This window comes from Plutella xylostella, chromosome 28 (genome assembly GCF_932276165.1).
Source record: "Plutella xylostella chromosome 28, ilPluXylo3.1, whole genome shotgun sequence".
Lineage (NCBI taxonomy): Eukaryota > Metazoa > Arthropoda > Insecta > Lepidoptera > Plutellidae > Plutella > Plutella xylostella.
In genome coordinates this window covers 6,690,167-6,813,007 of record NC_064008.1, presented here as the reverse complement: position 1 = coordinate 6,813,007, position 122,841 = coordinate 6,690,167, and the positions used below count along the sequence as shown (strand labels likewise).

The following is a 122,841-nucleotide window of genomic DNA, read 5'->3' as shown; positions in this document are numbered from 1 at the left end:
TCTTGAATTTTTTTTAAATTGTTTTCAAATAATATTAAATTAAAATAATTTATTAAATTAAAAATAAAAGATAACTTCAGATTACGAACAACACTAACTTTTCAATGACTTATAGAGTTCGATGAGTAAAAAACTAAGATGACAGCTTGTCAAATACTTCGAAATTTTTACGTTGCAAATGTTTTAACAAATTTAACTTATAAATACAAGTTAAATCGTGTTGAAGATAATGTGAAAACAATGGTGTGTTCGTTGAAATCAGACTATGTTCATAAATTGATCGAAAATGTATGTGATTACGGAGTAATCGTGACAATTTGGTTTGTTTACATGATTGCTGGTTTCCATTGCAAACCACTATATGTGAGAGACTAAATGCTTTATTTTGCTTTCCGTGTGTTGTTTTCGTTTCGGCGGAGAAGCAATTTCGCGTCAATAAAGGAATGCAGAATGGATTTAAAATATAAATAAGGTAAAATATACTTATATTTTTTTTACTTCGCGCTTTTAAAAAATGGCTAGCTAACGGAGAGGTAGAAATGAGAAGCCAGGGTTCAGCTTGACACAAATTTATTTAAAGGTCAACGTGGGTTAGGCCTACACTACACGATCAGTCAGTTTTCAGTTGGCACGGATAGGGACTCCCCTGAGTCGAAGAGTATCTGCGTGGAATCCCGATAACGCGACCGGCGTGGAAGTCCTCTTCTCCAGTGCCCAGGTAGGTAGGCAGGCAGGTCACGTGGCCGTAGCGTGCGCGTGGCGTGTAGCTCGGCTGCGCGGCGTGGTCAGCAACACGAAGGTAGGGGGTTGCCGAACCAGCACGTAGAGGGCGAGCCGTAGAAGTAGGTAGTTCCGTGCAGTAGGTAAACCGTACCGTGGACGTAAGCGTGGACCTTGGAGTAGTAGCGTGGACCTTGGACCCGTGGACGTAAGCGTGGACCTTGGAGTAGTAGCGTGGACCTTGGACCCTGGAAAAGATGGAAATCCAACGCATCAGTACACCGTTATCGTCTAGGTTCCACATACCGTCATCAAAACCTACAGAAGAGCACCTAATCTAACTTGATTGAGGCGGCAGTGAAAACCAGAACGGAATACCTAACATAAATTAAAGATAATATAGAAATTATTAAGAAAGGCCGAAAGCGGTAGACTAGCTGCAGCATAATTTGGAATAAAACTACGTTAATGCATTTAGGCAAGCTAGCGTAATTAAAATAAAAGAAATATAAAAGCTGATGATGATGGAATGTCTAAAATAGTCTAAATGATAATGCGTAATTGCATGTCCGCCATCTTGGCTGCTATAAGTGCGCAGTTAGTTAAGCTAGCTAACGCGTAAGCAAGCGAATAAAACAAGAAAGGAAGCTACGTTAAACAAATTAAAATTAACACTTTTAAAATACAGTAGTACACGTTTAAAACACAAATAGGTTCCTAAAATGAGCTAAGCAAGTCTGATCACACTTACCCGATATTGGGGAAGACACGCACAAGGCACCACTGGTAAAGTCTAGGTCATTCGACACTTTAGAGCGGGCTAGGCACCTAGAGGACTGCCGTGAGGTAGGGTCACGCGCAGTCGATGCCGTAGCCCGTGGACGAATGATCGAGAGCCAGTGGTCACCGAGTGGGGCTGCCGCGAGAGGTGGGGACAAGAACAAAAGACCGCTTCGCTGGCTAGGGATGGGAACGCGTCGATAATTTGAAGAATTATCGACGCGAAGATTAAGTTATCGATAAAGTCGATACTTTAAAAGGGAATTTACAAATAAATTATGAAGTCAATTATTATGATGTAAGTTATTTATTTGGAAGAAATAAATAACGTTACATTACCCCCCTTTCTGCCCAAGGATTTTGACCTCCTAAAAGTCAAAATCCGCAGCTTAACTAATACTTCTTCATAACTAAAAGAAACTACATACACATTCATACTTCTCTTGCAAAAATCTTTCATACTTTCAATCATAATAAGCCTTATCATAGATTTAGAGAATAATAAGGCCACCTTTCATTCAAAGAGGCAGCAAATATAATAATTTGCTAACTCAAGCAGAATCATTATTCATGAAGAAAATATTCTAAAGTGAGGGTACAATTATAAAAGAAAGTTAACGATTTTTAGTCAATAAATTTAAAAACAAGGAATTTAAGGTAGATGTCAATGGGTTTAAATGAAAGTAAAAATTGATCATATCCGAAAATCTAAAACTATGGCGAAAAGCCTCGTTTTTTACACTACTGTGTGATCAGATCTACTTAACTCATTGATTCCGTTCCGTTACAAAATCAATTAAAGTAGACAGTTTTTTCTCAAGTACACAGTAAATAACACAAGCAAACATAAAAGATGCAGCTGAAAACAAAATGCAACTATTGTACTGTGTTGAATATGAATAAAATTTAAAGAAACAATCAAATAAATATTTTAAACAGAAAATATTATCGATATCGATAGTTTTAAATTTATCTCAGAACTAGATTACAAACACAGTACCACAGTTACGAGGTGTAGCGGGAATAAAATAAATTGACAAAAAGAAGTCTTTACAAGTTGCACGCACACAAAACAAGCTACGTTACCAACCAAGAAATGACTGACCGTTAGCCCCACGTTGGGCGCCAGTGTCGCGCTTTTAAAAAATGGCTAGCTAACGGAGAGGTAGAAATGAGAAGCCAGGGTTCAGCTTGACACAAATTTATTTAAAGGTCAACGTGGGTTAGGCCTACACTACACGATCAGTCAGTTTTCAGTTGGCACGGATAGGGACTCCCCTGAGTCGAAGAGTATCTGCGTGGAATCCCGATAACGCGACCGGCGTGGAAGTCCTCTTCTCCAGTGCCCAGGTAGGTAGGCAGGCAGGTCACGTGGCCGTAGCGTGCGCGTGGCGTGTAGCTCGGCTGCGCGGCGTGGTCAGCAACACGAAGGTAGGGGGTTGCCGAACCAGCACGTAGAGGGCGAGCCGTAGAAGTAGGTAGTTCCGTGCAGTAGGTAAACCGTACCGTGGACGTAAGCGTGGACCTTGGAGTAGTAGCGTGGACCTTGGACCCGTGGACGTAAGCGTGGACCTTGGAGTAGTAGCGTGGACCTTGGACCCTGGAAAAGATGGAAATCCAACGCATCAGTACACCGTTATCGTCTAGGTTCCACATACCGTCATCAAAACCTACAGAAGAGCACCTAATCTAACTTGATTGAGGCGGCAGTGAAAACCAGAACGGAATACCTAACATAAATTAAAGATAATATAGAAATTATTAAGAAAGGCCGAAAGCGGTAGACTAGCTGCAGCATAATTTGGAATAAAACTACGTTAATGCATTTAGGCAAGCTAGCGTAATTAAAATAAAAGAAATATAAAAGCTGATGATGATGGAATGTCTAAAATAGTCTAAATGATAATGCGTAATTGCATGTCCGCCATCTTGGCTGCTATAAGTGCGCAGTTAGTTAAGCTAGCTAACGCGTAAGCAAGCGAATAAAACAAGAAAGGAAGCTACGTTAAACAAATTAAAATTAACACTTTTAAAATACAGTAGTACACGTTTAAAACACAAATAGGTTCCTAAAATGAGCTAAGCAAGTCTGATCACACTTACCCGATATTGGGGAAGACACGCACAAGGCACCACTGGTAAAGTCTAGGTCATTCGACACTTTAGAGCGGGCTAGGCACCTAGAGGACTGCCGTGAGGTAGGGTCACGCGCAGTCGATGCCGTAGCCCGTGGACGAATGATCGAGAGCCAGTGGTCACCGAGTGGGGCTGCCGCGAGAGGTGGGGACAAGAACAAAAGACCGCTTCGCTGGCTAGGGATGGGAACGCGTCGATAATTTGAAGAATTATCGACGCGAAGATTAAGTTATCGATAAAGTCGATACTTTAAAAGGGAATTTACAAATAAATTATGAAGTCAATTATTATGATGTAAGTTATTTATTTGGAAGAAATAAATAACGTTACACTAATTGTAATAGGTAATCTATTTTTCTTCCAAAATTTACTAAACCCATAAAGTGCACCACCGGGTATCTGAGGCACCAGCCGCCACTGCTTTCGATGTTATTCGCTCTGGTAGATACTTCCTGTTTTTCCAGGGATCCCATACTACGCCGAGAAATTCGAGGCATCGCTGTGGTGTTGATATCGACTTCTCTGTGTTTATTGTCCAGCCCAGGTATGTTAGTGTTTCTATTACTATATTTATCTGGTGTTTTAGCGTGGCTGGGTTTTGGTGAACCAATAGGAAGTCGTCCAAATATATTAATATACGTATTCCTTGGTCTCTCAGTATTTGGGCCACCCAGTTGGTCAATGTGGCGAAAGTTTTTGGTGCAGAACTCAGCCCGAAGGGTAAGCAAGTCATTTGTAGCAACTGGCTTTTGTAAATGAGGCGAAGAAAGCGTCTGTGACTCACCGAAAAATTTAGATGAAAATATGCCTGGTGGATATCGATTTTGGCCATCCAGTCCTGACATTGCAGGAAGTCTGGAACTCGTTGGATGTTCACCAATCTGAATTTTCCCACTTCGACAAATTTGTTTAGTGCCTTGAGGTTGAAGATTGGTCGCCACGTGCCGTCTGGTTTTGGACGGAGAAACATAGTGGAAATGAAGCTTGGAGAAAGTGATGCTTTTTCGAGTATTTTCTGCTTCAGCATTTTGTTTATGATATGATCCATCTCTTCTGTGTGTGCGGTTTCCTGAGAATTGATGTTTGGTAAGAACAGGATTTGCCTTTTCTTGAACGGTATTCGATAACCGGTGATCATTTTTAGTATATGGGGTGGGGCCCCCAGGTTGACCCAGTGGTCGTAGAACCGACTGAGTTTCCCTGCACTGAAGTTGCTGGTCGAGTCAATATTTGCGCCGGGTTTGTCCTCTCCTGTCCCGGTGGGACGAGGGAGAGCGCCGGTCTGCCGTGTTCCGGTATGAAACTTCTCGTGTTGGTGGTCTTCTCTTGGTGCCTCTACCACGAAAATTCGAATTCACATTATTTTTAGGGCCAGATCGGAGATCTTTGTAGCCAGACTTACCCGTATTTTTATTTTGTATTTGTACTGGGGTTTTTTGATCGTTCTGCGGTGCAGGGTAGCGATCTTTTTCATTGCACCAGAATACTTTTTTGACGCCACCAGATTTTTCTAGAACAGCGCTGAATTTATCTGCATCAAAGAGATGGCTGCAAGAAGGCGGTATTTTCCTTAAAGCGCTTTTGTGGTAAGGGTCTTTTACAGCTGCCAGAATAGCTTCTCTTCTATGTTGCACTAATTCAGATCTGTGACCACATACCAACTGTAATGCATCAGCAGTTGTTTTGCAATAATTTCCATCTGAAAAGATACCTGAAATCTTCGCATGCAAGTCTTTGTACTCTAAGGGTTGGTTTTGGTGAGCATAATTCAAAAGTTCCTGCATATCCTTCTGTAGCGCGTCGCGCTGTTTCAGTAAGGCAAATGTTATGGATGCGAAAGCCTTTTCCATATTAGCTGTATTTTTTGAAACATTTAATCGTCGCACTTCATCATTTGCTTCAAGATTTACAAAACCAGGCGATTGACTGTACAGTTTTTGAATGTCAGCGTAGCGGACATTAACCCACTCAGGATTATCAAATCTTTGTAAATCTTTCAAAAGTTGCAGCATTTCGGGTGATGTTGGTGGAACAGATGGTTCTTTAGTTTTAGTGCTCATTGTAAAATTTAATTCTGCAGGTTCGTTACAACGTTCTGATAGAGATTCGTTTTCGAACAACTCGCCACTAACGTCTAAATCAATATGATCTCGAGATCCAGTGGTATTCGTGCATGCCATTTGATTTTTCAGAAAGCTAACCTCCTTAATCAATTTGTTCAATAACTTACGGCTGCGTTTCTTGCTTCGTTTGCGTTTCTTACTACGCTTGCGATTATCACTGGATGACGAGCTTGACTCCGAGGATGAGCTCGACGTCGAATCCGAGCTGGAAGACTCTCTCCTTCTCTTCCTCCTTGTATCCTTGTCTGGTTCCTGACATTCCACTATGCTCGCTGTACTTGTAGATGGGCCGGGATTATCCATAACTCCTGAAATTGATATCTAACGGCAGTTGATTACCGTTAGAAAATATTTAAAATATTTGCTTCGATATAAACAAATAATAACTTACGAACGGTAACACCGTTTATCCATTAAACATTATTAATACTTATACCTGTCGTTTTTTCTGTTTTCTATTCTAGAAAAGCTTTAAATGTTATTTGTACTATGCGATTAACATAGGGCGATGATTTGAAAAGAAATAGGTAGTATTTTTGACTAATAAACGAAGTATACTTACAGTTTTTGACGCGGTAAGTTTTTTCGAAAAGTGATTATTTTAATCACTTTTCGAAAAAACTTACTTTTACCCTCAGGTATAAAACTGAAAACGATAGGTATATTAACTTCTTGGTACTATTGAGACAGTGCTCGTGAATAGGCTGCAGCCACAACCGTCTCGGTTGAAATCCAAACGCCTAATGATTAAAATATTGAGCCTCAAAACTCAACTGCCTTCGGTGGTGGCGGTAACCGGAAATGCTAAAAAACCATACGGAAGTTGACAGTATTATTTGAGACCGACGACGGATGTCATGATACTGGGCCGAAATGAACGTAAATTGGTACGGAAACGGAAACAAACGCTACTCTCATATATTTAGGCTTTGCATAACGGTAACGTACTGTTTAATGAGATATGGATCAATTTAGTTCGCTGTCACCGGAACAGATAAGTTTGTGGCACTATACATGCTGTCACTCTCTGTTATTATTTTTTTGACAGTGACAGCAGGTATTTTATCTCACAGGTAGCCTTTATCCAGACATTGTGAAACAGGCCCTTAATAGGGTCTGAAACCATTTAAAAATACATGATTATTTATATTCTGTTTTTTCAAACATCATCATTATAAAATACATGATTACCTACTTACATCTGTTCCAACAATCAACATCATTGTCAGTAAAAATCCCACTTCTTTATTTCTGAAAGATTCAATGAGATTTATCATTGTACAAAAAACAATATTCTTTCCTCATTCCAGGTAGGAGACGCAGGCGGAGAGACGGAGGGCAACCTGCTCAGCGAGACGGTCCCCTCGTGGGTCGTGGACGTGGCCATAGAGATGGTGGCGCCCTCTCTCAACAAGCTGCCGTTCTACCTGCTGTCACATGCCAGTTGCCAGAGCAAGCAGGATAGGCAGAAGAAGGTAAATTTACCAACAGACAGACAAAAATAGACTATAGGTCTATTTTTTAACAAACAACTACTGAGTATGTCTTTCACATGTTTCGGTAGCCGGTAGGTAGTGGCTGGATGAGGACGACCGAGGACCGAGTGTTGTGGCGCTCCTTGGGAGAGGCCTATATCCAGCAGTGGATGATTATTGCCTGATGATGATGAATAAATTGCTTGGATTACGTAGACCAATGTAAACTGTGAATTTTGTACCCATCGGCTAGTATGTAATGGGTCAGTAACATGAGTTTGTTATTATTCTGAGTCACCATTACGAATTAATAGTTGTGCTGCCAACTTCAGATTTAAATTTCTACCATATCACAAAAATATTTTTTTATAAAACATACGAGTCTGCTCTCACCTGTAACTACATATTCTATCATCACTGCCGTATGTACCCCTTCCGCCCATACAAACTGTTTTAATTCGCAAAATTTATTGAAATAAATATTTTGATACCAAATTCATACATGTAAAAACCATAGTGCCATACCAAACCAAAGCTAGCGAAGTAAGTAAATATTTTTTTTTAACTTATATTTTTTTTTACTTATACCCACAGGACCGCCTTGTAGCGAACGACTTCATCCAGTGCCGCAAAGTCGCCGAACACGTGGTGGAGAAGATCCTGGGCGCCGGCGACATGGCGGCCCCCGGCGGCAACAAGAGCAACGGGGATACTGCCATCGCACAGGACGAGAAGGTGCAGCTGCTGTGTATGGACCAGGTAAATCATTGTGTTATTTATAATTTAATATTAGCAGATAGCATTGAGTGGCTGGCGACCAAATAGCAAGCGCTCCGAATGTCCTATCTAAATATGGCTCCAAAGGGTTGAAAGCGTGCTACAAGCCGCTGGTCTTGGCTAGAGCGAGCCGAAGATAGTTGGAAGTGGCAGACGTTAGTGGCGACCCTCTGCACCTAGCCTGTAGATTTAGGCCGCGTTCACGACGGGTAGAGAGGGCGGGGCGGAGTGTTATGGAGTACAGAATACGCGGCCTTGTGTAATCTTAATTGAGATTGGCTTAATGATCGACTGATGGTAAGACATCCTACGCTATGTTACTTGAGAATCCCGTTAAATTACAGCGTGTATACCGCTAGGTGGCGACTCTCCCGTGACTGCTTTAACAGTGTCTAAACTTGCAATCCGCATATTCATGGTCTCAACTAGAGTAAACCCTAACATATTTCTTACTTAAAACATTGATTTTCTCCTTTACAGGTGCTTGACCCTAATATGGACCTACGCACAGTTCGTCACTTCATCTGGAAGTCGAACGTCGAGTTCACACTACACTACCGGGTGATGAAACAGTGAAGTTATTAATGTGAATTATAGAAAAATATTTATTGGGAAGGAAATGATAGCCAGTATTCTTACTTGTTTGTGCAACATTTTTGTAGAAAACTTTTCCACTTGTGTATCGTTTCAGCCTTGAGTGTGTAAGAAGTCAAGTTAAGAATTTCTGAGAACACTGTGTTACATTTGAGGCTGATAGGAATGAAAGAAATCCATTGTAATAATTAGATTTTTACTAAAGCAAAAATTATATCACTATGATGGAAATTGTGATTGTTGGTATTGAAAGTTTCTATAAAAAGAAATGCGTTTTATTTCGATGTATGACGTTGTTTTTAGTTTGATGAAAACAGAAACTGTGTTAAACAGAAATAATATAATTACCTAAGAGCGCGATTGTAACTATTGTGATGGTAATACCTACATACTTAAAACATAATCAAGTTATTATTATGTAGAACATGGGTAGACACGTAAAGCTAAAACAAAAATACGTACAGCGATATTTTTGAAACATGCATGTAAAATTTATTCTATTCTGTAAAATAATCATCGTCACGTATTAATTCAGTTGCAGTAAAGTTTTTACTAAATTATGTATATGTAAACTTATGGTGGATGCGCTGAGGTAAAAAAAACTAGTCTGTTTAAGAGACAAAAAAAGTAAGTAATTTTCGTAATCTTGCCTGTTCCTACAATTAAATTACTCGAGTACTTTTCTATGCCATGTTTTGTAAACGAATTTGTACCTACCATGTTATAAATGTCACAACTTAATTATTGAATTTAATAAGGTATAACATTTGTCATAGGACATTTGTGTCTAATTCATATTTATGGGCATTGGGGGAATGCGGTATGATGTTCATACGTTTGGAACCTACGTATGGCTATAATACCTTTCTAAATTTGAACAAAAAATATTGTATTTAGTGTTACTTCAACTTTACCCATAACTACGTCAACTTAACTGTACTAAAGACCATGTTTGTAGCAAAATGTATATAAATTATCTGTGCTCTGTTAGACTTGTTGGCAGTGTACATCGAACTTACAATAGGTCACCGGCGACATTAGGCTAGTGACATGACGCTCAACGTCACGTTTATAAAAGTAGATTTTTGTATCCGCAAAGACTTAAATGCCAATTAAAGAGTTTTATCTTTCTTGTATTGTGTGGGGTAATGTTTTCGACGGCTACAAATTTACTAAAGTCATAATTACAATATGTCCCTACTTACGTGTTAGTTGTCTACTGTGGATATAGCTGTCTAAATTAAATATTGCAGAAGCTGTTTTGACAATGTATAAACAAATAATGTATATTACCTTGAAGACCTTTAGTAGGTATCCGTTATTACAAATTAATGATTTTCAAATTGGTATCCCTATATACCTAAACCCGTAGCTGTGTTGAGTTATATTATTATTATAGTCAATGAATAAAGTCTAAATCCCAATGCCGAAGGAATTACCTCGGGCTGTAAACTTATTAGCGTATAATATACGTATTATATTACTACAAATTCATTTCGCTTGTGTTGTATAGCGCAATTTGATAATGGTGAATATTATTATGAATGAATAAATGCGTCTTGTTACTTTAGGTTGCAATTTCATTTAACTTCTCCTTGCCTGAATGTGATTTTTAATAGTCAGACTTTTTGTATCCGCTCGAACAAAATCTAAAAGTACCTAAATGACGTGAATTTTATAACGAACACCTAATGATGATATTTCATATCAATAGTAGTAGATATTTTCAAAATTCAAAAAAATATTGTTCAACACATACACGTCAAAATGTTACAAGTGACAAGGGCCCCTGTACTAGGTGAAATACCTGTGATACTGGGTACCCCGCCCAACCCTGCTAGTCGTTTACAATGTAAAATTGAACAATAGGGTAGGTATGGTAGGTTCAACATTTTTTAACAAAATATAATGAATATAAAGAAATATAGCTTAGTAACCAATCTTATTGTTTTACATAGCAGTAGGTAGGTGTTAAATATAGCTTTAAAATAATGTATTTATTTTGGGTAAGTAAAACTGAAAATATTTCTACCGTGATAGTAGAAATTAAAATTACTGGCAACTTTTCTATTCTTAAGTCACTGTCACTTGTGTCTTGGTTCTGTCTGTCAAAATTACGAATAACAACATAACCTCTAATTAATTTTTATTTTGAAAATCTTTAAAACGAAACAGAAACAATGAAAGGGAGACTCTTACTTAAAACGCTGTACTGCAGCTTTGTGCGAACCGGGCGGCCGAATATTCAAAGACTCAATAAACAACTATCTGTGAGCGTTCAAATAAACTTTTCAAGCAACTACTGTACGAAAGTAGAAGCTAGTTTAGAAGATAAGAAACATTGTAATATAGGAACTATAGGGCATGTAGACCACGGCAAGACGACCCTTACTGCTGCTATTACTAAAGTCCTCGCCAAAGACGGACTCGCACAGTTTGTTTCTTACGACCAAATTGATAAAGCACCAGAGGAAAAAGCCAGAGGTTTGCTACTATAATTTGCCTTTGATTCAATCATTAAAGCTGTAAATCACCGGCTTACCTATCAATTTCGCATTTAACTAAGCTACTTCAAAGAAATCCATTCAAAACTACATCAATAACCTCCAATTTGCAATAAAAATAGACACTTTCCATTAAAATTTTACAGGTATCACAATAAACGCCGCACACGTAGGTTACACAACGAAAGTCCGGCACTACGCTCACACAGACTGTCCGGGACACGCAGACTATGTCCGCAACATGATATCCGGGGCGTCTCAGATGGATGCGGCCATATTAGTTGTAGCTGCCAATGACGGACCAATGCCTCAAACAAGAGAGCATCTTCTACTAGCCAAGCAAGTTGGAATACAGCATATATTGGTGTATGTGAATAAAGCTGATTTGGTTGATAATGAGGTGAGGTATTTAACTGTAGTAGGATTTGTTTTATGTATAGAAATATATGGCTGCTTCTAAAATGATTGTACTGACTGCAAAAGGGAGATAAATATCCACCCTTAGTCTTTTTCATTATGTTAGGTCTCATAGTCCACCATTTAGTCTTTAATTTGAAAATGGACTGATGAATGATAGATGCTTCAAAGGTCACATATATTTATTAGACACAAGTTCTAATAAATATATGTGACCTTTGTTTACATGTATTAAATTAATACTCTTTAACTTTGTATAGCGGTCTCTTTCGAACAGCTGATGATCGTTGGCCCGATGATGCGCGAGGCGAGTGAGTAACCGAAAAATTTGAATACAATAACTATGGCTTCGACTAGTTGTAATGCATGCAAAGAAGATTTACCTTTGAAATATATGGAATGGTCAAGCTGTAAGCTAGGCTATGATTTGGCCTGCGTCAATATAAGTTTGGCAATCTTTGAAACCTTCTCACCTGAATTTATAGAGAAGTGGATATGCCCCGAATGTGTGAATGCTATGCCTAAGAGAGATAACACACTAACACCTATACGTACCTCTCTATCGGGATGGAATACAACCTATATTTCGGAAAGCAATGTTATCTCCGGTACCGCTAGCACTGTGGCGGAGATTAGTAGTAAAAATATAAACATGAAGCGCGGAACAGGCAAAATCGCAACCGACCATAAAGGGAAGCGGGAAGGCTCACCGTCTCCAAATACAGATGACTTATCTGTAATACTGCAGGAAATACGCGGGGACCTGCGTACTCTTAAAATTCAGAATGAAAGCATTTTGCCTCTAAAGCAAGACGTTGCAAAGCTAAGCAAGGTAATTGAGAGCATGTCGGTAACTATAATTGAATTGAAAAACATGCTTTCTGAAAGGGATAAACACATTGCCACACTGGAACACACTTTACAGCGCTCAGAGCATCCAAGTAAGAAGTCGTATGCATCCATAACTACAAAAGCGGCGGAAGCACAAAGCGGCATGGCACAACGATCGGGCGTAAGCGGCGCTCCGGGACTGACTGCGAGTACAGCGCATGCGCCGCGCGAGCGCCGGTCCGCGCCCCCACCACTCCCACCACCGCCCGCGCCGGTCACGTCATCTACCGTCCGAGGCTCGTTATCGGATGGAGCAAGGAAAGAAGCGGGAGTTTCGGAGTTGATCAGCAAGAAAGGAGACAGTTACACTAATGAGAGTGATAGCGAATGGAAAATGGTCCAAAGTAGGAAAAAGAATGTTAATTTTACGGAAATTAAGAAAGGAGGGAATACTCAAGCACAACTGAAAGGCTTAGAGAGGAAAAAATACCTACACATCTGGAGATTATTGAAGAACACAACTGAAATCGACATAAAGAAACACGTAGCAAGTATATGTGAACCAGAACAAGACATAAAAGTTGAAAAAGTCAAAACTAAAACGGAAAGGGATTATGCGTCCTTCATAGTAGGGGTTCCTGAGAGTTCATTCGCCGAAATCAGTCAACCGGATGTCTGGCCATTGTACGCCGAGTTCAGCGAATGGATCTGGTTTCGCAAAAGAACCTCCGTTCCAGAAAAATAATAATCAGCCGCGACGAGACAGACCATTTCACATATTCTATCAAAATGTGCGAGGCCTGAGAACAAAATTTCTTAAATTTCGTAATAATATAATTACCACATCGGCAGATTTTTACGCGGTAACAGAGACTTCATGTAATGATTCCATATATGATTCTGAAATCATACCACAAGGCTACCAAATAGTCCGATGCGACCGCCGTGACGGCCGAAAACAAGGAGGCGCGTCTTTAGTGGCCACAAGCGAGTTTGAGTTGCAGAAAATAGATATAAAAGATGTTAATATCGATTCTGAGGTATTTGAAATAGTTTGCTGCAGGGTATATAGGAAGAATAAATTGTTATTTATATTGTGTGTAAGTTATATACCACCCAACAGTGATGATAAAGCCTATATGAGTCTGTTTAGCATTATTGAGAATTTGTGCACAAAGTATAAATATGTTATAGTTGTCGGCGATTTCAATATGTATTCCAGTTCTGTAGAAACTAGAAATTACTTTGAATACTTTGTCTCATATTGTGGATTTGTTCAGAGAAACGGTATAAACAACTGCAACCTTCGTTGTCTCGATTTGGTACTGAGCACGCTGCATGTGGATGCAGTGCAGGTGACCCGGTCTGATGAGCCTCTGGTCCCGGAGGACGCGCAGCACCCGCCGCTCGCCGTGAGCGTGCAGCTAGCGCCCCCCCCCCCGCGGCTCGCACCCCCGACCCCCCCGCCGCTGCACCCCGCGCCGCCTCTTACTACTAATTTATGGAATTTTTACAAGGCGGATTTTATTGAATTGTACTCCTCGATGTCTCGAATTGACTGGAATGATTTATACCTAACTAAGGGTGTAACGGCAGCTGTTGATCTTTTCTATGAAAAAAATCAATACAGTCATTAGCAATTGCGTACCTCAGAAAAGTTGCACAACAAACACGAACACCCATCACGTTTACCCGGTTTGGTACTCGGCAGAATTAATTCGAGACATTAGAAATAAATCAAAAGTTCATAAGCAATATAAACTTAGGAAGTCAAGTGAACTGTATGAATCTTTCTCCAATATTAGAAAGCGGGTAAAGGATAGGATTAAAGTAGATCACAAAAACTTTACAACTAGATTAGAGGCACAGTTATCCAGAGATCCAAAATCATTCTGGAGTTACATAAATTCCAGTAAAAAAAGTACCACTAAGCGTAGTTTTTTCAAAGATGGGATTGCACTGAGTGAAGAAGAATGTGCTCAGGAGTTTGCTCGATTTTTTCACTCTGTGTACAGCACACATCCCCCGTCACTGGATGTTGAAGCGGCGGCGGCGAGTGGCGGCGGCAGCGGCGGCGGCGGCGCGGCGCGGGTGCACCTCGGGCAGCTCGACCCCGCGCAGGTGCGCGCGGCGCTGGCCGGCCTACCGCCCAAGCGCTCAGTCGGCCCGGACGGCATACCGCCATATGTAGTGCGTGACTGTAGGATGGTACTAGCGGAGCCTCTCACCTACCTGTACAATTTATGTCTAAGTGAGACAATGGTCCCGGCCAAGTGGAAGATTACGCGCGTTGTTCCCATTCCAAAAAATGGAGTGGGTTCGGACATCAATGAACATAGACCTATCGCGTTACTGTCACCATTTGCAAAGGTTTTTGAGTCGGCACTGAACAAAAAAATATGTGCTGAAATAGAGCCTCAATTGGCAGATGCACAACATGGGTTTAGGGCCGGTCGCAGCGTCAACAGCAATCTCTTGAACTTTATGTCCTCAATTGCTCCTTCGATTGACTCAGGTAAACAGGTGGACGCTGCATACTTTGATTTCCGCAAGGCTTTTGACACCGTGGACAACGATGTGCTACTTCAGAAGCTTGCAATGGTGGGATGCACCCATAGTACATTGAAATTCTTTGCAAGTTATTTGACAGATAGACAGCAGTATGTTCAATATGGTAAAAGTGTGTCGGATCCGTATTTCACTTACTCAGGAGTCAGTCAAGGGAGTAATTTAGGACCTCTGCAGTTTATTATTATGATAAATGATCTACCTGATGTCATTGAAAATTCCGAATGTCTACTATTTGCAGATGACCTAAAGCTGTACACTACGATAACTAGTGAAGTGGATCATGCTAATTTACAAAAGGACATCCGTAATGTGGAAGATTGGAGCATAAGAAACAAACTAGCATTTAACATATCAAAATGCAGCATTATCTCCTTTACCCGGAGTCGGTCTCCAATGCACCACCAATACGTTATGCAAGACAAGCCGCTGACACGAGTAGAGTCTGTCCGTGATCTGGGCGTGCAGATGACAGCAGATCTGTCATTTCGCGAGCACATAGCGAACGTATGTAAGAAAGCTTACAAGACTCTTGGGTTTGTCCTTAGATCTGCTCAATTTTTCCAAAGCAGCGAGGCGATAAAAAGCTTATATAATACGTTGGTGCGGAGCCAATTAGAATGCAGTGCTGTCGTTTGGGCTCCCCATGAGGCTAAGTACATTCAGATGCTGGAAAGGATACAAAATAAGTTCACAAGATACTTATTCAAAAAACAATACGGGGTCTATCCAAAATTCCCACTTATGTATCCAACATTATTTGTGTTGGGCATGGTGGGCTACAACAGATTGGAAGTACGTAGGGATCTAGCTTTGACCTCGTATTTGTTTAAAATATGGAGAGGAAAGATCGCCAATGCTGTACTCCTAAAAGTATTTGCACTAAGGGTCCCAAGAGACTTTTTGAGGTTGCGTAAGTGCCGCTTGTTCGAGGAACCAGCAGGGAAGACCAACCTGGTAAAGAAGGCACCCCTCACTCGGGCGTTGCAGCTGCTCAACCGCGTGGACAATGAAATAGATATATTTACGTGTTCTCTGAACGAATTCACAAAGATAGCATTATATATATTGTGTTATAGTATGTAGGTTACTACTATATTTTTATATGATACTGACTGTTTATATTATTATTTTTTTTGCTGTGTATGTTAAATGATAATTAGTTATTAACTTATTACTTACCTTTTTATATGTATACCTTACGCTATTGTATTGGGAAAAATCCTGTAATGATAGTGTTAAGTGGATTACCTAAATAAATAAATAAATAAAATAAATAAATAAAACTCATTTATCCTTCACCTGAGACTCAGGATACATAATTACTGTTTGTGACTGTAAATGTAATAATGCACCCACCTAATATTTTTATCTTGAAAACATTTCAGCTTCTAGAACTAGTGGAAATAGAAATGAGGGAGCTACTATCAGACTTTGGGTTTGATGGCAACACGGTGCCCATCATCAATGGATCAGCTCTTTTGGCCCTGAATGGTGATGAAACTGAATTAGGTGAGCATTCTGACTCTGAACACTTTTGCTCTGCCCACTTTTGGCTATCCATATCTAGTGTATACTGTCAATGAAACACCCAGTTTACATGTATTGGGCACATTCCGGGTTCCCCTCATCTGGCCTAATCTTTATTGTCCTAAACTCGTTTCACATAACTCGTAAGGTCTAAACTTTTTTGGTAGAATCATCACTTTGCCAAGTCTTATGTGGCATAAGACTCGTTTGGTCTAAAACTCTTTTGGCACAAACTTGAAACACCTAAGTCTCGTTTGCTCTATTTGTTCGTATTGGTATAATCTTGTTTCTCCTAATATTATCTTTACAAATACTATATTAAGTATGTTTTAAATGTACAATTTGTGGTATTTTTCTCCTACATCCCGAAAATCACTATATTAAATGATCAAAGTATCGAAAGTAAATGACCATTATAATTATTACAAACGCCATTAAACCCCATGGGATCGATACCTAAAGATAGGTGCGACGACGAGCAAAGCGAGGAGGAGCGTGTGCGTTTCCCACATAGCGAAAACCATACAAGGCACCGGTTTTCGCTATGTAGGGAGACGCTCCGTTAAAGTTAAAGCCAAACGAATATTTTTACTTCGTATAACCTATGTCATATCATTATTAGGCTATTCAAGATTTGGCCATACCATTATTAGGCTAAACAAGATTATGCGAAATAACTTTTTACTAAAAGGGATTTATGCCATACGATTTTCGGCGAAACGAGATTTTGACCAAACGTTACTATGCAATGACTATGAGATTAGGCAAATAAATCTTAGGCCAAAAAAGGTAGAACCGCACATTCCTCAATGATTTTCCATTAAATTTATATTTAGTACCTATTTGTGTTATGACATAGTCTATATTATTATTTTGTTACAGTATAAATATAATTCATTAATTATACATAATATGAGTTGACAGTGTGATGATAGTATTAAAAACTAAAACCTACTAGATTAGTATCTCTTTACTTCTTTATGAGATTAATGAAATCCTATCAATTTCTCCACAGGAGCACCATCAATAAGGAAGCTTCTAGACACAATAGACGAGTATGTTCCTCCCATAGTGAGAGACGTGTCATCTCCGTTCCTGATGCCTATAGATAATGCCTTCACAGTACCAGGTTAGTATTACCAATATTTTTATGCACTGATTAATCTGGCTGGATCTGACTAGATTGCAATTTTAGTGAATGGTTCACTGTTGTTATAGTTTTACTGGTTATGGTTTTTAAGTCGCTGTTGTGGAAATGCTATATTATAACAATGTTGGAGATTTTTGCAGATCCCACCACACAGTTGTATTCCATAGATCCAGACAGGTTTTAATACAGCCTTGTATTACAGAGAATGATTATCTATTATTTGCCAATCGTAAGATTAGAAAATTCAAGATATTTAAGATGACTTCGTGATTTCATCACATACATTATTGAAATAAATATTATGTTCTTTAGTATTTATTTATTTAATTAATCATTTCCATTCTCAGGTCGCGGAACAGTAGTAGTGGGAACTATAAAACGGGGCACGATGAAACGAAATGCTGATGCCGACCTAATGGGATTTGGATACAACATCAAGACAACCCTGTCCGATATACAGATCTTTAAGAAGAGTGTTCAAGAGGTATGTACCAAGAGGCAATATAACAACAATATTATTTAAAACTGTGCATGTATTGTGTATGTTATATGCACTTGCAAAAAATAAATTAATTAAAGCTGCTCAGTGTGAAGGGTACTTTACCTGCCAATTGCAATGAGGTCACTGATAAATATTCTATTCTATTATGAGGGGGGGGGTGAAGCTGTTTCGAGTGGATTCGTTGTATATGAATTTCCCCCTAATTCCAGCTCAGCCAACCTAGCTCCCGAGAAAACTGGAGCAGCAAGCCTATTGTAAAAGCTGAGATAGAATAAAAATAATTTTTCATTCTGTATAATAAGACAGCAGACAGACGCTTTAAAAGGTTTTTGTACGAGAAATTAGCCTCTGATAATCCAGGGCCCTACAATCAACTAAATTTCAATAAAAAACATCTACCCCTGAAAGAGTTACAAACATCCATACATACTTACAAACTTTCACGTTTATAATTAAGGAATTGAACCCTTATTTTCCAGGCCTTAGCTGGCGACAACGTGGGCGTATTACTACGAGGCATGAAGATGAAGTCAGTAGAGACCGGGATGCTTCTATGTGCCTCCAAGAGTTTCACACTAAGCAACCATTACAAGGCGAAAATATACTTTCTGACACGAAGCGAGGGTGGCAGGAAGAAGCCGATTTTCTCGAAATATGCCCAGCAAATGTTTAGCGGGACTTGGAATATCGCTTGTAGGCTGGATTTAGGTTAGTAGATAGGTCTTTAAGTATCGTTATTTCCTTTTGATTTGTCTCTTACTTTCCTATGTTCGATAATGCATGGTGCGCTGGTTTTATTATAACACATTTTACACTAATCGGAAAAGACCTTATCAGGGCAGGCAAGAATTTCAGTTGTAATCATCATTCCCAACCGCTACAACACTGACCTCTGTCTTTCAGCCTCTAAATTTCTGCTTACTATTCGCTTACTAGCAGTAAACTTCAATTTAGTACTGTTTTTTTAGAACAACGAAATACTTTAGAAATAAAGTATTTCGTTTTTTTTTTTAATCTTTATTTATTTGGGGACTTTTGTCTAAGTATTTCGTTGTGCGTGTTCGTGTGTGAACAAAAGTTTCCGTTAGAGGCGCCACTTCGTATGTGACTAAACTTTATACTATTATTATTATATTATTATTTTCTCATCTTACCCAGCTATAAAAGTCTTGCAGAAAACTGCACCTATATTTTCCCAATACAACTTACCATAACCTTCCCATACTTACAGATCCAGAACAGCACATGATGATGCCAGGCGACCACGGCGAGGTGTACCTCACTCTCCTAGAAGGCATGGTAATGACTCCGAGCCAGCCGTTCACCATTCGAGAGAACAATGTGACTGTCGCCACGGGAATTATAACTGAGTTGCTGCCGTCTATTGAAGTGCCTAAGGGTAAACTGGGGAAGGTTGTCATGAAGTATGAGGATTTGAAGTGAGGAGTGTAGGTTAGGATTGTATTTGCTGGATATAGATACAATAGGTATGCCTCAGTTTTTAAAAGAGCTTCATAAATTGGTTAGATATTTGACTCATTTTTGAAGTCAAAATGATAAAATTCGTGTTTCAAATGATCCTTTGTAAGCCTTTTGTAAAATTCAATGAATAAGGGGATTATTTACTGTGGTATGTGAGATTTTAGTTCTTGTGTATGTGTGTAATATAGTGTATATTTAGTCCTGTAAATATTATGTAGATATCTATGAATATATATAATTAGTTAGTAAGTGTTAAATAAAACATTTAAAAACTGTCTATAGTTTTTTGTTAAAATCATCTATCTTATACCAAATAAAACCAGCACAATTTTTAATTCATTATATATTTTTTGTCAGAAGGTAGTTTATTAATACAGTGCCAAAACAGTAACAAAATATTAGTAATAAAAATCAAGACTGCATCTAGCTTACTACTCATATTCAGAAAAAAAACAATATCCTAAATATTGTTCTTAGAGACAACACTCAATATTAATTTTCACATTTGAACAGTGACAATTGGCATAATAAACTATTTTTCCTTTTATAATATAAATTGTGAACTAGATTCATAACACCAATACGCCTAAATGGAGATATTGTATTTTTTTTCTACTTTTAATTTTGCGGGTAGTTGATGGTTCATTTTTGGCGCCCAAACATGGGCCATGTCAATTACGTATAGAGATTCAGTGCACAAAAAAACCCAACATTTTAAAGCTCAAATTGTTGTGAAATGCATTATAAAATATTATAAGTAATAAATTAATCCGTTTCAGTGACAAAAAGTTAATAATTCGGTAAGTGTTGAAAAAACTTTGCCAATACGTTGTGGACATTGGAAATTCCCTTATATTTACTTGTAATTCTTTACTTCTAGTCTTTTTAACATGGCAATTGTTAGGGATATAAAAATACGAAAATATTTAGTTGACGCAGCAATTTTAAAACTTAAGCAAAGAGAAGCCTATACTTTTATTCGTATTAAAAAGCTACGTTCAATATGAGTGAATTTCCAGTGTAACATTCTTCCATCATACTATTTTTCTATGTTTTTTAAAGCCATAACACGGTGAAATAATCTTAAGGAACTTGCAACTACCCGCATTTTAATACTGCTTCCAGCAGACATTCCAATCTGTGGCCACTTTAACCCAAAGTGCATTAATCCATCTAAATTCAGTCTGCTTTACACGCTCTGTTCTTTTTCGCAACATTATTTCACTAAAAACATGAATCACAAATATATTGTATACACTGATCTAACACAGAGAAACGGGACATGTCAAAATACTTTTATTATTATTATTAATATTATTTTTCTATGAAAAACGCAGAGCTAAGAAACTGCCAGACTGGGCGATAGAACACCAACGAGTTATTTGTACGTCAAGCCAAAGTATTTTGTGAAAGTTGATGTGAATTCGATTGCCCAGTCTAACTTTATCATAGTCTGCGTATGTAAAAGGTTTTACAGATAGCGAATTGTGAAAATGGGCTACACTTAGTATATTAATACATATTATCCTTGGTCCAATGCGACATTAACACTTGGCATCTTATGTAATAGGTACTATTTTAGCTTCAACAATATGTTTTTGTTTGTAAAACTTTTTTCCACTGTAGTACCCGCTTTGTAGTTGGTATTGCTTAACTTTGTCTTTGCCGTCTTTACAGTATGATGAAGTTATTTATATTTATTATTGTGAAATTCGTAACTTTTACATACCAATTGATATTTAGAAAATTCTTAATCAAGTTTAAGCTGTAATCGAGTATGTCAAAGTAAAACATTTTTTATAAACAGACAGAGTTAAGCAATACCACACTTGACACAACCCACAATAGCATTCTACCCCATATCATATACCACGGGATTAAAGTTTTAGTAAGCTCATAAAATTCGTTTTTACACCACAGATAGTATAAATTTTTTTAACTCTTAAAAACACCTAATATTCATTTTACGGACAGATCAAAGTTCACTTAGAAAGGACTAGCGATTTTAATATTCTTTTAAATGTATTTTAAAACGTAGCTATAGGTAAAGCTTAGTTAAAAATGAACAACAAGTAATTATAACAATAAACAAAACATAAAAAACTGGATGAATGCAGGTGACAAATACAAGTTTGTGGCAGTGTTATTGATATATCTATACTAAAGCTCTTGGTTTTGTAACTTTTAGTACATGTAACAAATTGGAACTGACGAATAAAAAAAAATATGTTGTTTACTCTGCTAATTAATAAAGATATTTTCAACACTTTATTTAATGGCCAGCTGAGTGCATTTTTACTTATTATAATCATGAATTTAAAATTTAGGCTTCAATTATTTTCATGACCTGTATGCATATATTTGAAGTTACAAATCCAAAGGCTTAAAATAAAAAATGCGAGGACATCCATTGTAGCGGTAAGTTTAAATACAAAGAAACAAGCAAATATCAATCTTATTGCTGTCTTAATACAAACTATTTTAGGCATCTGGACTGCGGAGTAAAAGCTCTGTTTAGTTAATAATTAATTAACATGATAATAATTTAATATCGAAATACGGATGCACCTACAAGTTATTTCCAGTACAACTAAATGTCGAACTAAAACTTAGATAATAACATAATAATGCAGTTCAAAAAACATGAGTTTATCATTGCTATTCTAGACCAGTTTTACTTTTTTAAGCATGATAAAACTGAAAGTTCAGAGAAATTATAGAGTAAAAGGATTCAAAATAATTTGTGACAATATTTAAATGATAACCAGACCAAATGTAGGAGGTATGCTGGTATTTTTTTAACAAGGAAATTAGGTTTTTATACTTTTTGTGCAAATAAAAAACTTGTCACGATATTTCAGGCATAACATTAACAATATGCAACATAGTTATAGAAAACTTAATCAAAACATTGAAAAACCTCTGACATTAATATTATATGTAGCACCCTGATAACAAAAGAAAAACATTCAGTACATTGAACTCTGCTGTGCTTTCATTCCAGAAACAATTGAAACATCTTTCAGTAATATTTTTCAGCCTGGCCATACTTAAATATTTAATTAATAAAGTATTAAGGTGTCTTTAAAATGCGCTAGAAACTATATTTTTATATAAAAAGTATGTATTCATTCGTAAAAATTCGTTATTTCTTTTATTGCGTACATGTTTGTAAATGGTCAACTGGTAAGTATATTGAGTGGCTTACAAAAACTAGGTAAGTATTACAAGTTTTAGAGTCTTAAAAAACAAATAGGTGAATAATCAAAGCAGCATAACAGTGGGCCAACTTTAATACTTGTGTACTTAAACAGTACTATGTAAAAATTAATTTACCAACACTTATACAACTAGAAAAATATTTTAGAAATTCTCACTTAGTATAACAGAGGAACTGGCAAAATAAATTATGTGTCACTTCAACTCTTTAATAGAATATAAAAACCGTATTTGGTCCTTACTTGTAACTCTGCCATTCCTATAAACTGGACAGGACTATTAGAACTGGCGCTTAGCAAAAATATTAGTCGACTATGCAATACTAAACTATGGCTCATATTATGTAGTCCACTAAATACCCAATTAGAAATATGAAGCCGCCTCCACGGCATACTTCACCGAAGCTATAACCCATCTAAGTTAAGTTGGGACTGGTCAAAATTTATTAGGTATAGTATACCTATAAATACCAATCAAAATCTAAAACTCTAACCCCATTAATGGCTAAACTTAATAATTAATTCAATATTTTAGCTGTTTCATTTTAAATCAATCCATTTTCAATTATAAGAATCAAAATATGGGCTCTATATCTTAGGTTACTACCTAGGCCACTTGAGAAAATTTTAAAACATCCTAAACTTTTTAAACTAAAGTCCCAACTTAACTTGGCCGGGTATTACCGAAACTTAATCACGACGGAGTAAAACTAAAACAGTGGTGCGACCTCGCATACCTTGCAAGGAATCCTGACGTATCACAATTGATTAGATTAAAAATCAGAGCGCATGCTTTCTTTTTACATTTTGCAATCAAACTCTTACCATTACAGTCATACGTCTATTTTTAAAAGAATTTATAAGTTAAATTGCTACACTTTAAATGTTAAAATAGCATCGCATAGTAGCATCATCATAATCGCGGCCTTCGTTTTATTAAGTTGGTACACCAATGTCATGGCACTTCCATTTTGACTTTAATTATGTATGTTTCTTGCTTTTTTTTTCTCATGCATAATACTGCTTTCCAATGAGGGGTATATAATAGCTAGAGTTTGGTTGCAAAAGTTTAGTGCAAGCTCTCAGGACTAACACCTTTATTGTCCACAATCTCCCCACAATGACAACTAACATTTGCTACTACATTAGTTTCAAATTTAAACCATCCACCCAGCGATTCTAGCAGTGATTATAATTATTATTAAGAATAGAGTATTTGTGCATACGATGCATTTTGCTTTGGCGCCCAACACGGGCCAACATTGGCGCCCAAACATGGGCCCTTCATAAGATACCTTAAGTCCAAACATTTGGATAATAAAGTCTAACCATCACCGGCGTCTATCCAAAAACGACACATATTATGCTAACTCGATACACTTTGTTCTAAACGTAGAGATATTGACCTAGAGCGGTGTCAATCTAAACACGTAACTATTAAATTCATACTAAGTATAAGCTTTAGGGCCATTTCCGACTATATCTAAACACCCCTATTGGCAAAGGCTTTCGAACTACAAAACTAGCATTCTTTAAAAACATTTAAAAACCCGTCACTACTTTGCAAGACGACCTAAATGAGTTTACAGTCCAACAGCGTTTTACTATTTCCTCTTCATCTTCATTATTATAAATATTCTTCCGTAAATTATTATCAAATTCGATAAAGCTCTAATATTGATCCACATTCACGTAAACGAACCAGGAATTACGTTATTAAAGGAACATATATCAGATTCGTGACAAAATAAACCGGTTTTGTCGAGACGGTAGGCACAACAATGTACTATCGGAGAATTAGCTGTTAATACCAAAGCCATAAAGCTTAGAACAGCTTGCTCATTCCACTAGTTGTGCAGATGATAATGTTTTATAAAGAGGTTATATTTCCCCGATGGTACATTGGATAAATTATATCTATAGAGAACTATAATCCAGTCTTGCAGGTGGTTTCTTATCTGGGATTCACCCCAATTATTATTAGCATACAATCATTCGTAATTTGCGACTGACATAAATTTGTACAATCAGGCTTTTATTGTTTTTGTCAGAAGTGGAAATTAAAACCTAAGTCTGAAGATCTGTAAGTACTATTTTAGTGTTCGTATAGCAGAAGAAATAATAGCTTATATGAAGCCATTTTTATTTGATTTTAAACAGGCTAAAGTTTATTTTGGTATTTAAAAATATTTTGGAATTAACAACAACGGCCTCAAACCATTTAATATGCGTTCCGTATCCAAAAGTTATGTAGTTCTCATATAGGTATTTTATAAATATTATTACTTAGATATTAGTGTCAAAATTGCATTGTCTTTTCATTTAAAACGTGGTCTAGTTTTAAGTGCTTCACCCTTTCAATTAAGTAGTTTAAATTTGTTTTTTATACCATCACCAACACACCTAAACAGAATTATAAACAAAAAGACAGCGCAATGATTTTATTATTTGTTACATAATACAGGACGAAATAACTGACAATAATTTTAGGATATTTAGAATGAATCAATTCCCTTCAAATCGTACCATTAAGCGCTCCAAAACCCTCCAATTTGTATTAAATTAAGTACAGGATAAATTGTAGTTTTGGTATTTTGAAAACGTTAAACATTAAGGACTAAATAGAGGATTTATAATTAGGTTATATCACACAATAATTCTTAAAGAGATATGCTATGTTTAAGCGTTGGTCACATAGATAGAAATACTCAGAAAACACCATTATTCAATTTATCTAATCATGTTTCGTATAATTTTAGCGAAAATTTACCCTTAGTTGATATTGAAACTTAACATTACGTGTTTAATAATAAAATTAGGGAAGATTTGAAAAGCTTTTCGGCAAGTATGGAAAAAATGCAAATGTAGTTTTTTAAGAAGGTTAACACTATTTAGAAATTCAAATTTGAAATGGACGGAAGGTATAAATTTTTGAGCTAAAACAATGGGCAACTGAGCAAGCCTTGGCAAACGGATTGACGCAATGTGATAATAGATCTATGTTTTTATCTCAATCAACTATTCCATTCTCTTTCAAATCACAGCCATGACTTTTTAAAGCTGATATACATACGTATACCTTATTTCATAGGCCAACAAGAATCAATTTTGCAATACAAATGCGACACAAACTCAACTCTTCAGAATAATACTTCTTTCTGGAAAAATCGATCTGATTTAAGATTTTTACAAGGCATCAATCCGTATATTTCATTAAGAAAATTACTATTAAATGATCCGTCGTAGCCGCAAATTGGACTAAGTAATTCATTTGAAAATTACATTTAAATTCATTTGTGTATAAATATGACTTGGCAATTTAAATAAACAATTCACTAATTCATTACACGCACGCATTTCACCGAAATTCATTTTGACTATAAAATTTAAACAAAAAAAACTAAATAAAAATATGTTTGTCAAAAATCAACAATGCCAACTCTGTTTGTCAGAGAAGTGGTTTAAAATTTTGCTATATAACCATTTTTGGCGATTAGTTGCAACTCTATACGATATGTTAATTGAATTTAGATACCTAATATGTAAGGAAAATCAGTTTTGCAATGTAATAGATAAACCTACAGTGAATCCAAAGCTCCAAATAAAGACAATTCTGAGGTAAATAGTTTCTATTATATGGCAACATTGGAAAAAAGTGAAATATTTATGGGCAACCACATGGAAAGCAGTCCCGATTATGATTATTAATAAGAAATAATAATAATAAAAAACTAACCGCTAAACAAACTAAACATTTCATTCTTGTGCTATTAAATATTCTAACTCTTTAATAAGAACAATGAAGAATAAATCTTTTAACTATCTACTAAATTCATAATGCTATGTGCAATTGATTGTACTAAAATTTCTTTTTTATATATCAAATGGAAGCATGAACTAGGGCTGGCATTATATCGAGACTTTTAATCGGTAATAGTTAACACAGTTATAACGTTATGCGCGATAACGATAACATAACTGAACCAGCCCCGTTACATCACTAAATTGAAACTCTAGCGTTCAAACAAAACAATCCATAGAAAAAACTACGATTTAATCATATGCGACTATTTATAGGAAATGCATCACAAAATGACAGGCTCAAAAACTTAAAAAACAACAATATCTTTTTTTGTACATTGCACAGTAGGATTGATATAAAAAATGCATGCACACTTATGGAAAAAGGCACTACCGATGCTAACTTATTAAATATTCGACGAAAATAACCTTTGTCGGTTATTTATGTTAATCTGAGCGATAACCGTTATAACGGTTTTATTTAAGCGGGAAAATTAAAATAAAACGTTAACTTGTGTCACGTTTAAATTAGTAACCCCTTTGACTTAACATCTACGAGGACATTTGAAACGTTATAACCTTGGAAGAGTACTATTAAACTATGATTATGGTTATTTTGGTTTTAAGGAACTGTTTGAGAAACAGTTGACATTGAACTCGAAACAATATCTTATGACAATTAAAGCAACACTGAAAGCTTAGGCATTACTGTATTTAACTCATAAGATTATAATCGCGGACACATTTAATTAAATATTACGTTATTCATTATCTGCTATTTTAGTCACTTCCCTAATTAACAACCGATACCACTATAGTATGAGCCTTTTTGAAACGAAACCACTGATCAAACCTACTATTCTAACAATGAGGAACTACATTATAAATAACGATTAAATGAATATATTTTTCTATATATTTTGGCCGTAGAAACATTGTGGAACACAAGTGCAAAATTCATAACGATACAATTCATTTTAATCATTTCCACCTGCGAAGTATCGATTTCGCGACGGTGCAATAAGAAAACAATTGACTAAAACTATCCCAAAACGACAGTCTAAAAGCATTATCCATTTTCGCTTACCATATAAAGGTTCCCATTCGTTAAACTATCTTAATACTATGCGATAATCGCCCCATACCGCGGAACGAAATCGTCAAAATAAACATTTATATCAAGTTTGTTTAATAAATAAAAAATATTGTGTTCACTTACATACTAATAGTTTTATAACTTCATGTTTTCAACATTTACTTCTCTAGTTTAATTCATTTTGCACATAGAAATGTGATTATATTAAAAATAGTGTCAATTATCGTAACGTAGAAACATCATATTAAAAATGTTGCCAGTGCGGTGTGAACGATTTGTGAACTATCTTTGACACTTCAAAAATCAACGAACAGTCTGATTTAACCCTTTCACTGAATATACAAAAATGGCGTTAACTTATGCCAACATTATGAAGGCACAACTGTAAAAAAATCATACACTAAACGTTAAATAAAAAACAACATAAAACAACGTTGGAGACACAAAATTTAAGCAGTTATTTTTTAGAAGTTTTTTTTTTTTAAATTAAATATTTTGAATAATTTGCGCCTTCATAAATGCGTCTTTATTTGATTGTTATCAAACCTATTAAATTGCAGTCAAGTGGTGACTAGAGAAAACTATGTGTCGTTCACACCTAAATATTGCGTGGCAAGTACAATGGAACAGGTCATGCCTATTATTTGTTAGTGTGGGGAAGCTAACTTTGCAGTATTTTGATCAGAGAGAAGATAATATTATTCAGTAGTATTTATATAAAATAAAAATATTATGCGGTAGTTAACTTAAGTTAACAATAGGTAAGGTAAGGCTATCTGATATTTTTGTACTGGAAAGTTATGGAATACCATCAATAGAATAACTTTGGTTAAATTTACGTGGTCATATAATTATTTAGATGGATGATAAAATACTGTAAGGTCAGCCTTCCCACAACTTTCGCCTAGCCAATTAATTACAACTATTATATGAAACCTGTAACCGTTATTATATCAAAAGACTTAAGAAAACCAGCCAAGCACGGTTATCATATAAAATACGCAAGGTAGATAGAAAACTGGCATAACTAGCTACCCCTAAACACGGACTAATATTTGAGTTTATTAATATAATATATTATTTAATATAATGGTCTCCTTAACACCTGTTTCGAATATGATACTCTTTTTAGAATCGAAAACTTAGTTTTTCCGTAGGTACCTCGCCTTTTTAGTCGGCGTAAATATGTATTGCACTGTACTACTATTTTGTAAATTTATGTTTTTTTTAAATATTTTACTTATTTTTGTGTACGCAAAGACATTTTATAAATGCATGCAAACGTCTCCGATTCTTCAAAAGTGTATTTTAAAGTATTTTTTTACTATATATTATTTTGTTGATATGAAGTAGGATTGCATCGACCCATTACAGTAACATTTTCAACAGACCTACGTTTGAGTGGTAGATTTTTAATAATAACAAACCATTTTAAATCTTAAAGCGACGGTATTAGAATATAAGTTGCCTCAAAGTCGGAGTATAAATAAAATTAGCAAGAATATAGGTAGACTGCACGTTAAATATACAAAATCTGTAAGTATTAGAAAGATCAGGAAAATGCCTTAGCTTTGCGCTTAAAAATCTAACACTCAACATCAATATTTTAAACACATTATTTAACCGTACCTACAACCGCAAAATCAACTCGAAATAAATATGAAAACATCCCTCAAAGACATACAAAATTGCATTAGCTAAACGTCGATTTCAGCCTACAGAACTTGCAACACTGAAAAAATTGACTTCACATTAAAACTTATGGGGTCATATCTAGACGAACCTTTAGACCAACAAATGCCACTTTGCCCAACATTCTTATGGGCAAAGGCAAAATGAGAGTTTGCCTAACATTCTTAAAGGCACAATGCCGCTTTCACAATCAATCTTACAACCTAACAATGTATCCAGCTATCCAGAAATCGTTCAAGGCAATCAGAATGCATGCAATCCCAATCATTTTACGCCTATCGACCTAAGAACCCACAAAAATACCCCCTAGCTCAAAAGACAACTGGATAATGCCAAAATGTTCCCTACACCTACAGAGAACCAAATCCCTAATTTCTTCACAATTTAATACCACAACAAGACCGATTTTAAAGACATTTGCAAAACTAGTCAAAACTTGAATTTCCTTGTACAAAATGTGCCCTTATTTCATGTCGAGTAAGGAGCATTTCTTTACAAAACAATTCAAGCCTTCACTAAATCTTGACAAACATGTTTAAAACCAAACCTAACTCGCTCAGCATGTTGTCAACAAACGTCTAATTAATGGGCCCAGTAGCCAAATAATGGTACGGGTGTCGGTTATGCATAAACCTGGTGCCTCCATAGCTTTGGTTCTTCCCGTAGAAGTCTATACGGCCCTGTTGTTGGTTTACCTTGTGTCTGTAGTTCTGAGTTCTACGTTGTTGAGGCTTTTGTTCGGTTTTCTCAGGCTGTTTGTTGGCAGTTTTGTTGTTGGCTTCGGTTTTAGCGTCGGGCTTTGTTGAGGAGTCGGTTTGCGGTTTTTCCTGTGGAAGAGTATACAGAATGTTAAAATGCCACACTAAAAGATTGATTTTTATACATAAGTATACAGGGTGTTATGTAAAGCCTATGTCTAGCAGTGGATGATTGCGGTCCATAGAACAATGCGGACTCGGGTGAATAATGTATATATGTTAAGGTCTGATGATAAAATACAGGTTGTAGAAAATATTATACAAAAAGGTCATAGGGTTCATGTATTTTAGAGAATTTCAAAGTTATGTAAGTAATACAAGATGTCTCTTGCGGCTAGCAAAGTAATGTTTTTTCACAATAATAGACTCCAAAAACTTGTATATTTCACACCTGTCCAATGTAAGGGTACTTACATTCACATAAAAAAAAACTTTGTTAGTGGAAATAAACAAATAACTCTTACCTCTTTGGTATCACTATTGGTCTGTTTGGTCGCCGGCTGGCTGCTCGCCTCTTGAGTCTTCTGCGGAGACGCCTGAGCGGTCGCTTGGGGCTTGTCGTTCTGAAAGTTGGACAGGACAAATTGGTATTGTGGCGGACTCCTAGCCACTAGTTCAGACGAAGATCAACAGATGGCGCTCGGAACTCATAATAAAGAGAAGTTGTATGGGAACTACAAATATTACTGTGAAATCCTACATCGCGCATTCGAAGTTTCTCACCTACTCTGCAATATATAGAAATCCCCAACGCTAACCGTCGGGCAGCTGCCCGCCAGGCCACACCACCCGGCCTGGTCGGAGGATCCTCCCTTTGCATGGGGATGCTCCAACACCTCCAGCATCTCCATAGTATGTTATAAAGCAAGATTTTTAAAAAAAATGGCTTATGGCCGTTTCACTGTCACGAGAACGTTGAACAGTTGGACATTCAGTTAGTTAGACATTCAGTCAGTTTTACATTCAGTCAGTTAGACATTCAGTCAGTTAGACAGACAATCAGTCAGTCAGAAACGTTCAGTCAGGCAGACATTCAGTCAGTCAGTCTCAAATAGTCAATACGTCAGATAGACGGTGAATTAGTCAGATTTTTACCAATAAATAATTTACAAATATACATACAACTACAGTAGGCGCGTTAGAGTGCGGTGCTAGAGCCACGGTGAGGTCACACCACATGGTACATCGGGCCGTCAGACAGACAGACAGACAGCCATTTAGACAGTCATATACCTACGCAGTCAGCCATTCAGAAAGTCATATAGACAGTCTGTCATTTAAACACTATATTAGTCTGTCAGATATACAAATGCACATACGGCTGGTATAGAGTAAATAAGTTACATATATACGTACAACTACAGTAGGAGTATTAGAGTGCGGTGCTAGAGCCACCGTCACAGTGAGGTCGCACCACATTGCACAGCGGTCCATCAGACAGATATTCAGTAAGTTAAGACAGTCCGTTATTTAGACAGTCCGTCGTTTAGACAGTCAGTCATTAATACAGTCAATAAGTCAGTCAAACAGTCAATTAGTCAGTCAAAAAGTCAGTTAGAACACACAAATACACATACGGTTGGAGCAGGAGTATTAGAGTGCGGTGCTAGAGCCACGGTCACAGTGAGGTCGCACCACATGGCGCAGCGGACGGTCAGTAAAAGTTTAGTCTCATAGATAGTCCGTTATTTAAACAGTCAGTCGTTTAGACAGTCAGGGCCTTACCACAAAAACTTAAGACAGTGTTTAACAGGTGTTTAGCGATGTCAAACGCCTACAAAATCTGTCAAATTTGGTTTTAAACACTGTCTGTTGTCAAACAGTGTACAAAGTTTTTGTGGTAGTCAGTCATTTAGACACTAAATTAGTCTGTCACATTTACAAATGTACATACATACGGCTGGAGCAGGAGTATTAGAGTGCGGTGCTAGAGCCACGGTCACAGTGAGGTCGCACCACATGGCACAGCGGCCGTCAGGCGTCATCATTGCATGTGTATATCTTTGTTACTTCTTCACGTCAAAACGGCTGAACCAATTTTAACCAAATTTGGCATGGAGTTAGCTGACATCCTGGATTAACACATAGGCTAAGGGAACACATAAGCTAGGTAATTATGTAATACATACCACTACAGCAGGAGTATTAGAGTGCGGTGCTAGAGCCACGGTCACAGTGAGGTCGCACCACATGGCGCAGCGGGCTCGGCGCGCGCACTGGGCCAGTTGTTTTACTGCGTCCGCTAGTTGGAGGATCGCTGGAATTAGAGACAGGTTGAGGGTTATGATAGTGAAAATACTTGTAAGAATCATTGGCTTATATACCTACTAGCGAAATTGAGAAATTGAAATCATATATAAGAATAATAAAAATTAAAAGACCAAACGTAAGCTACTGGCGTTTCCATAATGCCTAGAAGCTTATTCAGAGGTCCTAGTTTTGACGGGTGTGACATGATCGAAGGGTGTGACTAATTTAAATTGTTTCATAAAAAGGTTGATAAGTCGGTAAGTAGAACACACGTTAGTCAGCCGTTTGGAGAACAGACAACTATTGCAGCGTATATTTTAGCTCTCTGATGGAAGTAGATGCTAGTCATCTCCAACTTACCTACTCTTTTCGCTGTATATTTGTAATCGCAAGACTGGTTGCGAGCCGTATCGCCGTTTTGGAATACAAAGCCCAATGATGTTTTAATTATAACACTCACGGTCGGAGTTGTTGTACCGGTGGGTAGCGGCTTGCACTCTTATCTTGTATAAAGGTTATTTTCTGGACGCTTCCGTGCTTCGGACGGCACGTTAAGCCGTGGGTCCCGGTTGCTGCTTCGGCAGCAGTCGTTAAGCCTAGTCAGAGGCCTTCGGGCGGCTTGAAAACCTCTGACAGTCGGGTTGCCCACTTACCCGACAACTCTCTCAGCACAAGCTCGCTTGTGTTGGGGTCCACCAACCCGCACTAGGCCAGCGTGGTGGACTAGGCCTAAGACCTATACATATATATGTATGTATATTACACTCACGGTCGGAGTTGTTGTACCGGTGGGAAGCTTGCAGCTCGCGTCGTCTGGCGGCTTGCACTCCCGCCAGCATCACCCTGTATATTATATGCACTAGTATATAGCTAGTATATAACACTCACGGTCGGAGTTGTTGTACCGGTGGGAAGCTTGCAGCTCGCGTCGTCTCGCGGCTTGCACTCCCGCCACGGCGCTTCGCCAGGCTAGCATGGCGCTTTCTATTTCGCTGTGAGGTGCTCTGGGGAAAAGAAATAATAATAATAATTTAAGTATGTGAATGAAAGTTGGAACGTATGTGTATGGCTGTTTTTAGCGGATTTCATCACGCACGCGGGATGGAACGCGATTTTCTCGCGTAAAAACAGCGTATAAAAATATAAAACAGATACAGATTTGGACAGAACACTGACTCAACTCCGGTTGTCACTCTGAAAGATTTCTTTGTCCAAGACTGTACAATACAAACTGTGTACAACGTTATACGCTTTCTCTTCGTCAGCGTTACCTCCGCACTAGGCTTTTTGTGTTTTTACGTTTGGTGTGTGTGTCTCTGTATACATTCAGTTTCAATAACCTAGTCTACGATAGTGTTTCGATACTGTGCCCGGATACAGGATAGAATTCAAATACCAGGTAGTAAAAATTGATCTATTTCTAGTTTCTACATACATATGCATATTATTAGTGTCCTCCTTATCACTAGGCACGACGTCCTGCCCTCTCTTCAGCACAGTCAGCTTCACCTCAGACTTCTTGTTCTGAGCGACTTGTTGTGTTATAAGTTTGTTGTGTGTGTGTGTATCTAGCTCTAGATTAAGTGTATTAGCCGGTTTCAATAAGCTAGTATATCTATGGATCTATTCTGCTTACTTAGATAGCGTTGTGTTGGTATAGTATTTACGTCAGAAGTATTCTATTTTAGTCGGTTTTTTTCTATTTTAGCCGTGAATTTAGACAAAATATACTCACATATGCATATTATTAGTGTCCTCCTTATCACTAGGCACGTCGTCTTGCCCTCTCTTCAGCACAGTCAGCTTCACCTCAGACTTCTTGTTCTGAGCGACGCACACGCTAGCGCGGAGTGTCTCCATCTTGCCCATTAGCGTTAGCACCTGGAAGTGGGAGGGTTTGTTGGTAGTTGTCATGTTTTGGTTAGAATATAGGCTTACTTATGGTGGGATTTTCACTTAAATTATACTACTTTTGAGGACAAGATCCACTTCAGGTCGCAGAGCCAGCAGAGGAGCAGAGTAAGTTAGTACTTTTGAAATAACATTTAAAAATAAGTAAGAACAGTAAGGGATTATTATCATTTTTTCATTCATTGCATTTCCTAAACCGTAAAGAGCCAAGCGAAGCGAGGCCATAAAAACCCACGGTGTCCCACCCTACACACTGCACGTGTAAGGTTGCCTGTAAGAGATCGCTCTTAGCGATAAGGCCACCTATTGATGATTGCTTCTAGTTTATAAGTAATATTTGTATATTTTGTTATTGTGGTGACCAATTCAAATCCAAAAGGGTACAAAAAGGCGGTCTTATCACTAAAAGCGTTAAATTCTACCTTGGTGTGTTCCCTTAGCATGTCGACGGTGAGCCGGTCGACGCGGGTGGGGCAAGGCGGCAGGCGCGGCACGGGGATCGAGTTACACGACGACACCGCCCGGCCCGGGTAAGAAAGAGCGAGCCGGGCTTCCGTTCGCTTTCGCTCTCGCTCTAACTGACGCCATTGTTCGTAGCACGTGTCTAGGTGGTGGTGGAGGATGGCTGAGGAGGTTTGGGCTGTTCTGTGGATGAAAAGGAAGAACTGTTTAGTCTTGTTCTCGGGTCTTGGATGTGCCCGTAAAATGGCAATAGGCCCGCCCCCTATTACATTGGGACTAACATAACACTCTGGCGAAAAGTGGGTGCAGCAATGCATCTCTGCCTACCTCGCAAGGGAGTACATTAGTACAAGGCGTGAGTGCGTATGTGTGTGTGTGTGTGTGTTTAGTCTATATTTGTACCTTGCCAATCTGAAACCGCCTATCCTTGAAACATTGACGGCTCGTCAGTTTGGCAAGGTACAGAAGTGTATAGCTATTTATGCAGCCGACCGTACATAGTTAGGTAGGTAAGGAGCAAAAAGTTTAACACCAGAATATTCTGGTCCAGAATATGCTTTTTACATGAGCTTATATAGTTTTTTTATGATGTAAGTAACACTAGAGCTTTCATTCAGAGCTCCAGTCTCAGACTAGAGCTCGAAGCGTTTGGACGTGTAAAGCTAGCCACTTGTTATCAACAAATAAATTAGTGATTAACAGTTGAGTTTGAGTCTCTTTAAGAAAAATTAAATAGTTCTTGTCAGTTTAACCTGAGTTTTGTTACAAACCTTCGTCGAGACCTGCAGATATAAAAGGAAGTTTACACTCACGACTGTCATTTTACTCACCTCATATTCCTCATAGCATAGAAGGGCGCGAGTAGCGGCAGGTCTAGCATGGGAGACGGGAGCACGGGCGGCGGGCCGGGCGGACTCGGGCCTAGTAAGGCTCCTAGACCTGGAAATTTATAGAGGGATATAGTTACTGATGGGATCATTTATTTGACAATGTGGTGGCTAAGAACAATTTCGATGAACCCTCTTGAAGGGCTAGCACATGGCAAAAGTTCTCCTTCGCGCTCGCTCTTGAGGCTGCGCGATGTGAGTCACACACGTTAAAACTTTTGTCACATCTTAAAAAATGCGCTTTGTGCTAGCCTTTCTGAAGACAGCCAGCGTCTTAGCTTCAAGCAAATGCAGAAATGAGTACCTACTGTTTTGATTGCAACTATGTATTCATAGACAGACAGACTAAGGGCATTCCATGCTATGTTTGCCCGTAGGTATATGGTTTATTTTCAGCCAGCGAAAAGTTCGCAATACAAATATCTAGGCAGCCATTTAGTGACGGTCTTTTATTTGAGACGAAAGAGTGAAAAATTATCACTTACCCATATTAAATGGTGCATTCTCATGTAGAAACGACACATCTACATTCAACTGATTCGGTGGCGGTCGATTCCTCATAAGAAGACTCATTTGTCGGGCCAATTCCTGGTTTTGCCTCATCATAGCTGCCTGTTGCATGTTGTCATTGTTACCAAAGTTACCCCTTTGTTCGTTCATAGGCCCATTCCCTTGAAACCCCTCTCTTGGCATCATTTGGTTCACATCACGGCGTTGCATAAACTCATTTGGTTGTTGGAAACCGTTGGGCTTAAAATTATTTGGCATTTGCCCCGACTGGTTGTTAAAGTCAAAGTTTTGAGCAATCTGGTAGTTCTTATCTGGACTTCCCATGTTTTTCATCATTTCGTTTATGTAGTAATTGTTTTCGCCGTTAAAGTTCTTCTGAGGCGGTTGGTTGAAGTTGCGATTGAAGAACATTTTGCTTCTTTCGTCGGCGGCCATTTTGTTGAAGTGTTCTTCGTTGAAATGGCCGTTCATTTCCATTGGCATTTTAAAGTCGGCCATGTTGTTTTGCATCATGTTCTCTTCTCTTGGCCTATCCGACATGTTTAACTGGTTTAAATAACCCAACAAATCTGAGTCTTGAGTATTCTGTCCCTCCTTTAGAAAAGCTTCGGAGAACTTATTTGGGAATCTTTGAGCGTTATTTGTGTACGGATTTGAGTCTAGAAGATTCGCATTGTAGTTTAGCGAGTCTAGATTGAGGCTGTTTGGTCTGTTGAAGTTGTTAGCAGCAAACATGTTGGTCTCTGGCAGTGAGTTCCTTTGGCTTGGTTCAAAGAAGTTATAGTTGTCAAATTTTGGTGTGGGATTATTGAATTGTGCCCCGCCTATTTCTTGTGCTGCTAGTCTAAGTAAATTCAGCTGTTCAGGCGAAACCTCCGGTGTTGGCTCCGCCATTGGCTCAATGCCGAGTAAAGTGCTGACGTCGTTCTCATAATTGACGAAGCCGTTAGTGCCGAAACCATTTTGGATGTTGAAGTTGTATCCATTTTGTTCTGACTGCGGGAAGGTGTAGTTATCTTGGTAAGTGTTGTAGGACGACGATGGTGGTATGAAGTTACTGGATGATGTTTTCGGGTATTGTGGTGTGTTTGATAATCCTGTGCTTAGCGGTTTATCTGGCGAGCTGTAATAGAGGAGGGAATGTTGTTATATTATTAGGTATTATTGAAAAACTATTGATTGATGCAGTCTTAGTATGTAGTAACACCTAAAGCCTGAGTTAGAACCCAAGGTCTTGGGTTCGAATACCGGCCAGGGTAGGTATTTATTTGTGTATGCTTTGGAGTGTTGAAATATCTAGCAAGTGTAGTAGATTATTGAGTATGTGTGGGTAGCGAAATAATAAATCAGTCTGTATCAAGTACTCGTGCGTTTCACTTCATGGTGACAGCGGTGGCTAAAATTAATTGTTATATTTCGTAATTGCGCAGTAAAAAGTATTTTTCGGTGTCGATAATAACTAATATATTGTTTACGTGTACTTATAACAATGGAACATGCACGTCCGCCGGCGGAGCTCGTGTTGGAAGGCGGGCCGGCCAGCCGGGCCGACGCGTGGCGAAAATGGCTGCGCCAGTTTCAAGTATTTTTAAAAGCGTCTGGAGTGGACAAAAATGCCAGTGATGTTCAAGCAAGTTTATTAGTAAACTTAATTGGACCGGAAGGTTACGACTTGTTTACTACCTTTAGATTTGCTCCGAAAGAAGATAGTGAAAACATAGATAAAATAATTGAGCAATTCAACAATCATTTTGGAACGAAAACCAACACCACTATTGTTCGGTTCAAGTTTTTTACGAGGAACCAGGAGCGAGGTGAGGCTATCGACGAGTACGTCACGGCCTTGAAGCTCTTAAGTAGACAATGTGAATTCGAAACGCTCGAGGACAGCTTGCTGCGAGATCGTATCGTGTGTGGTGTCCTTGACACTACGGTACGCGATAGATTGCTGAGGACAGACGGGCTGACGCTGGAGATGGCAGTCAGGATGTGCCAGGCCAACGAGGTGTCACACGACAACGGTCGCCAGATCGAGGGCGTCGTGAAGACAGAGGAGCGGCCGGGGGCGGTGGACGCGGTGTGGAGCAGCGGCGGCGGCGGCGGGCAGCGGCGCGGGGCCCCCTACGGTAGCGCCAGGCAGGGCGGCTACAGCGGCGGGGGTGCAGCCGGCGGCGGGGGTGCAGCCGGCGGCGGCGGGGCGCGGCCCCGGGGCGGCGTGGGCGCACCCCGCGGGCCGCCGCCGGGCGCGCGAGCCTGCGCGGCCTGCGGGGACCTACAGTGTGCTAGTGATATCAGGTGTGCGGCTAAAAAGGTCAAGTGTTATCTGTGCGGCAATAAAGGCCATTATAAGCGAATGTGTCCAAACCGGAAGTCGCGTAAAGTGTTTGAGGTGATGGAGGAAGATGACGATACCTACGGGAGTGACGGGGAACTTTACTACGTATCTATAGTGGAGCGCGTCGACGAACTATCGCGTAAGCAGGACGATAAATGGTATGAAAGCTTACTCATATGTAATAATAACTGTAGACATGTTTTTAAGTTGGATACTGGGTCAGATTTGAATGTGTTATCGAAAAATAATCTTTTAAATCTAGGATTTTCATTGTCTGACATATCGAAGAACAATGTGCGCGCTCAATCATTCTGTGGAAATTATATAAACATAATTGGTTGCATAAATATTAATGTTATTTACAAAGATAAAACATATACATTAAACTTTATGATTTCTGAGCGCGACTGCCACAGTATTTTAGGTAAACATGCCTTAGAACAATTAAGTTTAGTCGAGCGTGTGTATTCTATAGATATAAAAGAATATAGTGATTTGTTCCACGGTTTAGGTAAGTTACCTGGGTTATATAAAATTCCAATCGAGCCTAACAGTAGCCCTTGCATTTGTCCTGTCAGAAAAATTCCTTTAGGAGTTAGGGACCGGTTGCGCGATGAGTTACATCGCATGGAAGAGTTAGGGGTCATTAGGAAGGTGACACATCCGACCTCATGGGTTAATGGTATTGTCATTGCGCCTAAAAAAGATGGTAGCCTAAGAATATGTTTAGATCCGCGGCCGCTGAATCGTGTCATACGGCGGCAACATTATCCTTTGCCGACGCTTACTGACATAGCTACCAAGCTAAAGGGAGCTCGCTATTTTAGTAAACTGGATGCTCGATCAGGTTTTTGGATGGTGGAATTAGATGATGAAAGTTCAGACCTATGTACCTTTGGGACACCATTCGGTCGTTATCAGTTCTTGCGTATGCCCTATGGTATAAATTCAGCGTCGGAAATTTTTCATTCTCGTGTCCGCCAGCTGCTTGAGGATATCGAGGGGGTTGACTCATTTGTTGATGACGTCATCGTCTGGGGGGCGACTAAAGAAGAGCACGATGAGCGGTTGAGAGCACTGATGGAGCGGGCGAAGAGCGTCGGTATTAAGTTTAATCGTGATAAGTGTTTGTTTGGAGTCAGAGAGGTAACATATTTAGGTCACACTTTTAGTGAAGACGGCATGAAAATTGATGAAACAAAGCTAAAAGCTATCAACAATATGCCGAGTCCAAGCGATAGGAAAGCGTTGGAGCGGTTCTTAGGAATGGTGAATTACGTGAGTAAATTTATTCCGAATTATTCTGAAATAGTAGGTCCTCTGCGAGGATTACTAAAGAGCACATCCGTGTGGAGCTGGGGCGAGCAGGAGGAGAGCGTGGTGCGCGCGCTGCGGGCGGCGGTGGGCGCGGCGCCCGTGCTGGCGCTGTACGACGCCGCGGCGCCCGCCACCGTGTCCGTGGACGCCAGCGGGCACGCGCTGGGCGCCGTGCTGCTGCAGGGCGGCCGCCCCGTGGAGTTCGCGTCGCTCACGCTCACCGACACGCAGCAGAGGTACGCTCAGATCGAGAAGGAGATGCTGGCGATAGTTTTTGCTATGGAAAGATTCCATCAGTATGTATACGGAAAAAGCGACATCCTCGTAGAAACCGATCATAAGCCTCTTGAATCGTTGTTCAAAAAGTCCTTAGATTCAGTTCCTGCTCGACTACAAAGGATGATGCTGAGGGTGCAAAGGTATGATTTTACCGTATCATACAAGCCAGGTAAATACATGTTCATTGCAGATGCACTATCCCGGGCGCCACTCGCGGAGAAGATGTCTGAAGATGTGTCTAGTGAGGTTGAGATTCAGTCATGTTTTTTAATAGAAAATGTTAGGTTCAGTCATGAAAAACTTGATACAGTTAGAAACTTTGTGACTAAGGACAAGGACTGTCAATTATTGATAGACCACATCAAACACGGATGGCCTTCAGATAAATACCAGGTGCAGGAACCCATACGTGCGTACTGGAGTTTTAGGGAGGCGCTTGAATATGTAGACGGAGTGATATTCAAGGATAAGCTGGTGCTGATCCCCAGCGCTCTGCGCGGGGAGATGCTGCGGCGCGTGCACGAGGGGCACCTCGGCGCGGACCGCTGCAAGCGCCGCGCGCGGGACGTCATGTACTGGCCCGGCATGTCGCGCGACGTGGAGCAGCTGGTGCGGCGCTGCCGGCTGTGCGCGCTGCACGCCGCGCGCTCGCAGAGGGAGCCCATGATCCCGCACCCGCTACCGACCCTCCCGTGGGTTAAACTTGGATCTGACATATTTGAGTACAAAAAAGATAAGTATCTCGTACTAGTTGACTATTACTCAAATTTTATCGAGGTCAGTTTGTTAAATAGCATTACGTCAAAGTGTGTTATTAATGCTATCAAGGAACAATTTGCGAGGCACGGAATAGCAAAGGAGTTGGTAACAGACAACGGTCCGGCCTATGCCTCTAAGGAATTTAGAGCCTTCGCGAGTGAATGGGGTTTCAACCACGTAACCACTTCACCCCACTATCCCCAATCTAATGGGCGTAGTGAACGTAGTGTACGTACCATCAAGTCGCTTTTATTAAAATCTATAGATGCCAAGTCCGATTTCTATATGGCATTGTTAAATTTCCGATCTACTCCCAGAGACGGTATAGCTAGTCCAGCGCAGCTGCTAATGGGTCGGAGACTTAACACGTTGTTACCGACTCATGAAGCGAAATTAAAGCCTGAAAGGGACAACTCGGTAGATATCGCCAACTTGCAGAAGAAGCAGCGACTAAGCAAGTCGTGGTACGACGGTCGCGCGCGCGCCCTGCCCGAGCTGCAGGTGGGCGAGGAGGTGCTGACGGCGGCGGGCGGCGCCAGGCGCGAGGCGCGGGTCACGGCCCGGGCGCCGCAGCCGCGCTCTTACTTCGTACAGGACCGCAACGGTCATGTGTACCGAAGAAATAGGCGGCACCTTATTAGGCTAGCTGAGACGCAATCACAACTTGTTCCTCCCATTGTTCATTCACAACAGGTGAACTCTGAGGATGGTATCCAAGTCACTGCATCTAGCTCCTGCGGCAGCGATGACTATGACTCTTGTAAAGAGTTTGATGAAAATTTAATATCATGCGAGTCGCGACCTAGGGCCAACAAAGGTTATACTGAACGGGCAGCTGCAAGGGTTGCTAAAAACAGGCTGAAAACCACGAAGTAATCTAAATGTAGCTGCTTTATTGATAAGTAATTTACCTTTTAACATTTTATTCATTGGATATGCTATATCAGCATATCATTGCTGTAATTAGGTAGGTATGTACATAAATATTCATAACAGTCATTAACACTCATAACAAAATGTACCTACGTAAGTACTTAATAAAATACCGTTAGATTTGTTAAAATTAAGTCTTTGAAATTAGAGTTTAAAATTCTCTTATTATGTCTGTTCCATGTAATACTTACACACTTATACACTATTATAAAATCCTTGCATATTATATATATAAGTTCTATTAGTACAACGTTTCTATAATTGCATAAATTTTGTAAAACAATATTGATTAATAGGGTAAGATATTATAGTAGGTGCTTCACAACACAATAGAACTAGGAAGATAGATAGAATTGTATCTCGTTTATTAGTAAGTAGTTAAGTAAGAATGGAAAAGTTATTTAATTGATGGCCCAGAAAATAATTGTACGTGCATATACAATGTAGTTAATTTAGTGTGAGTACAAATACCTATATGTATAGTTTCAAGTTTGTTTGGTTTATTTGTATCACCTACCTATACCTAATGTTTCTTTTTGTGAGGGGAAAGATGTAGTAGATTATTGAGTATGTGTGGGTAGCGAAATAATAAATCAGTCTGTATCAAGTACTCGTGCGTTTCACTTCAGCAAGGATACTCAAAGACGTATTATAACTCTATGAGTTAGGAAACCCTGGCAACTGAAATCTTGGTTGATCATGAATTTTAAAGAAATTGCATCCCCTCCCCAAGGATTTTCTTTGAGCCAAGTTTGAACAATATTTTCTACTGCATAATATACCTATAAGTAACTCAGTAACATCTCTTAGCCAGGGATAAAGCTAATAATAGCCGCACAAATGACAGGAAACAGCGTTCGGGGTTAATGGGTTAAGAATATGTGAGTAGGTACAGACGATATGCTTATGAGTTGCACATTTACATCATTCGTGTCACTGCAGAAGTTGGCCATTTGAATACCTATTGCCATGTGAACATGATGCAAATACTGTGATGAGGTATTTAATTAGGTATGTATGCATTTAACCCATGGGCATACATATCTCTTTTGCTGACTGTATACACTTACCCCCAAATTCATAGAGCTTTTTGAGTTTACAATAGGTTTAAAATTGACGTTGTGATATACGAATTTCAACTTTTTCATTGACGTAAAGAGTCGAAACTCGTGTGTTTCGAAGTGCCTTGTTGTAAATTAAGAATACAGTCTATGAATTTGAGGGTTAATATTCAGTGATTTTTTACCCTAAATCCTAACTAATATTATAAATGCGAAAGTAACTGTGTCTGTCTGTCTGTCTGTCTGTCTGTCTGTTACTCTTTCACGCCAAAACTACTGAACGGATTTGAATGAAATTTGGTATACATACGGCCAAGACCCTGGGAAAGAACATAGGCTACTTTTTATCCCGGAATTCCCACGGGAAAACTTATAAAGGCGAAGCGAAGCGCGCGGGAACAGCTAGTGATATATAAATTATTTTTTAAAGACCTTCATACACAAACATAATAATATTCTATTACATATTATTATGTTTGAGTATTTCCTGTTTGTAATACTGCATGTGTGCAATAAAAATACTATCCATCAATCTTGTGGAAATGCTGAGTTGGCAGGAATATGGCACAGTCAGCTTCATTAGTACATTACTACATTGGTTTTCTTTTTTAACTTTTTAATAATATAAATTTCCTTGCAAATCCTGTGGTACTGGTACAAAATTCTTATAGCATTAAGACCACTATTTGTAGCCTTATGTTTATTTATTTATATATGATTCGCCAACAAATATTACATTAAATTCATGCTTAATAAAAATACAGTAGTTAAATGATAAATGCATCTTCAATAACAGGCGAATACAGCATGCATTATAAGTAATAATATAATATATATAATGTTTATATTTTGTACAATAAAGAGTTAATTTAACTAGGTTTAAAAGTGTACTAACTAGCTACTAATTAAGCTGAACATACTAGTAATAAGTTTTTCTATAATGAATGACTTATTTACCTGAGCGGTTCTGTAGGGCCCGTCCCTTCATCCAGGATCTTTGTGATGAGGTCGCGGACCATCGAGTTCTCCTCCATAATGCGTTCCGACTGCAAAAAACAAAAGCAGAAATATGAGAACAAGTAAAATAATACAACTCATTTGCCCATCATCATACATATTACATACATAATTATATGATCACAACTGTAATCTGCGAAGGGGTAGTCAGAGGTGACTTGCAAGCAAACCACCCCCTTTTCACTGTATAGTTGTACTCTATTCTATTCTATCTATTCTGTTCATTATAGTTATACTCAGTTGGTCATTGATATTTTGTGTAATTGCCCTACTACTGACAAATCAGCCTGAATTCAAAGTGCAACACTGCATAGGAATGGTGACATTTGCAAAGTTTTTATCACAGTTAGTTTAGTCAGCAGCATTTGTCACCACAAAAAAGGGACTCCTTGGACATAAATATATAATATCTCTTTCGACAAGCATGTCCAAATCCACTCACATAACAAAACTGCCCACCAGTATCTCTTGGAAACCAGATAGGTACTTCCTCACAAAGATAGTGTTAAATAACTAGGAATGCAACTGGACATAAGTTACTATGGAATAAACACTTAAAAGCCAAAAGGGATGAGGTGAACAAAAAATTTGAAACACTATACTGGCTACTTGGCAAGAACTCTAAGCTGTCCTAGGATAATAAACTCCTTGTGTATAACACAATCATCAAGCCGATATGGACCTATGGGATACAGCTGTGGAACTTTGCATTAATCTCCAATATTAACATCATACAACAAGCCCAAAATGCTATCCTAAAGAGTGTGTCAAATGCATCCTGGTTTTTTACTACAAATGAGCTGCATGACAACCTTCAAATGGCTACAGTAAAAGAGGAAATAAACAGATTTGAAATGTCATACAAGGATCAGCTAGTGAACCATCCAAACTCACTGGCTACACAACTTCTTGAGTCAAGCTACATGAAGAGCCTAAAAAGACAATGCATACTAAATATAAAATAAAGGCAGTACTCTAACAAATAAATGAAGTTTTCCTTGATGAAGGGCTACTTTAGAACAGTGAGGTTATGGACAACATATATGCTTAAAACCAAAGAGTTGATTGCAAATAAAATTACAAATAAAAACTCTTCCAAGATGAAACATCCGCACACTCTATACTCACAATTCTTCATTTTAATTACTACCAGCAAATTAATAAATACTTTTAATGCTGTCACATCCCGGGAAATCAAAGACAGTAAAAATCATTTGTGTCGGATGTTTGAATGGGTTGCCGAGATGTGAGGTGGTTAAAGGTCAGTAATGTCTTACTCTTATAAAACCACTGCTCAATGGTTCTTTAAGAGATAAAAACTTTGATTTATCATTTGGGAATTTAAAATAAGCCATATTAAAGAATGTTATGAAGAAAATTTGATTGAGTTATTTGGTGTTGAGTGATTCAGAAACCAGGCTTTATGTACTTACTCAATTTTGTAGAGGTAAAGGTAATTCTGGTGTTTTACATATCAGTGCTTTCAGATATAAACAGTAGAATTAGGTCACAAGTGAATATGATTCATAACAAAATTATTTCTAAATGTCCTTTAAAAGCTGTTGTTGTGTATAGAGAAAGTATAACCTTAGATTGTATAGTAATACAATCCATTCTAATAAGAGTTCTATAAAGCTCATTTAGGATGCTTCTCCAGTGAAAAACATTGAGTAATATGTTTACATTTAACTGAACTACCTTGTTATTCCGTCCTCTATCGCACAAACTAGATATTTCTAAAAATATTGTGTGCATTCTTCAGATGTCATCATTCACCTTCCAACCATTAAATAGACATGTTATTTGATACAAGACAACCAAAGTAACCAGGCCATAGGAAATGAAAGCCAAGGTACGGTCAGAGGCTTGAATACCAAAGATTTTAAAGCTTATTCAAGTTATTTTCTGTGGATATTGGGTCATTTGACAGCTACATTGGAAACTTACAATTACAACACCCATAAAATCAGAGAAGTTGGAACTTCAGCCAAAACATACCTGGTCTGGTTCATTTTCGACGGCTTTGTACGCATTACTTATTTTGCACAAATCACTGAAGGCCATTTAAATTAAAATATATTTCTTGCCACGATATGAGCTGCTAAGCCATTTTTCCATTGACCTACATGTGTTATGTATAAATACGTATACTGCCGCGGTGTTGCTGTGCTTCGCCCACTCTCTTGTTGTCACGTAATCAGCTATCGGAGTTTAAATTTTACTGTTGATTTACTACCTATAAAATAAAGAAAACTTACATGAGAACTCTGCAAACTTTGCTAACTCGTAGAAAATTTATAATATTTTTTTCAGGAAATGCTTTTATTTTTCCAAAATTCCCGCTCTCAAAGTTTCAACTTTTTCTAACATTTTTTCTGAGTGTATTGAAACGTATTATTCAGCCAAATACAAAAGAGGTTGTTTATATTTTTTATATCAATGATATATTAAATTATTTAGTTATTTATCAACATCTGATATTAGATCTGATACATCAATTTAATACAAACTATTCATTAAAATTGTTTAAAAATATATTTTGAACTAAATATTTTAAAGAAGTTATAGAATGGTAGTTTTTTTTATTATTATTTACTGGCAACATTATTTAAAAACAGATTGTATCGCCATCTATTGAACATATAATGGAACTTGATTCAAAGGTTTCTTAAAACCAGTTGTCTTTATGTATCAATAGATGGCATTAAAATTTATTTTTCATTAAAATACTATTGCTATTTATTTATAAATTGGTCAGAATTTAGGTAGTAATTTATTTTATGATTAATTATTTAATTTTAAACCTTATCGTAAGGTAGTTCATTTCATTACAAATTTACAACATTACCATCGTATCATACCTACGTACACGCCGCCGTAGTACTTACCTAACAATTAATTATAAGTTAAGTTAGCTTTGTCGAACTCTAGCTATGCTAAATAGCCACAGATTTTGACAAAGGTAACTTAACTTAATCAATAATCAGGGCTACAAGTTAAGGAATAGGCTGAAGGACAGCATAAATTCAATTCTAACCACTTAGAACAAGCTTACGTCAGCAAAACATATATGTATCAAAAACTAAATTAGAATTCACTTAAAATCAAGAAGACTTAGTAGACATCCTCAGTGAAACAAACCCGTCAAACGTATACCACCCCTCATTCGCCGCTGGTAAAGGGATCAACACACACAGCGTGGGGAAGACAAATTGACAACGGCCGCTCCGTGGGACGCCCTCGCCCTCACTCGTGTCGCGGACGTGTGTGGTGCTGAAGCTACTGGAAGAAAGGTAGGGTGTGTGAACAGTATGGTCACTTCACCTGAAACAATAATATGGATTCGCCTAACTAAGATATTATTGTTATTTAATTCAAAAAGGCCAGAATAATGTAATAAGTGCCTAATCATTCCCGCGGCGTGTACGTGAAATATTACTTAATACTAGCGGCACTATAGTAAAAACGTGAATTTGAATTTCTGATTGGTCATAAGCACACATACTTTTCATATTCCATATTTCAATTTTGAGTATTAATAGAGCTAAAATTATACTAAGTACCTATAGTATTCGGCACAAATCAGAATCGACGCAAGTCGTCAATCAACCAATGTGGCCTACATTGGTTGATTGACGACTTGCGTATATAATAGTAAGTAGCAATTCTAACAGGAAAGAACCGATAACCTAACTTATAAGAGTTATAAGTACTCTGTACATTCGATTCTATTCTATTCTGATAGGGGGTGAAGTTCCTGTACGTACGTGGCTCTCTCGAGTGGAACCTTCGTACATAATCACCTTAATTTCAGCTCAGCCAGCCTAGTTCCCATTCTGTCCATTATATTATTGGTTTTTTGACATTCGAAATCCCATCCATACATATATTTTGATGACTGCAAAGGAAAACCAACTTTACTTACCAGACATAAGGAAACGTAAAAAATGCAATAACATAGTGGAAGCTCTATAGTAACTCCGAATATTTAAAGCTGACTAACTGCCTCAGTTTTCATTATTGCAGGTAGGTACCTCGCTGTCAGTTACAGTGGCGTGCCAAAATTATCCAACATGGCTGTCGGAAGAGCTTTGATTTGGTTGGCTGGTTTACTATTTCATTGCTTTTGTCTGTTTGAGGGTTGAGTCCATGTTTTTGTCTTGTTAATTTGATTATTATGGTAGCGATTATTTAGCTAGGGGAAGCACTCGGAAGGTAGGTATTCAGGATAATAATTTCAGGAACTAAAGTTAGATAAGAGTTAATCAATAAGGGTCAGTACTAAAGGTAAGCCATGTGAATAAAGAAACACATACTAGGTACTTATTACAGCTTCTGTTAAACGACTTTTGTAAATTCACGATTACCTCCTTTCGGCTAACTGTACCTATACAACTGTACAACAATATATGAAGACCCTGTATATGTCTCTGTATCGGGAGAATCGGGTGGAATTTTTCAGAAAGTTCACTGAAAAATTCCACCTGTAGGTACCTGGGTACCCACATTGTATCTCTACCTACTATTTTTTTAGGAGCACCTATTTTATAAAGGTATAAGACATCTAAGTATAGGATTAGATTTGTCAGTTTCAGTTGCACATTATTATTTACGGCTACGTAAGTCTTAAACACAACACAGCTACAAATTATCACGCTTAGCTAGACCTAGGTACGCTACAAACCTGCACAAAGGTAACTGTATCAAACCCATCCAAATGATATAATTTCGTTTACAGTAGGTACCCACTGGGCACTGTACAGTTGGTACACAATGCATTTGCCCAATTGCATTTATAGAGAACTGAAGGGAAGTCTGTTGTGCTTTTGGTGTAGTTACCTACCTATTTTATCCTATAATCATAGGTAGGTATAAAGTTAGGTATCTCTGTAGGTGTCCTTTGTTAATGACTGGTTTGAACTATATGCAAGAAGTAGAATTAGATTTTAGTAGGTTGAACTTGTATTTAAAAAAATGGGATATTTCTTTAACTGGTAGCATAGAATAACAAGTAGGTACAGTAGTACTGGTAGGGTAGCTTTAAATTAATGAAGAATTGTTAAATGTACAAAGTTAGTGTCAAAATTTACAAAGAAATTTATTATTCTTCAAAATTTACAAAGAATAATAAATTGATTGCTATAATACCTATAGGTACCTACTTACTTAATAAACTTATTAAGTACTTGGTGGTGTTGGCATTGTATTTTATTCTGTTGCAAGCTTACTTATAGCTTTGTCGAACTTTAGCTTTTACGCTATCATGTAGGGATTGTAGAGGTTCATGCATCTACATCATCAGCCACAAATAAGGAGACATGATATCTACATCTTATTGCCCAAGCGCAAAGTTCCAATCTTTGCATTAATTATACGCCATACTACTTACGTAAACTATTCAAAAATAAGAACATTAATAATAAAGTTATGTTATTGTATAGTTATTATATAAACCAGTGTTACATCACCTCTAGAGTGTTCTTAGTGCTTTACTTACTTATAAAAATTAAATCCTTGCGACAACCCAAAACGCAATAAATGAAGCCCAAAAAAGAAGAAACGAAAATTCAAATATAGAATTGAATAGCAATCCAATCAAAAACCCTTCAAGCGTGCGTGAGACAAAGACGTCTTGATACGTCGTCCCAAGTGAAAGAAAGGGACCACTATATCGTTAATCCTATTGGCTTATACACGCCGACGTTTGCCGCGATTGGTCGCTGTGCTTTATTGAACTGTCACTGAAGACCGTAGAATGTTGTCTGACCAACTTTTTCAGGACTAGCATTAAAGTTTCGGAAAATTAAACAAGTTGAGCTGTTACACGTACCTAAGTAAGTACCTACATGTAGAGTGGGGTGCGGGTAGGTAAATAATAAAAATATCCTATGGCCCTGTCATCATCCACTATTAGCCATCATTATTGTCCACTGATGGCAGGTGTACTTCGTTGGAAGAAGCTTATGTACAGCAGAAGCTTCTTCCAACGAGCACCGCAACACTCTGTCCTCATCCAACCACTAATACTCAATGACTTAGTCAATCATAGATAGATGTAGCATGTCTTACTAAAAGGTTGTGTTTAACTTGACGTACTCAGTTGTGAAACCCACAGAAAATCGTATAATAGACATTTTTGATTTAGATGGACTAAGGTAAGTACAGGTACAATATTGGTGCAATCAGAAGTAGCCTATTAAATAATGAACAACATGAACTTTATAAATCGGAGCAAAAATTACAGTAAACTTTTTTATACACAAATCTTTAAAAATGTCAACCTATTGACGACACTAACGCCGCCCTGAAAGTCGCACATTTTCCAGCCAGCACGTTAGGGGGCGAACAGTAATTCGGGGGCAAAAGTGGGGAAATTCAGGGGGTAAACACCACCCACGGGGGGCGGCGGGGGGAAAGCCGTTTCACAGAACGGAGTTTGGCAATTGACTTGTGGGTAGTTTTCGGGGTTCCATTTTCGAAATTGGATTTCGAAAGGGTTTTTCTCGTCTTTGAAGATTTCCGGCGGAAGAATATTTTGTGAAGTCGAGTTGAGGTGGAGCGATGTTGATTTGAGATGTCTTTGCTTTGATTTGATTTTGGGTTTAGCGAGAGCTTTCGGAAGCTTACGGATTTGAGCTTTGTTAATAGGACGTTACGTTTGCGAAACGTGGAGAGTGACGAAAGGGCTGACGAACAAACTGCAAGTGTTCGTCAATAAGTCCCTAAGATCGATCCTGCGCGTTTTCTGGCCGAAGACAATACGTAACGAAGATCTGTGGAAGCTGTGCCGACAATCTCCCATCGGCAAGGAAATTGCGAAGCGAAAGTGGAGATGGATTGGACACACTGTACGAAGAGGAGCTACGAATGCCGCAAACGTAGCTTTTGACTGGAGGCCACCAAATGGCAAGCGCTCCCGTGGACGCCCTGTCCAGACATGGCGCCGAAGCGTCGAAAACGAGCTGCGAGCCGCTGGACTAAGCTGGAGCGAGGCCAAAAGTACAGCCGAAGATAGGCGGAAGTGGCGGACGTTAGTGGAGACCCTCTGCACCTCTGGGGTGCCATAGGAACAACAACAATAGGACGTATACCGATGTATATGTTGATATTTTGCCTGTTATTCAGACCTAGTTAGGTAGGTACCTAAGTATAACTTTTCGACTGTGAAGAGTTATAAGAAACCGGCCAAGTGCGAGTCGGGCTCGCGCACAAAGGGTTCCGTAGCAGCAAAATTACAGTTAAATCAACCTATCTCAAAAACTATAAGAGATACTTTGATCAAACCAAAAATCGTTGAAAGAGTTAATTAGCATGCATCACCTCTATTTTTTTTAGAATTTTATACCCCGTAGTTATAAAAATAGAGGGGGGGGGACATACTTTTTACGACTTTGAGAGCTGATATCTCAAAAACCGTTCACTTTAAGAAAAATGTTTTTTAGAAAACTTTATATCATTTTAAAAGACCTTTCCATTGATACCCCACACGGGTATGTACATCGAAAAAAAAAAATTCATCCCTCAGTTACATGTATGGGGGGCCCCACCCCCAATTCTTTTTTTTACTATTTAGTGTCATATTTTTGTAGCGGTTCATACAACACATATTCCCATCAAATTTCATCACTGTAGTACTTATAGTTTCCGAGTAAATCGGCTGTGACAGACGGACAGACGGACAGACGGACAGACGGACAGACGGACAGACGGACAGACGGACAGACGGACATGACGAAACTATAAGGGTTCCGTTTTTGCCATTTTGGCTACGGAACCCTAAAAATGGATTATTAGGTGCTAATAAAAGCTCTGACTAAAACACTCAACCAATCTTCCTACCACTGCTTTTGACTTTTGAAACACCTGTAATATTTTTGTAAGCAACAATAGCTAAATAGCTAACTTGCTAACCCTTAAGGGTAACTTGTTACCATATAATGTAAAGATACATACTTATTAAGTATTTAAAAAGTCAAATAATTTATACCTATTACCACAGTGAAATAATATTTTTTTGTAGTACAATCAAATTATAGTACTTACAGTAAAGTTCCATTATGTTATAGCGTAGGAATTACCTTACCATCATATATAAATATTATCGTTGTCCCCTGCACTTTAGTTTTAACACTTAAGTATCCCAACTAACATCGTAGCGTTAAAAAAACTCTCATATAACTTGTATAATGGTTCCATTCGAAAATTTAAGTGTTAAGACATAGCTGTATAAGAGTGTAGGAGAGTGCTCTAACTCACTTATAACCACGAAAGAGGCCCACGATTTTGAGAGTTAAGGCTTTAGAAAGCCTGTAAAACGGTGTCATTGAAGTGTTTAAGTTATAGAAAGCCTGTAGTACGGTGTCATTGAAGTGCTAAAGTTACTATAGAAGAGCGTTTAATCACTCTCAGCTAGAACTTTTACCGGTATAGTTGTAGTTGTAGAGTGTTTATTTGACTCCCTGACTCTTATTTGTTTGGTAAAAAAGGGTTAAGTGAGTATGTTACCGTTTTTCGAATACACTTTTACCATACAAGTTGTATGTCTTTGAAAATAATAGTGTCAACAGCAATCATACGCGACAGTATTAGAGTGACAGTATTGATCATTACTAAATAACAGTAAATATAATATATTACCTTGACTTAACATGTTTTGTGAATTGAAAATAATATGCCATTGTAATTTTACTGTAATGTATACCATATTTCCCACCTCAATTTTAATGCGCTCCGAATTTATTAAGGATTTCAAATGAAACATAAGTAAATATAAAATAGACGACTCAATTTTGTATTTTTTTATATCCTTGCTGTATGTTCATTAGTTTCATAAATCGATTGGCATGACTGGAATGACAAAATTCACATAAATAAGTAAGTATTTTAAAGCAAAATATTGTTTATCCCAGCAATTTATAGGTTAGGTCGCCAATGCAAATGGCGAACTTACATTTAAGACAAATAGACTCACCTAAGTCATCTATTACACTTTTTGAAATAGAACATCCTTAGCCAAGGGTATTATGCAGTCTTAGTCGATCCGCACAGTCTTGCTTAACACCGTTACTTTTACAGTCTACTTGCCTAACGCAATAAGCGTAAGTTAAGTTAACCTTAATGATTAAAACTGCATTGTTGAGTTTTCCAACACTGTATGAATCTTGTCTTACTGCACTCTTGACAAAATCTCTTTTATAACCAATTCCTGCAGCCTAAATTCAATATGACACCTAAAGATTTATATGAGTATTAAAAGAAACCACTTAACAACCATAAGTGTTACCAGGTGTCAGTGAGCACTCTTGTATAGCTTTAGGTTCTAGAAACAGTTTAAACCTATAACATCTTAATTTTAATTGCTTTGACTAATACCATTTTAACACTTAAACCTGCTGTTAACACTAATTTCATTTGTTAACTCATCTTTATCGCTTTATGTTAGAACTGAGATAATTATAACACAGTTATACAGGTTAAAGTTATAAAAATAGCTGTAACTGAGGGTAAAATGTTTGTTGGGTATAAACTGTATAATATTATTCAAACTTCAGTGACTTTCGTCTTTCAGCAACGTAGCGTATTATGGCTACGCCGCCCGCCCGTAACAAGTTACGAATTCGTAGCAATGTTGTATGTAAAATTAATGTATCTCCGAATCAAAAAATCCCAACGAAAGATAAAATCATAATAGTTACCTAAACCCTTATTTACCTAGTAGGTACCCAGCCACCAAACCTACAAGTTCCTCAATAGGAAACGTTATATTTACCGCCAGAATCAACAGCGGCCAATAAAAGCTCGGCAAATATGTTGACTTTTCCTTTCTGACGGGACTTTTCAAGGAACGCCACGCCCTTCGCGGCTTCTAGGCGCTATGATTGGCTGACAGATCAAATGTCACTCATCGGAAAGGATATTTTCGGGTGCGTTTTCCAAGTTAGGTATACCTACATTATATTATTATGTTGGTTATAGTTACTCGTATTATGGAATTATTGTATAACGTATAGGTATATACTTTGTGTCCTATGCTTCACGTATTGTAAAGAGTTTTTAATGATTGTTACTATTTAAAAGTCTTAAAAACCTAGCCATATCTACGAAGATTAAAAGAAAAATATTACCTACTTAGACAATTAAACGCGAAAACCGCCGTTTTAAACCCGAAACCACTTAAGCCGAGCAACCCTTAATTTTCAGCGTAAACTCAACGACGTCATTACTCTAAACTGCGTTCCATCGAGCCGAAGCAACATCCGCGTAATGCCACAAATTAAAGCTTAAAACGGACGCTTAACAGCTGACCCAAAATCGAACTCAAACCCCCCTGTCTGGGCGCCGGCGAGCGAAAAGCAATGGGGCGGGGTTTGTAGCCCCGCCCCCAGCCAAACTCACGCCAAGGAACGATAACCACATCAAAAGTGTTCCGGCTGTGGCATTAAACGCGCGGAACCCTTGCCCGCCGGAAAAAAATCGCCGCGCGCTCTATGGTCGCTCTGGTTTCCCGCCACGGAACTGTCAAATATTTTCGTCGAAAAAGTTTTTAATGTTAATGATTCGTTTTTGTCGTCGATTTAATTTTGGAGGTTGAATTTTAATTACAGTTAATTTAATTATTTGAAATAAGTATCTTGCGATGTTAATTGCGTATGAAATAATAAACAGTGATGTTTAATTTTTGGTGATACTATTGTGACTGTCACCTGTACAAACAGTTTTATAATGTTTTGGATTAATCACCGAAATGTTGAACCTAATTAATAAAATTACGCATTTCGATAAAGTTAAGTAATTCTAGTAAGAACCGATTTTAATACCTATATTGTACTTAACAATATGAAAATAGTTTTTTTATGAAATTAACATAAAAACCTGAAGGTAATATAATATCGTGTATGGACTTAAAGTATTACGGCAACACAATGGAAGTAGCTCAAACACCATTGCAGTTGACACAGGAGCATCAGGACCACAATCGGATGAACGGTAGGTAGTTTACCTGACAAATGAAACTGAAAATTATGGAGCCTTTTTGACACTAAACCCTAGTCTTGGACATATTCTACCAATGTCAACCTTCAAGGACCTCTCAGGGATGCTTCGTGCGAGATCAGTGGCGTTTTCAGCAGGGCCTCAAGTCTGCTAAGGAATGGCGGCTCAATGCTATGTCGCCTGAATGGTTTTCCGACTTTAGGTATCCGTTTTCTTTTGGTTAGTGAGTCCCAGTAGTGCAATATGAAACATTAATACTTATTACTGTATATTAACATTAGTTATTTAAAAATTATCCAATAAATATTTCTAAAACGCAGATAATGAATGCGAAACCCATGCTGCCGACACACAACACTGTGCCAACATTCCTTAGCAGGCTTGGGGCCCTAGATGATGGTATGTCACCTATCACCAAAATTAAATTTGAAAATCCAGTAAAAGATAAATTGGTTAAAAGTCGGTCGGTTATACTTGCAGATATGGGGCGTTAATAGCTGCGTTAACCTTACAAGTCTTGCATGCTTGATCTCTTGAAACAGGTTTTTTTACCATAGTATAAACATTTTATAAGTAGGTACCCAATTGGTGTTTTTATTCTTATTAGCCCAAAGTTTATTGGTGTTCCCAAGCATAAGGGCCTTAATTCCATCGAATCTAAACACAAAATGCTAACCGCTCTGTCTATTAGCTATCAATCGCCTCATCATCATCACATCATCACAACCCATCACATCCCCACTGCTAGGGCTTAGACATTGTGTGGATTGGTGAATCGCCATAAATACTTATATCCAATTCCGTTTTGAAAGTCCCCTAAACCTATTTATTGGCTATGTTGTTAGGCAATCAATCCTATTTTTACAAATACAATATTTAGTTATGTATGTTTGAACTATATATTGAAGTTATAAATACTAATAGTTATCCAATTTCGTTTGAACACCCAAAGGTAATCAATCAAATTTTTTCACAAATTTTCATTATAATATATTTAAACTGAGTTTTAAACATCTATTTGTTTCATTTAGATATACCATAATTATAATAATAAGTAGGTAGGTATAATACGTTAATAAGGGGTAACTAAAAAACTCCGCTATAATAACGTCGCGACACAATGGCTGAATAACACGGGTGGCAAGCCGTCGGCGGGCTGGATCCAATTTCAGAATATATGGGTTCAGAATTAGCCTACCATTATTATGTAAAAGGTAGGTAAGTACCTATACACAGTCTCTTTGTACTCTATATTCATATTTTCATAACCTCTTCGCGTCTATTCCCGCCCACTCCACTCGATCGTTCTTTTTTACCGCGCCTAAAAATACAGGCAAAGGACATTAGTATTCAGCCAACGTCTGCCAGTAACTCGGGGTCTATTTGACTGATTTTCAGCCGCTCCATGATTTGCCACTTTACCCGGTCAGCAAGTGTTCTGAATACAAAACAGCCAATAGCAGAGGTGGAATTTGGAAATCACGTTGCGTGTTCTTGAATATTTATGCTTGTTGGTCGGGTGGGCTTGATTGGTAAAAGCGAGTTTAATTGGTCACCGGCTGATCGGAAATTCGAAAAAAATATATACCTACAAATTATCTGAGCTACGTTTTTTGTGACATTAGAATATAATCCTCTTCAGTTTTCACACTAAACGTTATACCTACCAGAGAAACAAATTTCTCCTCAAGAAGAAGTGGCGAAAAACACACATACAGAAAGAGTTGAGAGTCTTGAGACACACCCAAAGAAAGCAATAAACGGAAGACACATAGGCGCAATAAAACCCCGCCGCAAAGAAATACAAAGAGAAGTGGGTAATTTAATAAGATCCATAAAAAAAAGTTTGGCCCGCCATCGAAATGGGAAGTCAGAAAAATGTCGAGACAACGCCGCCTCGCTAAAGCCGCGGTATCAGAATAAATCAATGTTTGTTTGTCCCAGAGTGTGCTACTCAGAATGGAACAGAAAATGGCTGGAGTTGCTCTTTGTGGTAGGAATATTTTGTGTATATGTACCTAAGTCGAAGATACTTAGTAACTTTATTTTTGATATTACATACCTGCCTATTTTAGTAATGAATACCTATTTATAGACATAAACAGAATGAAAAGCTAAAAAATACATTCTGAATCGCTGTAAGAATAGCGCCATTATAATAATAATTCATTTATTTCAGATATTAAATCCACACAAAACTCCATAAAATCCATGGAAATGTGTTAGTTACAATGAGGCCCTAGTCTAAATTAGTAAATTATCGATTATATTTAGTTTTAACACATATTTTAGTGAACGTATTATTTAGCACCTTTGTTAGTCAGCCGTCGGCACGCTAAAAACCAGAATAACAATTTTCACAACAGAATCTGATAAGAAAATCTCTACCCATCTCACAAACCTCCAATAGAACTGGAAAACTTTGTCGCTTGCCTTTTATTTCCTTTTCTTTTGACGCGCCAAGCCCTTGATCCTCTCTGATTAATTTCGTAACTACCCTCCCTTTTTCCCTATACCGAAGGGGGGCACAAATCTCCCAAATCCGGGATAGGAATTCAACACTCAAGACTGAAACGCTTCTAGAGGGTTACTTTATGCTGATGAAAAACGAACGAACGAGAGCTGTCGTGCAATCGGCACGTTTAAAACAACGAGATAGAGTCGTGGCTCGCTCCGAAAGTTTTTCGTTATATAGAGTTACCTTTGTACGAAAGCTGAGTTGGAAGGCTTTCGGGGATTCAATTGGGAGCGTTCTTTTATTGGCCCATTGAAAAACATGAAGTGTGCCGAGCTTTGGTAGAGTCTTGGAGTGAGTGGGAGGAATAGGATATTGTTGACTGTAGGTATACAGGGTCACAAAAGTGGAATAGCACTAAGCCGAAACGGGGTGACTCAGAAAGTCATGTAAATGTTGTTTAGAATGACCTGCTGTGTTAACCTCGTTTCAGCTTAGTATACCTACCACTTTAGCAACACCCGGTATTAGGTAACAATGATTATAATAACACATGTTATTATAATCATTGTATATAGTAAATGTATACTTGCCACCAAAAATTACCTATTACAATTAAAATAAACATTTCGCCTTTTTATCCAAATAGCTGCAAGCTTTTGTCCATTTAATAACATCAGGCACTCCAAACCAAACTCTCTTCATTCAATCCGACCCTTTTCCGGTCAATAACAAAACAACCAACCTGCTAATCTCGAATTAATCATAATATGAAACAGTTTAACCTACAGTATGAAATATGACTGGGGCCCCATATGGGATGACCCAAGGGACCTATCTTATGGTATTGATTTTATATTGCTCGCATATTGCGCGGCCGGGTTTTATCTGTGGGTAAAAATAATAGAATGGAATAGAATAGAATAACAGCATGGTTGGTAATGTTGGTATGCGCTGTGTATCTTGTTAAATTGTCATTTTTTAATGCCTAACACTTACAAAATAGCTACTTAGATTTTCCTAGTGAGCTTTCCTTTACCTCAAATGGTTTCCCATGGTTTTCTGTGATAAAAGGTGACTTACGTACCTACCTATTATATACTCTTTTTCATTACTTACTTTATATAAATTATTCATTCATTCATATAAATTATTAGATAATTGCAGAACAATAGTAAGTAAAAGCCTTAATATACCTACTTAGCTCATAAAATTTACAAAGAGTGAAAATCGGGCCTTGATTAAAATAGCGTTAGGTGGATTAATATTAAAATGGGTACAAAATCTTATTAAATTGCAACACTGCCCCTCACAGAAACAAGGTAGAGATAGAGAGAGAAAAAGAAAGAAAGAGAAAACAGACTGTACCAAAAACTACGGCCGTGTCAGACAAAGGGCAAAAGCGTAACGAGACAAAAACAAATTAAATTCACCCAAATCGCATTGTTACCGAAATGTAGTTACAATTTGACGAGGCCCGCCCGTCATCGAGTTATCTTATTTTGTGTAGAGCTACGAATGGGATAGACAGGGACAGATACAAAATGGCGGCCACGAGAAGTGAGCTTTTGCTTGCAACCATAATCTATTTCTAAATAACTTCTGTGAGTAAATAAGTTGGCGGAAACTAACATTCGAACTGGTCTGATAAAACCAGTATTTAAATGAAAGTAAAAAAAAAGCATTTTCATATATAAAAGGCCTCAGATATAATAACAACGGTTCTTTCACTATTTTATATTTATATACTTTCTAGTGAAATAGATTTCAGTTATAGATTTCAAACAAATTTCAACCACAGCATTGATTTAAACTCAATCAAATCTCATATCTTAAGAAATTCACTTTTTTATACCTAGGTAGTTTGCAATCAAACTCGCATTTAACAACCAGCCTTATCATACCAAATCGAATCTACCCTTGAAAGTGAAAGTCATCACTTAATAGGTTTGCCACATTAGTCGCTATAACAACGAACCAAATCCATCATGTTAAGTTATTAGAATTCACAAACAAACAGGCTTTTCGACATTGACGATTGTTTTTGTCACTGATATATGTGTTATGATACTTAATTTACAAATTAGCAAACTTTCCCCCACACTCCTCCAAAATAGTAATCCCACTGCCGCCTCTACCTCTCCTTAGCTCTACACGCCAACGTGTTGCGACTGCCACCGACAGTTAATAATAGGTAAATAAATAAATAAATGGGATGTGCCCATTGTGCGTTGATTGTGAGGCAGCAATTATTGCTAACTGGCTTTGACTCGTGGCTTCAAGTGCAGAGATAGAGCAACCCTCTGAAATAAAGGGAGGTTATAAGTTCGCGTGTCTGTCTTATGTTAAATCAATGAATAGGTATACACTTTTACTCGTTTACTAAATATTAAAATTTTACCAAACGAGATTTTTTTAAAAGTTTTATCTGAAAAGTGGTTTGTAGCATTATGTTTGCTACGAATTTTCGTAGCAACATCTTCTTAGCCCTATACAAATACAGTATTTCTTTTTATTAATTTGAATGTGTTTTAAGCTTGTGATGTTGTTTTTTTATCTTTTGAAAGTAAGAAGAAATTAAAAAAATTATACTCTTACACAGAGATTTCAAACAAATTTCAACCACAGCATTAATTTAAACTCTATCAAATCTCATCTCTCAAGAACTTCAGTTTTTTTTATAGTTCGCAATCAAACTCGCATTTAACTACCAGCCTTATCATACCAAATCGAATCCACCCTTGAAAGTTAAAGTAATCACTTAATAGATTTGCCACATTAGTCGCTAAGGGCCGCTCCCCTGCTGGATTAAGGGCCGCACTGATTATTAGGGTTGCCAATGAACTGAATATTAATTTTTAGTTTTACGATTCATGAAATTACAGTAGGTAAAAATGTATCTTGTTCTGAAGGCCTATTATACATTTAGCACTATCAAAAATTTATATAAAAAACGACTTAATAATTTATTGAATAGGTACCTACTCGTAATTCAGTTGTGACAGTGGTAAAGGAACTTTTGTCGATACATTAAAAATCGATTCCATTTTTAGTTATGTAGTTTAACTAAATGTTACTATTTCAATATTAAAATAATTTTTTTTTATTTATTTAAACACTTTATTGTACACAGAAACATAATATAAATACAATTCCAAAAAATGCTTTTTCACATTACATATAAAATAGAACTTACGACTTTAAGGTGCCTGTTAGTTGACAACCCTAAAACGAATGAATAGCCGAAAGGGTGTGAGTACCAATTGCTGGTTTATTGCCGGACCGATGTTGAGTTACGGTTGTAATATTGAGTTGATTTTGATATGGTTTCGGCTATCCGTAACATTTCTAAATTGATTTTATGACGTTATTAGTTGATGCGTTGGAATTTATTACCTACGTTTTGTTAAGTTCTCTTCTTCTGTTATGTAGGTAAGTTACATTAGTATGAAACTGAAAAAAAACCTCTCAATATATCAAATATCACAGTTTATCCCTATAGATCTGATGTACCCAAGTATACAAAAGCTCTCTAGCTACCTTTGGGTATCAATCCATACTATCATTTTCATGCACTCAAGTACTCAATAATGGTTTTGCTTTCTTTTTAATTTACATACATACATCATGCTCACAACGAAGGGGTAATCAGAGGTGAATCCCAAGCGAATCACCCGCTTTTCGCTGTACGTTTGTACACACGTGATAGGTCGCGAGCCGTATGACCATTTTTCTTTCTTTCACTACGACAGTGTTCTTTCCTCACCAGGCGACGACAAGTCCCCGTCTCTCCGCTGGACGCCCCCGTCCTCAGCGGCGCTGGTGGCGGCGGCGTTGGCGCCCCCCGCGCTGCGCCCCTGGCTGCCCGACGCGCCGCACAAGAAGAACAACCATCTGGGTAAGAAATAGAGAGAAATCACGGTGTTATAAAGGGTATAGCAAGCCGAAAAGGGGATCATTCTGACGATTTTGTGTAGGTTGTAGACTAAAAAGTTAAAATTGCAAGCTGACTCAGTCTTTCTAGGCTCACTATACCACTTTTGTAAGACCCTTATCAGTAGGATATAGTTCTTTAGACAGCTGATCAACGAATGTCCAACTCGCAAAATCATCCATGCCGTTGGATAACCATGTAAGTAAAGCACTCGGTCCTACGCCTAGCTCTCTTCAATCGTCATCTGTCTCTGTATAATGCGACAAATCCGCGTCTCATCGTTGTACGCCCCCGTCCTCAGCGGCGCTGGTGGCAGCGGCGTTGGCGCCCCCCGCGCTGCGTCCCTGGCTGCCCGACGCGCCGCACAAGAAAAATAACCATCTGGGTAATTAAGATATACACTATACAGGGTGTTAAAAAGGTTATAGTATCTTGAAAAGGTCATCACTATCATGAATTCTTGTAAGTCGTATAAAAGTTAAAATGACAAGACCAATCATCCCCTCTCGACTAACTAAACCATTTTTTCCACACTTTGCATTTAAGTTACTTATTTAGAAAGCTGATCAACTGATGTCTATACCGCCGCATAAGAACTCGTGATGAGTTTTCGAGTGGACAATATGAACAGGCAAACGTTTATTTTCTTGAATTTTATATCGTGGCGAAGACGCGCTCCGACTCATCTCTTACCTCACACAAAGAGCGCCACAACTTGTTTATCCCTCATATTCGTTCAAGAATGCAAGATGAATAGATACTACCATTAAGAACTACCATTTTGTAACATTTAACGCCGATTTTTATAACAATATTAACTATAGCAGAACCAGGATTTAATTAACGCCTATCAATTTATGATAACCATTATTATTTCCACCCCCAGGCTTGGTCTGCGTGGTGTGCGGCGACACGAGCTCGGGCAAGCACTACGGCATCCTCGCCTGCAACGGCTGCAGCGGCTTCTTCAAGCGCTCCGTGAGGAGGAAACTCATATACAGGTACCTGATTACACCTACCGAGTATATGCCTCGGTGGTCTAGCGGTACAAGCTCTGCTTCACGACCCAGAGGAACCTGTTCTGCGACACGTAGATGTCGCTGTATAGTCGCGTGCGACGTCGCAGAACAGAGCGCTACTTCGCGGCAATACGTAGACGACATGTGCCTAGACAGGTTCTGCGACAATTTGTCGCCTAGTGAATACGAGGCATTATACCAAATGATTTCCTAAATATTGGTATTTTATTTTAACTCTATTTCAATATATGTGGCGTTAAAATGAAAGTAAAACAAATAAATAACAATGAAACAGCGAAATACTAAACCAACACTTTCCCAACCCACGACACAAAACAATGGGGGCTTATAAAATGAGATCACTTCAACAATCGGTTTATTTGACCAGCCGTTTCAGTAATATCAGCGAAAAACCGTGTTACGAAAAATTAAAAAACCGACTTCAAAAAACCACTAAAATGTAAGAAATAATTTAAGGTTTACACAAATTCTACTCGTATGAGACAGTACAAATATACCTAAGCAGGAACTGTTCTTTTTTGATGTTGGTGCGGTGACAAAGTAATCTGAAGAAATATGGCACCAACTTCAAAAAAGAACAGTTCCTGCTTAGGTATACTTGTACTGTCTCATACGAGTAGAATTTGTGTAAACCTTAAATTATTTCTTACATTTTAGTGGTTTTTTGAAGTCGGTTTTTTAATTTTTTTAATTATTATTTTATTTAATAGTTTTTAGTTTATTTGTAATAATTTTCAATCAAAAGTAAGGTGCAAATGATACCAAAAAGTCCTACTAATCAATACGAATCATTCAAGCCTAAACACGAAGTAGTTGCTATATACCGTTGAGGAGTTCCCCTGACTGCCTTCCGTTTCCATCATCAGATCAGCTCAAGGTCACCATCATATTTTTTTGTTATAAGAACTATATTTACGTTCTTAATTTCATTAGAATCGGTTAATATGTGCCCAAAATGGAAATTCATACCCTGTTTTTACCCCTTTACCCACCCTTGGGGGTGAGATAAAATTCTGAAAAAAAAATGGGACCACCTGGGAGCTCAACCCAATACAACAAAAAAAGAATTTTCAAAATCGGTTCATAAACGGCGGAGTAATCGGTGAACATACATAAAAAAAAATATAAAAAAAAAAAAAAAGATCCCGACGAATTGAGAACCTCCTCCTTTTTTTGAAGTCGGTTAAAAATATCCATACATGCCTGCTTACTCAATAGACAAATATTGAGTGGGTGGGTTTACTAGAAATCCAGTGAGGTTTCATTGTGATCAAACTATTCATTATATTGGTTACCTAAAACAGGAAAACGTACACCTTAAAATTCAGGCTGGATGAAAAAGACCGTGGATAGAGTGTTTTAGATAAACAAGAGAAGTCAATGGGTATACTTACTACCTTCCTATTGTGTACTAAGAGCTGATTTTTCAATAGTCAAATAAACATTATGTGAGGAATAAAATAGTTCCTGTCACTGTCTCATACAAGCATTCTGATGCGACAGCATCAGAATTATTCCTCAGATAACTTTTATCTGCCCATTGAAAAATCAGCCCTAGGTCTATGCTTCCTATCCGTCTCTAAAAATATATAAACTCACCAGCAATTTCAAAAAAAGTTCAACAATTAATCAAATCAAAAAAGGCCCGAGCTCAATGAGGTCGAAGTTTCCCTCGCGAGCTCAGAATAATAACTTTGTCGCGAGTACACAGATGCACCAAGAATTAAAAATATGCTCCTCTGCAGTGCACGGCTTAAGTGGGTTCAAGTCTTCCCGCTTTTTCTATTGTCATTTTTGGTACTGGCTGGCAGATGCGACCTCTTTGCATTTCTAACCAACGGAATATCATCTCTATTTGTTATACGTTAAAGTGGATGTTGGTAGTTCGATGGTGAATTCACCAAATAGGTTCTTTATAATGCAATGTTTAGTTGGATTAGTAACATTTTGATTGAAGATCTTTTAGGGTGCAGGGGGTGTTATTAATTTGTGATTTACTTGTCTGTGATAGATCGCTGTATGCGGTTTCATTTTTAGGAAAGTTATACTTACGTACAAAGTTACCCTAAAATATAGTATCGGCATTATCAGCCTGTAGTTAACTACTGCTGGACATAGGCGTCTTCAAAAGTCACGAATTATAAATCAATGGAAAATATCGAGCCTTTACTTTATTGGTCTTTGAAAAACGAAGTGTAATGCCCTAGTTAATGATTCATTCACAATAGCTCAGTCAAATATTACCAGAATGTTGACTTAGTTGTTACTTGTTACCTATCCTCTTTTGATGTTTTGCCAAGTATTTCTTAAGTTAAAGAGTGATATTGTAAAACTGTGCCACAGATGTTTAATATTTGCTCTTTTGTACTATATTTTAGTCCGACTTTCTCTTTTATTTCCGTCACAGTTTTGGAACTTTGAAACCTACTATTCCTTAATAAGTTATGGTTAACACATTAAAAATTACTAGTATAAACAAGTATATCTATGTACGAGTATGAAGCGATTATTCAACAAAATCCAAAATCTCGCCATCAGATCCCAAACCCGCGATAAAATTAAAATCAGTTTAACATTTGGCCCCATTTTGTCAAGTGGCGATACGATATACGATTAATCCGGCACCGACCATAATGCCATTGTGCGCGCACCCTTACGTAGATAGCAACATACCATGTGTGCGGACGGCTTTATTCTTTAGTGATTCGATTTACCAAATGGACTTTTGAAAGATAGAGTTTGGCGGAGGCAATCTGGAAATGATTTGGGATGTTGGAAATAGGGTGGAAAATATGAATACTTTTTAAATTGTTTAAGTATCTAAAGTGGGTGTTGATTCTTAATCAAATTTATTATATTAGGTAGTAGTACATTCAATAAGGAATGCTTTCAAAAATCTACCAAAGTGCTTGGATAGCTTCAGTATATTATGTTAATTCAGAGCAAAAGAAACTTATAGGTACCTAAATTAAGTAAAGCTGCTTAATCAGCCAAACTAATAATGTTCTGTATCAAAATGAATAATTAAAGCAATGATGAGTAATGTAACAGTAAATTATTTTTTAAAGTATTTTAGGTGAGTATAATATTTGAAGGAAAAACAAATACAGTTTATTTTATACATAAGTAGAATGTCGCAGCCGCCGCGGCCGCCGTAGCAATAGCTTTTCCTCTACACATAACATGTTGTACCACAATCCCACACAACGTCACCATAGAACGGTCCTTCGAGCCCACTATAAGCCTATTACGTAGCGGGATTACAAGTAATGAAATATCTTTAATCTTTATTACGCCCTGTGTTGACAGATTTTTCCTTCCGCCATCTTGTTTCGTTGATTGGATGAAGATTGTGGTGGTTGTATGTAGCTATTTCTGACAGGGCCATTTATTGTAGATTTAACCTCTTGCCGAAAAAAGGGAGTGTTTTCAGTTTGGTTTACGTGTGTGTCTGTATGTGGCGCTATATATAGCTATCAATTGGCCGAGTTTTAAAATATTGATTGATTCTTTCTTTCTTTCTTTGTTTACTTAGTGCAAATGACCGGTGTAGAAGTACCTTACCGGATATGTATGCGACGGATTAAAAAATGCTACCACAAACCCATCATTATACTTATTTATTTATACACAAGCCCGTCTAAACTCTACATTATGGAGTTACACCTACAACATAACTACTTGACGGATTCACACATAAATACGACCCTATCTAGTATAACACTCTAAATAATTACATAGATTATTAAAACAAAACATAGTGGATTTAACCAGAAACAGACGCATACAAACACACATATTTTACACTCAGATCTTGAAAAGTAAGAAAATCTTCCATCCAAATAATTATGTACCTACCTAATACATGTAGGTAAATGTATGGAGACTATCCGTGTGTGTTTTGATATTTATATTTATTCGGAGTTAAAAATCCATCAGTAGCAGTACATTCTAAAACCCTTTTTCTTTCTCCCCCTAGATGCCAGGCCGGCACGGGTCGATGTGTGGTGGACAAGGCTCACCGAAACCAATGCCAGGCGTGCCGACTGAAGAAATGCCTCGCCATGGGCATGAATAAGGATGGTAAGTGCTATGTCTGTCGAATAACCGATTTTTGGTGCGGGTGTTGCATAGTGAATAAGGCTCTGACGTCTAACAAACGTATTTGGTGGAAATCTAAACTGGGTATGGAATTACGAATTGTAATATAGGTTAACCTACAAGCTATTATAACAACAATGAATATATTGTATTGTATATGGGATCTCTGGCATCGCCACTAACTTCAACATTTTGATTATCAAAATCAAAATGATCCCATATCAAATTGTGTCGCAAATATCGATAAACAAATATACGCTTGATTAGTTTAAATCATAATATGCATAATGCATAATATATTAGTGAAAAAATCTTTTTTCACGTCGATGAAAAGCCAATGGTATAACTAATGACATGATATCATGAATAATATATTATCGGGTTGCTGTATGATGCTATTGATGCCCAAGCATTGTCCAATCCCTCCTATAATTATAGAATGATATCGAAGGGTTTATCGAAAGGTAATGAGTTTAATTGTAGAAATTATCGATCAATTGTATTGGGGCTATGAAGTTGAAGAATTGCATTAAAAGATCTGCTATAGTGGTGAATTATTTGAGGTGTATTCTATTGGTTAACCGTGAGAGAATTATAGAAATAAATCCAATGCAAAAATAAATAAAGTAAAACGATTTTTCGTCAGTTAAAAATTATGTACTTATAAAGTACCTACTGAAATTATCTAGCTCCGCGTTTGTTTTCACGATCGCCGATACTTAGGGCGTCTTGCACAACAAAGTTAATCAAAATTAAATAGTTTGCCTCTTGCTCTGACAGTATAATGTCAGAGCAAGAGGTCATAGATTTAATTTTGATTAACTTTGTTGTGCAAGACGCCCTTAGTTACTTATTAATAAACATGTTAAGTTAAAATTATGGTTAATATTAATATTAGAAATGTGTAAGTTCTGAGAACACGTTGAATTCTTTTGTATCGAAATAAGTATTGATCGATGAATAAACTTATTAGGTTGGTCATTTTGTTAAATATCATTAATAAAACTGACAGTTTTATTAGTTTTAAATCAGAGTGTTTCATCGTATGTTTTATATTCTAAAAGAGAAATATATAATATACCAAACCCTCGGATATGTCTTTATTTGTGTCAAAAATATGAACCGGATAACTATAAATATTATTGCGTAAGAAAGTTAAAAAATCAAATATTTCTAAAACATTCGCCATTTCTACAGCCCGTTATAATCTTCATTACGTATTCAAAATCAATTGCGATTAAATATCCGATATCAACCTACTAAAGGGTAAAATTGGCTGGTAGAAAATGCTTTTAGCATTAAGTCCACCTTTTGTACACTTATATTTCATATTTGTGCAATAAAGTATCAAATATAATAAATAAATAAATAAAATTTTCTCAGTGAGCGATGTAATCTGTATGAAGTACTAAAGTATGTAAAAATATTTTACGTTAGAAGTATTTCATCGTGAATATGATCAATGATCTTAGATGACGGTACAAACGGTAAAAATACGATACATTTCGATGAGATTTCCTTCTAACCATACTATACAGGGTGTTGCGAAATTGGTATACTAAGCCGAAAAGGGTCCACACAACTCGTCCTGGAAAACCTATTTCCAATGTCAGATTTGGGCGCACCAATAAAAAAAATGCCCATACAAAATTTAATCAATATTTTATTCATTAGTACCCTTTTTGCAACACAACCATGATCATAACATATCTTTTATTCCTGAAATCAAAGACCTTCTTTGCTCGGATCACTGATAAAATTGCACTCCACGCTACCATCGTCCTCTAACCATACCTCGAGGCGATGCTTTGTAGTTTTAACTTTCGTAATTATCAGCACATTAGTGGTTTGTGGGAACATGTCAGCTCGACTCATTATAAAGTAGGCGTGGTCTTCCAATTGGTCTTATTAGATTTTGCGTTTGTTCATGCTTTTGCGTGGTGGTTTGTGTTGTTGGTTTGTTCCGGTCCATACCATAAATCCTAATCCTAACTAATATTATAAATGCGAAAGTAACTGTGTCTGTCTGTCTGTCTGTCTGTCTGTGTGTCTGTCTGTTACTCTTTCACGCCAAAACTACTGAACGGATTTGAATGAAATTTGGTATACATACGGTCTAGACCCTGGGAAAGAACATAGGCTACTTTTTATCCCTGAAATCCCACGGGAAAACTTTTTAAGGCGAAGCGAAGCGCGCGGGAACAGCTAGTAATCAATAAAAGTATAAATTATCATCAAATCACATGATCAAAAACGTGGTTCCTATGTTAAAATCTCAATGAAAAATGATTTAAAATTACTTTTTTTTTTTTATTTACACAAATAAACGCATTTTTTATGTTTATGATTTAGCAGCGGTTATGCAGAGCAATTTTTACCAAAGCAGGGCTTTATTAATAAAAAAAATCTATAAACTGTGCATATTATAATTAAATATTATTGCATGTTAGATTACCCTACTATTTATGTGTACTTTTCAATAAATTCCTGTACCACCACGGTAGGTAAAAGCAATCTACATTTTAGAATACTTACGTTTTGTAATATAATTCTTATAATTTCATCTGTTTTTCATAATTCAATAAATTAAAAATACAAATATTTAAATCTAAAACTTTTATCTCAAACTCTTGACCACAATACAAAAAGCATCGACACTGTCACAACGAACAAACATCTATACAACGATGAATAATGAAGTGACCCTAATGTTAACCCTTCAACGCTAAGCGTAAAATCTGCACTAACTAGTGACATAGGTGGCGTGTGAGAACAAATGAGGGACACACTGACAAAAGAAGATGCCCCGGGCATCGCGACGGGTTATTATTTATTATTATAGTTTACCACAGTTATTATCCTGGGGACGGGTTCGATCGATTTTGGAAAGCTTGGTTTTTGAAAGTGTTAGATCTAACACTTTCAAAAATCGGGATGTATAAGTATAATATTATTATATTTTTTCGTTCAGTCTATAATATCAATTACTTACATTTACTCAAGTGTGGAACCTACTTAAGTGTGGTATTTTTTCGTAAGTAGTATAAAGAGACGATAAAACATAAGTGCTAATAAATTGGTCTGACCACATAAATATTAAAAGTTTTGAGTAAATGGAATTCGCAGCACATTTAGAATAGAATAGAGAATAGAAATCATTTATTTGACACACAGCAAAAAAAATATATGAAAAAACAAAAATACAGTAACTTTCAAAAACAGCTAAGTACTTATGTATAAAGAACTTAAGTAATAATTAAATCAAACAAAAAAAATATATGTACCAGTACAAAACATTGGACAATATGCTGCGTGTCAAAAAGGCACATCCACTCAGCTATTGCTGCGCCTTAGAGGAACTCGAAGGACACAGCACTGGTGTTTCAGTGGATGCCCAGCGTGACGCACGAAACAAATTTCATTTCATTCCCACTCCCACACAACAACAAAGAACTCAGACAAACCCTGTCAAAACAACATCATAACCTCAAATAAAATGCAAACAAATCTTCCAGACTCACCATACGTCACACACAAGGGCTAAACGAGTCAATTAGGCGCGAACACATTAGTTGAGACAACCAAACAGTATTTTATAGACACATTTCAAAAATCCCTTTTTTCAACGCCACGTGTCGTCACGTGTCCGAACCGCCCCGTATACAAATTATGGCTTAGTAAAGAATGGAAGTTGTTCAATAGTTAATTTTTCGAGTTAAGTCGTGCATACGTCTGTTAGTTTAGTTCGGTTTTCGCAATTGGTTATGCACAGGCGGGTTTGGTGGAAAAATTTAAATGTCAGATTTGAATGGGGTGGTTTGAAGTTTGTATCTTTTGGTTTAATATCATTTTTTAGCAATTAAAAACTAGCTGAAACATGTAAGGGTTACGTTACATGTTTTAGCTAGTCCCTGACTTATAAAATTGTACATGATTTCTAAATAAAACCCCCAAGCTTGTTTAAAAAAATCCAGTCATTCAATTGACTCAATAAACAAGAATAATATAAAAAACAAACGAGCAACACTTGAACGAATGAAACTTTGAACTTCCATTACGAATTTCACGGATTACCATAACCTGCGAACAATGCGCCGTGATCCAATTTAACGCGAAAAGAACGAGTAAAAAAGATGTTTGCGTAAATGAGGCAGATATAGGGTTTGTCCCGGTTTGTAGTCAGCTATCATCCCATATCATCAAAATTTACTCAGGGAATCAATGTTTTTTACGATACAGGTAGATGCTGTATTTTATATTTTTAAGACAAATTAATTTTATTCAGTAATCAGATTTAATATATAATTAAAATAAAATACAGCAATATGAACTTATTTTCAAATCACTTTATCATTTCTTCAAACCTTCATATATTACATTAGGTAACTTCAAAATAATAGTACTACTTAACACAACCACTGAAAACACACGTTCCAATTTAAAAGAAACACTTTAAAAAGCCAACAAGGCCAAAACCCACTACACAGAACAGTAGCGGGCGGAGACGCGTACCCTGAGGCACGCCGCCCGCGCGCGCCTTTATTACTTTAGCTTTGTATTATTTTGCTCTCGGCTCTCTTCCGTGCAAAAGGAAAGCTTAATTTGGTTACACTTTGAGATGTCAACGTGCCGATCTAATTATTCCCAGAACGGTTTCCTCTGTGATGCACTTAGTCAGAAGCCTTGGGTGGGTGTTAATGATGTCAATTTGTCGCCTTTGCGGTTGTATCTACCTAGCTGTGGCTATGAAGTTGAGATTCGTTAAATAATGTTTGGGGTACTGAAATGAATATCGTTTAAAAAATAGCAGAATATTTTTTTATGTTATAAAAAATTTTTAGGCAATTACCTACGCATACAATAATCATTAAAATTCACTTGATAAAATTGAAAATCAGTAAAACCTATTTTAATAAACCATAATCCTACATCAATATTTATGAAAAAATACTAGTCATTTATTTCTATTCAGAACATACTATGCTTGACATTTAGCTAACAAAGAGAAAACACAGGAGAGAATTAAAGATTCATTTGTAAAATTAAATGCTAATGGGGCGATTCTGAGTTTTAATCCGGCGCTGTGCCGTCTTTGCGCTGGCTTAATCCAGGACTTAAAGTACTGTTTACGCCAAAATGTATAAGGGAAAATCTTTTCATTAAAAGGTAATTTTTAAATGTCTATTCTAACCAACACTACTCTGGTTAGGTACAGATAAATTTATTAAGTTTAGTAAGATGGCATCTTTTTGGCACATGTAAATTATGATCCGAGAACAAAAATACGCCAATTTCTCCATAGTCGGTTATCTAACCGACAGGGGTTGATTTTGATCTCCATATAAAATTCATGACAGATGTGTCAAAAATAAACCACTACTCCCTGGTTATGCTCTAACCGACAATGGAGAAATTGGCACTTTGTCTGTCTACCCGGATCCAAACCTCAGTATACAGTCAAAGTCACTAACCAATGCGCAACACGAACATCTGATACTTACCTACTTTAATAATTTTATCCTTAATAATAATAATTGAATGCTAAGCTTTTTAAGCTTAATAAAACTAAAGTACCTATATATAGTGCAAATCATATTGATACCAGAGAATGCTTTGTTTGAGTTGTAATTTACTTATTATTAAGATAATATGTATACACACAATGTAATAGGTAATTAATGACAGTACAATACAGATGTCGGAAAACTTTACACCTGTTTTGCTGCTTATAGCAGGTTGTTACAAAATCCACTTGTTTCACCGACTGTCTCTTAATCCGACGTCGCGTACCCTAACACTTAACTGTTTATACCAGAGCTAAAGCTATAGTAACAGACACTGATTAATGCGAATTTAATCCAGGCATAAAACCCCTTAATCCAACCCTGTATTAATATTCCACTTTGCATAGAACGCCATAACTAACTAGCTGACAGCAAGCGAAATTCAACGTTATGTTCAAAGGGTTGCGTATAAAATTCTCTTGAAATGTAAAGGCATAGATAAATTATTATAAAGGCGAATTTAAATTCAAACGAATATGATTCCAAAATTAAAACGATTCAAAATCAGTTTTCGAGCACAGCAATAAAATGAGAATCAGCGACGGGCGACGGAATTTAAGCTCAAACCTGTAGAACTGACAGTTGAAATTGGATTGGCCTTTTTATTGGAATCAATAAACTTTAAGCCAAATCACTGCGACAGAAGTCGTTCGGGAGAGAGACAGAGGATGCTGTTTTAGATAGGAAGGAAAGAGATGGGAGTATGTTTGATGGTTACGACTTTAGGGATAGATTTAGGGTTGTCACACAGATGAGGCCTGCACCTGGGTTCGTTTGATTTTATTTTTCAATTATGGCCGGTCCCTTTTATGTCTGTTATTTGGTATGGCTGGGACGTGCAATTTAACGCTGGATCTGTGGTTTTATGCCCAATATTGTCGAGGGATTTTTTTATTTTGTGGAAAAGAATGGTGGTGATAAAATTCATATCCTCCCTGTTTTGAGTGCGCAGTATATTTTATTTGCAAATTTTAGGAGGCTGTACATATTATAGGTATTTAGGATAGAGGCACTATAGCTTGCCCTAACTTTTATGCTTTGGATATTCTTTCAATGTAGTTGAAGTGGCTGGCTCTTGTGAATTTAAGATTATTAACATCTACTATTCAGTTTAAACAATACTACTAAGGCAATATTTATTTACTTAAAATACTCGGGGGTTTCAATATGTTACAAATCGGCACCATAAATATTATAAGTAGGTAATTATAACAATTCTAAATTCGTAGACAAATGATGATGATGTTGAGAGTAGGTTCCAATAACATTTTATTCGCATACAGGATGTTTTAGAAGTAGAATCCCTGACTCTCCATCTTATTCGTATATTGTGAATCTAAGTTTCTACTCAGTCTCGAAGGAAACTAAACTATTATCGTCATCTGTCAATTTTATGTTCCAGGCAGATTGTTGGGAACCAGTCGTAGTATCTACTATTCTGAACGTGATTGCATTGCGTAAAATTGTACATTCGGCTCGGAACAAACGTAACATTTACTTATGAGAAAAATCCAAAATATTTGAAATATTTGAAGTCACATTTTGACATTGCCATTTCCATCGTTGACTCATCAATGAATTTGTAAGAGAATCGCAAATATAGTTATTTTTTATTAATAACCAAGACACCTTCACTATTTAGTAAGTAATTTAAAAATCTAGATAGTTACTACTTAACATACACACTTCTAGACCGAAAGTATAAAAAAAACCTAACAGAAAATCATCAACTCAAAAACCTTTCCCAACAATCGCACCAACCTCATTCCATCTCAAACTTTTATCCAATCTAATCCAACTCCGGCCTTACAAAACGAAACATACCTCATTCAAACCAACCCCAACCCTATCCCCTACCAGCAAAACCTTCAATGCCTTGCATAGCTGAAGCAGCGTAGTTGCAAAGTCGAAGTTGGCAACCGGAACATCAACTACAGTTAACAACCCCCACACTATTCCCCCTTTCCGGGCAACTTCACTATAAATCACGAGGCCCCACCCCCTGGCGGCCATCTTTGAGGTATCATTTCCGGTGCGAGCGGGACGGAAGATACAGATTTACAGTTCACTGATGTCGTCTGAAGCAAAGGGTGAGGTTAAGGCGAGGCTGCATTGGTGTCTGACGAATGGTGTAGTTTTTTGCTGAAGATATTTGACTGCTATGCCGAAGATCCCAGATTATTTGTTTAAAGATATATATTTGTACTCCGGTAACACCCGATATGTATCTGTGTTGTAGATCTCAGACAGAGTAGATATATCAGCAGTCGATACCCATATTACAGACTCTGCCTAGCTTGCGGTTGGATGGCCGTGTGTGAGATGTACCCACACACATTATTATTTTCGGTGTGTTGCGTTGTTGCTACCATATATTATATTTTTATGATGGTTCCTTTGCGACGACACGGCGCACCAATGGGCCCGCACCCTAATTCAGCTGCTTGAATCTTGAATTGTAAACTGATTTTCAGATCGGTCGTTACTGGTACTTGTAGTTAATTAGTGTTTTATTAGTAGGTAGGTAGTTAATTTAGATTGTGGTACAGGGTAAAAGACACTGTTAAACTAGTTGTAAATGACTTGTAGATTGTAGATTATGCTCAAATTGTTTCCGTAAATTTGATCATTAGGTGCTCCGCCAAACGCCACCGCGACGCCGCCTCGACTCTAACAGTGGGCGGACCTCCTTAGGTAGAGCCAGCAGGTCTAGTACAGGTTTGATAGTTTGTCGAAAACTATAAAAGTTTACGTTTTCTCGCATACTAAGTGGCGCCGCTAATGGAAACTATCATGAAACTTTTGACAGATAATGTATGCAGATGACAGGAGAAAACGTAAACTTTTTTCGTTTTCATAAATAGCCAAACCCGTGCTAGAGGTTCTATTTCGCGATGTCAAAGTAATAAATGTCTGCATGACTTTTACGATACAAACAATCTTTATAAAGTCATCATGAAACAGGCGTTTACACACATAATTAACCCGGCCTAATTAATTATGATTATGAGTAAGTAAGCATTAAAAAAACGACGAATTGAGAACTTCCTCCTTTTTTGAAGTCAGTTAAAAAGATCTTCATGTTGTTACTCTTACGTTAATAATATAGGTCCCTAGCATTTTCCACAGTACCTAAGTACACCGAACAAAAAGCGCCCACACAGGTTGTATGTGAAATAAAAGGAAAACTCACTTCCTCTCTGCAGTCTACAAAGTTAGCCCCTGTACGTGAGAGGTGGCAACTGATTCTGGTTAAAAATACAATCGTGAACACTAATAGTTTGACACTGCACAGGTCTAAAAAGACAAAACAAAGATAGGTTTAGCCCGTAGAAGTAATAAACGATTACCCGTTTGGTAGCTGCCAAACAGCTAAACCGATTTTTTTATGCTAAAATACTACAGACAGATACACAGTGTAATAATACATACATATTTTTATGCTACTATACTATAGACATATGCACAGTAAAATACATATTAAAGTGTTGTCTCTATCAAGCCCCTTTAGTTCTCCCAAATTCCATACCTCACCCTCAACCCCCTAACCTTCACAGTCACGAGCATACCCCAATGACCTGATCAGTGCTATTCCGTTCCTCAGCCGTGCAGAACGAGAGGCAGCCTCGCAACACCGCCACTATTAGACCAGAGACCCTGAGGGACATGGACCAGGAACGCGCCTTGAGGGAAGCCGCCGTCGCTGTTGGGGTTTTTGGGTGAGAACCTTATTATTATTGACATTTAGTCTGGTTTCTGAGACCTTCGTGGGAACGAACCCAGTTTCAAGGCATAATGGTCGCACAACTGTGTTTGTGACATTAGAATCTAAGCTCAGACAAACCCAAAGTACACTCGCACGCACTAATGTATTTCCCCGGTGTTACAACTATATACTATATTCTTGATAGCGTACCTATCGGTGATAAACACTGGATGTCGACTAGGGTTTGTCTCTGTGGTGAAAGAGGATTAATTGGCCACTCAAATTAGCATGAATTCTGTGCGATCTAAAAATCATGCGTACTGTCGTTTTAAGCACAGTTTTTATCACCTAGAAGGTCACATTCGCAAACATCTAACATTTTTGAAATAACTAAAGAGATAGAGCTACTAACACCTACCGCTTTCCTTTTCGATTCTCCGCTCGGCTTCCTTCTCATCATGACGAAATGAACACATTCTAAAGACAAACGCGAAACCAACGAGCGTCATAAAAACAAATGCAAGCGAGTTTTCCGTGAGGTTGCGTTTTAAAGGCGTCGTTTAGAGGAAGTTTTTCCAAAAGGCGCCATGGTAGAGGTAAATATGGGCAGCGACTCAGAAAATGTCCTTTGAAATGTTGCCAGTGAATTGACTTGGAAGGTGGGAAGTGGATTTTTGTCTACTTTTTATGTTTAGACGGGTAGGTTGGAAAGAATTTCCTTTATGTATCTAGATTTCCACTGGTGCTTGTACGCGTTTCAGGTATAAGGTAATCGAGGAACGTTTAGATATAATATTACAATACTATACTTTTACACATAATCAAAAACTACGAAACTAATGATTATCATGTCCAATAGAAATAGAGAGTACCTACCTGTTCAATACGTACTTACAGTACCGATCGTAATTTTCCATAGTATAAGTATACCGAATACGTTTCAAGCTACATCTAGGTTTTCTTAAAGTATTGTTATACTCGTAACTGAATAATATTACCTACTTACTGAAAGTATAATTCGCATAGCCAGAAAAAAACAACTGATGAATAACAGTAACAGTTGAATCAAAACCGTTTCCACCATCTTTGGGACATCTAAAATATTACATTTCCATAATAATATCTTTCAGCCAACACACATTTGCACTTACCGAGATTAGGTTGCTGATCAATTCATATTTAATAGCACACTTTAGCTTTTATGACATTGGGGTATGAATGATATTTGAATAACATTTATAAGACTCGCAAATGGTATAGTTATGCGAAGTACCTAAGTACCTACCAAAAGATATAAAATTATGATGGCTAATGTAATATTTAAGAAAATCTATATTATGAACTTATTTCTATAACTAAGTGAGGCTCTCAAAAACTACGGAAGTAAATAGGTATGTACCTTTTCAGAAGAGCATAATACGATATGATAAAAGAAGCGTGGCAGCAAACATAGCACGCACCGAATGTATGTATTAATTTCTGCATAGCGATAATAGTAATCATCATCATCATCATCGCGACTCATCACGTCCCCACTGCTGGGGCACGGACTCCTTCCAATGAAGGAAGGGTTTTAGGCCTAGTCATAATAGTAAGTACTCAGCCAAAAACAAAAGACAAAAACCACCATATAACATAATTTCCAATCAGCGATCACTAGAAACTAAATTCAAAAGCCACCGCTTCTCAACACTCTTCCATTCCCACAATACATTTATATTTAAACCACCTTTAGAAGTAGATGAGAAAGATGACGGACCAACGATCACGGCAGGCTCAACGGTCGATACATCACATTATGTCCCGTCCCAGTGAGCTGATAGGCTGATACAAGTGATGAAACCCAGTCACCCGAGGGGAACCTTTGATCATGTGGATGATGCAGGGTTGTCGGGTATTGTGGTAGGGTTGGCGAGTACAAACCGATTCGGAGCATCAATAAATAAACTCTTGAAGCTAAAAATAAAAACGCTTGCTTGCAATTGGGTGCTTCATCATCTTCAGTTAATAAGTAAGCATCCACTTCAGGGTTTAACTCTTATAGCAAACCGACTACTAGAGGTTGCATCAGAAAATGACTATGGTGCCGATACAGAGGACGCATAGTACAGAACTGATTCGCATGATGTGCGATGCGTGCGATATGTAGGTGGATGAAAAGCGTCAAAATATAATGCTACTTGTGGCTAACACCTACAAATTAATGTTAGGTATTGCCGCTTTTCCTCAATTAACCTCACGGTATATGTATAATTCCCGACACTTTTTGTCTCTTTACTTGAGACAAACACAAGTCGGACTACAGCAACTTCAGAGCCGAAAAGCCGTACAGAATACGGATGCGATATGTAAAAGGGTCCATGCGTCAAGTCCCAAGATACCCTTGCCTGCCTACCCCTGGGTAGACGTCACGTCCGCAGACCCTTTTATAGAGGTTCACCTTTGTGTTCTTACATGGCTGAGTAGATTAATGTTCAGTTTCAGATACTTAGGTACGTAAGGTCTAAAAAGATGCAGTAGATAGGTATAATAATAATCGTGGTTAGGTTTAATTAAGACCCTCTACAACCTAATGACTCATTGATTTTAAAAAGGTTTCCAATTTTTGGTGCCGGACATGTTATCTAACCGCAAACCGTCCTTCCAGGCCACCAGTCTCACTCGCCATGGCGCTGTCACCAGCCCGCTACCCGCTACTGTCACCCCACTACCCTCAGCTGCCGCCGCCGCCGCCGCAGATCACACAGCCAGACTCCTCGAGGGATCGGGAGGAGAAGACTTACCATAGCGATAGTGATGGTGAGTGTTCTAGATATATATAGAAAAAAATAATTTGACATAACGGTCTGATACCCTGATTACAACTACCGAGTAGAGTGACTAAGACAGTATCCTCTGCCGGATTGACCGATGATCGGCCGCGTATACTGTCTCTGCACTCTACTCGGTAGGTGTAATCAGGGTATAAAGGACTCAGGTTGGTATAGTTGTTAGTAAGTCATTCTTAACTTCCATCATAGCAAGCCAACAAATAGGTAACAAACGTCCTAGAAGCGCCACAGTATCAGTCCTCGGACTTCTTTATCCAAACTCTGCACTCCATCATGACTCTAGCGTCCCGCTATACTATTACCTAATGATCCATCATGTTTCCAGACGACAGCATCGACGTGACAAACGAAGAGGACTCTACATCTTACTCCCCACCTGCCTCGTCAACCTACCCGCAGAACTGTATGCCTTGCAGGTAAGAGTAGCTTCATATCTACACTCACGAGCAATGAAAAAGTTCCAGTGACATACTGGAACGGTAAAGGCCTTAGTATGATAGAAGGTAAAGTATAAAGTTAACAAAAGTACGTATAAACATTCAGTCTCTCGACTACAGGATGATACCCTGGTATTCTATATTATCTTCTTAACAAATTGAATACTTAACTACATATTTTATAATAATTACATCATTCCAGGCCACTCGGAGTAGAAAGCTCGGCGGAGACGGCCGCCCGGCTCCTCTTCATGGCAGTCAAGTGGGCCAAGAACCTGCCTTCCTTCGCCAGCCTTGCCTTCCGTGATCAGGTACATCATCACTCAGTCTCACTGACCATCATCCTCAGCATATGTTGGTCCACTGCTGGATATTGGTCTAAGTGAGTCGGTCCAACGGGTTGGAGGGCGTCCACGCTATGTTTGCCTTGTTGTGGTCATTGATTCTTTAGCAGATTTAACCGGCTGTTTGCCACTTCAGGTCACATATTTTAAGAACAACCTACGTTGATATCCTTAGTTTTATGACGAATCACTTCATTTCTTTAGCAATTCTTTAGAAAAACCCTAAAGCATAGTTTTTCCATAGCAAGCAACAGATAACATCAGATTCATCATCATCAGCCTATCAGTCAAGTGCACTACTGGACGTACCTCTTCCAAAGCACGCCACTGGATGCTTAACAGCAGAATAACTGGTATAAATTTATTCAATGATTGCAGGTGATCCTCCTTGAAGAAGCGTGGTCGGAGCTATTCCTTCTCAACGCCATACAGTGGTGTCTGCCACTCGACGCCGCCTGCGCTACACTCTTTGGCAGCGATCAGCAAGATCAAGGTGGGTTTTATTGCCAGTAGCTGTTTTTAACCGGCATAAATGTTATGGTATAGAACGGATGCTATGTTAATCTGATACACTCCAAACTTTCCAAGCGCGTGGAAACTAAAAGTATGAAATGCTCTTAAAATATTTGTCAGGTCTTCTTAGCGTGTCCTAGCTACCAGTCATTACTACAGGTTATTATAGTCACCGCGTTGAAAAAAGTTTGAGAATCAGTCACAGGGTGCACTGACGCTTTAGTAACGGTAGCTACATACGTCACCATGTAAATTAAAGACAAGCAACCCCTCAATAATACCAGCTACCACAGAGCTAAAACCCCTACATATCTCTCCCTCTTCTCCCCAGAATCCGGTACATCATCATCATCACTGCGGCGGCTGCGCGAGGTGCTGGCCCGCTACCGCGCCGTGCTGGTCGACCCGGCCGAGTTCGCTTGTATGAAGGCTATTGTGCTGTTTAAATCTGGTGAGAGGAATGTTTCATAATCTTCATATAGTAGGCTACTGCCCGTGTCATAAGAAGCCAGTCGCAATCTCTGCTGAGAGAAATTCCCTCCGATGGAAGTTCAATCCTCCTGTTTCTAGATACCGGTATGTTATGAGCGAGCGTTCGCTCTAAAGTCCGATACGTCATCAGCAGATCTTCGCTCCGTATATCTCTAGAAAGAATCCGGAAAGTCCTCAATGGGTATTTCTAAGAGACAAGGGGAGGAATCTCCGGTACGTTGTCAGCGAATCTGCGCTCCCTCTGTCTCTAGAGTCCGGTAAGTCATGAGTGGCTCTTTGCTCAATTTATCTCTATTATCCGGTAAGTTATCAGTGGCTCTTTGCTCCATTTATCTCTATTATCCGGTAAGTCATCAGTGGATCTTTGCTCCATTTATCTCTATTATCCGGTAAGTCATCAGTGGATGTCTTAATTAGAATCCGGTACATCTATGGCGTCGCTGCGGCGGCTGCGCGAGGTGCTGGCCCGTGCTGGTCGACCCGCCCGAGTTCGCTTGTATGAAGGCCATTGTGCTGTTTAAGTCAGGTCAGAGTGGTTTGTACAGAATGACTTAGAAGGTACCTATAGGACGTTCGCATGGCTCCTGTCATGAGTTTCACCGGATCTTCGCTCACCCCTAGAGATGACTCTAGAGGTAGAGATCATCAGTAGGCCTTCGCTTCTTAGAGGGTACACATTTATTTATTTTATTTATTTAAACACTTTATTGCATACACATAAAAACATACAAAATAAGTATACAGATGATTACATTAATTCACAGTCTATGTACACAAAGGCGGACTTATCGCCTTAATATATACTTAACATATTATTTTGTTATACGTTATTCCGGTACGTACATACAACATTCAGTTCTTATCATGTTCTTCGTCAAGCCTCTACCTACATTTCTAGGCCCGGGTCTCCTATCTACGCCGTAGATCGCGTCCAGCGTCACGCCGAAGGCCGCGTCACAATGCTCATTATGTCTACGCGACAACGTCGGCGTGTGAGGGAGACCGCATCAGTACATTTCTATAGTGAGCATCGTGACGCGGCCTACGGCGTGACGCTGGACGCGACCTACGGCGTAAATAGGAGACCCAGGCCTAAGATCGTCCACCCAGCGTCATCAATTATCCATCTAACCAACCCTCTCTTTTCCAGAAACCCGCGGCCTAAAAGACCCGCTACAAATAGAGAACCTGCAAGACCAAGCGCAAGTCATGCTCATGACCCACTCCCGTACTGCCCACAGCGCCGCCCCCGCTCGCTTCGGACGGCTCTTACTGTTACTGCCATTACTGAGGTTATTAACTCCTCAGCAACTGGAAAGAGAGTTCTTTGCCAAGACTATTGGACAGACGCCGATGGAAAATGTGTTGGCTGATATGTATAGGAATTAGGCTCAGTGTAGGATGATACAAAAAGAGTAAAGCAAGCCAAAGCGGGTTTTCAAAACAAAAACTCTTGCATCGTAAACATGTGCAGATAACCTGCTTATGTAAATGCGCTAAAAATGTTTCACTCCATCTCCATAAACTGAAATAAATAAAGAGAGCGGCGCCTAGAGAAGCAGTCAGGTTTTTCTTCTCTCGCTTCGGACGGCTCTTACTGTTGTTGCCATTTTTGAGGCTACTGTCTCCTCAGCAGTTGGCTGTTTGGGAAAACTATACGTAACTAGGTCTTTGGTTATAAATGGTCGAAGACGTAGGTCTATAGGTATTCATTATCTGCATTTTAGGAAACATTTATGGCATTTTTTTTAAAGAACTAACGTTAATAAACAGTAATAAGTATTAGTGTTTCATATTTCACTACTGGGACTCACTAACCAAGAGAAAACGGATACCTAAAGTAGGAAAACCATTCAGACAGCATTGAACCGCCATTCCTTAGCAGACCAGCAGACTTGAGGCCCTGTATTATAGATTTGTAAATACCTCGGTGTTTTTATTGAATTCAATTTGTGATTATGTGGTAGGTAACGTACTTTTATGTTACACTTAATTACAATAAGCAAGTAACCATAAGTAGTTATATTTGTAAGTAGTTATAAATACAGGATGGACTTTTGTCAACTTCAAGGCAACGGTAAAAGGTGGTGTTAAAAAGGGTTCATTCTCTACAACCACTTTCAGCTACTAGTTATAATATTATAATCACTCATGCAACACTATATATTCAGTACAGTGCTCCAAAATTGATAATGCGCATAGAAATCTTTGACAGATCGGTTGTTTTCGATTATGTGACACATGATATTCACTCCTATTTCTTTAAAACAAGGTGCAAAATGCAAGTGTTTTTTTAAGGCTCTTACGATTTAATGATTCGGGTGTGAAGATCTGCATGTGCATTATTAATTTTGGACAAGTGTACTTACATTGAACTGCATTCAGGGAGTTCATTGATAAAATAAAATTATCTAGTTATGGGTTTTGTGCAATATACCTACGCCTGTACCTACATATTCTAGTCAATAAAAGTTTAAGTTTTCGTTTTGCCCCCAAACAAAAATGTACAAAAAAGTAGATTAGTACCTACTTACTTAAATAACCAAAAGTAAAGGAAATCTTCGACGATCTTTGTCTTTTCTCCGAAAATAGCGCTGATATGCAAAGGAAACTCAATGACCTCGTCCATTTGGGTAACCGAGTGGGCATGCATGTCAACAGAGAAAAGACAAAGTCAATGCGAGTAATGACTGCGGACCGTACTCCATTTAAAATCAACGGCCAATCAATTGAAGATGTTGACACCTTCACCTACCTGGGAAGCAAAATCACACCAAATGGTGGAACTGACGAGGATATCGGCAACCGCATCAACAAAGCCCGTGGAGCTTTTGCCATGTTAAGCCCAGTGTGGAGGTCTTCCGCATTCCGTCTCCAAACCAAGATCCGCCTGTTCAACGCGTGCGTAAAGACCGTTCTCCTCTACGGTTGCGAAACTTGGAAGAAAACGGTTCAAACCACGAACAAGCTACAGGTTTTCGTAAACAGATGCTTACGCAGTATCCTAGGGATCCGTTGGTTTGACTTTGTCTCCAACGAGGAACTTTGGCGCAGAACACATCAAAAACCTGTAGCAGAAACCGTAAAAGAACGCAAATGGAGATGGATAGGACACGTTCTAAGGCGTACTGAAGACGTCCCAAAGGAAGCGCTGACATGGCACCCCGAGGGCGGTAAACGAAGACTCGGCAGACCGCGAGAGACATGGCAGCGCTCTGTGAAAAAGGAAATGGGCCAGGCGGGGATGTCTTGGGCGGATGTCTCTGAGCTGGCCCAAGATCGTAAAGAATGGCGGCGCTTCACTTCGGCCCTTTGCTCCCCAGCGGAGATTGGGAATAAGTAAGTAAAGGAAATCCAGATTTTAAGCTGACTTAACCGCGGTTATCGGTTAGAATTACCCAGGTCAGGTGTTATGCTTAGCATACCTACCTACTTACTTATGAACCTAGGTAGGTAATAAATAAATAAATTACAAGTTACAACATAATATTAGATGTAGGGTACATGATTTAAGTAAAATAGTACCTTTTGTAACTAGTTAACTAAAATATTTTATTGAAAAGCCCTGAAAAGGCCTAAATTTGGTGATTTAAAAATAGTTTTCCTACATATATTATATTATAACTACCTAGGTAATTAGTTTAAATTAAGTATTTACTTATAACTAATTATGTAAGTACCTCTCTTGGAAAAAGTATAAGTAGGTACTAGTAGGTACCTATATTTACCCATGTTAACATTGATAAGTAACTTAAGTACTTACTTATTATTATTACTTACTTAAATGATTTATAAAAAAAATGCTTATCCATGTATAACTAGGTAGTTAGATCACGATGTTATTGTAAATACAAGACCACTTAAGTATCGGTACCTGGTACATATAGGTACTTACCGAACTAATTAAGTATCAGTAGGTCTCTAAACTATTTGTATTAGATACTTACTTACCTGAATAACTAAATGTTTTATCTATAATGTAAAATATAATATTATAGTTACCATAGTATAGTACCTACCATAGCTATGTACCTACTTAATTAAATACCTACTTACTGCCAAATGTAATTACTTAAATAATGTCACGTACCTATGTATGTATTTATTAAATGTGATGTTTAAATTATCATAAATTGACCTTTGGTTTTATTTCATCACAACCCATCACGTCCCCACTGCTGGGGCACTGGTCTCCTTCCAATGAAGGAAGGGTTTAGGCCTAGTCCACCACGCTGGCCAAGTGCGGGTTGGTGGACCCTAACACAAGCAAACGTGTTGAGAGAGTTGTCGGGTAAGTGGGCAACCCGACTGTCAGATGTTTTCATGCTGCCCGAAGCCTCTGACTAGGCTTAACGTGCCGTCCAAAGCACCACGGAAAAGAACCACTTGAAAATCAATCACCCATCCAATGGCTGACCGTGCCAGTTGTTGCTTAACCTCAGTGATCAGTTAAGATCGACTACAGACGCTTCATACCACCTCTTACCCTACCTACCCTAGTCACCTCTACCCTGCCCATACCTAGTGATCGTTACGATTACTGAAGACAGCTCGACTACGGACGTTTTAGGTATTCATGGCTATTAATAGCTTAGTAGGTATAGGTAGGTACTTAGTAAGGTACTTACCTCCTTCTACTTGAGCCTGCGAACCATCAACAAAAAATTGATTTTATAAAGCCGCGTACACACCGGGCCAACGAACGCCAACGAACGTTTTTCGTTGGCCTTCGTTTCTGCAATCTGCCCTGTATTATGTATGTTAATATCCATCGTTGGGATAACCGTTGGCGTTCGTTGGGCGTTCGTTGGCCCGGTGTGTACGCAGCTTAAGATGGTTCGCGCGTTTGTAATGGCTCAAGTACTTAACTATAGTCTTTTTATAGTGGCTACTTCCGATAATTTCAAATTAAAATAAATAAATAAAATCAACTCTTGCATTAGATTCCATGCTATCTCGGTTTTTCAGACAAAACGTGGTTTCACTGAACTGAACTTCGTATTTCTTCAGGCAAGGCAAGAGGCACCTTCGAGGCTCCCATGACTAGCTAACTTTATACATCAACTAGCTTTAAAATATGAAATTGAAACTATAGTTAGCTTTGAACGCACTGTGTCTAACGTCATTGTCAGATTTTGACAGTTAGAATTTAGGATGTCAAAGTCAGATGTAGATTTTTTTCAATGTTTTGGTTTCGCAATGTTATTAATTGTTTATTCTTACGACTTTTATAAAATAAATACCAATATTTTACTGTGTTAACAAGTGTTTGTAAGTAAACTGAAACTCAGCAAGAATTCATAATTCATACGGATAAATAAAGTAACGTAACGGAAAAAACGCAAATATTTAGAGGTTAAAATTCAATAAAAACAATGATTTTACGCAAACTACTAACAGTTCGAAGTAGTGTTTGTATAAAATACTCAAAGAAAAACCTCTACAGACTTTCATCTTCCAACAATCCTCCATCAGCAGCTTATTTTTCATGTAAGTACAATATCAGTTTCTAACCTCAAAATATTAATTAAACACCGCAGACACTTCTAATTATTATAAGTACCATTTGTTTTTAATATAAATACTTAATTTGATTAAAAACAATTACAGGCTTATCAAATCAATACGACAACAGGCATAGAAATAAATTGCCCAATCAGGATTGGCCACTGTCATTATTGCCAAGAAGGTACTGGTCCAGTTTACTAGATGGAGATGTTACTGAGCTACAGAAGACAGCACGGGAAAATGGTAAGATAAGACCTCCTCAAGTATTAAGGAACATAGTCAAATAGTCTTGTATACATAGGTACATCTTTTTACCTTATTTTGGACTGTTGAACTATTTCCAATTTGAAAAGGGCCTTTGTCTTCCATAGAGGTGTGAAGTAAAAGTGTTCCAATAAGGTATTGTTGGGAGTAGAGTCCCCATGCATCCAGTACATCTCCATATAGCAACACTATCAGCAAACTTGACAGCAGCAGACTTGATCATTTATTTATTTATAAACACTTTATTGTATACTTACAAAACACAGGTGATAGTCGCACATTCACGGGCAAGGTGTTCCACAGGCACGCCGCCTTCACAGCGAAACGAGTCACTATAAGAAGCAGCGTTGCATAATTAGTGGGATCCCTACAAATTTGATAGATTTTTTGCATTGAAAAGGCTCCAAAGGCAGTATTCATTTCACTTGATAAGGCTCCATAAATGCATGCAACTACTACTAACAGCATTTAACTAAAAAATCATTATCTTCATTCCAGAACTGAAATCAATAGCAACCCTATTTCCTCAACCACGAGTTACGCTAAACCAACTATCATCAAAGTTACCGCACAAAGTGTTTGACATTCACTATAAGCAGAGTGTGTCTACACCCAAAGGAGGAAGGAAGAAAAAGGTAGTGCAGAACAATGATTGGACTTGCACTTATGTGTTTTTGTGGCCAGAGAAGATTAAATTTGAGAGGTAAATATAATGAATAAATGGAGATAGTAAGGTGTCATCATCATCATCATCGTCAGCCTATAGCAGTCCCCTGCTGGATGTAGGCCTCTCCCAAAGCACACCACTGGATGCGATCTTTAGTTTAGTAAGGTGTAGGTAGTTAAAGCAAATTTGAAAATATTAAATGTTTAATGCCCAGGATAGAACCATTATTGCTGGAACACACTGAACTCATAACTTTATTGTGATCTACAGTTACACACATATGTTAATGCACCGAGACCAAGTATACCTTACTATATTTGGCTCTGTCTGAGAACTGGGTCTATTTCAATCTGTTTGTAGGTAGTATTCTGTTATATTTATTCTATTCTATGTGAGGGTGTAGGATAGGTACCTGCATCTATCTCCCCCAAAAGGAACCTTGTGCATATATCCCCAAAGTATAAACTAAGTAGTTAGAAAGTATTCTTTTATTTTTACATAGTTTTAAATGTAGTTTTCCTTAATTCCAGCACATGCACATCAAAAAAGCAAGCGGCTGAGAAAGCGGCAACACAAGCCCTACTCTACTTATACCAGAACAAAAGAATAGACAAGAACGGACATCCAGTCTATGACAGAGACAAGCTAGAGGAAATAAAGAGCACATTGAATGAGCCATTTACAGCCACTATTAGTGAAAACTCTATGGAAAGTGTTAAACGCGTTTGGGAAGAGTATGATGGAGGAATACGTAAGTTTATTAGGTGATACAAATATAGAGAGGTCTAAAGTGGGGTCCTTTTGTAACTTATTAGTAATAAAAATACATGCATACAGTCATAAGTATGGTCAACTGTGACTATGTCTGACTAACTAAGGGGCAGACAGAGGTGATTTTTCGCTGTACATTTATTGTACTGACTTAATAGGTCGCGAGCCAAATCACCATTTTTTAATGATCACAATGCATTTAAGGTACATATCTAAATGTGCAGGTTTCCTCATGATGTGAATATTGTTATGAAGCAGAACCGAACATAGTGTTAATTTAATGCACTTTTTAATGAATTGCTTGACATTTATATTCTTGTGAATTTGTTTTGTCCATGGTGAGCATAAAAGGAACTAACATTTTTATATTGTTTCAGGTGGTGTATTTGAAAAAACCCACAAGGAGGCGATGGGAAAAATAATGAATAGAGAAACTTCTCTTTTAAGAAATGACTCTACTATTGATAGCGATGGTAAATACTTGTGTTATCCATACTTGTTAGAGTTGTTTTAAATAACAAATTACCTACCTGAAAACCTGTAATGATTGAGTAAATTTTTCCAACAGATGATGTTTCGGAAGGCCAGGATAACAATGAAAACACACAAGATCTAACAAATACTACAGGTTAGTTGATTTGTTTTAAATTCAGTAGTTCATAGTATACCAAGACAATGGCCACAATTTAGCTGATTGCGGTGGCATGACATCTTCATCGTATGGTGTAGATAAACGTCGTGATGTCGGTGGTGGAACAACGTATCTAGGCAGCTGAACAACCTCAGTGGCCGCGGCACAGGTCTGTTATCGATGTCGATAACTCGTTTAGTGCGCGTTCCACCAATCACAGCGACACACAGTACTGTATTTTTGGCGAAACGCGATGTAGTAACGTTTATCTAAGTCGATAGCAAACCCGTGCTGCGGCAATAGATGTTTTTGGAACCTAATATTTATTTCTTTATCATTCGCACAGAACTAAGAACACCAGTCCACCCAGTATACGGCAAGCCGGTGGCCGCGCCCTCTAGAAGTGCGCTGGAGCGCCGGCAGATGGCGTTGGAACGTACTTTCCAGTTTTACAAGAGAGAAATCACGCCACTTCCCATTGATAAATATGCGTATGTATTTGAAAATATTAAATAGTAGTAATATGTAGTCTACAATACAGATTTTAAAGGGCCTAGTTTTTTCATGGGCCGATCTTGTTCCATTAACCTGCTAGCTAGACCCTTTTTTCTAAGGTCTTAATTTTTTCCTAATACTGGCGAAACGTAAGTTTACATAGGATGCTCGAAAGGACGTATCACCGTAAACCCCCTTACCAACTGTACCATACATAATAATATCATATAAGTACCCACTCAGCAACTGACAACATTTCTGACTGGTTAATCCTTTCACCACCGTCACAAACTCTAGTGTTTGTCACTAACACGCTAAGAAGTACCCAACCCTTACATTGAGCGATATTTGGTAGCTCCATCATTATTTTGCCCTCCTTTATTGAGAGGAAACTTCCATGCCATGCTCAAATGAAATCGAGAGTCTTTGTGAAAGTTACCACCTGACGTCACGATGACGTCATTTCATTGCGGCCTAGTCTGCTAATGCAATACTGCGCTTATGGTATTTAACCCTATATACTTACTTTTCTATGTAGGTACTTATTTGGGATACTTACTCTTTTCGCTGTTGGTACATTCTTTTTTATAGTTTTTGATCGTCTAAGTATGTACAGTTTATTGAAGCCTCATGAAGACTGTATTCTACTACCATATAGGCTATCACATAATGTTTAAAGTCTATTATTTTATCTCAGATTCTAAATTGATAAGTACAAACGTCAAATTGTGAAATATTAGTTCTAGTAAGCCCTTGGTTCTAGTTCAAGATTTTATTTAAATGACATTTGAACTTGTAAATTTATTATCTGAGACAAAATGATAGACTAACTAATTATAATTAATACCTATACATAAATCCACACCATGAGTAGTAGAATTAGTTCTATAATTCCATGAACAACAATGAACAACGTCACAACTACGTCAGAACAGAAATCAGACCGCACAGCTGTATGAAAGTGAACGGATGAAATCGAAAGTCACTTTCGATTTCACTCGAGCACTCTCGGTTTCATTTAAACGTGACGTAGGTCAGTGTCGTGACGTCATTTGACGTTTGAATTGTGTAGTGTGGGCCTTTGCTGTCCAAGCAATTAAGAATTTTATGCTGTGTTACAATAGGAATAAATTTTGTCTGCCAGTCTTTGAGTTATTATTAACGTTTAAACTGGTACCTGTCAAAGTGACAGATGCTATAAGTTAATCGTATTAAAACTAGAAAAAATATGTAGGTTTTTGACACGATATTTCATTATTTCCGCAAATATAAAGTTCTTAGTAAGTTTGAATTATAGCACCCATGAGATTTGGTTCTCATTCCTTCCTCAAAAGAGTTTAATTTGTCAGCAAACTTTTCACTTATCTCGAACGCCATAACATGACAACTCAGCTGTCACACTGACAGCTGTCAGTGTCACCGCTGTCAAAGGAAAGTGTGTGGTAGTTTCGCGTCATTCTGTGCCCTAGTTATCGCTCTTGTGACCCAGATTGAGACTGTGGTGGCCTCCTTTCTCCAAATGAAACTGTTTAGGTTTCTCTCGCCATTCTTGTGAGATGGTCCGATCGTTTTTTATACTTACGAATAGTTTTTATTTCTTTATGTTTTTTTTTCTCTTAGTATGAAGGCATTTTCGATCATGTAAATACTTACTTTCGTAAAATTAGCGTAACTACCATGTACTTTTAGAAATGGTTTTAGACGAAAAACTTACTTATGGACTTTTGAAGCAGTTGATTACTGACCTCAATACCAATAAAAATGAGATGCGAGTAACGTTTAATTTGTCGACGGTGAGGTAGGTCATTTCTAGCAACTAGCTTTTTTTTTAATAGCCCTTCGCCATTGCTATCCATTATTTCTATATTTGATACGAGAAATGATGTAATACTGATATTGAAATATAGCTTAGGATTGTTATTAAATTATTTATTAAATGAAATGCATGATACTTGAATATCCACTGACTTGTCAGGGTTATACCCATATGATGCAATAGCAATTAGAATTATTATGGTTTTTCCCCTTCTGATTATTATGAAATATGTTAGGCATTTTAAGAATACTTGTTATTTTTTTAAATGTTTTATGTGGTAAATGTCAGGACTTAACTACGTACTTCATTACTTAAAATGGTTTTAAATATACAGCAAAAAGTTTTGAATGACTCCCTGCCTTTTGGTTCACTACTTACTACTTTTGCAATACCCTGTATACCTAAGTATTATGGCGTGAAATGTTCCTCTATGGGCCAAATCTATTCTAATCTAATCATTTGTAACAAGGTATCATTGGTCCTATACATCCTGAAAACAAAACCTATCGAATAAAAAGCTCAATTTTCAAATAAGCTTCAACAGAACTTTACCAGGTATCTTACAATCAAATCATAACATCACAGCCTCGTTACCAAAATCCTCCTTTCATACTTTCGTGAACTCGTAACCTCATTTCACGTGAATCCGTGGCAAGGTCGGGGTCTGATACCAAAGAGGTCGCATTTCGGGGGCGCCCCACGCGACAAGGTCGTTTATTGCGGCCAGTACTCTCAACCGGGTCGTTGAAACTGGGAATTTGGCGCGAGGGTTTTGAAATTAGAACGCGCGTTCGAATTTTGCGTAGGTCAATGTCGCGTTTTCGTTTTGATGATGGTTTTGAAAGTGATGATTTACTTTACTAACATAAGTATAGGTACGCGTAGGTAGGTACTTTTAAGTTATGGATCAAACAAATGTTTTTATGCGATTGCAAATAGCAATGAATAGGCGTGTCGACAGTATTACATTATCAAAGATTTAATGACTTTAGAGGAAAATACACATTCAAAGGATTTAAAAAACTGATTTAGTTTTATTTAAAAAATTGAGATTAATAAGATTTTCAATAAATTAAAAGAGTAAAATACTGCAATCGGCCATTTTGACTGAAACGCCAATCACAGCGCATGACGTCACACTTATGTACGCTTCACTGTGTTTTGATTACCTTACATACTGATTGCGCGTTACGATTGATATATATATTTGTTTTTGTGATTTATTGACTTTATAACACGAATCTATCTTTAACAATGGAACCAGGTTTTGTTAAGGCAAACAGTGCAAATTTGCCCAGGATCGATTTATTGATGTTGGGCGAGTTCCTTGCAACAAATAAAGAATTTTGCTCTTCCGAATTTAGAAACGTGAAAACCTCTTTGTAAGTTTATTTTATTAGTATTTATCTTTAACTCTCTCTCTCTCTCTTAGCCTTCTGTAGTCCACTGTTGGACATAGGCCTCTCCTAACGATCGCCACCCCAAACGGTCACCCGCCATCTGCATCCAGCGGCTTCCCGCTACCTTCCGCAGATCATCAGACCAACGGGTTGGGGGGCGACCGACACGCCGTTTGCCGACACGGGGTCTCCACTCATTATTATTATTATTATTATTATTACTCCAGAACCTTTGTACTCCAGCGGTCGTCGGCTCTGCGGGCTACGTGACTAGCTACGTTATCTTTAACACTAGATATAAATATGACTAAGTAGCAATCAAACTCGTTTTAAACTCGTAGAAGTTTATTTCGCCGAAGAAGTTTGTTTCGTAGAAGTTTGTTTCGCCGTGCAAGCTTTAACCATTTATCTCTTATTATTTTCTTGTATGGGACATGTACAAACACCTTGTTGGGTGTCGTTATTGATGTATTTTTGCACTGAGGCACTGCACACCACATACAAACTTTAGAATTCATTTTTAACACAAAAAATACGCAGTGTTTGTTTACTTTGCTGTTGTAAACAAATTTGACGTACGTAAGTGTGACGTCACACACGACGCCATGACACGGCGAGCTGTTTTCGCGCAGTATTTAAAAATGATTATAAAAATGGCTTTAAATTTCCAAAATCTTAAGTTTATTACCGAAATAAAGGTTTTGTTGTAAACAATAGATGGTTATCTGCATTACGGAAGAGGATTTCAAAATCTTTCGCCTTGCCTATTAGATAGGCTTACTTTCGGATTTTAGAGTTTTATTTCTACATTTTCAGAAACATTAGGTCCTAGGTGCAGTGATACTGAATGAAGTTGAGTGCACTATTCCGTACGTTCCTTACGTATGTGGCTCGCGGATGAAAATCTTATGCCATAGTAATTTCATCGGCTGTGCATATAAAAAAGCCTTCTGAAAAAGTTTACTGAAGTCGTCTCTTCTAGATCTCATGATTACTTACTTATGTACTTACAACACATGTTTCCATCATACCACTTTTACCAACCAATACACTTCCTCATTCTTTACAGAGACAACATATCGCAAACCCTCCAATCCAACCCCTCAGCCATCTTAGTAGGCGCTGCCGGCTCTGTTATATTAATTATAGACAGTGACACCATTTATTTTATCTCACAGGAAGCCACTAGCCAGACATTGTGAAACAAGGGCTTAGTGTCACTACCTCTCGAATTCTTACTACTTACAACTTATACCAACCTATTATAATTTTTCCAGAGACACCATATCCCAAACGCTCCAATCCCACCGCACTGCTATCTTAGTCGGCGCTGCCGGTTGCGGCAAATCTACCCGGGCTCCGGCGGCCATCTTGAATAGTGGTGGCAGCGGGGTGCGGGCAATAGTTTCTGGGCCGAGAAAGGTGGCCGCGGTCGGGCTGGCCAGCAGAGTCGCTAAGGAGATGGGGGAAGATGTGAGTGTCATTGCGAATTTTGGCGTAGCTGAGGAGAGGTGACGTGGCGTAGCGGGGATGAGCTCGACTCTAGATCGAGAGGTCGTGGGTTCGAATCCTGACACTAGTGAGTTCTTTTAAATTTAGTACAATCATACCTGAAGAAAACCTCATAGGGAAAACCTGCACTGTCGGAAACCTACATTGAAAAAATGTTTCATACTTTATGAGAGCGTAATATACAGCAAAAATCTGGTGGCTTTTGCGAGTTACCTTAGTTAGATATAGATATTCCAGAGTACCTACATAGTAAGTATATCCTTGTCAACTTGGGCTTCGGCGGCCATCTTGAATAGTGTTGGCAGCGGGTGCGCGCCGTCGTGTTGGGGCCGAGGAAGGTGGCCGCGGTCGGGCTGGCCAGCAGAGTCGCCAAGGAGATGGGGGAAGATGTGAGTGTCATTGCGAATTTTAGCGTAGCTGTGGAGGGTTGGTGTGGCGTAGCGGGGAAGAGCTCGACTCTCAAGCTAGAGGCCGTGGGTTCGAATCCTTCTACCCGATGAAAATTTAAGTGAGTGTCTTTTAAATTTAGTACATTCATACCATGTGCTATTACAATGGAAGAAATCCTCGTAAGGAAACCAGTATTGTCCAAACGTTTCCTTCATAAGAACGTTATTTACAGCGAAAAGCGTGTGTGTCTGTTGCGATTCACCCCAAACTATACTTTCAGCTACAATCATGAGTATATATTTCCATTTATCCATGTATGAATAGCCTTATCTACCAGGGCTCTGGGTAGCCATCTTGAATAGTGTTGGCAGCGGGGTGTGCGCCATCGTGTCTGGGCCGAGGAAGGTGGCCGCGGTCGGGCTGGCCAGCAGAGTCGCTAAGGAGATGGGGGAAGATGTGAGTGTCATTGCGAATTTTATCGTAGCTGGAGAGAGGTGGTGTGGCGTAGCGGGGAAGAGCTCGACTCGGAGTTGGGAGGCCGTGGGTTCGAATCCTGACACTGATGAGTTCTTTTAAATTTAGTACAATCATACCACGTGCTATTACTATGGAAGAAAACCTCGTAAGGAAACCTACCATACTTCATGCGAGCCATACATAATGTACAGAGAAAAGCGTGTGTCTCACTTACGATTCACCTCTAAATAACCCCTTCAGCTACAATCTTAAGCTTAGCCATGTATTATAGCCGTATCTACTCGGGCTCCGGCGGCCATCTTGAATAGTGTTGGCAGCGGGTGCGCGCCGTCGTGTTGGGGCCGAGGAAGGTGGCCGCGGTCGGGCTGGCCAGCAGAGTCGCCAAGGAGATGGGGGAAGATGTGAGTGTCATTGCGAATTTTAGTGTAGCTGGGGAGGGTTGCTGTGGCGTAACGGGTAAGGTGTCGTCTTATCAATCGTGAGGCCGTGGGTTCGAATCCATGGCATGTACTAGTGAATAACCAATTTTTTATTTAGTTACATTACAATTACAACTTATACCACGTCTGCATAATATGAGCGAAAAACAGGTATCGCTATATCGTCCATGTATGTACGGCTATCCGTATCTATCCGGGCTCCGGCGGCCTAAGTTATATTATGCGTACATGTGTAGTCAAGTCCATACCGAACTGCATGCACCTCAATCCAGTACACCTTGCATCCTCCTTCTACAAAATAGCATTAAAACACCCCATTTTCTATAATTTATTTCCAGGTAGGCGAAACAATAGGCTACCAAGTGCGCCTGGACAGCCGGCCGCCGCGCCCGCCCGCCGGGTCCGTACTGTACTGCACGTCCGGAGTACTGCTGAGACGACTGCAGAATGACCCCGGTACACTACACTTATACTTACTTATACCATATTTGCAAGAGCGTGTATACTTATTCCTCTGGGGGCAAAGGACCGAAGTGAAGCGCCGCCGCTCTTTTCGATATTGGGCTCAGACATTTGCCCAAGATATCAAGGTATATATTTGCGCTTTAATACGATGTACTCTGTACTACGTAACTTGACCACCTTTGTGTAGATGAGACAGTAGGCTGGTTATGTTGTGTTGTAGAGACTGTAGGCTGGTTATGTGGTGTATGTAGAGACAGTAGGCTACAAGTGCGGCTGGACAGCCGGCCGCCGCGCCCGCCCGCCGGGTCCGTACTGTACTGCACGTCCGGAGTACTGCTGAGACGACTGCAGAATGAACCCGGTATATACATGCTTCATAAGTGTATTTTTTTGTTACCAGTGACAGTGGCAAACACTTGGCCCTAAGGTATCGATTCCGGAGGTATGAGTACTCCAATGCCGTGATTTCGCAGAAATTATTGTTATTTCCGATGAACATAAAAAAAGTTATAGAATAACGTCAGACGTCAAAATCTCTATTCAATTCAATATCATCAATTTGAATTAGACATGTTAGGTAAGATTTTAAACGGAGATAGTCTGAGTTTATCCCAACACGACGCTTCCGTCATCGAGCTCCAGAGCTGGTGTAGGGTTTGTACAAAAAAAAATAAGAGGCCCGGAATCACCCCCTTTCGGCTTACCATATAGTTTTTGCAATCACATCACTTCTTACTTCCCCAGGTCTCCACGGCTGCACCCACGTGTTTATAGACGAAGCTCACGAGAGAGACGTCAACACTGACATCACCCTGTGTCTACTGAAGCGAGCACTGGACTTGAATAAAGAGTTGAGAGTGGTTGTTATGAGTGCTACGCTTGATATTGAGGTTTTTACTAAGTAAGTTGAGGATCGTTTTCATTCTCAAAGCTGTAAAACTATAGATAAGTAGAGCTTCTAATGATAGCTTGTTTGTGAAATTCTGATAAGTAGCTTAGAAGTTATGAAGAAACAAATTCACATACCCATCAACAAACATATTACACCAGTCAAACATATTAATACTAATCCTAATTTTGATAGATGATAATAGAGGTACAGTAAACTACAGTACTAGTAACTAAAGTCAGTGCAACATCAAACCTCTGGTGACTTCCAAAAGTCGTAGAGTTGTTCAGAGCTACTAGCTGAGTCACACTCTTTCGGCTTACTATATCTCATTCAAAACATCCTGTATAGACCTGCCTTCTAGAAGTCCACTGATAAACACCACCCTCCTCCCAAATAAAGAAACCATTTCAATTTACTTCCAGATACTTCGACAACTGCCCAGTAATAGAGGTCCCAGGCCGCACATACCCGGTAGAAGTGACGTATTTAGAAGATTTACAGAGTAAACTGGGAAATGTAGACGTCTCGCTCACACTACAGGCGTGTGAAAGGGATGACGGGAGACCTAATGTTCACTGTAATGAGGTAAGTAATTTATATAGATTTTGCCCGCGATATTTGATTTCTTAAGAGGTTTTCCCGTGGGAATTCCACGTAGGACTTCAAGTGAACTTTTCTATGATGTATGGATTTCATATCAATCAAATAAACTGTAATAATTTCAGATAGCTAATGTAGTGAAAGCCATAGACAAAACTCAGCCAGAAGGGGCGATTCTAGTATTCCTGCCGGGGTGGCACGAGATCAAGACCACACACAAACTTTTGACTAGTGAATTACCGGAAGCGACCCACATGGTTTTGCCAGTGCATTCACGGTAAGGTGCTTATAATTATACGTTTGTCACGAGTTTTTATCCGAACCGTGTGGAAGGTGGGATGGTCCAATTTTTATGTGCATTTTGAGTTTAGGAGGTGATCCAATCAAAAGTTTTCATAGTATGTTTTATAAATCAGCTATTCCAGACCCACATGCTTTTGTCAGTATATTCACTGTAAAATATACTGTTTATATTAGTATACTGCGTCAAATATACTTTGTACAAGTTTTACATATCTTTAAACAGTATTTAATTTACCGTTGCACGTATAAGTTCATTTTACAGGATTAAATATCCGTTTTATGTGTGGGAAAGCAGTTTAATTCCCAAATAAAACAATTATTTTATCTAATATTCTACCTATATCCATTCCCCAGATTACCACTAGAAGAACAGACCAAGATCTTCACAAAACCTCTGCCGGGCATCCGCAAGATAGTCCTAGCTACGAATATAGCTGAAACCTCTCTGACTATACCTGACGCGGTGTATGTGGTGGACTCAGGGGCTCACAAGGAGAATAGGATTAAAGAGGGCACAGGTAAATATGTAATAACAATAAGGGTACAATTTAAATCATCACCAAAAAAAATAATTGTACGCTAATACATTGCACCAAAAAAATAAATTTAAACCAAATTAATTAAACCAACTCCAAAATCGAAACCCCAAAAAAAACGTTTACGTTCCAAAATAAATAAACACGCCTCCAAATAATTGCAAGTTTACAATAGAAAATCTTTTTCGTCGCCAAAACGGATAAATCATCACCAAATGGACAACATTTCATTTTCTTTACCCTATATTTTTATTAGCTATTCGGAAAATTTATAAAAAATTAGAAGACCCGTATTTTTTTATTTTGTATATACATTAATTTTTGCATGTTATTTTAAACTTTAAAGTTAATTATTTTAAAACCGGAAGTGATGTCACATATAAGGCTCAATTTTTATTATTGTCTATTGCCTTAGTCTCGAAAAAAACATAAATGACACTGACAAATGACATTTAAACTTTGTTTACATTCCAACCACCAAATGGGTAATTTTCAAATGACATTGATATTTCTGATAGTACTTATCATGTAAAAAAAATAAGCAGAAGCATTTTTTCAGCTGTGGAGGCGGTGGCATGCTCTAGGACATATTATATAGAGGTCATCTCTTAATACGTACTAACCATTTTATATGATAAATTTTAAAAAAATAGTCATGAAGTGTCAGAACAGAATTTATGAAAATGACCCAAATAAACAACAACGTCACGATAAAACGTCAACGTCAATCAAAAATGAAAGTGACAGTTACTTTGTTTTTAAATCTATAGGCTTTGATCATCAAAATGCATCGCACCTGATGCATGACGTCATCAGCACTTTTTTACTATTTTATGATCTTCTCGAAAATGATACATCCAAAAAATACAAAATCATTTTTTTTGTGGCCTTTAAAGCTAAATCTCGAAATGGTTTTCGATTTATAGCAGCTTTAGTTTTTTGAAATGTTGTCCATTATGCTATACTAAAATATAAACATTGACACCAAAACTAAGTGTTCAATTTTTTTTTATATCACTAAAATATCCTACCCAACAACAATATCCTAACTAATATTATAAATGCGAAAGTAACTGTGTCTGTCTGTCTGTTACTCTTTCACGACAAAACTACTGAACGGATTTGAATTAATTTGGTATACATATGGTATAGACCCTGGGAAAGAACATAGGCTACTTTTTATCCCGGAATTCTCACGGGAAAAGTTTTTAAGGCGAATCGAAGCTCGCGGGAGCAGCTAGTATAGTATAAAGGTAATCGATTACCTGTTAATTTTAATATGTAGGTATTTGCGACTCTACGAGTGGTGCGGCATGAATTTTGATTTCGCGCGATGCTTGTGGACGCAATGTATCAATGATGTCTAGTACATCGCGGCAAATTCTGGACAAGGTCAAATTTGAGCGGCGCCATCCCCCCACGCCCGCATACTCATATACATACATTAACCTATCATCATCATGATCATTAGCCAATAATCATCCACTGCTGGACATAGGCCTCTCCCAAGGAGCGTCCCAACACTCAGTCCTCGGCCTTCCTCATCCAACCACTACCGGCTGAAACCCGCCTAAGGTCGTCAGTCCAGCGGGCAGGAGGGCGTCCCACGCTGCGTTTGCCTGTTCGAGGTCTCCACTCGAGAACTCGTCTACGCCAACGGTTATCGGTTCTTCGGCAGATATGACCAGCCCACTGCCACTTCATATTTCTATAGAATTTATTGGTACATGACAGAATTCAAAGCCTCGGCCAAACGGCCACACGAATGGGAGTCGAGATGGCGTAACGGATAGATTTTACTAGGCACATACTAATGATTTAATTAATTCATAAAGCAATTTAACAAGTGACTTTGTTTTGGGGTAAGCTATTGATTATTTGGTATAAACTTAATTTTTAATATTTACTTTTACTTTTTTTGGTTAGAAAGGATTATTAAAATGATACTGATAAAAGAATATATTGGTTACATCTATATAGCGATGATATACTTTATTTGGTTTGAAATAAATTTTAATGGTGTCAATATAGTTTTACAGTATGCAGTAAAAAATAATTTGGTTCATTTCAAAAATATTTTGGGAAGCATGATTTGGTGATGATTTATCCGTTTTGGCGGAGATTTCGAATTTATTGGCGGCAGTATCATATAATTTCTGGTGGAGGTTTAAACTCAAGCCTAACAATAATACGTGGGGACATCTCAAACACGGACATCCGACCCCAAATTAGGCAGAGCCTGTAATATCATTATTGAACAGCTGATATATCTACACAGATACATAGATATATACATATTAATACCCAAGACGCGAGAAAAAATATCTGCCCCGGCCGGGAATCGAACCCGGGACCTTTGGCATAGCAGTCAGGGTTAATTTTTTTAATCTACATACTCATTATATACCTAGATAGTCCTAGCTACGAATATAGCTGAAACCTCTCTGACTATACCTGACGCGGTGTATGTAGTGGACTCAGGGGCTCACAAGGAGAATAGGATTAAAGAGGGCAAAGGTATGGTTATAATCGACATCTACTGTGGATTCCCGTGGGAATGCCGGCATGAAAAGTAATGCTTATATGTGCTTGCTTATGCAGGATGTCAGCTTACTGCATGTCATCAATATAATGAATACAATCTGACTGGTCCATCCTTTCAACAAGTTGATAAAACTACAGGGACTTAAAAAAAATTGACAGCATATGCGTTATAAATTTATAAATTTGACAAATACCGTTTTAAACTCTCACTAAAAGTTGTTACAACATACATATTATGGTATAGGTCTAACGTTTACCGACAATGTAAATAAAACCTCTGTTTCAGGCATGTCATCGCTGCAGACAGTGTGGGTGTCTCTAGCCAGCGCTCAGCAGAGAACGGGCAGGGCCGGCAGAGTGCAACCAGGTAATATTCAAGATCAAGTTAAAAATATGCAGCTTTTTTAGTACGAAAAGGAAAAAAGTTACGATTAATTTTGTGAAAACAATAGACGATCAGATTGCAAAAATAGTAGGATAGTTATTTAATTATTCATTTAATTTAGTTATTTATTTAGTGTATAAGTATTAATAACCGACAACGTGAAAGTAATCAATATTTTACCTATACTTATTTTCAGGTTACTGCTATAGACTGTATACGAAGGAAAAAGAGAAACAATTTGCACCGCACACTGCGCCAGAGATATTACGGTAAGAATGTTTCTTTAGTAGCCATGTAGTAAACATGCTTGTCTATAGAAACTCTGATGGACTTTTTATTATGGTAGGTCTGTAGATTTTTTTACGAAATATGTTCAACTTTTTACTATGTTATGTACATTTTTTCACGAATTCTCAAGTCATAGAACCAATGTTGTCTGGTATAACCACCTTAGTAGCTCCCTTTTGGCTTACTATATACATTTTTTATTACATCCTGTATAGCACTTAAAAACTAATACAGCCTTTTTGTAACCACACATTATTATGTAATTTCAGAGTACCCCTCGAGCAAACGGTGTTGGATTGTAAGTCTTATGCGCCAGACGTTAAAGTTGCGGATTTCCTGTCACAGTTGCCTGAACCGCCTACCCAGAAAGCCATAGATTTTGCTCTCAACGATCTTATTGATTTGGGTAAATATTTTTTCATCACTAAATTTATTTAAGTATTCATTTATTAGTTTTCTAAGATTGTACGACATTACAGAATTAATTCGTTATAAAAATTAATTTAACACTTATAAAATAAGAACATTCAATAAATCTCATCATTATCATCAGCCCGTAATGATTGATTGATTGATGCCTTCCATGCCGATACGGATACGGCGACTGCTAGTGGTGATTAAGGCTTCATTGGTGCTCGGATGTGGCTTATTTAGCCAATCTTGGCGGTAAATGTTCGACCGCATATGCCACATTTCAGGGAACCATTTTCGTAATTGTATGAGCCTATCTTATCTTATCTCACGAACAGGCAAACGCAGCGTGGGACGCCCTCCTGCCCGCTGGACTGAAGACCTTAGGCGGGTAGCCGGTAGTGGTTGGATGAGGAAGGCCGAGGACCGAGTGTTGTGGCGCTCCTTGGGAGAGGCCTATGTCCAGCAGTGGATGATTATTGGCTGATGATAATGATGATGATGATCGTATCTCTGTCCTCTGCCTTCCTCGTCCAATCACTATCGGCCACATCAGTGAGCTGGACGGCGATCCACTCTAGGCTTGACTGATCGTGGTCTCAATTTGTGAAGTAGTGTCTTGTAAATTCAATTTCTAAAACTCTAATTTCTACTTTCAGGCGCCCTAACCCCAACAGAACAGCTAACCCCGCTAGGCAGAACTCTATCCAACTTCACACTGCCAGCTCGAGTGGCTTGTTCCCTACTTCACTCTAGTGTGATGTACGCCACCGCTACTGCTTTGAACATAGCCGCAAGACAATGTGATAAGAGTGCACTGGTTACTGGAAGTAATGGTAAATGGAACTGATAAACCAATTTGGCTCTTTACAGGTTGTAAAAGTGGTATTCTGAGCTAATGTAATGTAACTGGTCTAATAACCGTAGCTAACTTCACACTAGTCACTGGAGCCACTGGTAACTGCACTAATAACCATAGCTCACTTCACACTAGCGGGACCTGCGACCTACTTCACTCTAGTGTGATGTACGCCACCGCTACCGCTCTGAACATAGCCGCGAGACAATGCGATAAGAGTGCACTAGTCACTGGAACTAATGGTAATATCTTGGTAATATGGACTAATAACCGTAGCTAACTTCACACTAGTCACTGGAGCCACTCGTATATGGACTAAAAACCGTAGCTAACTTCACACTAGTTACTCGAGCTGAGTCCGTAGCTAACTCCACTCTAGTGTGATGTACGCGACCGCTACCTCTCTGAACATAGACGCGAGACAATGTGACAGGAGCGCGGTAGTCACTGGAAGTAATGGTAAATGAAACTGCTAAACCAATTTAGATGAATCTCAATGAGAGCGGAGTGTCCTGAAAAGAGTTTCAGGGTGTTGCAAAAGTGGTATTCAGATCCAAAAGGGGGTGACTCACGGGGTCCATTTAAATTATTTATTAAAATCGCTATTAGTATTACGCAACTTTTGTAACACCCTGTATACATAATTATGTCCTACTTCACTCTATAGTGTGATGTATGCCACCGCTATATACCGCTCTGAACATAGCCGCGAGACAATGCGACAGGAGTGTTCTGGTTACTGGAAGTAATGGTAAATGAAATTGCTTAACCAATTTGGGTAAATATCTGTGAGAGCGGGGTGTCTTGCGCTCTTTATAGGGTTTTGCAAAAGTAGTTTGCTGAGCCGAAAGGGGGTGACTCAGGGGTAGATTTATTGTAACTGGTTCAATAGCCGTAGCTAACTTCACATTAGTTACTGGAAAATAGCCACTGGTAAATAGAGAATGGACGGATTTTGATTAAACTCCAGACAATCCGAGATTCCTGGTCTTGAGTTATCGGTTTGCGTTAGATCGCCTGCTATAGAGATTACACTATCTACTATAAAAAGACCGCATTCAAAACGATCCATCCGTTATTTTAAAAGCAATTTTGATCAACCATGGTTAAAACTTGATAAAGATTACTCTCAATAAAAAATGCATAAGAATCATTCTACCTGTTCATTCTGCTATAGCTGAAGTCAATAATATCAGCTAGTTATCAGCGATTCTCTCAATAAAAAAAAAAATCTATTCACTCTATCCAATAATCTTTCAATGGCTACAAACCCAAGAAAATATTCATTCATACCTAACCACGACAAAACAACATATAAAATTTTTACTTTCAGATATTCGTGAATACAAGAAAAAGTATCATCCCACTTCTGACCATATAGCATTGCACTGTATTCAAGATGAATACGAAACTATACTAGAGCAGGATGGGTATAATGCGGCTATGCGTTGGTGTGAAAGAGAGGAGCTGAGAAGAGATGGATTGGAGTATAGTAAAGGTAAATTGAGTCTTATTTTCCTTGGCTCTAATTAAATTTTCAGTTGAACATTGGCATTTAGGTAAAGTTTGTTGGGTAATAACCATTACTGGGTCCTACCACAAAAACAAGTGAAAAGTAACTAATCAGATGTTTAGCGCTGTCAAATACCTAATGCTGCTGTAAAATACAGTCAAACTAACAGATAATTTTGCATTCAAAGTGGCGCCTCTGGCGGAAACTATTATGAAACTATTTATAGAAAATTTATGCAGTTCACACAAGAAAACGTAAACGTTTTTAGGTTATGAAAACGACATCAAATACAAATTGTCGCATTTACATAGTCCTTTACAAACATGCATTTATACCACAACAATTTTCATTTCAGCGCTAGCAAAAATCCACGCGGCCCAGCTTCTAAATAGCGGCATGTTTCACAACTCAGAGATATCAGAACTGAACAGATTCGTCGATGTAGACTGTCTCAGTATAGCGGGACTATTGAGTGGGTCTAACTCGCTGTTAGTGGCTAAACGGTGTTTGAGGACTAAGGGCAAGTTGGCCACGGTTAAGGAGGTTTTCACTAGGTGAGTTTATTTTGTTTTAAGCTTTCGTTAAGAATGTAACGTAATAAAAAAATAATTAGTAGCAACAAAAGTGGAATTTGTACGCCATTCGCAGTTACTCATAAAGTTATTCATGCACTCAGTCATCTGGAATAGAAAGCTTCTAGCAGTAAGGCCGCCTATTTGTGAAAATATTGGAAATGTATCCTATTGATTATACGATTATTTGTTCGACGCAACCAGTTAAATTTAAAGATAGATAGACAGATATCACTCAGCCGCGCTGCTTGTGTACGTACGGTCACTTAAAGCTTTACGAAAACAACTTTAAAAAATGTTTACTTGTGCACGTTGCAATAATACTTGTAACGATGGTGCTAAGTGTAGTGACTGTAACCAGTTCCTGGACTTTCCCTGCTCTGGGATCACAGAGGCAGGGTATAGAAGGCTTGGGGACAGGCAAAAGACGTGGCGCTGCAACACTTGTAAAACGGCTGGGAGCTCACCACGCGCTGCATCTTCCAGCCAAATCACCGAGGTGCTCAATGAAATAAGAGCTTTTAGGAGTGACTTCCTGCTTATGAAGTCCAGGAGACCTCCGTCGGGATACAGGCGCTGAACACCAAGTGGTCAGAAATGGAAACCCGCTTCTCTGACATGGAGGACAGACTAATACAGGTTGAGGCTAAGTTATCTTCCATACCTAAACTTCAAAAACAACTGGATGTGGCGAATGACGAAATCAATACTTTAAAAAGTGAGAACAACAATCGAGACCAATATTCCAGGATGAATAATTTGGAGATCTCAGGTGTGCCATACTACAAGGGGGAAAATCTATTCTCAATTTTTAAAAGTATCTGCCTAAAAATCGGAATAGAAATGTCTGATTCCGACATTGATACGATTCATCGAGTTCGTAGGTTTGACTCCGGTACGACGGTCGGTGACAATTCTACGGGTACCCGTAACCGCGCGCCGGCGATCATTGTGCGCTTCACGCGGCGCATGCGCAAAGACGAGGTGCTGTCGGGCGTGCGCGCGCGCCGCGGCCTCTCCACCGCCGACCTCGGGCTGCCCGGCGCTCCCGCCAACCTGTACATCGGGGACCATCTCACGCCGACAAATAAACAGCTGTTAAAACAAGCTCGGGAACTTAAAGCGAGTCTTAATTATTCCTTCCTGTGGATTCGCGACTGTAAAATTCTTATGCGTAAAAATGATAAGTCTAGAATAGTGCGTATTGCTAATGAGGCCGATCTACTTAAGCTAAAATGACTTATCCTATTTATCTCTTACTTATTTGTAACGATTGTAATAAGGTCATTAAACGTTAGTCAACACTATTTTTTGTGCCCTTGTAATAATATTATGTACTTGTGTTATAATTCTACCGGTAAACAAGCCTGTCTTGCGTTAACGATGAATCTTATGGTTATTAGCGTAAAGTTGATAATTGATAAATCACTTTTCATTAAGCTATACTTGGTATTTCTTCTATGTAATATAAAATTCGAACTTAATGCATTACTTTTAAGGTGCAAATTAAACTATGTTAGTCATAAATATGAATTTAACTCTTACAGCTATTATTATTTGTTGGTATTTCGCTTGCTTGTTATTGTAACTTCGGATGAGTTGCTTGTTTGCTTACCTACCATACTGATACTTCGCTTTCATATCTATCAGATACAAATAACTACACTTATTAAATGCAATTTTATGGTAGCATTGGATATTTTTTTGTATGAGAGGCCAAATTCTGGGCAGGAACAATATAGGTCTTTATTACCCATGAATAAAAAAAAATGAGCAATTCCAATAATTTAACTTTTTACTATCAGAATGTGCAAGGCATGCGAACCAAATCTGAAGCATTTTTGTCGAGTGTTTTGCTTACTGATTATGACGTAATATGCTTAACTGAATCTTGGCTAACAGCTGACTATAGCGATTCTGAATATTTCTTCAATAAGTATAATGTTTTTAGACGTGATAGGTCATCGGCCGGGGGCGGTGCGCGGCGCGGGGGGGGCACGGTGCTGGCGCTGCGCCGCGACCTGCGCGTGCGCCGCCGGGACGAGTGGTGCGCGCCGGACCTGGAGGAGCTGTGGCTGAGCGTGGACCTGGGCGCCGCCACAACCGCCGCCACCCGCCCTACGCGCCCTAACTCCGCTTCCGCACATTCCTCTTTATTAACAAAACAGTTAAATATTGTATGCGCTTATTTTCCACATAGCAAAAATCATTTAATTTCTTTACAAAAATTCTTTGGTAACGTTTCAGACTTAATGCTTAAATACCCTGATGATCTGTTTCTTGTGGTTGGGGATTTCAATATCACTTATGCTTCGTGGATTCCGTCGGATGACACTAAAGAACTGTCTCTTATCACTAACAATAATAATTTAGCGATTACTTTAGCAGAATTTATGGGTTTTACTAATCTTAAGCAATATAACTCGTGCAAAAATATCAATGGCCGGATTCTAGATCTAGTATTGACTAATCTAAGTTGTGACTTAAAACAGTGTGAGGACCCTATAATACCTGAAAATGTTCATCATAAGTCGCTCGAATTCACTATCTCTCTTCCCTCTCTCACTTTTCTAAAGAATGCAAAGAAGAATAAGATGATATATCACGCCGCTGACTTTGAAAGTATAAAAACAGAAATTTCAATTTCAATTTCAATTTCAATCCTTTATTGATAAATTTTACAATTTACACGTCATATTTTAAAGTAATAAAAAGAGCATACAGTATAAAAGTAAAGACTTACAAGTATACAGACGTCACACATTATAATTACAAATCATAGTTACAAAAACAGTTCTTAACTATACAGTAGCTACCTCATTGGCAAATGATACATTAGTGAAAAATTCACTAGTGGAGTAACAGGCCATACCAACCAACAACTTTTTGAGCTTGGCAATGAATACAGCGTCACTCGGGGCAGACTTAATGTCACTAGGCAGAGCGTTGTACACCTTGGGGGCCAGCACACCCAGCGTCTTGTCGGACTTGGCGAGTCTCCTCGCGGGCGTGCACAGGCGGTGGCGCTGCCTAGTGTTTATGTTGTGAGTGTCACCGATTGTTTGTAAGCTATTAAGATTCCGTCTCGCATACTTCGCTACCTCTAATATATAGAGACATGGCGCAGTTAGTATTTTGTACTTTATAAACAAATCTCTTGCGTGATGGTCCCAGGGAGTCCCAGCAATAATACGAACAGCTCTTTTTTGTTTCTTGAAAATTTTATAGGCATCAGCTGCATCACCCCACACGTCTATTCCATATGTTAGGATGGAGTGGAAGTAGCCGTAGTACGCTTTTTTTAAGTTTTCAAGTGATAAGCTAGGCGTTAGACGTGATAGGGCGAAGCAAGCCGATGCTAGCCGTCCACAGGCGAGGTCAATGTGTGCCGACCAAGTGAGCGCGCTGTCTACCGTGAAGCCCAAGTATTTCACTTGGTCAACTTGTGGGACAGGTTGTCCATTACACATGACATCCAGATCGTGACCTCTCACTCTTCTTAGTTGGAAGTGCATAATGTTAGTTTTCTCCACATTGAGAAGCATCCCATTCGCACCAAACCAATTAGCGAGTGACGCCATTACCTTGGTAATTTTGTCTTTTAGTTCGTGGAATTTGTCTGCCGCAACAATGACACAGCCGTCATCAGCGAATAGGACATATTCGGCTTCGTCCGATGCCGTCGTCAGGTCGTTGACGAGTAGGAGGAACAGATTGTTGCCCATTACAGAGCCCTGTGGCACCGCACTGTCGCCGATATATTCTAGGTCTGATTTAATGTTACGAACACTGGTACATTGCTGACGGTTTTGGAGGAATTCACTGACTATTGAGAAGAAATTGCCTTCAACGCCATACGCCTTAAGTTTCTCTAATAGCAGTGAGTGATTCACCAGTTCAAAGGCACGCGACAAGTCACAAAATATAGCTGCAACCTGCCGGCGCCCCTCCAGGTGACTCATCACTCGAGACAACATGTCACGCGCCGCGTCCACAGTGGACTTGCCGCACTGATACGCGTACTGTTGCTCATTCATGAGCGCGTTGTCTTGCAAGTGTCTCATCAGCCTGTCACTGATCAAACGTTCAAATATCTTGGATGTAATAGGTATTTGTGAAATAGGGCGAAAGTATTTTAGTACGTGCATCTCGCCTTTGCCCTTATATACTGGTTGTACTTTAACTTTTTTAAGGGCATTGGGGTAGAGGCCGGCGGTAAGGCATTTGTTGAATAGTGAGCAGTACAGTGATATTAAAATTGGTGGAAAGTAATCTAAGATTTTGGTGTTCATGTCATTGATATCTTGCGATTGTTTCCGCTTAATAGCTTTTATAGCTTTAGATAATTCAGCTAATGTTATTGGCTCAAGTTTAAACTTCGAAATAGTTTTGTTGTCCAAATAGATGTTTAGGTAACGAATGGCAGATGGAGGGTCAGGCTGCGCACTGGGATTATCGTTGGCTTGTACATAGAACTGGTTGCGGTCGGTGGCGGTGTCGCCGGGGCGGGAGTTGACGAGCACGTCCAGCGGGCCCCCGCCCTTGCGGTCTGCTCGACCTGTCTCAGTAGCTATGACTCGCCACACGCTGCGACACATGTCTGATTGGGTTTGTGAGATCTGATCATTGATAAAGTTACGTCGAACATTGGTTATACTGAGAAAGTAAGATGTTTCAGACTCTAGTAGGTTGTTGGTTAGTGTGGCGTTATCAGGATCTTCTATGAGCGCTCGCTTCAGTTCGCGAATCCTGTGACGGTCTTTCTTCACATCATCATTAACCCATGAGCTTACATGTTTTCGGACTGGATATTTTTTTAAGGGAAAGTGGACATTGAAGAAGTGATTAATTACATTTAGAACTGACTCTAGGTTAGTATTTGGGCAATTAGATTTACTAAGAAGTGTGTCCCAGTCATATAGGTCTAGGCTTTGCGAGAAACTAGATTTGTTATTTTCAGAAAATAATCTCTTTGTTATAACTTTGCTGGTTGTAGGGCATTGATTACTGGTCTTAACAGTTAATATAACAGCAGAGTGGTCGGAAACATTAAGTTCAAGTGGCGCTAGTTTAGAAATATCAGGCTTGGGTATGTTGGTGTAGACGTGATCTAAACATGTACTGGAGTCGCTAGTTATTCTTGTTGGAAATTTTACTATTGATTTTAGTCCATATTGTTTGAGCTGTGAGATTAGTTTCTGTGAATTTGGTGATTTAGTTAGCAGGTCAATGTTGATATCTCCCATAATTATAATTTTATAATTATTTACAGAATTCTGGCTAAGTAAAGTATTTAATTTCGAGAAGAAAATGGAATAATCCCCAGTTTCGTTGCTTTTAGGAGGTCTATAAATACATATTATGATCACATCTAATCCAACACACTCAATAGCACAGGTTTCAAAGTGAAGTTCTACAGACAGTTCGGCGAACTCTTTCCGTTCCATGGTGAGCAGCGAGTCCCGCGCGTAGATGCAGGCGCCGCCGCCGCCGCGCGCCGCCCGGCAGTAGCCCGCCGCCAGCTTGTAATTCGCTATGCGTACGTTTGGCAACTCACTAGGATTTAGGAATAGTTCAGTTAGGCAGAGAACATCGACGTCACTCTGTAGTTGTAGTTCACATTCTAGTCTAAATGTTTTATTTTCCAGCCTGTTAATGTTCTGATGGATCAGTGTCAGGTGTCGAGTACTGTCCGCAGTCGCAGCGTCGTCATTAGCAGGGCGCTGGGGCTGCGGGGGCGGCGGGGTCAGGGGGGATCTAGTGCTGCGGCAGGCCCCGCTGTTCACGGGGTCGTCGCAGAAACCACTCCACGAACTTGATACCCGGCGGCCACATCGAAGGGTCTGTCAGTTTGTTAAATAGGGACTCAGGTATACCTATTATAAACGAGGCATGTTTCGTGGTATTTAGGCTTCGTTTTTCAACAGTGTAGTTATTTGATTTCTCAATTCTGTTTAGATAGTCTCTTACTGTTTCCACCGTAGTTTCAGGTTTGAAAGACCAAGCTTGGATGTGTTTAACTCGCTCAACTGTCTGTAAACTCTCATCACGTGAGCCTGATCCAGTGAAAATTTTGGGTGGTTTACGTTTGTATTTCTGGTGCTGGACGGTAGTCCATCCTTCAGATGCAGTGGTGGAGGCAGCAGCAAGAGCGGGGGGCGCCGCCGCAGACGTAGCAGTGGGAGCTGGAGCGGGGGGCGCCGCCGCAGACGCAGCAGCGGGAACGGGGGGCGCCGCCGCAGACGCAGCAGCGGGAGCGGGGGGCGCCGCCGCAGACGCAGCAGCGGGAGCGGGGGGCGCCGCCGCAGACGCAGCAGTGGGAGCTGGAGCGGGGGGCGCCGCCGCAGACGCAGCAGCGGGAGCGGGGGGCGCCGCCGCAGACGCAGCAGCGGGAGCTGGAGCGGGGGGCGCCGCCGCAGACGCAGCAGCGGGAGCGGGGGGCGCCGCCGCAGACGCAGCAGCGGGAGCTGGAGCGGGGGGCGCCGCCGCAGACGCAGCAGTGGGAGCGGGGGGCGCCGCCGCAGACGCAGCAGCGGGAGCGGGGGGCGCCGCCGCAGACGCAGCAGCGGGAGCTGGAGCGGGGGGCGCCGCCGCAGACGCAGCAGCGGGAGCTGGAGCGGGGGGCGCCGCCGCAGACGCAGCAGCGGGAGCTGGAGCGGGGGGCGCCGCCGCAGACGCAGCAGCGGGAGCGGAAGGCGCTACTTCAGTTTCTTTCTTAGGGGCCCTTTTTTGAACTTTTTTCCCAGGTATATCAGTAATAGGAATAGGAGCATATTGTGCGCGTCTGGTTCTACGTTCTTCACGCTGGTTAGTAATAGTTGTTATTGTATTTTGGAGTGGAGATTTTTTAGAATTTGGCGAGAGGGTCACTGCGTTCAGAGTGGTTGATGTTTTCTGTCCAACTTCTGCATCAGTATTGTTGGTCTTGAGAGCTAATATTTCTTCCTTTAGCTCTTTGACTATTTCAATCAGGGTGTCTACCTTATTTTCCAGTGAGGCAATGGTTGGCTTTCCAAAGTTTTTTCCTTCTGAAGTAATCATTTTTTCCAAATAAATATTTATTGTACTAGTATCGCCCTCTAGTGGCCAATTCTGCAATTACTAAGTGACTGGCTTCATTCACTCTTTGTAACTTTTGTTTTATCGAGCGTCAAGCTAGTAGTTACAAGTTATTGAAATAGATGGCTCTGTAGTCGAACATTTTGAAATTTTGGCGTCTAAATTTGAATTTGTTTTAACGATTTTTTGTGCGAACTTTTAAAACTGCTAATTTAAGTAATAATATTAGTTAATTTTGTATTAAACTTTTGTAAAAGGGCACTGTTTACATTTATAAGTCTATATTTTAAGCATCACATTAGTATTTTAATAATTTTGGCCGGAATTATTCTCATAATTATTATCACTGGATTTTACAGAAATTACTTACAGGATCACTGTGATAACACTTTCAGGGATGAATTTCATGTTTAGGTTTGTTAATCACTACACTTTACCACTTGAAATTCACTTTAACCATTATTATTTAATTTAAAATACGGAGCTACTAAAATTTCAATGTTTACATTAAGACGCCACCTGGCGGAAAAAAATTAAATCCATTAACTTGAATAGTCTGTCTAGCATGAACGTGGATCAAGCTGTCTCATATTTTTACTCGGTGCTTAATGCAGCCTTCCAAAAATATATTCCTGTGAAGAAGGTAAACTCTTCAAGTAACTTCTATCCTAGGTGGTACTCAGGGCCTCTCATTAAAGTCATTAAAGAAAAACGAAAATTTCATACAAGATGGAAATTATATAAAAATCCTTTGGATTATGATACTTTTAAAATGTTAAGAAATAGAGAAAAAAAAATGGAAAAACTTTGCTATAAATCATACGTAGAATTTGCTGAAGAAAACATAAATAAAAACCCTAAACTGTTTTGGAACTTCGTAAAATCTAAATTCCCCATAAATGACATCCCAGATGAAATGCATTATAACCATATATCTTCGTCTGACGGAGAAACTATATGTAACTTTTTCAACGATTATTTTCATTCAGTTTTTGAACCAGATAACAGTGGTCATGTTGACGAACTGAATGAAATTCCAACAGATTGTCCCATAGAAATATCTTCAGTAAATATAAGTACAGAGCTCGTTCGAAAACATTTAAAGTCTGTTGATCTAAGTAAAGGTCCTGGTCATGACTCAGTGCATCCAATTGTGTTATATAAATGTGCTGATGAGTTGGCTTCCCCTATAAAAACTATTTTTATAAAATCAATTGCAGAAGGTTCTTTTCCATTGATTTGGAAAAGAGCTATAGTAACGCCTATACCAAAGGGGGGTGATAAACATAACGTTAAAGAGTATCGTCCCATTTCAAAGTTGTGCCTTATTGGTAAAATATTTGAAAAAATTGTGTCACACGAATTAATAAAAACCATATCACCACATATCTCACCAAACCAGCACGGATTCTTTCGAGGCCGAAGCGTAAATACTAATTTAATTACTTATACAGATTTTATCCTTAATGCTCTCGATGCTGGTTGCCAGGTGGATGCCGTGTATACCGATTTTTCTAAAGCTTTCGATAAAATAAATCATAAAATTCTTCTTAAAAAATTATTAAAGATCGGTATACACGGAAATCTGTTTCGGTGGATATCGTCTTATATTAGCAATAGGAGCCAAGCGGTATCGTTGAAAGGATATATTTCCAGGACTCTTACCATTGAATCGGGAGTCCCGCAGGGATCCCACTTGGGCCCATTCCTATTCAGTTTATTTATAAATGATATTGATAACTTTTTGCACAACTCACTTCATCTTTTGTATGCAGATGATACTAAAATTTATAAAGCTATACTTTCATTAGAAGACTGCAACCAATTACAATCTGATCTCGACTCTTTTCTAGACTACTGTAATCAAAACCATTTACATTTAAATCCCGACAAATGTTATTCAATCACCTTTTCACGTAAACATAATCCTATATTGTACGATTATCATTTTTCTGACAGAATATTAAAACGAGTTAACCAAATAAGGGATCTCGGCGTGACTCTCGATTCTAAATTACATTTTAATATTCACATTGACAACATTGTTCTAAGAGCATATAGGAGTCTTGGATTTATTCTTAGAGTATCAAAACCGTTCAATCGTGCTTCTACACTTATAACGCTGTATAACTCATACGTCAGAAGCATTTTGGAGTTTGCCAGCGTGGTATGGAATCCCCAGTACAGGATTCACATTGATAGATTAGAAAAAATACAAAACAAATTTTTAAAATCATTAGACTACCGATTAGGTAACTGGTTTCAAGACTACAAAATCTCAGCTGAGCGACACAATATAATTTCCCTTGAAATCAGACGATCTTACTTAGATTCAATTTTCTTATATAAATTAATAAACAACCATGTAGATTCAATTCCATTACTAAACAAAGTAGAATTTAAAGTACCACGAATCGCTTCTCGTACAAAATTTATCTTTTTTTCAAGCTGTTGCAGCACTAATTATGCAAAAAATACTTTTTTTAGACGAACTGCAGATAGTTACAACAAGCACCTCACTGATGTTGACATTTTTGATTTATCCTTAAGCCAATACAAAAAAGAAGTTTTAGAAAGATTTAAAAAAATGTGATAAGTTTCGTTAAACATAATACCTATATATTATTATAATATAGCTACCTATATTTACTAAATTTATTGTTAACCTTAAACTAAACTAAACTGTATTATTATTCTTTAAGTGTAAACGTAGCTATGTACCTAGTGTGAATTAATGTAATATTAGTGTATCTTTTTATGGAACTCCAGGTCTATTTACAAAAATGTTTGTTAAATTATTAGTAAGTGACTGTTTGTTTCCTGAATAAAATAAATAAAAATAAAATAAAATAAAATCATGAATAATTACATTAATTTCACCCCAATTTTTCTTTCAGCACCGGCGACCGAGCCCACATATCCTCCAACAGTGTAAACAAGAACATAGTCAAGTCGCGGTCCGGTGCAAAACCCGACTTACTCTGTTACTTCGAGGGTAGACATTCTACGGAACGCCGGGCGGTGGTTTTGAACGATACTTCTCTGGTTACTACACATATGGCAGTGTTGTTCTGTAAAGGGACGGTTACTTGTGATGAGGTAGGGGTTTTTCTTTTCGCTTTTAGTAGTTTTAGAGCAGATTTTTCAATGGTTAGATAAAAGTTATCTAGGGAATAATTGTGATGCGTTTTAATGTTTGTATTAGACAGTGGCATTAACAATTTTATTTGTTACATAATTTATTTTATTCTTGACTATTATTATGACTACTGAAAAATATAGTTATAAACATACATTATAGGGTGAACTTTAACGTAAGTATCTGCTAACCTAAATAAACTTCTATATAATCATATATTTTCTCTTTCAAGATACAAGGATCGCACGATATGAGCGTTGTACGTTTGCCGCGACATCGATTAAACATAGAAATGCCTTCAGAGTAAGTACATAATCCATAGCAATAACTTTTAAATCATACCAAAAATTAAAGGTGTAATGTGTAACGTACCTAAAGCTTTATGTGTGTCTGACATTTACTATGTTCTGAATAAGTTCCATATGTTCTATTTGACGCTATGTTCTGAAAGAGATCTTTTAATTTTATATTGTTCAACATGACTCAATCAATATGTTTTAGCCACATACGTGTGTCATTAAGATAGATTCAAGAAAGTGTAACAACAAGTAGATAAGTAGGTAGGTACTTAATCTATTTTTTGTAACACTTCATTTTATTTCAGGCAAGCCGACCTCCTACTAAAAGCCAGAGAAATGATATGGAGCACATTTCAATATTACTTCGACAGAGACACGAGAGGTTTAGATGAAGAATTACTAACCCTAGTATCTAAGTTCCGACTAAAATTAGTAAAAGCCATCGGAAGAGTATTGGTTGAGGCAGAAAATGAGCAGAATGGTGTCTCAAATTATATTCATGATGAAAATACCAATGATGATGATTTGGAAGACATAAGATAAGTTAAAATTTTATTTTTTTCGTAGTTATTACCGTTATAAACTAAATAACTACATAAATGTCGGATGGAACAGTTACTCTTGTGTTTGTAGATATTTATGTATTTATAACTTATATGTACTAATAAATAGTAATAAGGATAAAACGTCTGATTGTTTGCATACACGGATGAAAAAGTTCTTTACATATTTTATCTAATGTACACTCACTGACACGAAAAGTTACCCAAACATAACTTAACCAAATTGTAGGTAAAATTCTTGTTTGATATAATATTTTTGTGGGTTTATGTATGTCGATTGAATACAATAATGACAATGTCCAAGTGTGTAAAAAGTTGCTGGGGCTCAAGCTAGGCTTTATGTGTGATTTTTAACTTTTTGGGTTATTTTACTATCGTGGGCTTGATATACAAATTCGGTGTTCGAGTGTAGGTAGAAACTAGTCTACAATTTAAATCTAAGCATAGACTAAAGTCTATGATGTTAGTAAGTAATATTCAGTGCAATACTGTGATAAAATCAATTAAGATCAAAGAAGTTGAATGGTTATGCGAGTTGTATTAAATAGTTTATAAATTATTGCACAAAACAGTTTATTATTTTGATTCCTCCTAAATATAATAGTTTAACAGATTTAAAAGATCCTAATAGTTAAAACGTTATACACCCGGCGGCGATAACATATGTGGCCTCGTAAATAATAGATGGCGTTGTATATTTTTAACGTTTTAACATACAATTTTGGCATTTGTTTTGCGCAGGCGCAGCAAGTGTCACTGTTACGTCAAAACAAAGCAAATGTCAAATGCAAACGTTTCGTTCTACGGATTTCTCAACTTGAAGTACCTTTTTCTATGAATACCAACTTATATCACACTAATACTTAACAAAAAATGTTGACAATAGCCTATGTCTAACTTTAAAATTAACTCCTTGATTATAAGTAAAAAATAATGCACAAAAACATACACGGCATAAGGTTATCTCTTAAAACGAAACGTTATTGTATCAAGTTATAGCGCTACCGCGCGACTATTATTACTTGGTGCTTATTTTTATTTCGCGTCCAACTGATTTGGTTCTCTTGACCCGCGGTCATTATAATCGTGTTTTTTCACAAGCGAGTAGGTAAACACAACATAAGATAAAACAAGTTATGTCGCCGTCATTAAAACGAGTCAGCAACCAAACAGGTTACGTTTTCCTTGTCTAGCGGACGGAGCCGAGTCGACAATGATCGCACAACTGGCGCGCTTGTTTGCAAAACAGTTTTAAATTAAAATATCCTCCATGCTGAAGAAAAATATCTAAAAGTTTAATAATTAGTGCAGTGCCGTGAAGTGAAAAGTAACAAAATGTGGCGGTTAATAAGCCTAGTGACCTTATTATGTGTGTGCTCAAGCTTTGGACAACAACCAGTGGAGACTACTACTCCACCTTATTCGCTGGAGCTTCATGAAGGCCTATCACAGAGCATAGGGAATTTCTCCGTGGAGATTCTGTATCATACAGCGGTCTCCAGTCTAATGGCCAACAAAAACCTTGTGATATCCCCACTAACCATGTGGATTGCTTTAGCCGTGACAAACGAGGGGGCGGATGGAAGAACGTCTAAGCAAATCAAAGATGCAATCAGGAGCCCGATCAAAAAGGACGAGTTTGGCAAGATCGCACGCTGGCTGAAAGTCAACGGCTCTACTGTAGAACTACAAAATATAAATACAATATTCGTAGACGTGAAAAATCTGATGGAAAGAGACTTCAGAGATGTGGCTCTTCGTTACTACGAGACCCAAGTGAATGCATTGGACTTCCAAGACAAAGTGGGAACAGCGAATACGATTAACAAACGTGTATCAGACATAACTCGCGGCAGAATACCTAAACTTGTTGATAGCGCTGACTTTGAACAAGCCCAAATGTTGTTGATCAGTGCGTTATACTTCAAAGGGCAGTGGACCTCACCTTTCAATGCAACTCAGACGGCCCCAAGACCTTTCTTTGACAGCAACGGCAAAACAATCGGTACCGTTAACATGATGTACAATAGATACACTTACCCGTTCGCTAATATCAGAGAGCTAGAAGCCAGAGTCATCGAATTGCCGTACGGGAAAGAAAACCGACTGTCTATGTTGATAATGCTGCCAAATCCGAATGTCTCTCTAGAAAATATGTTCCTAAAGTTCGCCACAGTACCTCTGGATAAAGTTTTCCAAGAACTGAGAATATCGCAGTCAGAATACAGTGATGATGAAGTGGACTGTTTCATTCCTCGCTTCAAGATTGAGTCTGATTTGGTGTTGAATTCGGCGCTGAATCACATGGGTATCTATGACATGTTTAACCCTGCTAAAGCCCGTTTGCCGAAAGTTTCTCGAGTGCCAGTTTATGTATCAAAAGTGATACATAAAGCTGAAATTGAAGTGAATGAAGAAGGAACCACTGCCTCGGCAGTCACTGCCATAGAATTCGCGAACAGAATCGGTATAATAAGATTTGAAGCTAACCGTCCATTTTTGTATATGATTATCGAAAAAGTCACGAACTCAATTGTTTTTGGAGGAGTATACAGACAACCATCTCTTTATTAATCCGCGTGATATCTATGTGACAAGGTCGATAAAGCAATGTAAACATAACGTAATCAGTGCCATTACTACAGTCGCAGTCTTATTGATGCTTATATCTATCTATAGATGGTACGTTTATACATTTAAATATAAATGAGTTACTAAGTAGAAATGTTACTATGTCACCTCACTACATATAAATAAAGCATCACTTGACTATGTTGCAAATTTTGAAAATATTTTTTCTAGTATTTTTTTAGTCTGAGACTGAGTGTTGACTGTAGTTATACTCAAACGGTTACCTATTTTGTGATCTTATGAATTCCGTATTAAATAATTATCTACGTATACTATTACTTTATTCCGTTCCTATGGACATACTTACTCAAATTACAGACTATTATATATTATTATTATATTTGCAAATTGAAGACCTTTTTGTTAGTCATTTCAGTTTCTTGGTGACCTATCACTTGCCTATCACCCTATCACCTACATATCATTTAACTATAAATAAGTTTGATGTCCATGACATAATAGGCCAATAAATATTATCAATAACAAATGCATTATTTCTGGTTGATATTAATATATTAATTATGTATATAGTAATAAAAGTAGTGTTTTTGAACCCAGAGCACAGAATAATAACTAGTGCCCTGAATCAATTCCGTCGGTAGACATGATACATTTTTAATTGTGTCGGTTCTTACCGGTTTCAACCGGTTCAATAACTTCTATAAAATTTGAATATTTTTTGAGGAGATTATCATTATTAGCATTGTGTTGTGATGAATAGATTTAACCAATATTAGGTACGAGTATATTGTGTATGTCTGAGAAATAATAGCTGTTAAGTTAAATATATATTTTTATTGATTTTTGAAGACGAGATTCTAATAAAGATTTTAAAGAATTCCCATTCTTTTTCTTACAGCATAATTATATGATTTTTAAAATAGGCCTGTAAATAAAATGAAGTTAAAATATTTTTATTTTTTACATTAGTAGAATTTTTAAAGTACCTATCCCACTAAAGTTAGCATCTAGCATAGTTTTTTTTTTCAAAACATGTAATTAGATATTATTAATTTATCTTAAACATGGTAGGTAAGTTGATTTGCAAAACTGGTTTCATGTCTCAAATCGGTATTAGCGTTGAAACCGCGGGAAAACCCACTTCCTTATCATACAAATACGACCGTAAATAAAACATATAGAAGGGCGATGAAGTCACATCATTGGGAAAACCACTTTGAACTTTGCAACTCGACTGCAAGCAGTAATCAGCCATAAAGCAAAAAGTTAAAGCTTATAATCGACTGGGTAAGGTCGCGGACAATGCAAAGTAGATTTCTGAATGATAAGGAGCATTTTCGTTTGGCTTTTAAACAGCTGGTCATCGACTGTTTTGGTTTTCAGGTTCTTTCTTGTTCATAATATGATTGCAATTTTGCAGGTAATTAGTAATCACTATAGTTGTTTGTAAGTATGTGATGTCATATGAGGTAAGTTCCATCTACATCTACAACGAAGTTACCTAATATCGAAAAACCCCACAACAGTATTTAAATTCAATATGTGTGAGAGAAAGTCATCACGTCTGCAGTTGAGTTACATGACTCAGGTAAGCTTGTAAGTACCTAATTATATTATGTACCTAGATGTCTTTTTACTGACTTACGTATCAGCACAATACTTAAAGCAATAGCCTATAGATATGATCATCCATTGCTAGACATAGACCAGAATGTTGAGTGCGAGTTTGTTTTTACAGGCAGCGTTTGAGTTAAGTAAACGCATTGTATGGCGCGGCAGAGTCGCCACCTAGCGGTACTCGCGCTGCACTAGCTCAGCGACATGAAAATTTTGCGAAATTGTTGACAATTACAGTGCTTCATTGGTTAGGAAAAACCTGCACTAGGCAGAGAGGGCCCCTTGTTATCTTATAGGTTTGCTTAAATTGCCTAAATAAGATTTCGCTATTAGACTGATGATGACTGATCATGAAAGCGTATCAGCATTTTTTAGTCTAATTAAGTTAAGTACACTTGCGCTCACAATGTAGTTCCAAGATGAATCGCTAGGTGGCATTAAATCAGAGGCTTTAATTTCAATGTTTATTTTAGAAATAGCAATTATCATTCCTTTTTAATTTGGTCGGGTTATATCTTGTTTACATTATTTTTTGCATAACGTCTAAGAATACGTAAAGTATTTTTACATATATTCACCTGAGAACGATACACCTAATTCATAATTAAATTTTAGCTAGGTAAGTACCTACCTATATCTAACACCTACTATGATTTATTATCTAAACTAGGTAAGTAGTTATGCCAACTTTCTGTGTCGGCGTGTACCACCTAGGTACCTATCTATAAATAAAAACTTTATTAAAGTAAAGGAAACTAACGTAAGAATTGAAAACACAATTTAGATTTCATATGAAATGTTTCCTAAAAAATATTGCCAATGCCAAACATTATTGTCTTGCCAAAGTAACCCACAACACTGCTCCTAATGATAATCACTTTGACACCTTAGGCGTTTAGTTAATTATATACGTACCTATGTCACTAATGATTCTTATCTATAGATTCAGAACAATATGATGCTCTTTTCTAATGTTTATTATAATTACCCACACTTACCTATGGAATGGAACCCACGTATAAAATCTATTTATGTTGGTTTCTATTAATTAAAACCTATTAAGTCTTCTGGAAATGCAATAAAACATCAAACTTCAATTGTATAAAAACACGTACAAGTATAATATAATAATACTTAAATCATCTAGGTATAATTAGTAGGTAGGCATATTTACGTCTAACAACTAATGGCCCCACGTCAAGCCAACATACATTAAGTACCAGCATCAGACGTGCCACACTGTTTTCCTCAAACACACACACATATAGCTCACATATATGCACATAAACACAGTCAAAAGGCTAACTCAGTACACGGCAGGTTTAGAATAAATTCCACCGAAAATCATAGTGGTCGTCGATTTCTCCATCACAAAGTATATGAACGGCCTATTTCCAGCGAAACTTGGCGTTGATATTCTGTCGGCGAAATCAGCTGTGGACGACGCCGCCGCCACTGTCCCCGATTCTGTCACCTCTATCTCGGCTTTATGCACGATGGCCGAAACGAATAGGGGCTCCTTTGTTACTCGCTCAAAACTGGACTTCAACGGGTCGAAAACCTTGTAGACTCCCATATCGTTCAACGGTTTATTCATCACGATGTTACTGCTCACTTTGAACCTCGGGATTCTGACGTCTACATCTTCTACCCCGTAGTTTTCCGCGTCCTCTTGCAGAATCCTGAAGATGTCTTTCAGACTTATGGTCTCTAATCTCATGTACATGTCTGTAGTTGTGTTCCCACCGAATGGAAGGAGTATTAGCATGGAGTATTTGCCGTCGCTACCATAAGGCAACTCCAATACATGCCCATTAAGCTCCTTAAAGAATCCGTAGGGAAACTTGCCTCTCTGGTACATCATGTTCACTCGACCAATCGGCTCCCGCCTCTCGTTGTAGAACTTCTCCTCAATCGTGTCAGTCTTGTTGAAAGGTAGCCCCCACAGCCCTTTAAACGATATCACGTTGGTCAATATCATTCTTGATTCGGCGAAATCTTCAGACGTCAAAACATTGGATACTCTAGCACCGGAATTCTGGATGTAGCCGTTTGCAGTTTTGGCAGCTTCCTTCGGATCGTTGAAATCGAGCCTGGATACAGTCGCTTGGAAGTCAGTTTGGATGACGCTGAGGAATTCATCGTTAATCTGGAAGTACCGGTCCAAAAACATGAAGTTTTTACTCGTCAAAGTCACTTCAGGCGTCGTAGGATTCAGGACGATCTTAGTCAGGTTCCCGTAGCCAATAATCATCTTCCTTTCATTCCGGGGCAAGAAGAACGCCCGCCGAATCTCTTCATACGTGCCACCGGTCGCGCCCAACGCGATCCCATTCATGAGCGTCCAAATTCCGAAAGGAGAAACCACCACATGTCCCCCCGTTTGCTGCGCGGTGAAGTGCACTAGCTCTATGCTGAAGTTCCTGGGTCTATCACTGTAGTCGATGTCACATCGGCCGACGGCGACCAGGAAGCCGAGAATGTAAACAATGGTGATCATTTCGATGCGGTGCACTGGACATGTGTCCTCGACCGTGGCTGGCTGGCTACTGATGTATTAATGGGCAGGTGTAATGTAAATGTCAAGGTAGGTGGTGCGTCGTGCGAGATGCTCTAAGAACGGGTTTTTGAAGCGTGACCGGAGTATGGAGTGGGATGTGCTGGGTAATGAACTAATCAGTAATCACTTGTCTAAGTAGGTTGTACAATGGAGTACAGTCGGCTTCATTAGTAACTACTTTTATGTATCTTGTGAAACTTTGACGTAAGTAGGACCTACACATAATTAATGCAATATGCACTACTTGTAATCTGACATAGGACGCTCCACGAAAGTCCAGTTTAGGTGGCTGGATTAGAAATAGAATAAAATTAAATTAAGTAACTAGTTACCTACTTAAAGTTAAATAGGAACTTTGTTTTATTTTTGTAAACAATGACGTGAATATTTCCATATTACTACGTTTTACACCACCTGTTTATAGCTTAAAAGTAATTATTATACTTACCTAGCTATTTCACCTATGAAAACATGTTTACTTATCAACTGATATACCTACTAGTACGTAGGTTCATAACTGCCTTCGCACAATTAAGATCGGTGTGGGACTCCAACGTACTCAAGGGTCGCGTGAAAATCTCCCTCTTCAACTCCGTGGTGAAGTCGGTTATGCTGTTCGGTTGTGAAACGTGGAGAGTGACTAAGGGATTGATGAACCAAATACAAGTGTTCGTCAACAAATCCCTGAGGTCGATCCTCCGCATCTTCTGGCCGAACACAATCCGGAACGCTGACCTGTGGAAAGTGTGCAAACAGTCGCCCATAGAGCAAGTAATCGCATTGCGAAAATGGAGATGGATCGGTCACACTATAAGAAGGGGAGCCGATAACATGGCAAGCATCGCTTTCGAGTGGAAACCGCTAGGAGGCCATCGGAGATGCGGTCGCCCTGTGCACACATGGCGGCGCACAGTGGACGGCGAGCTGCGAGCGCAAGGCCTGAGCTGGACGGAGGCCAGAGCGGTTGCTGAGGACAGGACGGCGCCGGC

The 122,841-nt window shown here is 38.4% G+C and overlaps 8 protein-coding genes across 9 annotated transcripts in view; 6 read left to right on the top strand and 2 right to left on the bottom strand.

Moving 5' to 3' along the window:
- Positions 1 to 8,762, top strand: part of LOC105391036 (WD repeat-containing protein 48 homolog) — a 14,929-nt gene extending 6,167 nt beyond the window's left edge. Inside the window, exons 2-4 of the mRNA XM_038111233.2 lie at positions 7,070 to 7,234; positions 7,829 to 7,993; positions 8,492 to 8,762. Coding sequence (XP_037967161.1) covers positions 7,070 to 7,234; positions 7,829 to 7,993; positions 8,492 to 8,587 — 426 coding nt within the window. The 3' untranslated portion in view covers positions 8,588 to 8,762. The remainder of the gene's footprint in view (positions 1 to 7,069; positions 7,235 to 7,828; positions 7,994 to 8,491) is intronic.
- Positions 8,763 to 10,718: 1,956 nt separating this feature from the next.
- On the top strand, positions 10,719 to 19,864 carry LOC105384783 (elongation factor Tu). Its single transcript, XM_048631415.1, has 7 exons — positions 10,719 to 11,089; positions 11,256 to 11,509; positions 16,314 to 16,437; positions 17,471 to 17,584; positions 17,953 to 18,089; positions 18,587 to 18,815; positions 19,339 to 19,864. The coding sequence occupies exons 1-7, from the start codon at positions 10,786 to 10,788 to the stop codon at positions 19,548 to 19,550; spliced, it is 1,374 nt and encodes a 457-aa protein (XP_048487372.1). The 5' UTR covers positions 10,719 to 10,785; the 3' UTR covers positions 19,551 to 19,864.
- Positions 19,865 to 28,936: 9,072 nt separating this feature from the next.
- On the bottom strand, positions 28,937 to 46,216 carry LOC105391038 (meiosis-specific coiled-coil domain-containing protein MEIOC-like). 2 transcript variants are annotated; one of them, XM_038111201.2, is made up of 10 exons: positions 46,134 to 46,216; positions 43,816 to 43,904; positions 36,150 to 37,297; positions 35,608 to 35,716; positions 34,738 to 34,960; positions 34,140 to 34,285; positions 33,293 to 33,408; positions 32,284 to 32,411; positions 30,619 to 30,717; positions 28,937 to 30,223 (listed from the first exon to the last, which is right to left on the bottom strand). In XM_038111201.2, exons 2-10 carry the CDS (start codon positions 43,890 to 43,892, stop codon positions 29,975 to 29,977), a joined length of 2,295 nt encoding a protein of 764 aa, XP_037967129.2. In that variant the 5' UTR covers positions 43,893 to 43,904; positions 46,134 to 46,216; the 3' UTR covers positions 28,937 to 29,974. The 2 variants fall into 2 exon arrangements, with proteins under 2 accessions (XP_037967129.2, XP_037967128.2); XM_038111200.2 differs by lacking the exon at positions 46,134 to 46,216 and adding an exon at positions 45,874 to 46,052.
- An 8,095-nt stretch (positions 46,217 to 54,311) lies between these two features.
- On the top strand, positions 54,312 to 81,673 carry LOC105397496 (photoreceptor-specific nuclear receptor). The gene is made up of 11 exons (XM_048631130.1): positions 54,312 to 54,861; positions 61,092 to 61,220; positions 62,143 to 62,257; positions 66,276 to 66,379; positions 75,566 to 75,680; positions 78,315 to 78,466; positions 78,824 to 78,914; positions 79,138 to 79,246; positions 79,658 to 79,772; positions 80,124 to 80,243; positions 81,435 to 81,673. Exons 1-11 carry the CDS (start codon positions 54,771 to 54,773, stop codon positions 81,671 to 81,673), a joined length of 1,380 nt encoding a protein of 459 aa, XP_048487087.1. The 5' UTR covers positions 54,312 to 54,770.
- Positions 81,674 to 82,883: 1,210 nt separating this feature from the next.
- LOC125490836 lies at positions 82,884 to 85,335 on the top strand. The gene is made up of 2 exons (XM_048631190.1): positions 82,884 to 83,457; positions 85,295 to 85,335. The coding sequence occupies exons 1-2, from the start codon at positions 82,884 to 82,886 to the stop codon at positions 85,333 to 85,335; spliced, it is 615 nt and encodes a 204-aa protein (XP_048487147.1).
- A 111-nt stretch (positions 85,336 to 85,446) lies between these two features.
- Positions 85,447 to 115,933, top strand: LOC105390574 (ATP-dependent RNA helicase DHX30). Its single transcript, XM_048631189.1, has 22 exons — positions 85,447 to 85,774; positions 85,895 to 86,035; positions 86,555 to 86,759; positions 87,254 to 87,474; positions 87,872 to 87,967; positions 88,063 to 88,122; positions 88,472 to 88,616; positions 93,114 to 93,309; positions 94,994 to 95,111; positions 95,865 to 96,021; positions 96,435 to 96,597; positions 96,738 to 96,889; positions 97,270 to 97,433; positions 100,282 to 100,362; positions 100,577 to 100,649; positions 100,938 to 101,074; positions 101,739 to 101,915; positions 103,272 to 103,436; positions 103,807 to 104,005; positions 113,980 to 114,181; positions 114,454 to 114,524; positions 114,826 to 115,933. The coding sequence occupies exons 1-22, from the start codon at positions 85,660 to 85,662 to the stop codon at positions 115,061 to 115,063; spliced, it is 3,276 nt and encodes a 1,091-aa protein (XP_048487146.1). The 5' UTR covers positions 85,447 to 85,659; the 3' UTR covers positions 115,064 to 115,933.
- A 179-nt stretch (positions 115,934 to 116,112) lies between these two features.
- Positions 116,113 to 118,031, top strand: LOC105390551 (leukocyte elastase inhibitor-like). The gene has a single exon (XM_038111309.2). It carries the CDS (start codon positions 116,419 to 116,421, stop codon positions 117,655 to 117,657), a length of 1,239 nt encoding a protein of 412 aa, XP_037967237.2. The 5' UTR covers positions 116,113 to 116,418; the 3' UTR covers positions 117,658 to 118,031.
- Positions 118,032 to 120,388: 2,357 nt separating this feature from the next.
- On the bottom strand, positions 120,389 to 122,021 carry LOC125488519 (serine protease inhibitor 77Ba-like). The gene has a single exon (XM_011561872.3). It carries the CDS (start codon positions 121,790 to 121,792, stop codon positions 120,599 to 120,601), a length of 1,194 nt encoding a protein of 397 aa, XP_011560174.3. The 5' UTR covers positions 121,793 to 122,021; the 3' UTR covers positions 120,389 to 120,598.
- Positions 122,022 to 122,841: the final 820 nt, after the last annotated feature.

Bases quoted from the DNA above. Each gene is read 5' to 3' on its own strand.
- LOC105384783 (XM_048631415.1), top strand. From the start codon at position 10,786: ATGAAAGGGAGACTCTTACTTAAAACGCTGTACTGCAGCTTTGTGCGA. The intron at 11,510-16,313 runs GTGAGGTATTTA...AAAACATTTCAG, and splicing joins CTGATTTGGTTGATAATGAG to CTTCTAGAACTAGTGGAAAT. The intron at 18,090-18,586 runs GTATGTACCAAG...CTTATTTTCCAG, and splicing joins TTAAGAAGAGTGTTCAAGAG to GCCTTAGCTGGCGACAACGT.
- LOC105391038 (XM_038111200.2), bottom strand. From the start codon at position 45,939: ATGGCCTTCAGTGATTTGTGCAAAATAAGTAATGCGTACAAAGCCGTC. The intron at 33,409-34,139 runs GTGAGTATATTT...TCTTTTCCCCAG, and splicing joins GACACTAATAATATGCATAT to AGCACCTCACAGCGAAATAG. The intron at 32,412-33,292 runs GTGAGTGTTATA...CTCTAATTCCAG, and splicing joins CCGGTACAACAACTCCGACC to CGATCCTCCAACTAGCGGAC.
- LOC105397496 (XM_048631130.1), top strand. From the start codon at position 54,771: ATGGACTTAAAGTATTACGGCAACACAATGGAAGTAGCTCAAACACCA. The intron at 78,467-78,823 runs GTGAGTGTTCTA...TCATGTTTCCAG, and splicing joins TTACCATAGCGATAGTGATG to ACGACAGCATCGACGTGACA. The intron at 78,915-79,137 runs GTAAGAGTAGCT...ACATCATTCCAG, and splicing joins CAGAACTGTATGCCTTGCAG to GCCACTCGGAGTAGAAAGCT.
- LOC125490836 (XM_048631190.1), top strand. From the start codon at position 82,884: ATGCAAAGGAAACTCAATGACCTCGTCCATTTGGGTAACCGAGTGGGC. The intron at 83,458-85,294 runs GTAAACGAAGAC...GTATTTCTTCAG, and splicing joins GACATGGCACCCCGAGGGCG to GCAAGGCAAGAGGCACCTTC.
- LOC105390574 (XM_048631189.1), top strand. From the start codon at position 85,660: ATGATTTTACGCAAACTACTAACAGTTCGAAGTAGTGTTTGTATAAAA. The intron at 96,022-96,434 runs GTAAGTTGAGGA...ATTTACTTCCAG, and splicing joins GATATTGAGGTTTTTACTAA to ATACTTCGACAACTGCCCAG. The intron at 96,890-97,269 runs GTAAGGTGCTTA...TCCATTCCCCAG, and splicing joins GTTTTGCCAGTGCATTCACG to ATTACCACTAGAAGAACAGA.
- LOC105390551 (XM_038111309.2), top strand. From the start codon at position 116,419: ATGTGGCGGTTAATAAGCCTAGTGACCTTATTATGTGTGTGCTCAAGC.
- LOC125488519 (XM_011561872.3), bottom strand. From the start codon at position 121,792: ATGATCACCATTGTTTACATTCTCGGCTTCCTGGTCGCCGTCGGCCGA.